The 136,644-nt window shown below is 38.0% G+C and overlaps 1 protein-coding gene, 1 long non-coding RNA gene and 1 pseudogene across 2 annotated transcripts; 2 read left to right on the top strand and 1 right to left on the bottom strand.

The window, feature by feature from the left end:
- Window positions 1–23,463: 23,463 nt before the first annotated feature.
- TMEM106B (transmembrane protein 106B) lies at window positions 23,464–50,952 on the bottom strand. Its single transcript, XM_070424356.1, has 8 exons — window positions 50,803–50,952; window positions 46,569–46,790; window positions 43,491–43,554; window positions 41,466–41,625; window positions 40,454–40,594; window positions 39,985–40,034; window positions 31,104–31,157; window positions 23,464–29,804 (listed from the first exon to the last, which is right to left on the bottom strand). Exons 2-8 carry the CDS (start codon window positions 46,786–46,788, stop codon window positions 29,666–29,668), a joined length of 828 nt encoding a protein of 275 aa, XP_070280457.1. The 5' UTR covers window positions 46,789–46,790; window positions 50,803–50,952; the 3' UTR covers window positions 23,464–29,665.
- A 7,250-nt stretch (window positions 50,953–58,202) lies between these two features.
- On the top strand, window positions 58,203–59,498 carry LOC139016965 (heterogeneous nuclear ribonucleoprotein A1-like; annotated as a pseudogene).
- A 13,208-nt stretch (window positions 59,499–72,706) lies between these two features.
- On the top strand, window positions 72,707–126,837 carry LOC139016966 (uncharacterized). Its single transcript, XR_011472744.1, has 3 exons — window positions 72,707–72,786; window positions 109,257–109,289; window positions 126,754–126,837. It is a non-coding gene; the product is annotated as an uncharacterized lncRNA (long non-coding RNA).
- Window positions 126,838–136,644: the final 9,807 nt, after the last annotated feature.

Raw genomic sequence — 136,644 nt, 5'->3', positions numbered from 1 at the left:
GGACACCTACTACACAAGGCCACTCTATCAACTCAAGGAGATATAGCAGTTTTACGCAATACATAGAAACAAACACAGGGAAGCAGCCAAAATGTTGAGACAAAGAAACATGTCACAAATGAAAGAAATGGAAGAAAGAAAACTACTGGATATAGAGTTCAAAATCACTGATATAAGGTTACTCAAGAATCTTCTAGAAACTTCTAAGGGACTTAGTGAGACATGTCTAAAGTATAAGATAAAGTGAGACATTATCAAAATAAAATTATTACTAACTTTGATAAGAATCTTTTAAGTAATAAAGTTTAATGTCAGAATTAATAAGATTTTGATTTATCATTTCATATTTGCTAAAAGTTTTAAAGAATTATTAAGAGAATTGAACACTTCACAATGTTTTATTTTGTTATAAAACATACAAACATATAAATGCAAAATAAACCTTTAACAATTAGTGTGTACTTAAAATTTTAAGCTCTTGTGAAAATGTGAGTACTAGAAAGAAAAAGTACTCTAGATAAAAATGAAAAAAAATTAAAGTTAACAATTGGAACTGAAATTTTTACTATGGAAATAGAGATAATTTTAATATCTGTCTCTTTGCCTCCTTTGCTTGATATTCAATGGAGCAAATTTATCAGTAGCCTTATTTAATTGATTTTCAATATATGCTTTTTATGGTTAAAAAGTTATCATTGCCCAGGGATTGATTCTGAAATGTCTAAACCAGCACCTTATGTTTTTAAATATATTTTTATTGATTTAAGAGAGAAAAGGAGGAGAGATAGAAACATCAATGATGAGAGAGATGCACCTATTGGTTGCTTCCTGCGTGCACCTGGATAAAGCCTGCAACTGAGGTATGTGCCCTTGACTGAAATCGAACCTGGGACCTTTCAATCCTCAAGCCAATGCTCTATCCACTGGGCCAAACTGGCCAGGGCTCTAAACCAGCACTTTAAATTTTTCATAAATATTTCCTAGATCCACACCACAAATCCCATGCTTTCATTAAAATATTAATCAGTAGGCTATCCATTTATAATAGTCTAGAGGCCCACTGCACGAAATTCGTGCACTCGGGGGAGGGTTCCTCAGCCTGGATTTTGAGAAGGCACAGGCCAGGCAGAGGGACCCCATCAGTGCACAATTGGGGCCTGGGAGGGACACGGGAGTTTGACCAGCCAATGAGGAACCACAGGGGGGCTCCAGGGCATGTCCTGCCCGTCATGCTCAGTCCCGATTGGCCAGACCCCAGCAGCAAGCTAACCTACTGGTCAAAGAGTCTGCCTCCTGGTGGTCATAGTGAGCAGTTGAGCGGCCTTAGCATATTATTAGCATACTACGCTTTGTTTGGTTAAATGGGCGACCAGGCGATCGGACACAGCATATTAGGGTTTTATTACATAGGGTTTAATAGACCTGTATATGCTAATAATGAAGAAATGCTATAGTTTACAGATTTTATAAAAGCACTCCTATGAAAGCTAATGACTCATGCAAATGAAAGAAATGTTTTAGAAATATAATGAGTTTAGAAAAGAAAGTAAGTTAATAAATTTATGGAAAAGAAATTTAATTTTTTGCTTATTTTTTAAACGCTATTTTCACACCTATTACCTGTAAAAAAAAAATTTACCCAAAACTATTTGGAAAATACTTTGAAGAAAATGAGTCTTCGAGAATTTAAGCAAAAGTACTTTAAAATGTGTAACATTCAACATTTACCGTATAAATCATTTAAAAAAAAAAACACAGATTATAGACATTATTTAATATGTTTAATTCCTCTTAAAATTTACATGAGATATTTGTGTTATCAAATATTTTTATCTTTTCTTTGGCCCTCTGTTTAAAATATAGCAATTCTCTAAACTTTCTAGATGAAGATGCCAGAGGCCAGAAAAGTCTAATTATTTAATCTCCTGATACTTACATTTAAAGTGGCTGTATTTGAATGCACATCTGTCTCATATGAAGGGCTATTATTTATTTATTTCAATGGCATAGTATCACTTACTTTTTTAAAACATATTGTTATTGATTTTAGAGAGGAAAAGAGAGGGGTAGAGAGAGTTAGAAACATCAAAGATGAGAGAGGATCATTGATTGGCTGCCTCCTGCACGCCCCACACTGGGGATCAAGTCCACAACTCAGGCATGTGCCCTGATCAGGAATAGAACCATGACCTCCTAGTTTAGAGGTCGAAGCTCAAACTGGGCTCACTTATTTTTTTTAAAAGCCAAGTATTTTCAATGATTTTAATGGCTCACGACCACTTGATAAGGGATCTTCCTTGAGTATCTTTCTTTATTTTTTCAATCCATGTCATAGGTTGACAGAAAAAGCTATGCCTTGACTTTCACAGAGCTTCACCTCCCTCTATATTTAATTCCTTCACTTGTAAGAAGAAATGGGTGTTTTTAACTTAAAATGAGATTATTATAAATAATTTTTTCACAATGAGTGTCATTTAATAAGTACTCAATATAGCCTGGCCAGCATGCCTCAGTAGTTGAGTGTCGACCTGTGAACCAGGAGGTCATGGTTTAATTCCTGGTCAGGGCACATGCCTGGGTTTGGGCTTGATCCCCAGGGTGGGGTGTGCAGGAGGCAGCCGATCCATGATTCTCTCTCATTGTTGATGTTTCTATCTCTTTTTCCCTCTTCCTTTCTCTTTGAAATCAATAAAAATGTTTTTAAATGCCCAATATACAGGTTTTATTATATGCTTTTGTTGCTAAAAATGAATCAGTGGCCTCACTGGCATGGCTCAGTGGGTGAGCATCGACCTATGACCCAGGAGGTCACGGTTCGATTCCCGGTCAGGGCACATGTCCAAGTTGTGGACTCAGTCCCTGGTGTGCTGAAGGCAGCCATCAGTAATTCTCATCATTGATGTTTATATCTCTCTCCCTCTCCCTTCCTCTCTTAAATCAATAAAAATATATTTTTAAAAGATGAATCAGTGGAACCACTCTAGGAAATGATGGCAAACTTCCTCATTTGGGTTTTAGGTTTTTCCAATGATTACTGCATACTAGTGTTTCTTGTTCCCTAATTAAAGAATTTATTTTTTAAAAGCATTGATTAAACAATGTGTGAGAAAAAAGAAAGATATGTGAACATAAATTTTAAATCATCTCTGGCATAGCATTAGTAAGAACCAGACAAAAGGCTAAAAGCAGCTGATATATAATGACAAAATTTTCTAAATTGGCAAGGATTTATAAAGATTAAGTTAATTATGGCTCCTGACTCTTCGTGGTCCTTCAGCATTGAGCAATCAGCCTGCCAGTAGAACCTTTGTGGGCTCTAGGCACATGTGTCTTCCCAGATCCCTTTCTCCACTTAAAAACATTAAAAATTATATTCTATAAGATGGATTGGTATATTCACATCATATGTTAAAACATTTTCTTTGACCTAGAAGTTCATTTTTATTTCTGAATTTAAAAGAAATTAAAACGTTCCCATGAGCCCCTGGTCCCAATCAGAAAGGTGGCCTCTGTGAATGCTCTGAGAGAATAAAAGGAAGACAAACTAGATAGCATTTCAGTTTATATTTTTATTATAACCACAGCCCTCTCCTTCATATGGAACTAACTTTAACCTCAGTTGTAAAGCTTTTGTGAAATTAGCAGATTTTTGCCTGCAGATGGTGCTAGATGCTCAATTCCCAGGTAACGGGCCTGAAATGAAAAATCCAACTTTGGAAATGGAGCATATTAAACATTTAGTGCAAACGCGACATCTTTTCAAAAATAAAATTCTTCATTGACACAACATGGGTCTTTTCTGTGAGCCTAGACATCTTTATTACACCTAGTGATTAATCAATAACTGTAGTCACCTGACTGAGTGCTGTTAACAATCCCTATTTGTGCTAGTAAGGGATGTTACTTTCATTTGAAGATCTGGTACCTTCCTCAATATATATGAGATTAAAATTGTTGTGAGTGGTATTAAGATAAGCAGAAACATTTTGTTTTTCATATATACATTGAACTTGGAAAATTCTAGCAATTATAACAGCCAATACTTTCAGGTATTTCAAAATGATATCTTTTTTTCCTTGTCACTGACAAATAATCATAAATCAATAGGCAGCACACCCTGAGAGAAAAAAGTCTTTTTTTAAAAATATATTTTTATTGATTTCAGAGAGGAAGGGAGAAGGAGAGAGAGATACAAACATCAATGATGAAAGAGAATCATTGATTGTCTGCATCCTACATGCCCCTTACTGGGGATCATGTGCCCTTGACCAGAATCAAACCCTGGATCCTTCAGTCCCAAGGCCAACACTCTATCCACTGAGTCAAACCGGCTAAGGTGAGAAAAACGTCTTTGTAAAGGATAATGCTTTCCTGAATATGCTCCTTCTTGGCACCATGATTTTGTCTGAAGTAAGGAGGGTCCCCTAGCTATATATCTTGTACATGGCAATGCCTGGAGAACCTTTGACCTGAGACACTATGAACTTGAAAAAAATACTAAGACTTCTTAAACACAAACATTATAGTGAGAATAATCCCAATGTACAATAGCTAGATAAATAGATATAGATAAAGATCAAACGTTTACAGAGTGAATTCTGCTATTCAGCTTCCATCTTCCTCACCAAGGAACCAGTGGGAATCCGTGCTAGTGTGGCCTAGCAGTAGTCTTATGGTCTAGTTTGGATTCTCATTCTAGCATCTGAGGATCTCCATCTGCATTTCCTTCACTGCTTCTTGAGCTGAGATGTTCCTCTCTGGTTGAGGGTTCTGATTAGGAACTTCTTAGGGTTTGCCTTTTTCCATGGCCCCAAGTTGTGATTTTAGCCACCAAGAACTGCTCTTTATTTCTAGGGAAGACTTTGATGATGCCTCCTATATTAGCTAATGGAAATGGCAGCTGCCAATGGCTCATCCCTTACTCTGACTGCTCTTTGCCACCCCAGTGTTCTCTGCTGATGCTTTCTAACTGATGATTGACAATTTCTGAGGACTGTGGAAATGGACAGGATCTTTTTAAAAATCCCTTCTTGTGATAACAATCAATTCTTTCATTGGAGTTGACCTGAAACCTATCTCTCCATATCAAAGAATCCAGCCATTTTCAGTGCAATGCCATAGCATACCCTGCTACAGCATTACAACTAAAATAAATAAAGCATTAGACATGACATGTAGAGTCTGACCTCATTTCCTACACAGTGGCCTACATGGAAGAGTAGAATGGTTCAATCTAGGAAAAAAGTTACAAGGCAGCAGCAAAGTTTGGTCAAAAATATGGGCACCTTCCCAGAGAAAATGCATCATGCTTCACATGAGTCGGACAAGTATTTTAAAAAGAAATGTTTTCATTATCTTTTTCTCCCCATAACAGAAGATATAACTATAGGAAATGGAAATTGGCATTGCCAGAGCATAAAACCAGAATTGCTTGTTTTGAGGGTTGGCATATGGCTGTGTGCCTGGCTCTGCAGAGAGGTTTTTCTAGAGCCATATGGTTGAATCAAGAAGGGCAACGGGCTAGAGCAGACTGAAGGCAGTTTACAGTTAATGATAAAGTCCTGGTGCATAATATATTCAAAAAAGCTCCCAATCTTAGATGCACATTAAAAAGGAGGCAGCCAAGAAATAGCCTGATGTTTTTTTCTCCTGCAATGAGAAAACAAAGATGCCAGGCAGAGCACTACCTGTCAGCTCTTCTTAGATGATCTATCTTCCAATTACTGTGAAACCCAACTATTAAGAGAAAATTCCTATTCTAATTGTTTTAACTCCATGATAGCCTTCCCGGTGGGTAAATACTGAGTTTCCGCTAAAACACCAAAATCCTTTACCAATCCATGGGAGTGGACAGATTGCAGGCTCAGCCTGTCTATCTCACTAAGCACAACTGAGACAACTTTCTAGAAAGAAAGTTAGGTTCCCCAACCCTCAGGGAAAACTAAAATGACAAGCATGGTTGACACTAAAATGAATAATCAGTTTGTAATTTCTGATGGACTACTCATGCTGAAAATATTACAGATGAGATTTTTAACTAATTAGGCCCCAAGCTCTTTGCAAAAGCCGCATTGCAATTAATTAAGATGATTGCTGCTCATTATTTTTTTAAGAAGCAAATTCTTGTTTATATGTACGGAACTGCCAGAAAAAAATAAACACTCTTACACTACCATATTATGGTTTTTATGCTAAAATAAATAAAATATTTAAAACTATTTTTAAGCTATTCATTTGAGTTGAAATTGGCATACTGTTATGAATTCTCTAGCTAATATGTAATCATAATTGAATTAACAATGAAAATTAAAGTCAAGATTTGTAACCTCTTATTGAGGCCCAAATATAAAGCCTATAACATCCACTAGTAAGAGCAGCGCTATGAAATTCCTACCTGTAAGTAGGAATTTTGAGAGATACAGCAATATAAGGAAGGACATAAAAAATTTAAATTACTCTTCTAATAATTCATTTTAATTATTAGAATAACAATTTCAGAGCCAAGAGTTTATTTTGGCATTTTTTAAAATAAAGATTAATACATAAAATATTTAAATAATATTAACAGAAAAATAGTTAAATGATCATAGATCCAACTATGGAATTTTTATACAGTCAATAAAACAGTGATTCATGTAGAGTTCTATCTTATAAATATGGATATTTACTGTTGAAAAGGCAAATTTCCAGACCACAATTATAGTATTGTCTCATTTTAAAATGTGTATGTGTTTGCATATGTGTAAACACATATATGTTTTTAATAACAGAACATTTCTAAAAAGACAAACGTCAAGTTTTTAAAATTTGTTACCTCAGGTAAGTGGAATTAGGAACTGAGGGTTGATTTAGATGGATTTTACTTAATACTTCATATATATTTGTACTGCTTAAAATTGTATAGTAGTCATAAGTTATTTTGTAATTTATGTTTTTGTAGAATCTCCCATTTGCCTCCAACAATGAAGCTTTCTTAAAATACCAATTAAGAGACATTCAGAATAATGTAAATTGAAAATCAAAGAACTGCTACATAGTTTTTCTTAACTGAAAAGGGGCAATAAAATTAATTTAAAAATTTGTGTCATTTTCATAAAATTTTTGTTGTGAAACTTATAATTATACTCTTTTAGAGTAAACGATTTTGCTAATTCAGTACTGCATATATAGGAAACCAGTGAATTTAAGTTAATGAGAATGGTTTACAATCCCATGAGTGTTATCATAAGATTAAAATTAATTGCTCGGAATTTTCATGAGGCCAAACTGGACAGGTAATCAGTCATGGGCTAATGTCATTAGCTTGATTCATGTTATCAAACTATATTTCTTATAATACCAGGCAATGGGATAGATGGGAGAGAAATATTACATATCAAAATGATGGAACCAAGTTCTTTTGTTTGCATTAATTCTAATATTTACAGGTCACATTACAGCAAAGAGTTAGGTTTATTGAGTCATTCAAACACAAAGCTCACATTTGCCTAAATTTATGAAAGCAAAGACACCACAAAATAATGTTTCTTCTTATAAGTTTGTAGAGTGCCTTTAATATGAAAATTTTGGAAACTTTAAAAGACTGAATTAAAGATACTTTAAAATGAGTTCATGAACATTTTACTTTAGAGATAGAATTAAAGCACACTATTCATTTGACATATATAACCCGAGGTGTGAAGGAATGAAGTGACCTTCCTCAGAATTCATAAATCAGATGAAATGCAATGGCTAATTTTCAGTAGGAACTAAAGTTATTAAGGGTCAGTCTTGAATATGTACAGATGTTTTGTTTCAGAAGATGAACTCTTTCTTTCATTTTGAAAAAAATATATATTTTATATATATGAAGGAAAATAATATTGTATCTATAAAGTTAAAAAACATACCAAAATGAACACCTACAATTCAATCATCCAATTCAGAAATACGCCAATGCCAACCTCTAGGCTCCTCTTATAATCCTGCTTCTTTCCACCCCAATAAATACCCCTGTATTTTGTGTTTATTGTCTATACTAGGCAATCTCTAAGATGGTCCCCAAAGACTACCCCTTTCGGTTATTCACACCCTTATGTAATTCCCATGCTTTGAAGGTGGGCTGGATTTAGTGATTCACTTCTAACAAATAGAATATGACAGAAGTAATGACTGTCACTTTGGAAATTAGGTTATAAAATTACTGGAGCTTCTCTCTCTCTCTCTCTCTCTCTCTCTCTCTCTCTTCACTCTCCTCTTGCTCTATCTTGCTTGCTCTGAAGAAAGTCATTTGCTGAGAGGTCAGTTTATCTATGAAAAGATCTATATATTTCCAAGAACCGAGGAAGGTCTCCAGCCCAACCAGGAAGAACTGAGGCCCTCAGTCCAATAGCCCAGGAGGAACTGAATCTTAGAGATTTAAGGCCAGGAGCAGGGAGTTGTCAGGGCACTTCGTTCCCTCTCTCTACCCGAATAGTGTTAATGTTTTTACTTCTTTGTGAAGCTGGGCTTTATTCTTTTATTTATGAAAGACACAAAAGCACAAAGGGTATTTTTCCTCAAACTGCAATGGGACAACCAATGGGTCTGGGCTGCCTGTCACTACTTGAGCCAGTGAAGCAGAGATAGGGTTGAGTCATATATGAGCATTTATTCCAATGCTGTCAGCAGAATGGGAGAGCAGCCGGTCATCCACAAAAACCTGCTCTGCAAAGGACAAAGATGACCTGGGGAAGTAGGAATTACAGGCATGGGGAAGTAGGCAACGGGAGCTGGGACAGGACTCCATCATTTAGGCAACAAGGTTGTTAATCTTTCCATGTTAATAGGCAGTTCTTGAATGAGAATGGACCGCATTCCAAAGTTGACTCCTAGGTCCAAGGTTGACTCCCAGGTCCTAGGGGTGTACAACTCCCAGCCAAGTTAGAATGTCTTTTCTTTAATCAGAACAAGGCAATCACAATTAACAGAGCACGATTAATATTTCTTATAACTATAGCTAGTCCCCAATATTCTATTTTTGTCCCTAACAAAACAAGACTGAATTGAATTCTTCAGAATCATGAGCAATTCCCAAATAAACCAGGAAAAACAAATCATTTTTCTTTTTGCTCCACCTGAATATTGCCATGCCAATCATCACTGAGTATTTTATGTGAAATTGCTTCAAGAATATTAAAGATAAATAAGCAAACCCTTTTCCACTGTAAATAAAAGGGGCAGAGCAATTCTCCAAATGTAGCACCTCTGGCAACAGAATGGACATTGTTGAATGGAAATGGAGAATCTCATAAAAAAGAAAAAAAAATGTTTAGAGATTTGGCTTAATGTGATCATGTTACAGAATTTACCAGGAGACCAAAAAATACACAGGGAGTACTCGGAGATCCAGGAAAAACCCATTTATTCTCAGATGTACTAGTTCAGTGACTCAGGGGGTCAGTTCTCCAAATCCCTGAGTGAATATGGAGGAAGCTTTTCCTTTATCCCCTTTGGTTTCTTTGTCCCCCAAATATTGATCAGACTTCCAGACCTTTCGTGGGCTTTTCGAAAAGCCCCGTGTTGGGATGGGGGACGTGAGACCACACCCAAAGGCCTGGCCTGGCACCAGAGCTTACAACCCCCTCCCGGGTTTGTGTATGGTTCATGGTTTATAGTCTCTGTAAAATGGGAGTGTTCTGGGAAACAGGTTCTGCAAGACAGGACAGGCATCGACGGAGTTAATCATCGGCTAGCAAGAGTGTGCGTTAGAAGGCAGGTTACTGACACAGATTCAGATTGCTAGCCCCCCCAAAATGTCTTATATTCCCCATCAATCAAAAGCTTTCAGAAAAAGAAAAATAAAGACTACTGAAAAGTGAATTCATAATCCAAAATGTTTTTTCTTACTGATGTAAAAGATGGATGCCAATCATAAAAATGCTTTGCTAATTTTTGTATACAGTTTTATTTCTTATTTATAGGCAATTACTATATTAATGACATATATAAAGAAAAAAATCACTGTAAGTTAAGAAGGAAGAACAGAATAAAAATAAGTGGAAGAAACTAATTCCATACCATAAAGGAAAGCTGTCACATTAGCACAAAACTTCTTCACCCCTGTCTATATTTTATCAACACTCCCTGACCACCTACTTTTAATACATATGAGAATGGGCACTGCCATAGTCCAGCATCATTTTAGGCTCCCTGTAAAGTGCAATGAAACTGAAGCATATATGCACCATTTCCAGAGCTTGTTTTTTCACTCCCAACACGCCTACTTTTAGTTATTAGTAGGAAAGCTTAACCAACTACCCTGGTCTACCCAATGGTTATTTCAAAAAACATAACCTGTCATAGTCTCACCCAGGTCCTTGAGATGAGAATTAACTAGGTCCGTTTGTTCATTCCAAAGCATCTCTAACCAGTCCCTCTTTCTTGGGCTTTCATTCTGACCTGACTGTGCTTTTAACTATCTGACAATGACAGAAATAAAATAGTAATAAAGGCTACTATGACAACTTTTTACCTTGATATGCATGCTTCTAGTTGTTAGGTCAAAAAATATTTTAATGCTTATGTAAAGGAAATTATTTACAATATTTTAGCACAGATAAAATATAGTTCATCTATGACATAAAACGTGTAGCTCAGCCAGTGTGGTTCAATGGTTGAGCGTCGGTCGACCTATAAACCAGGAGGTCACGGTTCAATTCCCGGTGGGTCTGGGCACATGCCTGGGTTTCAATCTTGATCCAAGTAGGGGGCATGCAGGAGGCAGCCAATCAATGATTCTCTATTAGCATTGATGTTTCTATTTCCTTTCCTCTGAAATCAATAAATATATATTAAAAACAAAACATTAAACAAACAAATATTTAAATCAGGGGAAAAACATCTAATAAGATCTTGTCTAGTATAATTCATGAGACTAAAAAGGACTGGTATTTATGTTTTGGAGGTAATGTAAGCTTGTCTCAGAAGTTTTAGATTTAGCTAAAGAGAAATCCCCAATTCAGAGGATTACTGACTAAAGCAACAGTGTATTTCCTTTAAAACAATGTTTAGCCCTAGCCAGTTTGGCTCAGTGGATAGAGTGTCAGCCTGAGGACTGATGGGTCCCAGTTTGATCCCTGTCAAGGGCACATGCCCGGGTTGTGGGCTTGATCCCCAATAGGGGGCATGCAGGAGGCAGCTGGTCAATGATTCTCTTTCATCATTGATGTTTCTATCTCTCCCTCTCTCTTTCTCTCTGAAATAAATAAAAATATTTTTTTAAAATAAATAAATGTTTAAATTAAAGTTTACTACAAACCAGCAAAGGCATACTTTGTGTTTTCAAAGTGCTGAGAACATGGGAAGTATAAATATTTCTAAAACTAAGCTCAATTTATTCTAATCCTACATAATAAAAGCAAAGTAGGCAAATTGTCCCCTTCACCGGGAATCTGTCTGGGAGTTTGACTAGGGGACGGGGCTGGCAAGGGGAAGGGAGGGAGGCCCTGGCCAGCAGCTGGCAGCCCATAGGGACCCTACCAGTGCACGAATTTTGTGCACTGGGTCTCTAGTTTTAAATAAATTGACTGGAGTGTAATGTCAATGAGAAAATGTGAAAAGCACTCTCTATGTTGCCTAAAGTTAGACAGGGAAAACCATGAACAAATGTATCTGTCTTGAAAAATACATAACTGGGCTCAGCAAATAGGTACTTTTAATTAATTATTAAGGATGCATGTAAAGGGAATTTTTCAGCACACTTTTCTTCCGCCCTCTACCTTATAATTTTAAAAGCTCCTTGTTCCTTCTGATTAATTGTCCTGTTTGTGCATTCTAGCCCCAGAGTCAGAGTTAAGGGGACAGCTAAAATTAAGGGACTAAGAAACAATCTGTCAATCTTTGCCCCTTGGGTAGAAGGCTGCTATAAAACAAATGAAAAATGAAGCATCATTAAGAATAAATTGTAGGTTTTCAGTACATTGCTTTATTCTCAAAATGGGTTTTCTTTTTAGAGAATCGTCTCTTTCCATTTGAATTGGCTTGTATTATAAGCTGATTGTGGCATTCTGTTTTCATCTGAATCTACCCAGATGTTCCTTTCATTTACAGGAAAAATTTCTATTTCACATACAAAGTTCTGTATTTTTAGGCCCCATCTGATGACCTAGGTTTCAAAATCCTAGGAAAGTTCTCAGAAGCTTACAACTTTCTTTCTTTGAATCTGTATTTTGCTTTTTAATTTGAACAAAACTTTTGTTGACCTTTTGGTTTTGTTAAGTTTGGAATGTTTTCTCCCATATTTCCAATCAGTTAAGTTTGGCATTTCAAAGCAGCATCTTCATATTATTTAAAAATGTAACCTAGAGTGGGGGAGGGGCGGGGCAGGGCATGTGGGGGAGGGCCGGGTGGGGGGCAGCGGTTGGGCAGCGTCTCTTAAGTAATAAAGAAGAAAAAAATAAAATAAAAATGTAACCTAAATATTCAGCTCTGAATGTGTCTCAATATTCCCATAGAAAGGGAAGAAACACCTTGAGGTAACTCTAGCAACTGACAGGAGGCTAACGTCCAGACTCCTGTCATGGCAGGAAGCACTCTACAGGTTATGTCAGCAAGAAGAGAATAGTGACAACTCCCCAATAGCCCAGTCACCCTGCAGATCATGTCCCACCAGCTAGAGTGGCCTCTTTCCTCTCCAGGCTTCTCTCTCCTTTCCCAGGCAGCTGAGCACCTGCATGCCCAGACCTGTGCATATTTTAACTGTCTGTTATACTCCATTATACACTCCTAGCATCATAACCATGCCTTATGTGTATAGTAGGTGATCAAAAAATGTCAGGGGGATTCATGAAGGGATCAACAGAGCAATTTAATTCTATTTAAACCACAGATTGACACAAGATGTTTTAAAAATTAAATTAACACAGTTAATAATAGTAAATCGATGCTTATCTTAAGGGGATTGATCATGTTTCTTTTAGAAAACATATCTTCAAACTTATAAAAACTAGGTGTACTTATTACAAGAAAGAGTATAAGTGATTCCAATATTAACTTTTACTGATTGAAATGCTGTTATACATTTTTTAAAAAGGCAGGATCCTCAGTTACCTAGTGCAAACTGTTGGGCCATCAGTTTTCACCACACTGAAATTTAGTAAAAGTGTAGAATTTTTGACATAAAGAGACTCTGAGGCCAAATTACATGTCACTTTACAAGAATTGTGTTTTTACTGTAACTTGGAAATATTTCTTAGAGGGGACATTGTTTAAACTCCAACATTTTTTAGATACAAAGTGTTAACTATAAATCAGAGCAGTGGTTCCCAAACTTATTTGGCCTACCGCCCCCTTTCCAGAAAAAATATTACTTAGCGCCCCCTGGAAATTAATTTTTTTTTTAATTTTAATAGCAATTAAACAGAAAGATATATGCCCCCAAATGCACCTGTGGCCATCACCGCCCACGTGGATCGCTGCAGCGCCCACCAGGGGGCGGTAGCGCCCACTTTGCGAATCACTGAATCAGAGGAAACTGAACTTTGTTTCTAGGTTCTGAGTTACCCAGGAGTGGACAATTGTGAAGAGAAAATACCAAGATTTTCATTTGTACAAAGCTGAGTCTATATTTGGAGAGAAAATAATTACTTTATATCTTCAAACTAGATTATGTAGAGGTCAGAGTGTTATCCCGGCCATCTTTTTTTTTTTTTTTAATTAAATCTTTATTGTTCAGATTATTACATCCTCTTTTTTCCCACCATAACTCCCCTCAACCCAGTTCCTACCCCTCCCTCCACCCTCACTCCCCACCCACTGTCCTCATCCATAGGTGCACGATTATTGTCCAATCTCTTCCTGCATCCCCCACACCCCTTTCCCCCGCAAGAATAGTCAGTCCATTCCCTTTCTATGTCCCTGATTCTATTATAATCACCAGTTCATACTGTTCATCAGATTATTTATTCACTTGATTTTTAGATTCACTTGTTGATAGATGTGTATTTGTTGTTCATAATTTGTATCTTTACCTTTTTCTTCTTCTTCCTCTTCTTAAAGGGTACCTTTCAGCATTTCATATAATACTGGTTTGGTGGTGATGAACTCCTTTAGCTTTTCCTTATATGTGAAGCTCTTTATCTGACCTTCAATTCTGAATGATAGCTTTGCTGGATAAAGTAATCTTGGTTATAGGTTCTTGCTGTTCATCACTTTGAATATTTCTTGCCACTCCCTTCTGGTATCCCGGCCATCTTTATCTATGTTACTGTTTCTTTCAAATTATGCTGACATGTGCATATCATCATCCCAACTTTTGTTTTAGTGTGGTTATTCCTTGGGACTCTTTTATAGCTTTCCCAGTGCCAAGATGAAAGAGATGGCACACAGTGGATTTACAGGTAGTGAAAGTCTTTTTAAACATTTTTGGGAATCAAACCTGGGACTTCCTGGTCCATGGGATAATCCTCAATCCACTGAGCTATGCTGGCCAGGCCAAAGTGACTTTTAAAAAAGCCAGTTGCTTATACTTGTATATAGGGGTTTCTGGCAGCAAGAACTAACCAATCAAATGCAACCTTATTATGCCACGTGACCAATAAGAAGCAACTCTATTATATGACCCATGTATTTATGGTTCAAGATGGCATTCACACCAGACAGCTTTGGTTGTGTTGGCTGTTGTCATTTTTAAATTTGACAATCTACAGGAAAAGAGGCCAGTGCCCCTGACTAAAGAGTCAGGTATTGCAAATTAAAAAAAAATTTTTTTCGCCCTAGCTTGTTTGGCTCAGTGGATAGAGCGTCAGCCTGCAAACTGAAGGGTTCTGGGTTAGATTCTGGTCAAGGGCACATGCCCGGGTTGCAGGCTTGATCCCCAGTAGGGGGCATGCAGGAGGCAGCCGATCAAGATCAATGATTTTCATCATTGATTTTTTTATCTCTCTCTCTCCCTCCCTCTCTGAAGTCAATAAAAATAAAAAATAAAAAAAAATTGTGTGGCACTCCAATAGCAAATCGCTGCCCTAGATGCACAAAAACAATGGACAGGGCTTAGTTAAGGTAAATATAAACTTTGATCTAATAATCAAATTGACATGTGACAGATTAGCAGGAGAAAAACAAATTGAAGTTTAATAGCATGTGTACCTCCTGTGTACATGGGAGAGACTGAGTAACTCACCAAAATTACTAAGGCCACCACCTTAAATACCATCCTCTGTAAAGACAATAGCAGATTTTGGGGAGTGGGGGAGGCAGTGGTGAGAGATTACCAGGAAAAGCCCAGTAAATAAGAGTATAGTTGTTATGCAGATTTAAGTCCTTGCCTACTCCAGTGATAAGAATTTCTGGATATATCATCTACCTCTTCCTGGTACAGGGCTGAAAACACCCTGAAGAAGGTATATGTCTGGGGCATAGCTACCCACTGTGCTTTGTCCAGTTGGGAATTTATGATCAGATCACCATATAAGCTTACCTGCCGTAGAACCCCTTTTTCATCCACAAATATATACTTAAACCAAAAGCCATTTATGGTGATATTTTCTTAAAAGCTAGAATGCATGGGTCTGGGTACAAGGCATGGGAATGGGGGTAGACTCTCATCATCACTCTTACTGACCCACCTGGGGACTGTGTGCTTAACTGTCTCACAACTTTAGGCTCTGCTGAGCTAGAGGTACAGGTTTGGAGAGAGGTATGGGATGAGATGCTTTCTATCAGGGACACAGCAAGGGTTTGCAACTAAATCTACAGTGGTGGTTGTCACCTGGGCATTTTAGATTCCTGCTATCAAAAGACAAATGAGCCCACAAAAAAGTTACTATACTGGGAGGGGTCGTGGGACCTGATTATCATGAAGAGATAAGGTTGTTGCTAGTAACAGAGTCAGGAAAGAGTGTCTGAAATTTCAATGGTTCTATTAGTTGTCTCTTGCTACTTAGTTACTCCCAGTGATAGACAATAAACTATACACAATCAGTTATCACATTGATTAGGAAAAAACTCAGCATTGTGATGCTGGATTGATATATAGAATTTTTAAGAAACCGAGAAAAAAGCAGTTTCTAAATCCAGTTGAAATTTAAAGAAACTTAATTATTATTCTTATTATATTTATCATATGGGATATGATTTTCTTAATTAGAAAATGGGTAATGGACAAGGCACAATTAAAAAGATAAAGTTGTATATACAAAGTCCACTTTTCTTTAACACTAAAATTTGTTTGAAAAGCTGCTGTGTAATAAAACCCCAACTGAAAATTGAGGTTAACCTATTTGTCAGAGAACACCTATTTCTAATTTCAAAGGTTATTAAAATCAATTGAGAAACTGTTTCGCCATAGGGCTGGAAAAATCACGCCAAGCCGGCTATCATTTTAGTCTGTTGGCACATAATGTAGTCATTGATTTTTTTCTAGAGTAATTTTCATATTTCTAATTAAACCTTTCCATGGATTTATTTAAAAGGTGTGGAACACATCAGAGATGTATGGCATAGTAAATTAAGCCCAAGTTGAGACCTCATTTAAAGCACTATGTTATATTGTATTTTAACACATTTGACTAATTTGCTCCTGCAAAGGAGGAATTTTTTTGAGATATTTGTTTATGTTTTGTTTCCATTGCTGTACTGACTACCTTCTCTGCATGCACATACCTTCTCCATTTTTTCACTCTGTACCACAGGATGCTGAATCTGGAAAACATCAGTGATTCCCTTGCCCACAGGCTTTGGCTGCAGCCAATGGGACAAAGCTAGGAGTTTAGAGCGAGTGAGGAGATTCATTCTTTCATATTGCCCCATGTGACATCACCTCAGGTTGTCTCTGGTCTGCTGACAGAACACCTTCTCTATAAAGCTTTCCTCTCCTAGAAAACCCCAAGAAGGTGGGAGAATGAAAGGAGGGGACTAGTGAAAGGGTGAGGGCTAGGCCCTCCATCTTGCCCCAGGGTAAGGGCTACACCCTCCATCTTACCTTGGCCATGTGCTTGGCAAGGAGCTTCTTCCCGGAAGTCTAAGCCTCTGCTAGCCACACCCAGGAACAAGACACCGACTTGCGCCTGGCCAATCGGCAAGGCCACAGCCCTTTCTCCTCCCCTTACTCCAACCCCCTATAAAACCCCTCTCCACACAGAGTTCTCTCTCTCTGCTTCCTGCTGCTGTGTCAGCGAGGTGGGGGAGCCGAACTAGCTCGAATACAGACTCTTATGCTTTTGCATCAGACATGGCTGGCTCCCTGGTGTGGTTTCTTGGGGATCCTGAAATCTGGGCATAACAACTAGATTACAGGATAGTTAACAAGATTATGTGTTCTCTTGAGGTTAGCTTCTGGGGAGGGTCTGAAAAAAAGACTTTTCAAAGGTATTAATTTAGATGCACAGAAACAATGGATAAGACTTGCTTAAGGCAGAGATACAACTTTTACTAAAAAAGTGATATGCCTGGGGTGTGGCTACCTACATTGGTCTGTCCAGTTAGGAATTTATGATCAGATAACCCTGTGAGGTTCCTCTTGGTTACAGCACCCCTTTTTCATTCACAAAAGACACAGCAAACAAGCCAACAAATGGCTGAACAAAATAGTGTCTACTTTTAAAAAACAAATATGCCGCAACGTGCACGGCTAGGATCTGAAGAAGAGGCAGATGCACAAATGGAAATGCTATACAAGAAATATGGATTTAGAAGGCATTGGTGGTCAGGGGTGTCTCTTTCGTGAAGAGCACACACCGAAACTCTGGCCAGTCCACTTTTTATTCAGTTTTAGATACACATCTTGCCCTCAGTAAAGCACGGCAAACAGGTAGCAGACAGACTGTCTCAAAGGTCAGTAAAGATCAGTAAAGATTCAGTAAACATTTACTTTGAGGCTAATAGGTCAGGAAATTGCTTCGAGCCATCACTATCTCAACACAGGCCTGCTAAGTCCAAGGTCTATCGGCCTTCCGCGTTCCTTGGTGCACTCTTTTGACAGTATTGGGACAGCGGTGGCTTCCCACACAAATACAGCTTTAAAACAAAAAATTTTTAAATGTGGGTGAAAAAAACAGTAAGATAACACCATTTCAAAATTAATTTAGTTATTTGCTAAAAACACAGAGGCAAGGCAGCCCAGGCAGGAAAAGGGAATCTGTCTTGAAGGCTTTCTCTTTATGCAACCTGGTCAGTACCTGGAATCCCAGACTCCTCCTCCTCCTGGGTTCGTCTTTAAAAAGTCTTGAAAGAAGTTTGACGCTGGAAGGCCAGGTTCTATCTGAACTTCTCAGAGTTTTCTTTGTTCTGCAACTGAATGTGGGGATGGCAGGATTTGATCCCCTGCCTCCAGCTTTCTTCATTCCAATTCCCACTCCTCTTCCCTGTCCCTCCATACCCCAATATCACCATGCCCTTGAGGGGTCTTCAGGGCCCATAGGACATCCTCAAAGCCAAGATCCATAGACATCCCACAGTCTAGAAGTGTTGACCCCACTGCAAGCAGGCCTGTGTGAAGAAAGACTCTAGGAAAGAACCCCAGAGAGCTGAAAAGTGGGCGTGGGACTTGTGGAACAGACCGTGCTGAGTCCCAGGTACCCATGGCATGGTCTAGAACAGTGGTCGGCAAACCGTGGCTCCTGAGCCACATGCGGCTCTTTGGCCCCTTGAGTGTGGCTCTTCCACAAAATACCATGTGTGGGCATGCACGTACAGTGCAATGAAAACTTTGTGGCCCATGCGCAGAAGTCAGTTTTTGGCCTGGGCGAGTCTATTTTGAAGAAGTGGCGTTAGACGTGGGGGGTGTAGGTCGGTCTGGCGACGGGAGACATGGTGCAGGCGGGCCGCGGGATACGCAGTGCGGGGGAGGTACATTGTTTTGAGGTCCATTTGCTGAGGTTGACCCCTTCCAACTCTCCTATCCACACTCGTCTATCTGAAACAAGTATACAGGACGAGTGAGGTTGTTTTTAGCAAAGGACAGCTTAGGAGTACCCTAATTAAGTTAATAACAGTGTACCTACCTATATAGTTTAAGTTTAAAAAATTTGGCTCTCAAAAGAAATTTCAATCGTTGTACTGTTGATATTTGGCTCTGTTGACTAATGAGTTTGCCGACCACTGGTCTAGAAGGTGGAACACAGTCTCTGGTTGGCCACATGCCTTTGGTCCTGTGGGGAGTGACATGGTGAAGGACAACTCCAGCACCTGCTGGGGTAGTGGCCCCTGTGGTCCAAGTCCAAGAATGATATAGATCATAATGCTACTGGAGTGACAAAATTTAGGATGTTCAACACATTGAAATTTGGTTAACTGTATTCAAACAATGCTGTAAATAAAGTGCTGGCAAGAATATTCAGTGACTGGAAAACATGATCAGAAGCATAGGACTCTGATGCTTATTGGCAATCACATCTAGTCCTAGGTAGAACATAAAGTGTGTGGGTTTTGTACTGATGTCCTCACATCTCTCTGTGTCCCCTCTGCCCTCTGCCAGGATGAGGAACCTGCTCTAAGTTTGGTATGGAGTTGTCCCACTTGGAATTACTCTTCTCATAAAAAGGTGACATTATTTTTCTTTTCCTTCTCACCCTGACAAACTTCCTTTGTCTTGAAGAAAGGGATGTCAAGTAGGCGAAAAGGAAAACAACGAAGGATGAGAAGAGCAGTTTCCTCAACATAATCTTCTCAGGAGATTTTTCCTTTTATTAATATTATTATTTTAATTATAATTTTTATTGATTTCAGAGAGGAAGGGAGAGGAAGAGAGAAACATCAAAGATGAGAATCATGAGAAATCACTACTATATATTATTTAATATTTTATTTCTTCTATAACTTTCGTCTCATACAGTGCCTACCTTAGAAGAGACTATAAGAAGAAATTATCAGGAGAAATTCAATACAGAAATAACAATGGTATATATGTTATTCATTTATGCTTACAGAACTTTAGAGGTTCCACAACCATTGAGTCATCAAATCTCAGTAACCCTGTGAGTGCACTTGGCTGTTATCATTGTAACTTACTGTAATTCAGACAGGTCAAGTTTCCCCTGGAGTGCTGAGTGGCTCTTGCAGAAAGTGTTGGCTTTTCAATATTCTGCATCTGAGAATCACATTTCGCGTTTATAAAATTAGCTCATTTTCCTTAGGATTGTCTCTTGTGAGTTTACCAGCCATCATCCACTCCATGTAGCATAGCAGAAATAGTGCTCACCCAGCTTTTAGAAATCCCTCAAGTTCAAAGGCCATTTTGTTTCCTTCAAGAGATATGGAGAAGACGCAAAATACTTGAGGGAATAAAAAGTGGTCAGTGGATGGTTTGCTTTCCAACACTACCAAACAATGCTCCAATTCTCAAAGGACACTGCCTAGGTATGCTACAGATTTAACTCACTTCTGACATTATCTACCTGGAGATAGCGTCAGATCCCACAGGTAAATGGCAGGTTAAGGTCTCAGTCCCATGAGGCGGCCCCTGCTTCAGACACCAATTGCAAGTCCAGGTTGTCACCTTATTTCTGACCTACTGGCTAAAATCTGCGGTTCCCATGACCCCTTCCTTGGACTCAGTAATGGCTCAAGAGCTCATTTACTTAGAGTTACCAGGTATTACAGAGGATATCATAAGGGACACAGATGAACGTAGGGCCACAGGGTCCTGAGCATCCTTGCTCATGGAACTGAGTTTTACTACCTCCCAGCACCTAGATACATTCATCCACCTGGAAGCTCTTTAAGCCCTGTCTTTTTTGGTGTGTGTATTTATTTATTTATTTATTTGAGGCCCTGTGCATGAATTTGTGCACAGGTGGGATCCCTTGGCCTGGCTGATGGGGGCCAGCCCCGATCTGGGCCCATTGGGCTGTCCGGGGAGGGCTCCAGGTGTGTCCAGCATCTCTTGCCCAGTCCTGACCAGCTGGACCCCAGCAGCAAGCTACCAGTTGGAGTGTCTGCCCCCTGGTGGTCAGTGCACATCACAGCAACCGATTGATTGGACACTTAGCATATTATGCTTTTATTATATAGGATTATATAAGATTTTCATGGAGGCTTCATTACTTAGGCATGATTGATCAAATCATCAACCACTGGTGATTAAACTATGAGTTGGAAATAGATTATTTATTTTCAGTCTTTTTATTTTCTAATATATGCATTTTAAGATATAATTTTTCTTGTCACTTTGGATATATTGGAAACATTTAAAAATGTAATGCTCTCTGTTCAGTTTAAAGTACTTGCAATTTTAATTTCTATTTGTCTTGTGTTTTACACCTTTTAATTTTCTATTTTATTTTTTTTAATCCTCACCCGAGGATATTTTTCCATTGATTTTCAGAGAGTGGAAGAGGGAAGGAAAGACAGAGAGAAATATCAATGTGAGAGAAACACATTGATTGGTTGCCTCCTACACAGACTCCGACCAGAGCTCGGGCCGGGGAAGAGCCTGCAACCACGATACAGGCTCTTGTCCAGAATCAAACCTGAGACCCTTTGGTCTGCAGGCCGATGATGCTCTATTCACTGAGCAAACTGGCTAGGGCTACACCTTTTAATTTTCCAAAAAAACCAAAAAACAAAACACAACCCTCATGAACTTGTTAATGATTCTTCTTTCTCCCTTAATTGGCTAGGTAGAGCATACCCAGGTAATCTCATTTTCCCCATTATTCTACCAGGAGATAGATATATATATTAGAGGCCTGGTGCACAAAAATTTGTGCACAGGGGTGGGGGGGGGGGGGCCCTCAGCCCGGCCTATGCCCTCTTGCAGTCTGGGATCCCTCAGAGCCTCAGAGGATGTCCACCTGCTCTTAGGCCCGCTCACTGGGGGATTGGGCCCAAGCTGGCAGTCAGACATCCCTCTGGCAGCCTGGCAGCCCGTGGGGGATGTCCACTTACCAGCAGGGAGCAGACCTAAGCTGCAGTCGGACATCTTTAGTGCTGCTGAGGAGGCGGGAGAGGCTCCCACCACCACCGCTGTGCTGGTAGCCAGCAGCCTGGCTTGTGGCTGAGCAGAGCTCCCCCTGTGGGAGCGTACTGACCACCAGGGGATAGCTCCTACATTGAGCGTCTGCCCCCTGGTGGTCAGTGTGTGTCATAGTGACCAGTCATTCCCAGTCTTTCTGCTGTTAGGGTCAGTTTGCATATTACCCTTTTATTATATAGGATAGAGGCCTGGTGCATGGGTGGGGGCAGGCTGGTTTGCCCTGAAGGGTGTCCCGGATCAGGGTGGGGGTCCCGCTGTGGTGTCTGGCCAGCCTGGGTGAGGGGCTGATGGGTGTTTGCAGCTGGCCACACCCCCTTCAGGGTGGGGGTCCCCACTGGGGTGCCTGGCCAGCCTGTGTGAGGGGCTGATGATTGTTTGCAGGCTGGTCAAGCACCCCCCCAGTGGGGACCCTCACCCCATGGAGGTTTGGCCAGCCTGGGTCAGGGGCTGATGGCTGTTTCCAGGCTGGCCACACCCCCTTTAGGGTGAGGGGCCCCCAGTGGGGTGCCTGGCCAGTCTGGGTGAGGGGCTGATGGCCATTTTCAGGCTGGCCAAGCCCCCAGGCGACAGAAGCTCCCAGCCTCTCCTTTTTTTTTTTTTTTTTTTTTTTTAATTCTGTGATTTATTTAGCTTCTATAATTGAAACTTTGTAGCCTTGAGTGGAGCTCAGAGCTGGCCAGGGCTGGGGGGAAGCTTGGCTTCCTCCATCGCCAGGGGCAACTCAAGCCTCCTGCTTGCTCCAGCTCCGTGGCCACGGCCAGCTGAAAGCAGGTATCTGGGGTTTATCTTCTATAATTGAAACTTTGTTGCCTTGAGTGGAGCTCAGAGCCTGCTGCGGCAGGCGGGAAGCTTGGCTCCCTCCATCACTGGAGCAACCAAGCCTCCTGCTTGCTCCAGCTCCGTGGCTGCCGGCCACCATCTTGGTTGGATTAATTTGCATATAGTCGCTCTGATTGGCTGGTGGGGTGGCTTAAGGCATAGCGAAGTTATGGTCAATTTGCATGTTTGTCTTTTATTAGTGTAGATATATTTTTCACAACTTCGAACATACCATTTTTTTAACCATAATTAAAACACTAACTCCAAGCTGGCACTATGTTTTTCAGTTTAAAACAAAAAGTTTTGAGTTAAAAAAAAAAAGAGAAAATTTTTGTGCTTGGGCAATTCTTTTAAAAGTACACATTGGGGGTGGGGAGAAATGTCACCAAATGTTTTAGTATGTTTGGAGGGAGAGAGGGGTGGAACACTCAGCTGGGCATTGAAAGAAATAAGATTAGGGGATTAAAAATATGGCCAAATAATTTTATAGGAAAAAAGATTTCAAGACAGATTCCAGAGATATTAGAGATTGAACAGAGAGAATTCAGCAATGAATCAGAATCTAAGTGAATGAAATAAAAAGAAATCAAAGATGATGTTAACATGGAATTTGAGTAAAGGTTGTAAGGACTTAAGGGCTTTAAGCTAAAGGGCTTTCAATATCTAAACTGATTTACTTATGTAAAGATAATTTCAAAAGCATAACCAACATATTTGACTAATACAACTTTTATTTTTCATGCTAAAATTTTTACAAATTTTATTGTGTCATACACAATTACAAGAGTTAACAGTTACAAGTGAATTAAAAATAATAGCATTTGGGGGCACTTCTCAGTTTACTATCATAAGCATATTTTGTTACATGAACAGCAACAATAGTTAACTGCTTGACTTGGAAATTTAATAAGTGTTATGATGGAGGCTAATGTATAATACGAAGAGTAAGTACCCTATACACAGTCTCATATCTATATTACTCTTTACTCCATAATTAGAATCATGGGTTAGAATCTACCCAGTAATGCCATCATTCAAATATTTGACCAGGGAGGTCAAGTCAGCAAGCATTTCAAATTATTTTCCAAAATCTTATGTAATTTAGTTCTACAAGGAAATATAAGACAAAACACTCAAGATATGGCTTGCTGATATTTTATGCCTAAAACAAACCATTACATAATGAACTTATGCATGTTTTGCAAGTTGGCATATGCTCCATGTCACATAATAATTTTAAGATGAATCACCCAACTACAGCTGATGCTGCATCTCCCAGACTTCTAGTTTCTAAAATTCTGGGGAAGTGAAACAATTTACACTGTAACAGTCTACATGGTAGTAATATTACCTCTTGGCCATTGGCTCAATACTAATCCCTTTTGTTTTTTTAGTATACAAAATATGCTGAAAACATTTAAACACATTTCATTTAATGTAATTAAACAGAAGGCAACAATTTCCTTCTAGAAGAATTAGATTTAGCTATGAAAAACTTGACGTTTGTTATATTAATTTATGAAATATTTTTTTGGATCAATACAGACCATAGTATATTTTTAAACTTACAGCCTGTGCTAAACACATGTAAAATGAACTACAAACATAAGCAATCATATTATTTGTTTTAAAAAAATTAAAATTACCATTTTCCCCCAGTAGTAACTTTATAAACATATTATTTGCTTTCTTCCAAATTAAGGATAATTTTAAAAACCCACTGTGAAATTTACATTCTGACTAAACACAAAAATACACAAATATTAGTTCTAATCAGAAATTTCAGCTGACAAATGAAAATGTTTATTTTGAAAATAAGAAGATCTTGGATATAGAAGAGAAATTTTTGTTCCAAGAACATTGTAAATATATTGTTTTCATGTAAAAATACATTTTTTAAAGAAATAATGTTTAACAGTCTTTTAACCCTACCTTCTCAAACACATTTTTCCCTTAAAATAAAAGTTTAAGATAAACATCTCATTTCAAATATTTTACAAGATAAATCAAATTAATTTTTCTTATATGAATGTGAGCCAAGTATTTGCTGCTTTCAAGATGTCATGACCTAATGTAACAACCTTTGGCTTGCAACGTAATAGCTTGAAAGTCAATTTATGCTGCTAATCAGAGAAGGTTGATACGTATTTGTAAATTTAAAATTTTTCATCTTTTAAAAGAAATAAATCCTAAGAAATAATATATTTTAAAAATCAATGATAAACATTTTTATTACACCAAAGATCTACAAAATAATAAAGTATCCTAATATTATTTTTTGAAAACAGTTGATCCTCGAACAACACAGGTTTCGACTGCAGAGGCCAATTTATATCAAAATTGAACAGTGTAATTTAAACCCATATTATTCAAGGGTCAACTCTGTGGTTGGTTGAAAATCTGTATATAGCCTAACACCTCAAAGTTTTACATGTTAAGTGCAACAACCAATATATTTTTGCAATCACTTTCAAAGACTGGAAAGAAAATATGCTAATTATAAGAGCAATAATGCTTGAGTTACAGACTTGCAAATCTTGAATCTGTCACTTAAAATCTTAACTATAACTTCCTTAAAAGTCAATTTTATCAGATATAAAATGAGAGGTAACAACAGTATCCACCTTAGAGGGCTCTTCTGAGGAGTAACATAATGCACACAAAAGATTAATACAGTATGTGACACAGGAAGTAACAATAAATATTAGTTATACCTAGCAGTGACTTAAGGGTTAAGTACCTAACAAATTATATTCTTAAATACAATGTAATCATTAAATAATTAAGAACTCTAAAAAAGAAAAAATAGCATGGGAGACAGTTGGGGACATGCCCTCCAATGAAATATCCAGAATTATATTGCAATAATAAGGCTAAGAACCACAAAGGACTCATTAGACTAACATTTGAAGTCTCTTAGGTTACTTGTATTGTGTTTTGGCAGTTATTTCCTATACATTTTAACACTGCACTGTGTCATTTTCAAAGTACAATTCAGAAGATCTGAAGTGAATTTTCTTTTCTTTTTTGAATTTTATTTTGTCATGAATTTTTAGAAGAAATAATTAACTCATTGACCTAAACAAAAAAGGCATAGAAAAACTGTATACAAATTAAAAGTCATTTACATGTTATGTATTATATAGTAACCATTTTAGCAATTTCAAGTAATTTGTCTGGTATCTAATTAATTTTCATACTGTTCATATTTCAAATCTCAAAAAGTCTCTATTATTTATGAATAGTCTACTCTGATGACATGTCATATCTTTATTGGAATGATCAAGTACTAAATTTTACAAAAACAGTAAGCTATAGATTATGGTCCAAAATATTTTATTGGTGTTAATTTCCCATTTAAAATATTCCAGGTACTAACTTAGTTACCCAAACCATAGTCCACAATATTATTTTGAGTGTGACTATTAAGCATGTGAACATTTCCTCTAATTTTTGATCATACTAACCTGAGTCAATGACATTTCCAATGGATCTATTAAATGACAGAGCACAGATATAGGAGACAGAAAAACTAGGTCTGGCCCAGTCCAAGTATTCACTAAATATGTTAAGTTCAGCATGTCCTTCAACTTCTCCATGCCTCTCCTTCCTATTTCAAAAGAGGAGGATCCTACCCTCTTTTGTCTAACTCACAGGGCTATGGTAAATCACCTAAGAAAAATATATGAAAGTGCTCTGAAAAGGACACAGTGCTATATACATGTGATATCAACACACATGGGCTTGTTATAGTATTATACCTTGTTAGAATGGCCAGGCTATTAAAAGTGTAATTTAAGAGAAAGTTATCCTTGGAATTATCAGAAAAAAAAAAGTAATATCTTTACCATGTCCTTTGGATAAGGTCTGAGAGCAGTTTTAAAACAATGCACTGATATCTATCCTATTACCATGTAAGAAACTACATCGGACAATGACCTAAGAAAAGATAAGCCTCATTTATTCTTCCCAGATTTTTTAAAAATGGCTATAATTTGGCCTTACCAGAATGTGTTTCTGTAGTGTTATTAATATTAATTTATAGCCGGCTGTTTTAGGCTTATTCTGGTAGTTACTTAATCCACTCTGAAAGTAGTCATAGGTGATCTTTATTTCTCCACTACCTTTTTTAAAAATACTTAGTTTAAATTTTAGGGTTGTTTTTTTTTCTGACTTAAACTCACAGAAAGTAGGTATAATAAGTTTTTAAAGAAGAAAAAAAATATTAGAAACTAAATTAATAAAAACCAAATATTCCCTCATTTTCCCGCCTCTTCATTAGATTCTATGAATCCAAAAGAATTTTAGAACCACAAATCAACAAAAAAATCCATTTAATTTACATTATATAATTTTCCAAGGTTAAAAGATACAAAGCAAGAAAATAAATTAGGATTGATTTTTGTAGAAGATGATTCTGAAGAAATGAATGTGATTTTGAAGGAAACTGGATATGAGGACAAGATGAGAACAAAACAAAAAGTAAGATTTTGTAAAACATTGTTTGGTTTTACACATAGTCACTGAAATATTAGTATCTCTAAGTCACTAGCTACATGGGAAATTAGATGGGTAATCGATCAGGCATGTGGAAACAGATTTGGAAGATCTGATATAAATGATTGCATTGTTGAAGTCACAGGAGTAGAAATTATGAGGTGAAAGAGGGTCTAGATCAGTGGTTCCCAAACTTATTTGGCCTACCACCCCCTTTCCAGAAAAAATATTACTCAGCACCCCCTGGAAATTATTTTTTTAAAAATTTTAATAGCAATTAAACAGAAAGATATATGCCCCCAAATGCACCTGTGGCCATCACCGCCCCCCTGGATCACTGCAAAGCCCACCAGGGGGCGGTAGCGCCCACTTTGGGAATCACTGGTCTAGATAATACTCATTAAAAGATGTCAGAAGAGAATGAGGGAAAATGAAATGACAATGATTTGAAAATATAAATAGAATCAATACACTAAAGAAGTGTGGGATTTCAAGAATGGGAGTAGTCAAAAACTAAGGAAAAAACTTAAAAACTGGGTTTGACCAGAATTCCATAATAAATGTGAAGAGCTGATTTTAGTTTAGCAGTAACACTGGATTAAGTTAGCAATAAATTAAGGGAAGATAAGTAGTTAGAAAGGAGGGCTTCATAATAATTATTAATAAGTAAATAATAAATTCAGTAATTAGTTATTAATAGAAATAATTTGATACAACATGTTTCAGAATTGAGTCAGACTGTTTAATAATTATGTTTCAGACTTAAGTTAGACATTTTGGGGGAGGTGGCCAGGGGAGCCTTATTCCTGTAAGGAGGCAACAGAAAGATACCAATCAAGCCACTCCCTCCCCCTTTTTTTGAATAGCATAGTCAGCCCCTACATTCAGTGGTATGTATTTAAAAGGTACTTAGACCTTAGTAAGTAAAAAGGCAAAAGGCCCAGTTGGAAAGTGGTATTGAAAACATAAAACAACAAAATGAGTAAGTCAATAATTTACAGTTGAAAACAATTTTAAATAAAATTCAAACCAAAAGTAGAAAACCTTAAAAATGTAACTGCTAGAGGCATGATATCCATGTGATGTGCAAAGTGATTAAATATTTAAAAGCATAATATAGATTTTATTTTGATATAGCCACTTTCATTCAATGACAGGATTTCTTGGATAATTTTAACCAAAGAAATTTCTACCTCAAAGCATTCATAAAATTGATAATTTGGGTACCTAATAGTTATGAAAAGTGTCTTCACAATTTTTAGTATGAAAAGCAATATTTAAAAAATGGAACATCAAAATATTTTATTTAAAATTTATTTTATGCCTAATCTAATATGTAAATGGAAATATATCCACATTCTATAGGTTTCTGAATTTCATTTCCTATTTTATTTTTATGAATATCTTACTTTCTTTTGAATCTGTATCACTTGACATTAAAGCTGTATAAAAGCCATGCAGTTTATTTACAATATTATACATTAATTATGTTTGAAGATTATACCAAAATTTCACAAAATTATAATTAAAATGAAAAGACAAGTGAAACATTTAGAGACTTTAAAAATTTTAGGTATAGAATTTTGCAAAGATTATTTTGGTTTATTTATAACTGTTATTCAAGCACTGGCTTGAAATAAGATGGATAAAAAATGCACATGAGTAGAATTTCAACAAATGAAAAACTAAAAATGTTTAGCTAAAAGATGAAATATGATACCATATAGATGAAATACTTCCTTGTAGCAATGGGAATGATAAAACAGGAAAAAAGGTTATTCCTTAAAAGTCTTTCATAAAGAATAAGCTACCAGTAATAAGTCTATAAAAGCTTTCAGAAATAAAGTTTCTTGAATCACGTTAATCACCAAACTTATGTTTTCAGTAGTGACTGGAGCTGTGAACCTTAAATATTTATTTTACTATAGGGAGTCTCAGTTTCCACTTTTGGGGAGTGGGGGTGAAGGGATGGGGGGAGAAGAAAACCAATCAGTAACCTTAGATTTAAGTAAAGATCCTGGTACCAATATCATGTACTTGGGAGTAGAGAGCTGCAGAGACTTGCAAGTCCACATACTTTTAGCTGTATACAATAGTGCAAACACAGAGTAGTGTAAAATTTAGGTTGTTCAATGTATGATCCCCTATCAGAAAGTAAGTTCCTCATCCTTCAGAGTTTAAAAGATATCAATAGGGCCCTGGCCAGTTTGGCTCAGTAGACGGAATGTTGGTCAAGGGCACATACCTCAGTTGCAGGCTCAATCCCCGACCCCATGTCTTTCTAAACATCGATGTTTCTCTGTGTCTCTCCCCCTCTGACTCTCTCTAAAAATTAATAGAAAAATATCCTCAGGTGAGGATTAAAAAAAAAAAAAATCAATACTGTTTCTTCTTCTCTAGCCGCATCTCGTCCAGCTTTCATTGTTGTGGCTGAAGGACATTCAGGTACTCAGACTGCCCCAGCTGATAAGTCGTGTTCCTTCCACAGTCGACGTACTGGTACCTCTCCTGGGATATCTGTTCAGAGTGTCCAAAGTATGTTGTTGTCACAGTGACTCTAAAAATAAAATAAATGCAGGGAAACATTGAATAGTTACATATAAAAAAGTTTTCTCAATTGAGAATACTTTTATACATTAAAATTCTCTCCAGAGAGAGATTATTTGATTGATGATAGCTTCATATTCTGGACATGGGTCTCTTAGGGAATATTTTCCCAACAGACAACAGAAATGCTGGCTGAGCAAGCCCTATCCAAATAATTTATATACAACAAATGTATTTTTTTTTCAAAACACCTATCTTTAGTTAAAAATATAGCATAAGTTCATTATATTATTAAAAATCATACAGTTATAGAAAAAGGGTTCATCAAATGTTAGGCTCATGGCCCAAATTCCAAACCTATAACCTACAATGTTTTAACAGCTTAGGGCAGTGGTTGGCAAACTGCGGCCCCGTGAGTGTGGCTCTTCCACAAAATACCACGTGTGGGCGCGCACGTACAGTGCGATTGAAACTTCGTGGCCACACTCAAGGGACCAAAGAGCTGCATGTGGCTTGCAAGCCGCAGTTTGCCGACCACTGGCTTAGGGTAACACCCAATATACAAACCAGTAACATTATTTCTCCTCACTAACGCTAATGATCATTTACCAAAGAGAGCAAGGAACTGGATGCTAAGTTCAGTCCTCCCCTCTGTCCCAACCCCTGACATTTTCCTGAGGTCTTGCAAGGTCCAGGTTCACTATTCAGCAGCATGTGATCCTGTTCTAATATTTCTTGAGCTCCCATCTCCTCATTTGTAACATGGGATAATAGTTATTTGACATCAGAGCACTCTTGTAAGACATAACACCCAAATGCGATGGCATTGTAAAAATGCTGCGTATGCTCCAAGTCAGTGATTTTCAACCCTGTTCAATTCAAGGCACACATAATCTAATTACTAAAATTCTAAAACAGACCAAAAACTTATTTGCTGATCAAAAATAAGGGTATATTTTTGATTTACAAATAAATAAACTAACAGTGATTACCTACCCTTTTTGCTTCAAAGTCAGTCAGACGCAAACTTATTATGCAACATGACCAATAAGATGCAACTCTATTATGTGACCTATATACTTATGGTTCGTGACAGGGCATTCACACTAGAAGGCTATATTGTGTCGGCTGTTGTCATTTTTTTGTATTTGACAATCTAAGAGAAAAGAGGTCAGTGTCCCTGACTAGTCAGGTATTGCATGCTTTAAAAATTCTCAGAGTACACCAGTTGAAAATCGCTGCTCTAAGCCACTGTTATGAATCTGAAATTTAAACAAAGAAATATCTTTTTCAAAAAATTTATACTCACTGCATCATGAGAACTATGTTATGCACTTTGATGGATGGCAGTGTACAGAAGTCACTGTTAAAGAGAAAACAATGTGAACACATGATACCTATGACATAAATGTAAAAGTTTAATTACAATTCTTCCTATGTTAAAGCTAAGTGATACTATTAAGATATAATAAGTAAGCAGTATTGGTTGATCATTTCCTCTATCTCATATAATGATTAATATTTTCATGCCTTCTTATTCTATAAACAAATATGCTTTCTTACTATAGCAGTTGTAGAGCTGTTTTAACATGGGCCACAACTTACTTTCACTTTTTAAAATGTTTTTATTGATTTAAGAGAGGAAGGGAGAGAGAAGGAGAGCCAGAGAGAGCGAGAGAGCGAGAGAGCGAGAGAGAGAGAGAAAGAGAGAGGGAAACATTGATGTGAGAAACAACAATTGGTTGCCTCCCAGACCAGGATCAAATCTGAAAACTGGGTATGTACCCTGACTGCGAATGGAACAGGTGACCTTTCAGTGCACGGATGACGCTCAACCAACTGAACCACTTTGGCCAGGGCAATTTACTTTTACTTTTTAAAAATAATTATTCTTTTTATTGATTAAGGTATTACATATGTGTGCTTATCCTCCCATTGCCCCCGCTCATGCCCTCACCCCCCTGGTGTCTGTGTCCATTGGTTAGGCTTATATGCATGCATACAAGTTCTTTGGTTGATCTCTCCCTTTTACCCTCACCCTCCTCTACGTTCCCTCTGAGGTTTGACGGTCTGATTGATGCTTTTCTGTCTCTGGATCTGTTTCTGTTAATCAGTTTATGTTGTTAATTACATTGCACAAATGAGTGAGATCATGTGATATCACTGACTTATTTTGTTTAGCATAATGCTCTCCAGGTCCATCCACGCTGTTGCAAATGGTAGGAGTTCCTTTCTTTTTTATAGCAGCATAGTATTCCATTGTGTAGATGTACCACAGTTTTTTAATCCACTCATCTGCTGATGGGCACTTAAGCTGTTTCCAAATCTTAGCTACTGTAAATTGTGCTGCTATGAACATAGGGGTGCATATATCCATTCTGATTGGTATTTCTGGTTTCTTGGGATATAGTCCTAGAAGTGGGATTACTGGGTCAAATGGGAGTTCCATTTTTAGTTTTTTGAGGAAACTCCATACTGTTCTCCACAGTGGCTGCACCAGTCTGCATCCCCACCAGCAGTACACGAGGGTTCCTTTTTCTCCACATCCTCACCAGCACTTGTCATTTGTTGATGATAGCCATTCTGACAGGTGTGAGATGGTACTACATTGTATTGATTTGCATCTCTCGGATGATTAGTGACTTTGAGCATGTTTTCACATGTCTCTTGGCCTTCTGTATGTCCTCTTTCGATAAGTATCTATTTAGGTCTGTTGCCCATTTTTTTTATTAGGTTGTTTATCTTCCTTTTTGTTAAGTTGTATGAGTTCCCTGTAAATGTTGGAGATTAAACCCTTATCGGAGATAACATTGGCAAATATGTTCTCCCATGTAGTGGGCTTTCTTGTTATTTTGTTGATGGTTTCCTTTGCTGTGCAGAAGCTTTTTATTTTGATATAGTCCTATTTGTTTATTTTCTTTTTAGTTTCCATTGCCCTAGGAGCTGTATTGGTGAAGATAATGCTTTGGCATATGCCTGAGATTTTGCCGCCTATGGATTCCTCTAAGATTTTTATGGTTTCCCGTCTTACAATTAAGTCCTTTATCCATTTTGAGTTTATTTTTGTGTATGGTGTAAGTTGGTGGTCCAGTTTCATTTTTTTTTTGCATGTATCTGTCCAATTTTCCGAACACCTTTTGTTGAAGAGACTGTCTTGACTCCATTGTGTGCTCTTGCATCCTTTGTAAAATATTGAGCATAGTGGTTTCTGGGTTCTCTATTCTATTCTATTGGTTTATGTCTGTTCTTGTGCCAGTACCAGGCAGTTTTGAGAACAGTGGCTTTGTAATATAGCTTGATATCTGGTATTGAGAAACCTCCTACTTTGTTCTTCTTTCTCAGGATTGCTGCAGCCATTTGGGGTCTTTTTTTATTCCAGGTGAATTTATGAAGAGTTCATTCTAGGTCTATGAAATATCCCATTGGTATTTTAATGGGGAGTGCACTGAATCTATAAAGTGCTTTGAATAGTATGAACATTTTAATGATGCTGATTCTACCAATCCATGAACACAGTCTGTTCTTCCATCTGTTTATGTCTTCCTCTATCTCTTTTTTCAGTGTCCTGAAGTTCTCTGAGTACAGGTCTTTTACCTCTTTAGTTAAGTTTATTCCTAGGTATCTTCATTTTTTTGGTGCAATGGTAAATGGGATTGTTTTTTTAAATCTCTCTTTCTGTAAGTTCACTACTGATGTATAAAAATGCCATAGATTTCTGGGCGTTAATTTTGTATCCTGCCACATAGCTGAATTCATTTTTTTAAAAATATATTTTGTTGATTTTTCACAGAGAGGAAGGGAGAGATAGAGAGTTAGAAACATCGATGAGAGAGAAACATCGACCAGCTCCCTCCTGCACATCCCCTACTGGGGATGTGTCCGCAACCCAGGTACATGCCCCTGACCGGAACCGAACCTGGGACCCTTCAGTCCGCAGGCCGATGCTCTATCCACTAAGCCAATTCCGGCTGAATTCATTTTTTAAGTCTAATAGTTTTTTGATGGAGTCTTTAGGATTTTGTATGTACAGTGTCATGTCATCTGCGAATGAGTTTTACGTCTTCTTTTCCAATTTGGATACCCTTTATTTCTTCTTCTTGTCTAATTGTTATGGCTAGCACTTCCAGTACTATGTGGAACAGGAGTGGTTAAAGTGGGTATCCCTGTCTTGTTAGTGTTCTTAGATGAAATGGTTTTAGTTTTTGCCCATTGAGTATGATGTTGGCTGTGCGTTGTCATATATGGCTTTTATTATGTTGAGGTATGATCCCTCTATTCCCACTTAGCTAAGGGTTTTTATCAAGAAAGGGTGTTGGATTTTGTCAAATGCTTTTTCTGCATCAATTGATATGACTATGTGATTTTTATCTCTCAATTTGTTTATGTAATGTATCATGCTTATTGATTTTCGGACATTGTACTATCCTTGCATCCCCAGGACAAATCCTACTTGGTCATGGTGTATGATCTTTCTGATGTAAGGCTTGATCCAATTTGCTAGAATTTTGTTGACGATTTTGGCATCTATGTTCATGAGGGATATTGGCCTTTTATTCTCTCTCTTTGTGTTGTCTTTATCTGGTTTTGGTATTAGGGTAATGCTGGCTTCATGGAATGAGCTTGGAAGTGTTCCTTCCTCTTAAATATTTTGGAATAGTCTGAGAAGGATAGGTTTTAGTTCTTCTTTGAATGTTTGGTAAAACTCCCCTGTGAAGCTGTCTGGCCCCAGGATTTTGTTTGCTGGAAGTTTTTTGATGACTGCTTCAATTTCCTCCATAGTTATTGGCCTATTGAGATTTTTAGATTCTTCATGATTGAGTTTTGGAAGATTGTATTTTTCTACAATCTATGTCCATTTCCTCCAGGTTGTCTAGTTTGTTGGAATAGAGTTGTTCATAGTTTTTTTTTTTTTTTTTTTTTTTTTTTTTTTTTTTTTTTTTTTAACAATTCTTTGTATTTCTGTGGGGTCTGTTGTTATTTTGCCTCTTTCATTTCTGACTTTGCTTATTTGGGTCCTCTTTCTTTGCTTCTTGGTGAGCCTGGATAGAGGTTCATCAATCTTATTTATCCTTTCAAAGAACCAGCTCTTCGTTGTATTAATCTTTTGTACTGTTTTTTTTTTTTTTTTGGTCTCTATGTCATTTATTTCTGCTCTGATCTTTAGTATCTCTTTCTCTCTGCTCACTCTGGGATTTTCTTGTTGCTCTCTAATTCTTTAAGTTGTAGAGTTAGATAATTTATTACTATTTTTTTTTTTTTCTTTTTTTGAGGTAGGCCTGGTACAGCTATAAACTTTCCTCTCAGGACTGCTTTCACTGTGTCCCATAGATTTTGGATTATTGTGTTTTCATTGTCATTCATTTCCAGGATGTTTTTAATTTCTTCTTTTATCTCTTTGGTAACCCAATCATTGTTTAATAGCATGCTATTCAGCTGGGAAGTGTTTGCATTTTTTGATTGTTTTGATTGTAGTTTATATCTAATATTAAGCCATAGCGGTCTGAGAAGATGCTTGATATGATTTCAATCTTCTTGAATTTGGAGACTTTGCCTGTGCCCCAATATGTGGTCTATCTTTGAAAATGTCCCACGTGCACCTGAGAACGTATATTTCGTGGCTTTGGGGTGAAATGTTCTGAAGATGTCAATTAAGTCCATGAGATCTAGTGAGTCATTTAGAATTGCTGTTTTCTTTGCTGATTTTTGTCTAGAGGATTTATCCAGTGATGTCAGTGAGATATTCAAGTCTCCTACTATGATAGTCTTGTTGGTGATTTCTCTCTTGATATCTTCCAGGAGTTTATGTATTTGGGTGCTCCTGCATTGGGTTTACTAAAGTTATATCCTCTTGTTGTATCGGTCCCTTTAGTATTATGAAGTGGCCTTCCTTATCTCTTGTTATGGCCTTGTTATGGTCTGTTTTGGCAGATATAAGTATTGCTACCCCAGCTTTTTTTTCATTTCCATTTACCTGGAAGATATTTTTCTAACTCTTCACTTTCAGTCTGTGTGAGTCCCTTGTTCTGAGATGGGTCTCTTGTAGACAGCATATATATGGGTCATGTTTTCTTATCCATTCAGCCACTCAATGTCTTTTGATTGGAGCATTTAGTTCATTGACGTTTCAAGTTATTATTGATAGGTACTTGTCTGTAGCCATTTTTATTTTTTGTGCCTATGTTCCTTCTTCCTTTTTTATTTCTTCTTTTTACACCAATCCCTTTAGCATTTCTTTCTTTTTTTTTTTTTTTCTAGAATCATTGATAGGCTGCCTCCTGCATGTCCCCTACTGGGGATCAGGCCCACAACCCAGGCATATGCCCCTGGCCAGAACCGAACCTACGTCCCTTCAGTCCGCAGGCCAACGCCTTTAGCATTTCTTGCATTGCTGGCTTGGTGGGGATAAACTCCCTTAGCCTTTTTTTTTTTTTGTCTGTGAAGCTTCTGATTTCCCCTTCAATTTTGAATGATAGCCTTGCTGGATAGAGTATTCTTGGATTCAGTCTCTTGCGCTGCATCACTTTATAAACTTCCCGCCATTCCTTTCTGACCTTGGTGTGTTTCTGTTGAGAAATCATTTGATAATCTAATGGGAGATCCCTTTTACCTAACTTTCTGTTTCTCTCTTGCAGCCTTTAAGATTCTCTCTTTGTCCTGAATGTTTGCCATCATAATTACAATGTGTCTTGGTGTGGGTCTTTTTAGGTTCATCTCACTTGGGATTCTCTGTGCTTGTGTGACTTTTTTCTTCCCCAAGTCAGGGAAGTTTTCTGACATTTTTTCAAAAAGGTTTTCTAACCATTGTTCCTCTTTCTGTTGTTATGGCACTCCTATTATTCGTATGTTGCTTTTTTTCATGTTGTCCCAAAGCTCCCTTAGGCTCTCCTCCTGTCTTTTAGTATTTTTCTCCAATTGAAATTCAGTTTGGGTGTGTTTTGCTTCCGTCTTCTAATTCACTAATTCGGTCTTCTGCTTCTCCTAGTCTACTGTTGAAACTTTCCATAGTGTTTTTTTATTGCAGCTATATCACTCTTTATTTCCTCTTGATTTTTACATAAGTTGTTGATTTTTTTCATCCATCTGGTTTATGAACTGTATAACCTTTATGCTGAATTCTTTGTCTGACATATTGCATGCCTCTGTTTCACTTAGCTCCTTTTTGGCAATTCCTCCTTTCCTTTGGGGGTTTCTTTGTTTTCCCATTCTCACCGAAGTATCTAGGTGTCGAGTCATGCAGGGGCTGCTCCTCGGGCGGTTGAAGCTCCTTGGGTGGCGGCTTCTCCTTGGGCAGTCATGGCAGTAGCTACTCAGTTGGCAGTGGTTCCTCTGCTGTGTGCTGCTTGCGCAGCTGCTCGCAGCAGTGGTGGTTCCTCTGGCTGGTGGGGGCAGGCTGCTCACGTGGCTGCTGCTTCTTGGACGGCAGCGGGATGCTCATGCTGCTGCTGCTCCTCAGACAAGGGCGGGCTGCTCGCATGCTGCTGCTCCTTGGATGGGGGCGGGATGCTTGTATGGCTGCTACTAGTGTAGTTGTGGTGCCCTAGGCCAAAGCATTGGGCTAGCCAGAGGGGAGTGCGCCTCGGAACTCACAGGAGCCCGTGGCCAGGGTAGCTGAAGTCTCGGTGACCGTAGGACCACAGCTAAGGCAGCAGGTCCTTGGCAGGGGTGGCTGTAGACCCTGGGTGGTGTCTGAGGGCACCCTGGGTGGAGGTGAGGCTGGGCTCCCAATCACAGCAGCTCTCCCCTTCAAGAAGGCACGGCCTCTGCAGTAGAGCCAGCCCCCCCCGGGACTGTTTGCAACAGTCCTGCAGGGTCCAACTGCCCCTCACTCACGTACACACACACACAGACACACCCCCCCCCCACATTCACACACTCCCCTTTTGTTCCCTCACTCACTCACACTCTCTCCCTCACTGATGCCATCTTCTTGCCTCTGTAGTTGGATCTGGAGTGTTATTGACCTGTTCATGAATGGAGTCTCCTCTCTGGGTGTCTGGTTATATGGCTCGCTCTCTACCACATTGACCGAACAGGAGAAAATGCAAGACACAAGACCCAACACAAAGGCAATAAAACACGAATGTACTCATGACACTGATAATCCCACTATTAGTGACCACCAGAGAAAAGAGAATTGGGGGAGAGAAAAAAGAGCACAAATGATATCAAGGAGAGAAAAAATGGTAACAGAGAAAAGAAAAAGAATAAGAAGAACAAGGAAAAAAATATATACGGGGAGAAAACACCACTGAACAAACAGATAAACCAAAAAATGCAAACACCAAACACCCAGAAAGGAGTGTGGGGGCAGAATCTGTAGAGGCCAGGCTTATATACAGAAAGTAAGGTTAAGGAATTGGATGAATATGGGGAGGGCCTCAGTTCAGTATAGATGAAGTCGAAAGAGGATGAGTGGATAAGAAGAAAGATGTTACACCTGTCCAAAGGGACACAGCCTCGGTGCCGTACGGCTTCCCTCCGACCCTCCGGGCTTGGAGGTCTCCCACCTCTCCAGCCCAGATCCCTGATTTTACCGTTCTCCAGGTGCCCTCTGCCCTTTCCGGCTGCGAATCGTCTCACCAGCTGTGTTCACTTTGCCAATTCAGGGTGGATGTTATTCGATTTAGTTGCTCCCTCAATCTGCTCCATGACAAGGCTCCGGACACATCTGCCTATTCTGCTGCCATTTTGTCTCTCTTCCTACTTTTACTTTTCACCTTTTGAAATTTCACTAATCAGTTTGTAGTTCATAAATTTTATATCAGGCTGATAGAGGATAAAAATTTATCACTGTTTTACTTAGCAAGAGTTAATAATCATTTAGAACCAATTTATAAGCTTTAGAACATCAAAACAACGGAGTATTACACATTACAGTGGAATATCGGTTTGAACTTAATTTGTTCCACAAGCGATTTGTTTGAAAACCCAAATCATTTTTTCCTATTACAAATAATGTAAATTGAATTAATCCATTCCAGACCCCAAATGATTCTATTTTAACCTTTCTTACATAGAGTACATGTCTAATGTACTGTTTAATCTACAAATAAACACTTTATTTCTTAAATTTATCAAACCACCCCTTACTAGCCTTAAAGGAATCACTTTCAGCACTTGGTCCAGGGGTGTCTTTCAGGTCAGCATGCAGTGTCTTTGCTTGTTCATATATCACTGCCTCTGAGATGCTATCACTGGCTAATGGCTTTTCATTTATCCAAATCAAGAGCAGTTTTCCTACCTCTTCAATAGCCTGTAATCATTGTTTCTTTCATACCGTTAGCAACACTAGCACTCTTTTAATTTTCCCCATTTTTTTAAGAACTTTACCTTCTTTTCCTAAAATATCAATGTCATTATATATTTTATTATTTTAATCTTAATTTAAATTCTTTATTGTTGAAAGTATGATATATGTCTCCTTTTTCCCCCGTTGACCTCTCCTGCACGCTCTGACCCTTTCCTAATGTTTTTATTGATTTTTAGATAGGAAGGGAGAGGGACAGAAACACCATTGATTTGTACACCCTCTACTGGGGATTGAGCCTGCTTCCCAGGCATGTGCTCTTGACTGGAACGGAATCAGGAACTCTTCAGTCCACAGGCCAACGTTCTATCCACTGAGCCAAACCAGCTAGGGCCATTAGCACTTTTGAGGACCTCTTTATGTTTTAAAATTGTGCTAATGGTTGATTTAGCCAGCAACAAAAGCACTCTCTCCCAGTTGCCTGAGAGAGACTTTTTGTCATGCTGAGGTATCAGCATAAATATTGAAAACCAAAGTTTGGTTCATTTTGACAACCCAGATTATTTTTTCTGTGAACTGAGTTGAGAACAGAATTGTTCGAGATGAGAGACATTTGAGAAATGAGGCTTGACTATATTAGCATTATTAATCTTCCTATAATAAAACATCAACAAATAATAGAATATAGGAGAATATGATTTTAAAATAGTAAACATAAAGTGACATGGCATATATGATCTTAATTATGAAAAAAAAAATCAGGTGTTGCACATTAATGTCATGTATGTTGAAAAGGGAGAAGAGAAAAATAGAGATGAGCAGAAGCCAGAAGGAACATTCCAAAATGTGGTCTTGTGACTGCTAAGATTATGGGAGATAAAATATATACATATTTACTTCATACTTTATAATTTAACGAGAGAAAATAAAAGTCAGAACTTACTACATGTAACTCATTTCCTCTGCTATGATAGTAGGTACTGTGTAATCAATCTGAAAGGCAAAAAAATAAAAATAAACAGAGAGAATGGGATCAATAATCAAACATTTCAGCTACATTTCATAACTTCAAAGAGTTCAGAAATCTCTCCCTTTATGAGTCTGATGCTAAGATTTACTCTTATATATTCACTAGAGGCCCGATGCACGAAATTCCTGCAAGGGGCTCGACCTTCGCAGCCCCAGCGGCTTGCCTTGGCCCTAGCAGCCCCAGCTTTATCCAGAAGGTCATCCAGAAGGACATCCGGAAGGTCATTCGGCTGTCCGGTCTAATTAGCATATTACGCTTTTATTATTATAGACGGGGCATATTTGAAAGTCAAGTTTTGAGGAAATCCCCACCTCCCTCAAGGTAGTACAATAAAGTTGAAACTCCTTTAACTTATTCAAAATATTTCATGACTGAAGCTTACCTGTCTCATATCCAGTGGGCCAATGTTTGTTATGTTGTTTAAACGTGACTTTCCAATAACTGTTTTTGAAAACTGAACTTGTGCAGTGATGTTTTCAACTTCAACAGCATAATAGTTATTGTTTGTTATATTTAGTGTGTTCTGCAAAAGAAAGGAGGCAGAAAATGTCTAAGTTATCTGAAAATAAGCAAAAGGAAGATGTATTCAAACTAATAAAAATGACTTTAGTTGTGGCCATGCTTCATTATCAGAATAAAAGTTTTAACAAAAATGTCAAAGGCTATCAAATGAACCAATTCTTTGGTTTTATGTGAGTCCAATGTATTGAATATGCTACAATAATGTAAAAAAAAAAGACCCAGAAATGGTACAGGCCGAGAATGTTAGAAAAGGTATTTGTGGCATTAGCAAAAATTCAATAAAAATAATTTTTAAATTTCATCTAAATGTTTACTAAATGTTAATAAAGTTACTTCTTATTCTAATAAATACAAATATGGCCATATAGCAGTACTTTAAATAAATTTTGTTTAAAAGAAATTGGTATTTTAGCTTATAAACAAATAGAAATTTCTACCAGGTCACCATGGAGAAAAATGGAAAAGGTTTAAGTCTGTTTGGTTGGAAAAAGATAAAGGTGCACCACTTCTATACTTAGGTAACACTAGGTCCAACTTTTTTAATTCTAATTCACAACTGTCTCAAATTCATTAACAAATGTTGAAAAGTAAACAGATTATAAATATATTTTTTGGTAGCAATCAATTGTTTAATTCATTTATCCTACTAAAGGCATTTTCAAATGCTAAATGATTCTGCATACACAACTGACCGTATTTATTATTCACCACTTTCAGCAGAACCAGAAATGACAGAGAAGGTCAATACTGTAGACACACAGAAAGCAAACTGACCAGCGAGCTTCACATTTAACCTCTCAACAAGGACAAAGGTTCTAATTAACATCATAAAGGAATGAAGTAATCTATTATTAATATAAATTTTTACTTACTGTGATATTTAAATATATTGTACGCTTTTCATCATCATAACCGACGTATGCTGATTTGACACCAATGTATTTCACGTCGATAGAGCGAGGGAAAAGGAAAAACACAGCCAATCCAGAAATCAACAGACAGACAAACACAGAAGCCATTACATACAGTTTTCTGAAAAAGAAAATGGAGTATTTAAATATATGTGCACCAAAAATTACACAATGAAGCATTTAGAGAGGATATTTTCAACTTGAATTTCCCCCCTATTATGCTAGCTATATAAGATGTATTTTATCAACTTTTTACATTATAAAAGTATTGAGTAGGCTTGGGTCTGAGTCTGCTAAGTGCTGAAATGTTCTCTTTATAAGATGTACTGGTGTTTACCTTATCGGAGACTGGGATTTCAGGCTTATTACAGATATAACATCACTGCAGTGATTCCCAAACTGGGCTGCACATTAAAATCAAGACAGGGAGCTTTAAAAATATAGATTTCAAGACTTCCTCCTGAATTCCCTAAAGCAGAATCTTCACATGTGAATTTTGCCACTGTGTTTCCCTAAAGTGACTACTCATCAATAACCACCTCTGACGCTCTTAAAACAATGTGATATCAACACGGCTTATCAATTTCACCTCAAGTTTATAGTCATTCTCTGTTGTTATAAAAGGTATTAAAAGATGGCCAGTATGAATATCCACTTCTATAGTTTTGAGATTATTTCTCTAGTTGCGGAATCTTTTCTCCCCTTTATCCATATTCTTGCCCTGTGCAAACTGGATTCTACCCCCGGCAGGTTTTTCTTAGGATGTGCCTGTCCTTTTTGTAAGAGTTTTTATCCAGTTTTCCTCAGGTCTTTGAAGGCTTAGGATGGTCCAGTTCTCTCTGATCTTTTCATGGTCCCTTGCTGGATCTCTGTGGCCTTTTTTGCACTCTCTCCACGCTGGAGCATGAGGAGCACTCCCATTTTAACAGGTTATTCTCAAAGGTATTTGCTGAAAGTCCTCTGAGTGGGATCTTCTTCTTATAGGTATTTGCTTTGGGTATCAGTGGCATTAGGACTCTTAGGAACTCTCTATTTACTTCCATTCACAATTTCCACACAGCTGCTCAACATGTTAAGTCCTTGCTGTCATCAAGGTTTGAATACCCATTTTTATCCTGTGGCTAGTGGGAACACCCATTTTTAAAAAATAAACATGTTTTCACTATGTGTGTTTCTTACTATTATTTTAACTTTGTCTGTTTTAATAAATGGATTTGAGAGGATTCAGATACTATGTTGCTTTCAAGACCTTACCCCAACCACAAATCTTTTTTTTGATGACACAAAAGCATATGAGAGCATTACTTAACAACCTGATAGCATTTTTCCCTTTTAATAGTGTTAACCAGAGTAATTATTATATAGTAGAGGCCTGGTGCATGAAATTCGTGCATGGGGGGGGGTTGGGTCCCTCAGCCCAGCTTGCACCCTCTCCAATCTGGGACCTCTCGGGGGATGTCCGACTGTCGGTTTAGGTACTATCCTTGAGGGAAACCGGCAGTCGGACATCCCTCTTGCAATCCGGGACTGCTGGCTCCTAACTGCTCGCCTGCCTGCTATCCTAATCGTCCCTAACACCTCTGCCTGCCAGTGTGATTGCTCCTAACTGCCCTCCCCTGCCGGCCTGATTGCCCCTAACTGCCCTCCCCTGCTGGCCTGATCACCCCTAACTGCCCTTCTCTGCCGGCCTGATTGCCCCTACTGCTTCCCCCCCCCCCCCCCCCCCCCCCCCGCTGGCCTGATTGCCCTTAACTGTCCTCCCCTGCTGGCCTAATTGACCCTAGCTGCCTCTGCCTCGCCCCCGCCACTGTGGCTTTGTCCGAAAGGAAGGCAGGATGACCAGAAGATGTCGGTCAACCCAGTCTAATTAGCATATTACCCTTTTATTAGTATAGATAATTTGAAAAGCAAAAAACAAAACAAAAAACAAAACAAAACCCCCACAGCAAAACAATTTGCCACTTTCTTACTAGTATAATCACTTACGTTCTTCTTGGCCTTAATCTCTGATCACTATATGGAATCAATGCCACCAGCTGGTTTTCTTGCCCTAAGAGTTGAAGAAGTTTAAAAATTTATTAACATGGTTAATTAAAAATGTAGTGACTGCTCAACAAAGTCTGGTTTGGAGAGACCAAAATACCATGTGGTTCTAATCACATTCCTTTAGTAAACTGCTCTCAAAATCTTCAGAAATTACCCAACTTGGATCTTTGTATTAGCCATTAAAGCACCAAAGTTAAATTCTCTTTCAAAGCTTTCCATAATGCTTCAATTATTCCTTCTTGACCCCTCCATAATCCTCCCCTCATTTACACTACCCCCAACACACCCACATATATATATTTATTATGTATATATGTCTCTTTGTGTATATATACATATTGCATCTTTGTGTATATATACATATTGCATCTTGGTATTCATTTAGCTAAACTACAATCCTGGTTAAAACCAACCCTTTAGCTACTGTGCCTATAGCCACAGTTAAGTGTGAGAGAGAAAAACATCCAACTATACTCACTGGTCTGATTTTAGATCACTAATCTCAAGTAGCCCTTAATGATGCCAACAATCATACTAATTTCCTTAGTTCACACTCTCAACCTGACATACCAAGACCACCATTTCATAACTTTAACTTTTTTTGAAACATCCAATATCTTCTTCCCCATACTCATTCTGAGCACAGAATGTAGCAAACAGAAGAGAACTTTCGCAAGCTCCCACCACCACATCCATCTAAACTATCTACTGCCGTGTCCACACATTCTAACTTCTCTTCTGTTACTAAGAGTAGCCCTCTGCACTAGGTCTAATTCTCCTGGCTCCTGCATTATCAATGCTTTCTCTATGCATCATTCTCATTAGGAAATATTATTCACTCCATCTTATAAAAATCCCTCTCCTGACCTCACAGCCCCCTCCAGCTATAACACTTCACTCCTTTTTTACACAGTAAAACTCAAAGCAAAAACTATCTTCCCACTATATAACTGCTCCTCCTATGTACTTGATTCCACTCTACACCCAATATACATACTTTTGCAGGCTACCAAAACTTTACAGGTCCCCAGTGGTCTTTACATCACAAATCCAATGGTAAGTTCTCAGTCCTCATATTAATGGATCTATCAGTAATATTTAACACAGTTGATCAATTTTTCTCCTTGGTATATGTTCTACATTTACCTTCTAGGACACCAAATACAGATTTCCTCCTTCTACACTAGCTGCTCTGTCAGTGTCTGCTAATTCTTTCTCAAGTAACTGTTCTCAAAATGTAATGCTCGAGGGTTCAGTGCTAGAGTTTCTTCCTTTTTTCCCCCTATACTGCTGAACTTGGTGCTCTTGTTACCTGTGAGACTACAAGACCTTGGTTCTTATCTTCTTAAAGGAAAGATTTCAATCAAGAGACAAAGTGCAGAAGAGCAAGCAAGACTTTATTGACGGTAGCAAAAACCCATTTAGAAACAAGGAAGGGCATAGAAGAAGCAACTGGAGACCCTAGGCTAGGCTGCCTTGGCTCACTGGGAAGTAAGAGAAAAGGGGGCCTTGGAGACAGGTTCAGGGTTAGCATGGGACAAATTGCTGCAGCTCATTGCTCCCCTGGTTGCAAGTCTCATGGGGTCCCTTAGAGTTTAGGAGATTCATGCTTGTGGGGGAAGAGAATGGCATGGCCTGCTGGGACCTTTGTTTTCACGGGGTTTTAAAGGGTGGGCATTTAGGAGAGGCCTTAAGGGAGGACCAGCAGAATACCCATTAGCTTTATGCTGATGTACCAGAATGAGATTTATTCTCTTAACCTGTCTGTCCTTGGGTATGGTTAGCAAATGGCACTAAATGGATTTCTGTTATCTGTCTCCCTGAGTAGAGTGATTTATACTATTTACCCTCTGGTTGGGGAGAAGTACAAACCATTTACTCTTAAGTGTCCTTGTTTAGGGAAGATAGGATTTACTAGGTGGTTGCAAACTGCTGTTTAATTATCTGTTTAGTTTCCCAATTTCACTTGTCCTAAAATTTTCCTACCTTCTTACTATCTATAACACTCTCATCCATCTCAGCTTTAAGTATCACCTGTGTACTGATGACTCCAGCCTACACGTTGCACTTGAATTTCAGGCCCTCATTATAACTGCCTATTGCACATACCCACTTAGATGTCAAATATGCATCTCCAAACATACATAATTAAAACTGAGCTCCTGAGCTCTCACCTGACATACACCTTCAAACCTTTTCCCTATCCTAATAACCAGTCCATTCTTCCAGTTGTTCAGACAAAATATACCTTTGGAGTCATCCTTGATTTCCCACTATCCACTTCCAGCTGCCAAAAAAGCCCGGTGGCCATACCTCAAAAACATATCTAGGTAATCTTCCCCTCCCCTAGTCCGGTACATTAATCCCTCCAATGAAAATAATCCTTTTATTCTCAGTCACTATCACTGCAAAGATAAAATCATCACATTCAAAGGCCAACTCAAATATAATTTTTCCCAACCCAAGGCATTTATCAGAGACTCTGCTAGACCTTATACTGCCACTCTGTCCTTTCCCTGGGCTTCTCCAGAGTCACATCAGCAACTCTAACCAAGCAGATAGTGGAAGAGCACAAACGTACTTTTACTATTTCTATTGTTGCCATTGCTCCTAAAATAGCCTGAAAACAGCACACGGGAATTATTTCCTTCTGATTTCTATGATATTCCACAAACTGATATTTTTTTTCCTATTTGACTCATCATCATATGCCATCCCTCTTCATGCAGTTCCTCTTTTGCCAATGCCTGAAATCATTCTTTTTTAAAAAAAATATATTTTATTGATTTTTTACAGAAAGGAAGGGAGGGATAGAGAGTTAGAAGCATCAATGAGAGAGAAACATCGATCAGCTGCCTCTTGCACACCCCCTACTGGGGATGTGCCCGCAACCAAGGTACATGCCCTTGACCAGAATCGAACCTGGGACCTTTCAGTCTGCAGGCCGACCCTCTATCCACTGAGCCAAACCAGTCAGGGCTGAAATCATTCTTTAAAGGGAAAATAAAGGGCACATACCCCTAGGAATTCTTCCTGTTCCTTGACAAGTAGGGCAGGTGACACTATCTCTTCCTGTAAATTCCACATATGGAAACTGAGAGACATCTCCACTTCTTCCATCTTCATTATGGACTTCATTACTAACCAATCCATTCCTCATGTTTTCAGTTGATGCGACTCCACCGTAAGCATCTTCTTTATTTGAATGCAAAGGCAAATGGGAAAAAGACTTTCCCATGTCTAAAGAAAAAGAATAATCTTATAGTAAACTTCATACACAAAACATGTATACGAGAGAACCGTATGGAACATTTATACGAACCTAATTAATTTACAAAACTTCAGGGGAATGTTCATTCAGACAGACTACTTTGGGAATTAGAATTATATTCAATCAAAGTAATGTCTGAAACAATGAAGCCACTTACTTGAGTCCAAAAGTGTTTATCTATCAAAATATCTACACTAATAAAAGAGAAACATGGTAATTAGCGTACGACCGCTACCCTTTTCATTGGCTAATCAGTGAGTATATGCAAATTAACTGACAACCAAGATGGCGGCCGGCAGCCATGCACTGAAGCGAGCAGGGAGGCTTGCTTGCTTCAGTGACTGCGGACTCCAACGTTCCCCACCTCACTTGCCGGCCTCTCAGCTGCAACTCTAAGCAACTATGTACTATGTTGCAAATAAGAAGCTAAACAAAACCCCAGAAACCAGCCGGAGTGAAAGCCAGCCAGACTGCAACATTGTATCGATGTTTTCAGCAGCGAGGCCTCAGAGCTAAAGCTGGCCCAGAATAAAAAAAAGAAAAGAAAAGAAAACAAGGAGCGGTTTGAAGCTTCAGTCACCCGCTTCCGGAAAACAGCCCTCAGCCCCTCAGCCAGACTGGCCAGGCACCCCAGTGGGGACCCCCACCCTGACCCAGGACACCCTTCAGGGCAAACCAGCCAGCCCCTACCCATGCACCAGGCCTCTATCCTATATAGTAAAAGGGTAATATGCCTCCCGGCACAGGGGATCAGCGTGACAGGGGGCGGCGCCCAAACCCCCTGATCGCCCTGCGGCTCTGTGTGTGACAGGGGGCGGGGCCACAACCTCCCTATCTGCCCTGCTCTGTGCCTGATAGCGGGGAGCTCCCCGATCCCCTGATTGCCCTGCGGCTCTGTGTTTGACAGGGTGCAGCGCACCAACCCCCTGATCGGCCCTGCGGCTCTGTGTGTGACAGGGTGCGGCGCCCCAACTCCCCCACCCCCCGCCCCCCACGGGCCCTGCTCTGTGTGTGACAGGGTAGAGCCATAACCTCTCCATCGGCCCTGCCCCGAGTGTGACAGTGGCGGCGCCCCAACCCCCTGATCGGCCCTGCTCTGTGGGTGATAGAGGGTGGTGCCCCAACCTCCCTCCACGGGCCTTGCTCTGTGTGTGACAGGGTAGAGCCATAACCTCCCAATTGGCCCTGCCCTGAGTGTGACAGGGTGCAGCGCCCCAACCCCCTAATCCGCCCTGCTCTGTGTGTGACAGGGGGCGGTGCCCCAACTCCCCTATCGGCCCTACTCTGTGCATGACAGGGGGCAGCTCCTCAACCCCCTGATCGGCCCTGCTCTGTGCGACAGGGGGGAGTTCCCCAACCCCCTGATCGACCGTGCTCTGTGTGTGACAGGGTATGGAGCCCCAACCCCCCTGATGGGCCCTGCTCTGTGAGTGACAGGGGGTGGCGCTACAACCTCCCCATTGACCCTGCCTTGAGTGTGACAGGAGGCGGTGCCCCAACCCCCAATCGGCCCTACCCTGAGTGTGACTGAGGGTGGCATTGCAACCTCCCGATCCGCCCTGCTCTGTGCATGACGGGGCAGCGCCCCAACTCTCCAATCGGCCCTGCTCTGAGCCCGACCAGGGGCTGCACCTAGGGATTGGGCCTGCCCCCTGCCACCCGGAAGCAGGCCTAAGCCAGCAGGTCGTTATCTCCGGAGGGGTCCCAGACTGCGAGAGGGCACAGGCCGGGCTGGGGGACCCCCCCCCCCCCAGTGCACAAATTTTTGTGCACCGGGCCTCTAGTCTCTATATATAAAACCCAAATATGCAAATAGACCAAATGGCGGAACAACTGGTTGCTATGATGTGCGCTGACCACAAGGGGGCATGCAGGGAACATGGCAGGCATCAGCCATGGTGGGATTATGGAGCAGGTGAGTGAGGGCCAGACCAAGGCAGAGCGCCCGTTGCTATCATCTGGGCAAGCCTCTGGTGGTTACTGAAAATTCTTTGCTCCTGTGTGCTGTGGTCCCGCCTGGTGCTCAGTGCCATTAGTGGGTGTGAGCGGCAGCTGCTGGCCCCGATTTCCCCTCAGAGCTTCTCCACCTCCCCCTGCTCCTGGGTGATCGGGGTAGCAGCCACTGCTTGCACCTGCTGATGGCGCCAGCCCCGCTCACAACCGCTGCTGGCGCCGGCCCCAATCTCTCCATGCTGTCAGCGGGTGCGAGTGGGGTCGGCGCCATCAGCATGTGGGAGCGGCGGAGCGGGAGTGGAGTTGCCAGGAGACAGGGGACCAGGGGCCATGGTGGAGGGGCTGGGCAGGGGTGCGGAGGATGGGCCAAGACCTGCCCCTGTGCCCACCGCAGCCTTGCGGTCCACAGTTCCTTTCAAGTGCATGAATTCGTGCACTGGGCCCCTAGTTATAAAATAGACTTGTGATGAGAATGGGCTTTCAAACAACATTATAATTTAACAAGTTTATACTTTCTCTGAAAAGTAATGTGGGCCTCACATTTCTTAGAATAAAACACAAACATATACTACCTTTAAACCAATTAGCACCAAAGGCAAAAGTTTCTTTGGGCAGGTAACAATTAGGTATCACCAAGCAAATTCAAAGTAGCATTTTTCAATCTTTTAAAATTCATGCTCCTTTGTGATAAATAAAATTTACAATCCCTCTCATCCACACAGTTCTTTGCTTTAAACACTTAGACACTTGCAATAAAAACAACTCAAAAACCAAATTCTACATGTTTTTCTCATTCAGCAGTGGGCAGAGCTAAAATTACAAAAGGAACATTCCAAAATATTGACTATAACTTACCCCCACAAAACATCAATTTCAAAATTTTAGCATAACAGTGTCAAAAATAATGCGGGGAAAATTAAGTATAAATTTAAAGCCATTTTTATTATGTGTAAGTTCAAAAACATAACTTATGACTTCTACAAAAATGCATTATCTTCTCTTGATTTGTTTCAATGACATTCAATCCCAGCCAGATCCATTCTTGCCAGGCACAGGTATGTCTTAGGAGAGAAAGACACAGAAGGCAAAACCAGTGGCTCTGTCTGGACCTCATTAGCAGTGGCCTTGAAGAGACGGCCTCAGAAAGGTGTGCTTGCCCTGCCTGCATGCCTCAGGCATGGCTCAGCTCAACCTATGAACCAGGAGGTCAAGGTTCCCCGGTTGCAGGCTCTATCCCCAGTGTGGGGCGTGCAGGAGGCAGTCGATCGGTGATTCTCTCTCTCCTCGTTGATATTGATGTTTCTCTCTGTGTCTCCCCCACTCTCCCTTCCTCTCTGAAATCAATACAATTTAAAAAAAAGAAAGGTGTTTGTTTCCAGGCTAATGGGCAAACACCAGACCTTGTCGGGTACTGGACATTCCCACACTTCTTACTGAATTGTCCTCAGAACCCTTCTGACTTTAAGCACTTTTATTCCTGGCGGCTGGTTGGCATATAGAGGGTTCTGAGCCCCCTTCTCTTCCGTGTGCTCACAGTGTTGTTTGTTTGTTTTATCGCAGCCTTTTAATTTTCTGAAAACCAATATGGAACTCAGACTCGGTATGAAGAGAGAGAGAGAGAGAGAGAAAAGTACAGCAGTCCATCCCATTTAAATGGGTCGTAACTTTCTGCGATAACGAAGGAAGCCAGTCCCTTCCGTAAGCTACAGAAACAAAACAAAACCAAACCCAGCAGACAGTCTACTCCGGAAAGGTTAACACGAAGACCCAGTCAACCGTGCAAGAAAACTCAAAAATGGCAAAACCCGCGGCCGCACAAGGAGGAACCAACCCAGCGCGTCCAGGGCTTGGGCCGAAGCCCGTCCCCACCGCAGGAGTCAGGGTCAGGGCAGGAGGCGGAGGTGGCACAGCCCTTCCATCCACACCGCCCAGCGCTCCGCCCCTGTCGCCAGGCGGGCCCAGCTCCCCGCGGTCTCCCCTCCCTCCGCTCGGGAAGGGGACCTGCGGCCGCGCATCGGGGTCGCTCACCGGCGTCGCGTAGTCCCGAGCTGCTCCGGCGCGGACGGGCCCGAGGACAGGGTCGCGGAGAGCGCGGTCAGGCTGCGGGGCTGGAGCTACTGGCCTGCAGCAGGGTCGCCGCGGAGTCAGGGGGCGGGAGCAGCGCGGGGACGGATCAGCTGATGCGAGCCCTGTTGCAACCTGCGCCCGCGCCTGCGCAGAGCGCTCTCAGAGGCGTGTGCGGCCAGGACCGGGCCCCGCGCATGCGTCCTTCCTCCGCCGCCTGCAACCCGAAGCGCAGCGGCCGGGAATGTGCGCGCTTGCGTTTCTTACCTAGGTCTCCCAACACTTGAAGGTAAAAATTGGCCGCCTGGCCCTAGAAAATTTAAAAATAATAGTTTGACTCCACCCCCCCCACCCCCCCGTGGAGGCCATTTCCCTTTACAAAGGGAAAAAACGTGCGCTTCTGCCTCCGCCCTCAGCCGAGCCGTCGTCTCGTCCCTGACCGTCGCAGCGCTGGGAGGAGCATGAACTGGACGATAGACTCACGTCTGTTTTAATTTAATTTTAAAAAGTCGCACTTATTTTAACTTGGAGCCTCTTGTTCAGTAGAAGGAACATGTACGCAGGAGGGCATCCAGCTGGTGTTCGTTTTGGTTTTGGTTTGGTTGGTTTTGCACACGCGCCCCCCCCCTCCCCCTCCGCGGCTGGTTAACAGGAGTGTGAGCCCCGTGCTCCCCGCATCGGTGTAACTTGGGCCGCTTTCCTCAGCATCCCAAAGGGTAGGTAGGTTATCGCCTTTAGAAAATGAGAATAACAACAATACACAGTTGTCCTGAGGGTTAGATGACATACAGGGAATCACTGTTCAGCACAGGCGGGACTCATGGCTTGTAGAAAGTTTGACATTTCATGCATTTAAATAACATACTCTCCTAGTATTTGTATCTTAACTGGTAGCTCCTGTGTTTGTGGTTTCAGGTTGTGTATTAATCGAATCAGAACAGCATTCTCGGGTGAGACCGTAAGTGACGTGGGAGACAGTGGGACTATTCAGGGTGGAACTCTAGTATGTATTAGGGAAATCACAGAAATTTTCTTCTTCGGAGGCCATAACTGTAGCTGAAGTTAGAGAATTAGAGGCAAGTTTTGTGTGTTCAGCGGGGCAGTCTGCCAAATCCAAAAGGTCAGCCCAGCTGGGAGGGAGCACTTCCAGATTCCAGGGTTAGACAAGATGGTTAGAATTTAAGAAAAAGGTTTCAGGAAGAGGCCATCCTTTTTTTAAAAATATATTTTTATTGATATCAGAGAGGAAGGGAGAGGGAGAGATAGAAACATCAATGATGATAAGAATCATTGATCGGCTGCCTCCTGCACGTCCCCTACTGGGGGTCCAGCCGCAACCCAGGCATGTGCCCTGACCTGACTGTGACCTCCTGGCTCATTGATTGACCCTCAACCGCTGAGCCATGCTGGTGGGGCCATCCATAAAACAGTATGAAAACCCTGAACAAACAGCCACCATAATGCAAGTTAAGGATCTAGGCAAAATGTTTGAACAACACATGTATGGTAGGTACTAAACCAAGAGTGGAGCTTAATAAACCAAGGATCTTTAAGGTAAATTCTACTTACGTGTTTCCTACGAAAGGTCAAAATTGTTTTCAAGTACAGGGAGGCCCAAGAGAATCATTGATCGGCTGCCTCCACCCAGGGGATGGAGCCCGCAATCCTATGCATAGATAGAGAAAAGGGAAAGCATGGCTGGAGGGAGAGGCTCTGGGAATAAGAAACAAGGCCAGATAGAAAAGTCACAGTGGGGTCCAGTGGCTTTTGCCTATGCGAATGCAAAGGAGAACAATAAGTTAAGTGGGAAGGGGAGAAAAGGAGCACTTTCAGTCTTTTAGTGATTGTCACTACTACTTCATAGAGAATTCTGTTCAGGAACCCTGGAGGAGGTATTCTGAAACGGTTACAAAATAAAAATAAAGAGACCAGTCAGGACTTATAAAGTTATAAGAGACTTGCTCCACTTCACAACAAGCACAAGCCAGAAAAGATTTGTTAAAATCAGTTAAAAAATGACCAGAACTGAGGGCACAAATAAACATTCATAAACTTCAATCCAGATGGTAGTGAGAGCTAAGAGAGGAGGGAATGACAGTTTTTTTCATTTCCTACAGAGCAGTTTAGGGTACATCTAGTAACTTTTACTACATGAATGCACCCTAAACAGGTAATAGGAGACCATCCAAATGTTGAATGGCTGTGTGTGGGCTGGAATGCTAGATTACATGCTCATGGAGCTCCAGTCCAGAGTGAGTCTGCACCCACCCTCTAACTCTGTCCCAGAGGCCATAAGTGCCCAAAATTAGCATGTGAAAGTCAGGATGGAACAGTCTCTCTGAGGATTTGTTAGGTGTCCGGAAGCAACCCTCTGAAGGCTGGGGCAGGGCAGCAGGATGGAGATAATTCTGAGGCACAGAAAGAAAGATAAGACTGGAAAACACAAAACAAATATCCATCAAAGGATATACAGTTCACATGGAATACTAGTCAGCAATAAACAGGAACAAACTACTGATAAAAGCAACATGATGACGCTCAAGAACATTTTGTACAAAGCAGTCTAGATGCAAAAAAAAAAAAGTGTACAGTCACAATGTGTTTCCATTTACATGAATTCCAAGAAAAGGCAAAACTAATGTATGGTTAAAGAAATTGGAAAGTAATTGTCTTAGATAAAGGCAGAAGAGGAAAGGGGGAAAAAAAGGAACTTTCTGGGGTTATATAAATGTTCTTTGGTTTGGTTTTTGACAATAGTTAAAAGGTTTCATGCAACTGCCCAAACTCATTTAACTGAACAGTTAGGATTTTTAATTTATTATATGTAGCAATACTTCAATAAAAAATTAAAAATTCATACTTAGATAAAATATTAGATGAACTTTTGTTTCTCATTATGTTACTTCATCTTCCAGCCTGGAGGTTCCTGTTTATCTTGGATTTTCATTAATTACTGACACTCAATACTTCATACTTTTATACTTCAACAATAGGTCATAAATTCAGTTAATTAGTTTGGGGCCCTATTTGATGATGATATTCTATAGCAGGGGTCCTAAAACTTTTTAAACAGGGGCCAGTTCACTGTCCCTCAGACCGTTGGAGGGCCGGACTATAGTTTAAAAAATCTATGAACAGATTCCTGTGCATACTGCACATATCTTATTTTGAAGTAAAAAAACAAAACGGGAACAAATACAATATTTGTATTTGCATGTGGCCCACGGGCCGTAGTTTGAGGACCCCTGTTCTATAGTTCCCATTACTATTCAGAGTTGGGCTCTAAATTCCTATTATAAAGAAGATTTGCCTTTATCTGGCCTGTGTTGCCCAGTCTCTGCTCCATTTTCTTACTTCTGTTGTCCAAACTGTTTTCCTGGATTTAGAACCTATTGCCACTTCTGACCATCAGTACCTGCATGAACTTTAAAGCCTCCTCTTGTGCCTGTGTATCCTTATCATTCATTGCACTATCTCTGTAATGCTGCTCCATGAGATAGAGGAACATGTTGGTTTTGAATACTATAAATTTGAAAGAAATTACTTTCATGAAAAGTGAATTAAAATAATGAGGGTGAATAATAAATAGAAGTTGACACTTTGACTCTGTATTTATTATTTTGTAATAATTCTTCATTGTTGAAAGTATTACATATGTCTCCTTTTCCCCCCACTACCCTGCCCCCACCCCAGGCCTTCAGCATCCTATTGTCTGTGTCCATGGGTTATACATATGTGCATACAAGGTCTTTGGTTGATCACCTCCCACCCACCCACTTTCCCCCGCCTTCCCTCTGAGATCGGCACTCTGTTCCATGCTTCCACGCCTCTGGATCCACTCCATTCATCAGTTTATTTTTTTACTTAGATTCCACATATGAGTGCGATCATGTGATACTTGTGTTTCTTTGACTGACTTATTTCGCTTAGCATCATCCTCTCCAGGTCCCTCCATGCTGTCTCAAAGAGTAAGAGATCCTTCTTTTTACTGCTGCATAGTATTCCATGGTATAAATGTACCAAAGCTTTTTTTATCCACTCATCTGATGGGCACTTGGGCTGTTTCCAGATCTTAGCTATTGTAAAGTGTGCTGCTATCAACATAGGGGTGCATACATTCTTTCTGATTGGTGTTTCAGGTTTCTTAGGATATATTCCTAAAAGTGGGATCACTGGGTCAAATGGCAGTTCCATATGTAACTTTTTGAGGAAATTCCATACTGTTTTCCAGAATGGCTGCACCAATCTGCATTCCCACCAGCAATGTACTAGGGTTCCCTTCTCTCCACATTCTCACCAGCACTTATCATTTGTTGATGGTAGCCTGACTCTGTATTTGAATAGATGCATTTTCTCTTGTACACCTGGTCTGAACTTATCCTAAACAATTTGGATGGAACATTTAAATTTAATACAAAATCATTGTGTATTATATATTTTAAACTCTCTTTAATATTTACCATTAGTTATTTTCTGATTTATTTGTAGGATCTTATTGGACAGAGACTAAGAAGAGAAAGAAAATAGGCATATGTAATATCCAGAATTTTGAAACAGACTATAGATATTGAGTCCTATAAACCAACAGTTGACAGTGGCTTCAAAGAGCTGATATGAGATGATGGCAGCACCATGCCATTTGCACTTTATTCTAGAGAAGGAGTTAGAGAATATTGTCAGGTACTAGAAAAAAGAAATGAGAATTATGTCCTGCAGAGCTGGCTGTTTAATTCCACACAAGTGTGGCCTTTTATTGTTCATCTGGTCACATTTGTTGTAGCTTTTAGCCCCTTAGGGTCTGACCCTGGACATATGGGTTGAGTGTTTACTAGGATGGCTATTTATTTATCAGGATACTGATACTTCAAATGGAATTGTGTGCAAACACTCTGCCAGGACACTACAGTCCTTGCTCTTCTGCATTTCCTATCTTGTTCTTCCTGCCACTGTGGTTTCAGTCCTGTTTGGCTTTCTGCTTGGGATGTGCTCATCACCTTCCAGTCTTAGTTTTACATGTTTTCACTTCTTAATCATTATTTTCCTGCTAATGGTAAATACTCCAGTGTCTTCCTTTTATTATCCTTATTGATAGAGTTAATGATCTTGCCCAGCTGGCATGGCTCAGTGGTTGAGCATTGACCTATGAACCAGGAGGTCATAGTTCGATTCCTGGTCAGGGCTCTATCCCCATTGTGGGGAGTGTAGGAGGCAGTCGATCAATGATTCTCTCTCAGCATTGATGTTTCTATCTCTCCTTTTCCCTTCCTCTCTGAAATCAATAAGAATCTCTCTCTATATATAAGCCTAAGCGACCATTCGGCCATTTGACCATTCGACCGGTAGCTATGATGCGCCCTGACCACCAGGGGACAGACACTCCGGTTGCTAGGTTAAGTTGCTGGCTGTGGGTTAGCTTGCTGCTGGGGCCCTGTCAGCCCCGCATCTGGTTCACCCGCATCCCGGACCCAGAGAGGAGGGAGGAGGGAGCCTGATTCCTCGCGGAATTGGCCATGGGTTAGCTTGCTGCGATATTAAAATATTTCTTCTAATTAATTTCATTTTAATGTGCACAAATCCGTGCACCGGGCCACTAGTATAAAAATATATATATATATCTATATAGATATATATATATTTATCTATCTATCTATCTATCTATCCTGGCTGGTTTGGCTCAGTGGATAGAGCTTCGGCCTGCAGACTGAAGGGTCCCAGGTTCGATTCCTGTCAAGGGCACATGCCTAGGTTGAGGGCTCTAATAAAAAAATATTTTTTAAAAAAAGAAGTGCCAATTAAAATTAGATTTTAAAAAAAGAGTTAATGATCTACATGGAAGTGCTTCCCTTCCCCACTTGCTTGTACTTGAACATTTTTCTCAATATAATCATTTCTATGACATTTGCCAACCTGTTTTCATTGAAGTAATTTGGAAAGCTCATAGAATACTTGGAAGCAATACTTTGAGTCACAAATACAAAAGTAAACAACACATGGAACATTTGAACAGACTTTGGCACCAGCCAAATGAATGAATTGAAAGACAATCTGATGGTTGAACCTAGTACCTGATGACGAATGGAAAATTACAGAGCCTCACTTCTAACCTTGACATTCCTAAGAGGTTTTAGTTTCACAAGAGGTCAGGCATGCATAGATAATAAGTGGAGCACCCAAACAAAAATAAGCCTTGTTAACAACAATCATCTGTGAGAAGGTCTACATAATTTGTTTTTCCTGCTCCTGGCACTAGAACATGGCTAGAGTAATAATGTAGAGGTCATTGTTGCACATGTGTCTGAGAGGATTGCTTTATTAGTACTCTAAAAAGACTTTATGTTTATGTTTAAAATCACTGAACTCACTATGGAATGATAACTATATAAATTGTACTGTGCAATTAACTGGGAACATAATTATGTGCAATAGACAATGGGTTTACATATAGCTTTTCCCTAAGAAATTGCCATAAAATTTACCCTGTGTATGTAAGGACATCACTTTTTTATTTATTTTTTATTAAATATATTTTATTGATTTTTTACAGAGAGGAAGGGAGAGAGATAGAGAGTTAGAAACATCGATGAGAGAGAAACATCGATCAGCTGCCTCCTGCACACTCCCCACTGGGGATGTGCCCGCAACCCAGGTACATGCCCTTGACCGGAATCGAACCTGGGACCTTTCAGTCCGCAGGCCGACGCTCTATCCGCTGAGCCAAACCGGTTTTGGCAAGGACATCACTTTTTTAAAAATAAAGTCTGGGTTCATTTCTTGTGATTTACAAACAACTTTTGTCTCTTGAGCAGCTCTTGACCAAGGAGAGACCGCTGTAGAGGATGTATGGATTGGTTATCCAAGCATTCTTCATCTTAGGAAACAGAAAGATCTAAAAAAGAAAATTAAATGAGATTTCACTTACTATAAACTGTCATATACCTTTAAAAAAACCCCACAAAACACTATCCTGGACAATAGCACCTCTAGCTACAGGTTTGTACCTTTTATTTATTTTTATTTTTAGAGGAAGTGGAAGAGAGTGGGAGAGACAGAGAGAGAAACATCTATGTAAGAGAGATATTAATTGGTTGCCTCCTGCACGCACCCTGACCAGGGCCTGGAATGGAGCCTGCAACTGAGGTACGTGCCCTTGACTGGAATCCAACCCAGGACCCTTCAGTCCTCGGGCCAGTGCTCTATCCACTGAGCCAAACCAGCTAGGACTAAATTGTCAATATACCTTAACAAATTGGTCAAAAATATTTTTGTTTCTTTACAATAAGATGTTATATATAAGGAACTAGGAGGATTGTCTCAAATTTGGGCCACCTGGAAAATATTGAAAGTGAAAGCAGTGAGATCACTCCTTTCTGCTGGTGAACGCCTCGGAGTAAGCATCGTTGGAATTTCCCCTGTTGCAGTCATCATGTCTAAGTCTGAGTCTCCCAAGGAGCCAGAGCAGCTGCGGAAGCTCTTTATCGGAGGTTTGAGCTTTGAAACAGCCGATGAGAGTCTGAGGAGCCATTTTGAGCAATGGGGAACGCTCACAGACTGTGTGGTGATGAGAGATCCAAACACCAAGCGCTCCAGAGGCTTTGGGTTTGTCACCTATGCCACTGTGGAGGAGGTGGGTGCAGCCATGAACGCAAGGCCACACAAGGTGGACGGAAGAGTGGTGGAACCAAAGAGGGCTGTCTCAAGAGAAGATTCTCCAAGACCTGGTGCCCACTTAACTGTGGAAAAGATTTTTGTCGGTGGTATTAAAGAAGACACTGATTAACATCACCTAAGAGATTATTTTGAACAGTATGGGAAAATAGAAGTGATTGAAATCATGACTGACCGAGGCAGTGGCAAAAAGAGAGGCTTTGCTTTTGTAACCTTTGATGACCATGACTCTGTAGACAAGATTGTCATTCAGAAATACCATACTGTGAATGGCCACCACTGTGAAGTAAGGAAAGCTCTATCTAAGCAAGAGATGGCTAGTGCTTCATCCAGCCAAAGAGGTTGAAGTGGTTCTGGAAACTTCGGAGATAGTCGTGGAGGTGGTTTTGGTGGAAACGACAACTTTGGTCGTGGAGGAAACTTCAGTGGTTGAGGTGGCTTTGGTGGTAGCCGTGGTGGCGGTGGATATGGTGGCAGTGGGGATGGCTATAATGGATTTGGTAATGATGGAAGCAATTTTGGAGGTGGTGGAAGCTACAATGATTTTGGCAATTACAACAATCTTCAAATTTTGGGCCTATGAAAGGAGGAAACTTTGAAGGCAGAAGCTCTGGCCCTTATGGTGGTGGAGGTCAATACTTTGCCAAACCACGAAACCAAGGTGGCTATGGCGGTTCCAGCAGCAGCAGTAGCTATGGCAGTGGCAGAAGGTTTTAATTACTGCCAGGAAACAAAGCTTAGCAGGAGAGGAGAGCCAGAGAAGTGACAGGGAAGCTACAGGTTACAACAGATTTGTGAACTCAGCCAAGCACAGTGGTGGCAGGGCCTAGCTGCTACAAAGAAGACATGTGTTAGGCAATACTCATGTGAATGGGCAAAAAAAACTTGAGGACTGTTTTTGTGACTAATTGTATAACAGGTTATTTTAGTTTCTGTTCTGTGGAAAGTGTAAAGCATTCCAGCCAAGGGTTTTAATGTAGATTTTTTTTTTTGCACCCATGCTGTTGATTGCTAAATGTAATAGTTTGATCATGACGCTGAATAAATGTGTCTTTTTTTAAAATTAAAAAAAGTGAAAGCAGTACATTAATTCATTTTTTTTAAAAACAGGGAAACAAAGGTAATTTAAGTTTTATCGATTTATTTGAGAGAGAGAGAGAGAAACATCAATATACTATTCCACTTATTTATGCATTTATTGTATGTGCCCTGACCAGGGATCAAATTCATAACCTTGGAGTATCAGGACGATGCTCTAACCAACTGAGTTTCCTGACCAGGACTACATTAATTCATTTTCATAAATTGTTTTCTTTTTTTTTGTGTGTGTTTAATTAATTTAAGTGTTCATTTTAAAATACTAAAAAAAGCATTTGGTAATTAATCCTAAAGTTGAATGTTTTCAGCTTTTGTTTCTAGGTGGTGAGATTTCTGATGTTTTTATAAGTCTTTATTTTACTTTGTCATAGTTTTGAAATTTTTGAAATAAATAAATGAAGTCTTATAACTCAAAATATGAAATAATATCTAGTTTGAAATTTTTCTGAACCAGGGAGGGCTATCAGGAAAATGGCAGTGTAGGAGTTTCTAGCACCTTCTTCTCCTAGAAGCATCCATTTGAATAACTATCCATGCACAGAAGAATCTTCACAAGAGCTAAGGATACCAGGTGAGGGATTCCTGGCTCTTGGCTTACCCCCGCACCTGCCGGCTCTAGGATGTTGAACAGATAGATACTTGTACTCCCATGTTTACTGCAGCATTATTTACAATAGTCAAGACAGAAACACTGAAGGCACTGCGGGGGGCAGAGAAGATCCATCCTGCTATGCTTTGCTTGAATTTCTACCTCGCAGAACCTATGAAGATAATGAATAGTTGTTTGGAGTAATTTATCACATAGTGCAACTAGAACTGAAGGTGTATCCTCTCTCTTCAGGTTATAGCAGTCGATAAATAGAAGTTGGGGTCCCCTTATCAATACATTTTATTTAAGTATAATATAAGGAAAATGCCAAAAATAAATATCCAGATAATGAATAATCAAAAATGAATACTTGAGTAACGAACACCCAGGAAAAAAAAGCTATGTTCAGAAATGACTTATCTGTGGTTTTTCTCCCATTCATCCTTCTGTTATCAGTGGAAATAGGGTATCCCCTTCACTACTGGGTGCTGGGGATGGGGTTCTTAAAATATATCGGGAAAATAATCTTCTGAGGTCTGCATGGGAGAATGAGTGATCTTTATTTGCATGGGTTTCCAAAGTCCCATTTCCCTTAATCCAGTCCTAGAAGAAATGTAACTGGTGCTTCAGCTAGGAGTAAAGACAGTGTCCAAAATTTCCACTCCATGTTGGAGTTGGGTCCGGTATAGCATCCGACTACTTGCAGTCCGTTAGTCCATTATGTGGGGTCCCCAAGGCTGTGGGCCATGTGGGTGAATGTAGGGAAGCCAAGAGAGCACACCACCTGCAACAAGAATCCCAAGGGAACCAGGAGCACCACGAGCCAAGAGCATGCCAAGAGAGCGAACTTCTTTGTTTAGGGGATTAAATATCTCAAATCGGCTTGCAGTGGCCACACCTACTCTGGCCAATGACCTGTTCTCAGGTGTGTGATTGGTAGGCAAGTACCTTCCCTATTTCACCCAGACTACTGGGCATGCATCTATTCTCCCCTGTGCAGTCCCTTCCCCCCGTGATCTGTGAAGAATAGACTGGTGGCTTCCAGGAGAGTATTAAACTGCAGCTTCCTGGCAAAGCTGCGCAGATGGCATGCCTATAATACTTGACTTACCCTTTGCTCCTTTCCTGTTATGATTAACCAGATTAATTACAATGGTATCACTTCCACCAAATGAGATATAGGAATTTTCTCACCACCTGCCCACTCACCCTTCTCCCTGTTGAAACCAAACAATTCTTGGTTTTGTATCTCAGAATGAGACACCTATTTGGAGAATGTGTTCTGTCAGCAGTGTCAGGGATGTACAGCTGGGGGCATCCTTTCTCCACAGTTTCCTGCATTCCGTTTTACCTGAGCTGCTTTTGGCAGTCCTTTAATCTGTTGTTTGTTGACAGTGAGTTTCACATCTCTGTTCTCTTCTAGCATATTTTGAGGGTGATGGTGATTTCTGAGAGAATAGGCAAACACTGTAATTATTTATTTAAATAATAAACTGTTAAAACTTTAAAAAATCCCTTTATTTAAACTTTTAAAAACTGCATTTCTTATGTATTATATGTAATTTGGCCTTGATAACGGGATGGGATTTTGAGAATGGAGAGGGTCAGTGAAAGGAGTGCCCTCAGACGTCAAAGACCTCTTCGTTTCTACTTTCAATCTGGGCAGATCAGCATGCCTCAGCCAACTTAAGGTTTTTCATTTTAATGGGATTGTTTGACTTACAGAATTTCAAATATTCTCTATATATTCCGCAGAAACAGTCATTTATCAGATACATATTTTTCTACGAGTGTCCTTTTTTCTATTCCTAGATCCAGTCCAGACTATTGTAATGTGTTTAGGCCTATGTCTCTTAATTTCCTCTGGCATTTTCTCAGCATTTCCTATTTTTTAAAATATATTTATTAATTTCAGAGAGGAAAGGAGAGGGAGAGGGAGATAAAAACATCAACGATGAGAATCATTGATCGGCTGCTTCATGTATACACCCCCTACTGGGGATCGAGCTCACAAACCTGGATGAGTGCCCTGACTGGGAATCAAACCTTGACTTCCTAGCTCATAGGTCCATGCTCAACCACTGAGCCAGGCCAACTGGTGTGCATTTCCTATTTTTCAATACCTTAGGACTGTTGAAGATTACTGGTTAGATAATCATAATTTTGGCATAACTAATGTTTTCTCATAATTACATTGAGGTTCTGGGTCTTGGGGAAGAATGCCATATAGATGAAATGCCCTTCTCATAGCAGCCTACCAGAGGCAAGTGATACCAACTCCTGTTATCATTGATGAGTGTAAACTTGATTACTTGTTTCAGATTATATCTGCCCGGTTTCTCTGTTGTAACATCACTATTCTCCCTTTGCATAATTCTGTTCTTTACAAGTGAGTCGTTAAATCCAGCCCACTCTAAAGAGTAACATAATTTGGCTTAATTTTCTGAAGGAAAGAATATCAAAAAGTCTATGTACATGTTAAAATGGCCGTAATAATTAATACATATTTGTGGGGGGGGGGGGCTACTTTGAAGCTCTGCATCTATCCAGTTTCTTCTTAAAGTTTTGTCCACTAATTTTACCATTCATCTGTGAATCTTGTCTGCAGCAATTATTACTATTCTGTTCTAATGGTTTTCTGTTTTTCACACTTCTTCTTTATTTAACTTTTAGAGTTCTTCTGTAAGGGAGATTTGTCCTTTCTCCCCCAATTTTAAATTTAATTCCAGGAGTTGGAAAACTTTTTCTGATATGGACTAAATAGTAAATATTTTAGACTCTGAACACTGGATTTGGGAGGAAAAAAATAAAAAAGTATCTGTTATTCTATTAACTTGCTCTAAGAAAGAAATGTTCCGAACTTTGTAACCTTTAATGATTCTGACATCTGTTTAGTCTAATGTTAATTGGGTATGTGTAAATGAACATTTCATCATAAGACATCTTTTAAAAGATTGAGACATTTGGACATTACTTTCTGGATACATTTTAATGAATGGAAGGTGAAATGTACTCTTGGATGAACTGGTTGATCTTTAAAGATTTGATTATTGGGAGATTTCCCCCCTCCCCCCCCCCCGCCCCCTCAACTGGAAACACAATTATCTTAAAGCTTCAGCTGCCTGGCTGGTGTGTCTCAGTAGTTGAGCAGTGACCTATGAACCAGGAGGTCTTGGTTAGATTCCCAGTTAGGGCACATGCCTGGGTTGCAGGCTCTATACCCAGTAGGGGGCATGCAGGAGGCAGCCAGTCGATGGTTATCTCTCATCATTGATGTTTCTGTCTCTCTCTCCCTCTCCCTTTCTCACTCTTAATATAAAAAGAGAAAAAAAAAGCTTCAGTGATTCAAAGGTTGGTTTCTTTATTTTACAAATGGCAAAACCAAGACTTGGATGACTAAATAAATTGTGTGAGGTCATATGTACAGCTGGGACCAGAATCTAGACCAGGGGTGGGCAAACTTTTTGACTCGAGGGCCACAATGGGTTCTTAAACTGGACTGGAGGGCTGGAACAAAAGCATGGATGGAGTGTTTGTGTGAACTAATATAAATTCAAAGTAAACATCATTACATAAAAGGGTACGGTCTTTTTTTTTTTTTAGTTTTATTCATTTCAAACGGGCCGGATCCGGCCCGCGGGCCGTAGTTTGCCCACGGCTGATCTAGACTCTAATGCTAGTAAGTTTTTTCTTTCATTACCCTTTGCTGCCATATATAGGAAGAAATAAATATATCAGATTTAAAAAATGTAGGGTTAAACTATTCCTTAAAAAGTTTTGCAACTAAAATGATTTAAAACTGGCCATTATATAATATTGGAAAAAGAAATCCTGGTTTATTTGGTCTTTATAACTGTTCACTGCTGTGAAAGGTGGCGAGCAATAAAATAAGTTTACAGAAATAAGACAAGTGCTCTGGCTACCACTTATTTGGCAATTGTCAGGAGAGATGAATTAGTCAGCACGAATCCCCCAGAGGGGGCATGATGTGTAAGACCAATAAAATGGTACCTGATGATTCCCTTGGAGAGTGAACAAATAACCTCAAAGAAGAATCAGAATTAACAAGAAATGAGACCAATCTTTCACAGCACGGTGAAGGTTAGAAAGATAAAGCTATCGTACTCCAAAAGCCATGAAATTACTTCTAAAGGCAATAATCGATTTAGTGGGAAACATTAGAAAACTACAAGTCAAAAACAGCATCAACAAGAATGGTAAGCCCTGGAGGTCACAACTGTTGAGAAAGTGCCTGGTAAATCCTGATTCTCTCCTTCTGCTCCTCAGCTAAGATTGATTCTAAGCTGAATCCTGAGCCTGAAACAACTGTTTCTTGAGGGGAAACCGTTTTACTTACTAAGAATTACCCTTCCTGTACTTTTTACAGAAAAGGAAGGAAAGAAGACAGAAGGAAGGAAGGGAGGGACAGAGTGAAAGAAGGGGAGAAAAGAAGAGGAAAATGTTTGCTATTGTCTGCTTTCTTTCTTGATTATTTTCTTTACTTGATTGATTGATCAAAAAATCCTTCAATGAAATAGATTAGCTGAGTGTTCTCACATTCTTTACAATAATATAATTGTGTAATACATCACAATTAATGATTTTATTGATAATTTCAAGTCTTTTCTGAATAGTATGCTTTGCTCTGTGCTCTGATAATCTGCATCGACTTCTCACATTCAGTTGTCAGTGGGGAAATGTCAATCCATATTATTTATTAAACTGGCATTTTGTTGTATTCTGTGAATACTGAGATAGAAGATAGTCTCAGTATTCCAGCCAAACACTGATGTCTAGTTGAGTAGTTTCTTATTGCATCTAAGATCATCATTTCCTGTGTGAGACAAAACAGCTCTAGACATTGGCTAAGGAAGTGTAATAAAGGTAGAAGGATAATTTTCTGGTTTTGTAAAATGAGTACATATTTTTTGTTAATCACAATAATATTAAATATTAAAAGAAAAATTAAAGACATCAGCCCTAGCCGGTTTTACTCAGTGATTAGAGTATTGGCCCACGGACTGAAGGGTCAGGGGTTTGAATCCGGTCAAAGGCACATACTTCAGTTGCAGGCTTGATCCCCAGCCCCGGTCAGGGCACTGTGCGGGAGGCAACCAGTCAATGTATCTCTCACATCGATGTTTCTCTCCCTTCTACTCTCTCTAAAAAATTAATTGAAAAAAAATCCTTGGGCGAGGATTAACAATAACAACAAAACATGAAAGACATCAAAACAGAAATTAAGATGATTGAAAAGGAGAATGTGTGAATACATTTTGTTTCTTTAATTTTACTTTTACATTATTTTATGTAAAATAATAAATACAGATACCTCACTCCCAAGTTCTATTACCCAGAGAGAGGCACTTTCAACTCAGTTAATGGTTTATTCTAGTGCTTTGGTTCATATTTCTAAATAACAGGCATACTGATATTTCCTGATTGTCCGTTACAGATGTCTATTTGACATTCTAACTTCCGAGAAATGAAAATAAATCTAAGGCCAAACTTAATTATCACATGCATATTTGGTTTGTTACTATACTACATTTCAGTTTTAATTATTAAAAATCTAAGATAATAATTATTTTATGTTGAGAAAATTGAAAACTCTGACTACAAATTACCTCAGAGAGTAAAAATGCTAGTCAGACAACTGAATACCAACCAATATTACATGTTTACGTTAGGGTTTTGATGAAGAATATTAGTATAATGATAATTTAGGCATTTACTCACAGGAGAATTTTTTCCCCTCACTGCAAAGTAACTATCATTTCAGGTCCAGTAAGCAAATCGACACTACCCATTCATTTCATGCAGGCCTCTGCCGAGCTGCCTATGGAAACAAATGTCTCTCCTTGCTCAACTCGTTTGGGTTCAAACTGGTGACTTGGAGGTGAAAGGTTGTGGATTCTGTTATCAATTATCTAAGCTACCCATTGCTCCATCAGCAAAGCACGGACTCAAGACAAGAGAGGGGAGAATTATTTGATTTCATTTATTGACACATTATACAACTCTGTTAGCATGTAACATCTCGTATAAATTATGAACATCAGAAAAAGCAGCTTTCTTTTATTGAACATGTGGAACATGTGGAGAAAATGTGCAAAATACAATGTTCTGAAAATTGCTATGAACTGATCGTGAGAAAATTCATTTGCGGTTTCTAGGTATTTCTTCTTGTCTGTAACTGTCAAACAATGGCAGAGTGATGGATTGAGTCCCCCCATGCAGATCTCCGTGAACACAGTCTCTGGCGTCTGTCGGATAACATTACAGACCTGACTTGAACACTCAACTGCTCACATACTTGGGGGAATAAGTTATTTTACTTTTCTGCTACACTATTTTTTTTATTGCTTTCCCATAAATACACAGTAGAGAGTATAAAATGATTGTTGAGATGTAGCTGGCAGAGAAGTCAAGAGTTGCACTTTGGGTATTCATTACTTCATGAAGATAATTCATCTAAATAATTTATCAAAACAGAGTACCGAAAGATGAAGACAGAATTTAGTCTCGTGATTAGTTAGCATTACTCAATAAACATTTAAAATACACTCTTGTGCTTTTCTCTGAGATAACTTCTAAAAGCACTGAGGCAGACTATCTTTTCTGGAAGGATTCCAAATGATTTCAACTGCAATTTTATGCCAAATTGATCAACTTCTTACTTTGTGCCATTAGTGTTCTAGAATATAGAAATAAAATCAACAAGTTACTTAGCATTATGTAATTTATTTTCTACTGAGAAGACAGGATTTAAATGGATAAACAAATGATAAGGATAGTTTTAATAAGTCCTATAAAAAATGAAACCTAAGGCAAGAAAGTGAAATGGGAGTATTGCAGTTTTTGACTTTTGATAGGTCACTTAAGAAAGGCCTGTATGAGGAGCTAGCATGTGAGCATAATTTTAAATGAAAAAGAAAGTAAGTTGTGAAAATATTTAAGGGAAAATATTTTAGAGAGAGGACAACAATTTAAAGGCCCATAGTGGGGAATTTGCTTGGAGTTTTTAAGAACTGGTGAGAGGATCCATGTGGTGGGAGGAAAATGAATGAGGGGAGGAGACAAGGTATGAGATAAGAGAGTTATTCCTGGGCCAGATTATTTGGAATCCCAGGTCATATAAAATACTTTGGATTTTGCTCCAAGTGTCATGGGGGTATTTGGAAGGCTTGAGAGCAAGGAATTTATAAATTATTTACTTTTTAAATGGTATCTCTGGCTGTTGTGAGGGCGTAGACTCGAGAGGGTCAACACTTGAAGAACTGATGGTGTATGGAACCAGATGACTGTAAGAGGTATTCTTATTTTGGATGTAATGTATAAGATTGATAGGATTTTTGAGTCTCAGAAGAACAGAGCCATCAGGATGTTTTACCTGATCAGCTGGATGAATGGTGGGCCATTAACTTGGGGAACATGAAAGAAATACAGATTTGAATGACAGGAGGACCAATACTATTCTGTATTAAACCTCTAATACAGGTTTAATTTGTGAGAAGATGCCTATTATATACTTGTATTTGTTTTCTATACTGTGTAATAAATTACAACAAAATTAGCAACTTAAAACAGCACACATTTATTATCTTACAGTTTCTATGAGCCTGGCTTCTGGGCATAACTTAGCTGGGTTTTCTGCAAGCCTGCAAACAAGGTATCTGCCAGCTGGGTTCTCATCTGGTGGCTTCATTAGGGAAGGATCTGCATTCAAGCTTACTCAGGTTGTATACTGACTTCCTCTCCTACCATTTTTAGGATTTATGAAAGATTACTTCTTTAAAATCAGCAAGGAGAGTAAGACTAGAGCAAGCCAGCTAGCAAGTTGGAGTCATATATAACGTAACATAATCACAAGAGTGACATCCATCATATTCAAGCCCTACGTCCTGTCCACATTCCCTCCCTCCCTCTCTCTAAAATCAATAAAAACATATCCTCGGGGAAGGATTACAAAAAAAAAAAGACTGCAGAAAATAATTGTAGGGTCAGTTTTTCTGTTTAATAGGTCAATTCTTGTCTGCTTTAACATGACTACCACTCTTTACTAATAGTTTGCTGATAGCCGATGCATAGAATGTGCCACACAAATACTGTGCTAAGAGCTTTATAAGGTCATCTTACTTTATTCCTTTAATAAACTTATGAGAGGTAATATTGTTTTTAAAGATGAGAAAACTGATGCTCACGATCACACAGCTACTAAGTGATACAGTCAATGTAGTGTGACTCAAAAAACCTACACACTTAACTGCATCCTTTATAGGACCTCCCTTTGTGGCTTGCTTAGATCTTTGATTTCAAGTTTCCACTTTTGATAATTGATTGGTATTCTTCATGCCTGTATGGTTTTTCTATTATTCTTTTTTTGTTTTACAACTTTTTATTTTGAAATAATTTTAGACTTATAGAAAGATTGAAAAAATAGTACAATTTTATTCTTCTTGATTTATTTTCTTTTGCTTCCATCCAGATCATAGAAACTTATTTCCTTCTTCCCTTGGGAGCTCTCAACTTGTGTCTTTGCAGGCCACAATAGCTTTAACACTGTATAATAGACAGTCGTTTACCAACTTCAGTCTGTTCACTAAAGACTAAAATACCTGCAAAATTAAAAAGTGAGTTAAGCTAGTGCACAGGATGGAATCAGAAAAAAAAAATCTATTAGTTTGAACCTAAAGAAAGAGGAAGTCCAAGAGGAAAGATGGAAAATATTTTTGAGTCTTAGCTGGTTTGGCTCAGTGGATAGAGTGTCAGACTACAGACTGAAGGATCCCCAGTTTGATTCTGGTCAAGGGCACATGCCTGGGTTGCAGGCTTGGTCCCCAGTAGGGGGAGTGCAGGAGGCAGCTGATCAGTGGTTCTCTCATCATTGATGTTTCTATCTCTCTATCCCTTCCTCTCTGAAATAAATAAAAATATATGTTTTTTAAAAGAAAGGAAAATATTTTTGAGTAGGAGAAAAAGAAGTAAACATATTCATCATTTTTATAATTATTATATGGTAGGTTCTATGAATTATACATTAGAATAACCTAGAAATTATGGCTTGAAGAATGAAGCCATAACTTACATTTACTTTCTCAAATATTAAAAAGGATGATACAAAATATGTTTCTCATTATAATGGAATGCTTTATAGTAGAAATTTTAGTTGATTTCTTTTTGTTATTTTGTACTCAGCTTATGATGAGTGGTTATAACTAATACATATTGTGCAAGGCATGTATTTACTGTGGTTCAAAATATATAGAGGATGTGGTTTATATCTCTTTCACTCTAAGGGTTGTTATCTTTGACTCAATGTTTGCAGTAAGTTGTGTGTTTCTTGCATATTCAAATCAAGGTGTGCAAGAACATAGAAAATCCAATTTCTTACTGAAAAACAGTTCAGGATAAATTATTCTAATGAAAAAAAAAAGACCTCTACAATTTACATTAACTTTTTTAATAGAAATCCTTAATCCAGTTTTTCTGCATAAGTAAAATACACATTTTACAGAATATAAGAAAATAGTAAAATCTACTGAAAAAATCTGACATGTCTGTGGCGTCACACTTTCAGATTCAGTAGTATTTCTATAGGTATGTGACGTCCTTACTGTAACAAAGAGCCACAAGCTGATGACTTAAAACAATAAGCAATTTCTTGTCTCACAGTTCTGGAGGCCAGAAGTCTGAAGTCAAAGTCTAGGGAGGGGAATTTCCCTGCCTTTGTTCTGAGGCCCAATTCTTATGGTCTCAGGCATTCCTTGGCTTATAGATGTATCACTCCAATCTTCATTTGACATTCTTCCTGTGTGTCTTTGGATCACCTTCCCTCTATTTGTGTCTGTCTCTGTGTCCAAATTTTCCCTTTTTATAAGGATACTAGTCATAGTGGATTAAGGCCAGTATAATGACCTCATTTAAACTTGATTACCTTGTAAAGACCTTATTTCCAAATAAGTTTACATTTGGAGGTACTGAGGGTTAGGATTTTAACATATCTTTTTTGGGGATACACAATTCAACTCATAACATGTATAAAAAGCTTCACATTTAAAATCATATTTTAAAACATTTGTGCTGAAATATTGAATTCAGATTATATAATTGAAATTTATGTCCTCAGGTTTACCACCTCATACAGACTAACCAAATTGTTATTTAACTTATTTTTAATTAAATTTATTCAGATTCCTGTACATTATTGAACATTTATTTTTTTATCCCTTTTATATGATTCAACATGACAAAACATAGACTCAAGGAGAAATTAATAGTATGATCATAGCAATAATCTAGAAGAGAAACTCTAAAAGCAGTAAGGAACAAATATTTATCACAGAACTTAACTGTAACATCAAAATTAAGATACATAATTATGAGCAATATTAGATATCAATTTATATTTAAATTCATGTTAAATAAATCACCTGTGGTTAAGATAATATACATGTGATTTTAGCTATAGGCATGAGTTTAAAAAGGTAATCCCAGTCTCTGAGTCTACTTTATGTCCTGAATATACCCTTATAGTACTGTTTAGAGACAAATTATTAATGTTTATAACTATCAAGCCATTAGAAATTCAATGAATTACTATTATGTATATGTTTCATCTGTATAGCAAAATTTTTTCTGGGTGCATTTTTGCCTTGATTAGAGGTGTCCATCAATAACTCAGTACCCTTGTTAAGATACACTCCTGCTGCTACTGGTACTACTACTACTATTACTAGCTAACATTAAATAGCAGTTTTTATTTCTCACTTGTCATAACACTATGAGGTAGATACTACTATAATCTACAAAATAGAGATGAGGAAAAGGAGGCACAGAAAGGTTAAGTGACTTGCCCAAGCTCACACAAGTTATCAGATCTGGGATTAGAAACCAGTTAGTTTGACTTAAGAGGTGATCTAATTATTACTATGATCAAAGAATATTACAAGTAATCCATATGAAATTATAATATATCATGCTCTTTTGTCATTTTCCCTAATAATAATTATTTTAAATCTAACACAGTTTGTTTTCACAAAAGAAGTAGAATTGGAAGCCTTTCTTAAAAACTTATTTAACTTTTTTTAAATCAATGTTTACTTCATTTGATTTTTAGATTTTAGTCATGACATAGAAATTAAAGCATGCATTTTGTAGTTCTATCTTGGATCTTGGGATTCAGGAGCAAATGAAACAGGTGAAGATTCCCTGACCAGGTAGTCGTCACATCCTAGTGAGGGAAGAGTGCACCAGCCTCTTAAACCTGTAAAACCCATTTTTTTTTTCATGGTATGCATTTTTCTCAGCACTTTACTCCTACATTTTTTGAACCACTTGGCTATTTTGCCATTTTCACCCAAAATTATGGGTTGAAAAATTTAAAAGGTCACTTAGATTTGTGTCTAAGTAGAAATGGATGAAAATTTTAGGCTAAGTCTATTCATTAAAAAATTACTCCTATACAGTAGCATGAAATGACAAATTACCCTACAATATTTTAATTTTAGCGATTTTCAGTTGTGAAGTATCTAAAGATAATAAAGTTTAGAGACACCAAAATACTTTACACAGCAAATTCAAATTCATTGGTCTCATTTTTCAAATGTTTTGAAGAATAAAGAATACAACTTTGGATGATTCTAGATATATGCAAATCACTTTCATATCAGAGTTATAGAGTGTATGCCTTATAAACTAATGCATGACTAATGTTTAATTTCTTTACAGAATAAGTTGCATATAAAGTCAGTGTTGACCTTTCTTGAATTCCTTCATCGTAGTAACCTGAACTAAAGATGTAAATATAATCTGTAGGGTTGATTGTTTCTAAGAAGGCTTTTAAAAAATAGCAAGCATAATACCAACAAGTGTTATTGATTGAATGAATTCCACCAAGACCAATAGTTTATTTTACTCATTCGTTATGTAGTAGAATTTGCTATAATTAAGGGAATAATTATAGTCTCTAAATACAAATGATCTCAATTTGCATAACATTTGCCTGATGTAATTAATTCTAATATTTTACTGCATTTACTCTGGAGTTGTTTTCTTTTCTTTTTTTTTGCACTTTATCTTGCATTCTATGAAGAAAAAGGGATTGAATACCAAGTCCTGCTTTTTAAATTATAAGTCATTCTTTCCTCATTGTTTCTACTTCTGATTCTGTCCCAGGATCTTAAAAAAGGAAGTTAACTCAATTGTCAGAACTATGCATTTGAGACCTACCTCCTCAAAATAAACAGGAAATAATCCTCCACAGATTTGCACTGTATTTGGGCAAGGATGTTGCAGGTTGATACTAATTTTGCTCACTTTCCAATCCGCCCAAAGAGCAGACTGACACTAAATACTACTGGGCCACACTCTAAGGTTTTTTAACTTTTGAATCAATGTGTATATACTTTGTAATAATGTACTAGAGACACAGAAGTGATAACAGATTTATCAACAGTGATTGGATAGTTACCAACCATCTCACTTTTTTGTGCTTTGTAGGAAAACATCAGTACAGAGAACTCACGCTTGCTTTTCTGAACTTGTGATTTTTTTCCTGAAAGGAATTATAATCTCTGCTTAAAGGAAAAAATATGGTAAGTGGCTTGAAGAAATTACACACGCGCGCACACACACACACACACACACACACGCACACACATTTAGTGCTAGAAATTTTCCTCTTGGCCACTGCTTTAGCTATCTTCTTCAAATTTTGATGTTTTATTTATATTTTTAAACTATCATTTAGATTTATATGTATTGTTTAGGAGTATATCTTTCTTCATGACTTTTTTAGTAGTTGTTCTATTATATATATGTATATATATGCATGTCTAGTTTGTATTAATATATAGCACAGTCTATTGGTATCATCTCTTCAGTATTGAGTGAAATATAGAAACATTGTCTCCTCTTTTATTTTATCCCCCATTTATAATTTTAAAAAATATTTCATCTACATATATTTAAAACCACATCAACCAATCTTAGAATTTTTGCTTTAACTACCTATCAGAATTTTAAAACTCAAGAAAGGAAAGTCTATTTTATTTACCCATAATTTTGCCTACTGTGTTCTTGAACAACAAATTTTCTTAGTTTTCCTTCATCTGATGACATCTTGAATTCCCTTTTACATGGAAGGATATTTTCATTATATTTAGGACTGTAGGTTGACAGTTTTTTACACTTGAAAAATATTATACCACTCTCTTTTGCCCTCTATAGTAAGTAAGGTATTCTTTTTCTCTAGCTATTATGATTTCGTGATGGTATTATTTCCACCACTAGAAATTCCTCTTATAATTATGAATACAGCAAGAAGTGACATACTTGTTTAGCCCTTTCTCTAATCATAGGTTTTTTTCCTTCATGAGAAATAAATTAATGAACACATTTAGATTTGAAAGTAATTCTGATATTTTTGTTTTAGATTCCTTAGATGTTCATACAAAATTAGAAATGTTTTAATAAGAAATAAGCCATTCAAATTACCTACCCATTTCTCCTAATAAGGGCAGTTAAAAAGTTTGACAATCAAATATTTAATATTCAGTTAGCAGTCTAGTTTAAAATCACCTTTGTGATCCTAAGAGACATTTTTTCCATCTGAAAATTTGCCTTCCAGTTTTCCCAAGTTCAGTAAAACTCTCTACTGTATTTCATATATTTAACCCAGAAATAAGCATAATTCTAGACTCATCGCTCATCGTACTCCCCAATTCAATACATTCTACCATCTCCCAAAACACACTCTTTTTTCCCTTTCTATTGAACTTATTGGGATGACATTAGTTAACAAAATTATACCAAAAAAGTCACTCTTGAATCCATCCACTTCTATGTTCACTGCCAACTAGACTGCAGTCATCATAGCCATATACCCCTGCCTATCGTCCCTATTCTTCATGGGCAGCCAGTACGATTTCATGGCCTATGATAGCTAGCATTCCTTTCTATGATTTGTGACTTCTTCATTGCTGCCTCAGCTTCCCCTCCACTTGGGGCTTACCTGTGCATAAAATGGCATCTTTTCACAGATTTCTGGATAATATCCACAGGTGGCCAGAACTCAGTGAGTGTGGGAGACAGAGATTTGCATAGGTCATTTTTCTTAAAATCTTTCATCAGCTTCCAATGGTTCTTCAAATAATGCCCCCAAATCCCAACAACCCAACCTCTAGTTGCCTTTCCAGTCTCTTATGCACAGCCCTACTATTTGCTCTTCATGCTCACCACTATGGATTTCTATTTGAGCATCCTATGCTTTCTCCTGCCTCACAGCTTCTGTATATATTATTCTCTCTTCCAAGAATGTTCTACCCTTTATCTTTACCTTAGCTTATTGGTGGTTCTTCAAAGCATAGAACTAATATTGCTATGCAGGTACATTTTTCTAATGCACTTGAATAAGGTAAATTCCCCAATTATACATTTCCTAGCGGAACTCAACGTAGCTAGTAAATACTGGCACAATATTTTTCCTTCTCTATCAGTTGTTGAGTGTAAACTGAAAAGGAACTATTTTATTAACCATGTCCATCATCTGAATGCATGATATCTGGTAGATAGTAGGCACATAATAAATATATTTTTTAGTCAACAAATGCCATAATTTAGAATTTATTATGTACCTAAAATTTTTTTCCAAGTTTATTTGTGTCCCTGACCATGCTAAGTTTTGTCAAAGTAGTATGTGAGACTAAATAAAAAAAGAGAAAATTGGATGAATAGATTGACTGTAGAGCTGCAGAGTAGGAAAGCAAAGAGAAGGTAAAGGAGAAACAATGATATTGGAAAATAATAATCTTCCTCAAAACATAATAAAACAAGATCCAGAAGGCTTCTCCATTTTTTTCTTTTGACACAAGCTTTGCAATATAGTTTAATATTGCTATTTAGAGGCTAATTAACTAGACTAGTGTCTCATATCTCTATTCCTATTCACTTTGGCATTTATATTGGCCATTAACACTTCCTCTAAGTGACCATGTGAAGGAGTGGGTATGAAATTTGAGCCAGGCAATTTACTTCCTGTTGACAGATTTTGTAATATGATTGATGGGGGCAGAAGGTGAAACTATCTGGTAAAATGAGTTTTTTTGCATTATCTATGTATTTCATATATCAATGCCAGTATTTCTCAAACTTAAGGTCAAGACTCAAGAGGGAAGGGTTACAATATAATTTAAGGGGTTTCATATATGGGAACTATTTGCAGGTGGAAATTGTGGGCTTTCTTGAGAATAGGAGTCTTCTTTCCTCCCCCTCAATTCTCTACACTTCCTTCTAACTAATGTGTTAAAATTTAATAAAATTATGCCAATTAGAGTTTATAATATCTCTGCTATATTATTTATAATATAAACACATTAAAAGCAAACATTGAAGAATGTTGAAATCACCGGTTTGAACGACGTTGCCTGCAGTACCCTACACAATGTGTTAAAATCAATTAAAATCTATAGCTTGATTTTTCTTTCCATTTACTCATAGAAATAATATGACTATATTCAGACAGAAAATAATAAAAATGTGGGTTAGATACTACCTATCATATTAATTACTAATTATCCTAGAGAAGAAAAATTAAAACTGTAAAAACCTGCTTTTATTTTATAAAGATATATTAAGCTCCTAATAGAGTATTAAATCCAGGATTAAACAGATTTCCCAGGTATCTTTTAAATTTTGTGTTTGATTTCAGGCCTCATTTATGCTGCTGTGTTCTATCTTTCCATTTCTTCTATTATATCCTCGAAAAGTGTCCTTTAATTTATGGACCATAAAGATTTCTATTACTACCAAAAATTTTATGGCCTAATTAGGCTCATATTGAGTCAAGCAACTTTGGTTGAATATTAAACCCATGTAAATGTTTTTCTTTTTAGTACATTAAAATGGAAAAAAAAAAATAGAAGAAAATGTTAACTATTTTTCTTATCTAAACATTACTAAGAGAAATAAAGATTATGATGATAAACTTTTATATTAGGATTGTTTATTACAGGTGACATTATTATTATCTGACAATCCAATTGGAATCTCATAAATAAATAAGCTAATGTCTACAGTCATATAATCTATTTTCCTGTAAGCCATTATTAAAATGAAATAAAGGGAATTCTTTAATATGCACTTAAAAAATCCAAATTATATAACACACACACAAACACACACACACACACACACACACACGTAAGGAAAAAAACAAACAAAATATATGTAGCAACAGTTTTCAAGAAACTGGACATTAGGCAATTAAGATAGAGATCCCTTGACAGAGTTTTCAAACCATAAGAGGAACTTAGGTGGAGTTAGTAGACACAATAAGTTGAGGATATTGGAACTGAGAAACTAGTGAACCAAGGCAGATAGAGTTCACAGAACAAATTACTGTAGAGAAGGGAGCTACACAGACAGAAGAATCCAGAAATCTTAAGAGGATCCTCCACTGAGTATTCAAGTGATTATGATCAGTACATGTGTGTGAGGATGAAGGGTTGGGGAAATATCCTTCCAAGATGTAACAATGGTCAGTGCTCACACAAGGCCAGGAGTAGTGCCCAGCAAACACACTGGAAAATCTTAAGTGTCATGGGACACTGGGCAGAGTACAGAGAAGAGTATTTCCTCAATAACAGAGATCAGTTGATCCTGGAGTGAACACTACATTGTTTCCATATAACAAATATTGCAAACAAGATCAAGAAAGATAACAATGTTTCCAAGTAATTTAACTGGATACTAGCAATGAATAGAATAGGAGAAAGAAAAATGAGTAAGGAAATAAAATATTTGAATAACACTATCAATTGACTTGACCTAATTGTCATTTATAAAATACTCTACCCAAAACAAACATTCTTTTCAAGTACACACAAAATATTTACTAAGATAGATTGCATTGGACTATAAAAAATTTAAATAAATTTTAAGGCATTCAGGTTGTTCAATATAAGTATTGAGCACAAGAGAATTATGTTAGAATGCTCTCTGGAAAAATCCTTCAAAATTTAGAAATTAAATAATATACTTGTAAATAACACATGGGCCAAAGAAAAAAAGGAGAAATTAGACAGTATTTTGAATTGAATGAAAATTAAAATGCAGCACAGCAGAATTTGAGTGATACTACTAAAGCAGTATTATGAGGGACATTTATAGCACTAAATGCCTATATTAGGAAAAAGAAAGGTCTAAAATGAATGACTTCAGTATCCATCCACCACAATAAACAAGAAAAAGAATGGTAAAATAAAACCAAACTACCGTAAGTGGGAAAAGGAAATAATACCAGAGCAGAAATCAATGAGAATAAGAGCAAGGTGGCAGAATAGGAAGATCCAACCCCCGTTCCTCTGCAGAGACACTGACTTAATAATATATGGAACAAAATATCTGAATGAGAACTTTTAAAACCAGTCAAGAAATATGCAGTACACCAGCAGGTGAAAAGTTGGGGATAGCCGCATTGAAATGAATGCGAACTATTTTACTTTATCTCCCATTGCCTCAAACCCAAACCAGCACAGCTCAGTGCCTTTGGAAAGAATTTCAGCTCATGACTTCTCCCTGGGGGAGAACGAGAAGAGTAGAACATGTATCCAATGTGTAAGATTTTCTGAGGGACTTGTTTCTCTTTGGTCTGACTTGGAACACGGGCATAGTTGGAACCAGCATAGTCTGTATGCAGGGGGTGGGGAGGGGTGCGCACTGAAAGTAACCGGGAATGGGGGTAGCTTGCTCTTGTACCAGGAGGCCCGCAGTGCTGCAGACCCAGGCCAGTATAGCTTGGTGCTACCAGGAGAATGCACCCAAGTCATGGATTCTGGGGGTGAAGGGAGAAGAGTGGAGCATCCATCCAGCTTTATGGAGAGCTGCTTGAGAAACTGGTTTCTTTCTGGCTTGACTTGGAGCCTGACAGGGAACCAGGATACTTTGGATGCCTGGCAGCCAATGAGAATAAAATGGAGCTGGACAACTTGCTGGGGCAGTACCACAGAACCTGCAGTATTGCAAACAGACACCAGGGGGAGCAAGAGATTATGAGCTCCTGAAAACGGGGAAAATCTCTCTAATTGGGAAATTACATGTGTAAACCCAGAGAAATTGCCTCCCCTTGAAAAAGGTTTTTGACGCCCCCAGAATCTCCAGTTGTGTTAACTGGGTCAAAGTCTTTCCCTGTGCAAAGCCAACCCATAAGAATTGGAAGAAGTGCTGTGTTTTCAAATGCAAAAACTCAGCCAAAAAACCAAAAAAATCACAGGGACACAAAGAAACATGGTCAAACAAAGGAACAAAATAAAACTAAAGGAACAGAGATCTACGAATTACCTGATAAAAAAAATTCAAGATAATTGTCTTAAAAGAGGTCAGTGATCTACAAGAGAACACAGACAACTAAACAAAATCAGGAAAATGCATGAATGAAATGAGAATATCAACAAAGAGACAGAATGTATAAAAAATAACCAAACAGAAATTCTGGAGCTGAAGAATACAATAAATGAAATGAAAAATTCAGTAAAGGGGTTTATCAGCATATTTGATTAAACAAAAAAAAATCAATGAGCTCAATGACAGGTTATTTGAAATTATTCAGTCAGAGGAGCAAAAAATAAAGGAAGAATATATAAAAGGGAGAAAGCTTAAAGAACTTAAGGGACACCATTAAGCAACCAATATATACATCATAGGAGTTCTAGAAGGAAGAGGGAGAGAGAGAGAGAGAGAGAGAGAGAGAGAGAGAGAGAGAAAGAGAGAGAGAAAGAAAGAGAAAGAGAAATAATGGTTGAAAATTTCCCAAATTTGAGGAAGAAAATGGATACCAAAATTCAGGAAGCATTAAAGAAGTTCAAGTAGAATGAACTCAAAGAGGCCAACACCAAGAGGCACATTATAATTAAACCATCAAAAGTCAAAGACAATGACAAAATCTTGAAATCAGCAAGAGGAAAAATTTTTTATGTACGAGAAATCTCCCCTAAGATTATGACAAGATTTCAATGCTGTTTTTATTAATAAACCTGACAATTTGTCTAATTACTATACAATAAAATTTGATATGTTAACTATTTGGGGGCTGTTTTGAATAATGAGGTACTTACCTGTCTTGTGTGTGTAAATATCATTTTGGTGATGATACCTAAGGGTAGAATTGCTAACATGTCATAAGGACATATACATTCAGCTATGTTCAGCTTTAATAGGTGCTGCCAAATAGTTTTCCCAAGTGGTTTTACATGTTTTGAGCAGCATAAGATAATTTCAGTTCTGAGCTTGCTCACCTCCACTTTGTGTGGTCAGACCATGTATTCAGTCTTCTTATGTAGCACTCTGTTATTGTTTTTTGTATTTGAAGGCCACTAAGACTATGAGTATATCTTTATTTGATCACGGTCACTTAGATAAGTGTACTCTCATTAGTGAAATGCCTGCTCAAGTATTTTGCACATTAAAATATTTCCTTTCCATTTTTTACTAATTTGCAGGAGTTTTTAAAAACATACTATAGGCATGAGTATTTGCCAGGTAAATATATTATAAATGTCTTCTTTCAGTTGTGTGTCTTCTGATGAACATAAATTTCTCATTTGAATCAAGTCTAATTGAACAATCTTTTCCTTTATTGCTGGTGTTTTTGTGTTCTATTTAAGAAAGTATTGACTTTCATTTGGTTATAGTATATTTTCTTAATGTTACTAGTATCTTCTGACTTGGGGCTGAATGTAAAATTATTAAAATGGAGAAAGAATGGAGGGATGAGGGTGTTAGAGTATTTTATCAGTGGTTTTCAAACTTTTCTATACACTCAGACACCTGGAAAGTTAAAAAAAAACCCGGATGCTTCTCCTGCACTCTAAACTGGCTGATTCAGAATCTCTCGGTTTGGAGCTCAGGCATTGGTATATTATAATTGGCGTAGAGAGAGCATTTAAGCAGAGAACATCAGCCAAAAAAAGGACAGCATGGAAGCAAATTTGATGAATATCACTTTGGGCTAGACTCTAGGCTCCAGAGAGTGATGTAATTGTGAGTCACATCAGAATTAAAGCTGTGTGGTTTGGAGAATTTTGAGTCCTGAATAAAGATTTAGTTTAATTCAACAAATAGTGGGGGTTGAACATTTTCTCTTTTGAGAAAATGAATATGATTCATTAATACATTAGGAGGATTAATGTGGCAGTGTGGTAGAGGTAGATTGGAAGTGGGAAGAAATAAGAGCAAATATTCAAGCTAATCCCTGCGGTCTGGCTTCTGTAATCCTGCTAATCATCTGAAATTGTATGGTGAATTCTGTGTGGAGGATATTTCTGGCAAGAGGATCTAAAGCTATCATTAGGTTTTCAAAGGAATCTGAAAAGTTTCAAAGGCTAGAAACAACTGAATTAGGGAAGTAAATCAGTTTATGGTTATTACACTTTGCTATTTAACATTATTGAACACCCAAACCATGTTTGTGGAAGTTGAAGTGGAAAAAAGACTGATGATAGAGATGTTTGTGGGTGAAATAAGATGTGTTAAAGACTGATTGAATGTGTGTTAGGGGGGAATATAAAAAGATGAAAAATGGGGAGAATTAAAATATGATTAAGAGGAAAGTGATCAACAGGAATGAGCAGTGGAAGAGATATTAAGTTAAGCTTTTAAACCTTGAATTAGATAGCTGGAACTGAATTTCCAAATAATCTGAGTTGAAGTTAATCAGAAAGAAAAGTCAGTAGTCAATCCTGGCTCTTTATGCATTTTCCTTAAGTATTCACTGGTTATGACAGGTAGAAGACTAGTTGTCATCCTAGTCATTTGTTCTATGCCAATAAAAATATATCCTTTTATTTTCTGGTTGTGGTTTACACATAAAATAATATTTAAAATATGTATTGAAAACAGAATGAGATCTTTTAACCATAGATTTCAAGAAAATAATTATTTTAAATGATAACAATGTGTACTTAAAAGTTTATATTTAGACACACTGTTGAAAGAGCTTAGGAATTCATTATAATTATGAAGGGATAATTATTTTTGTTCATATATTTTGTAGAACTATTTTCTTATTTAAAAAATTTATCTTTATTGTTGAAAGTATTACAGATGTCCCCTTTTTCTATCCCCATTGACCCCCTCCACTCTGTCCTGCCTCTCCCACCCCCAGGCCTTCACCACACTATTGCCTGTGTCCATGGGTTATGCATATATACATACAAATTCTTTGGTTACTACCCCTCCCCCCACCTACCTAAGGAGTAAATTTGTTGTTGTTGTTATTGTTTAAAATATTACTTATGTCTCCTTTTTCCCCCCATTGACCCCTACCCAGCCACTCCCACCCCCAAGACAAGCCCCCACCGCCCTAGTGTCCCTTTCCATTGGTTATGCTAATATGCATGCATACAAGTCCTTTGGTTGATCTCTTACATTCCCCCATTACCTCCCTTACCTCTTAGGTTTGACTGTTAGGTGTTTCCCTGTCTCTGGATCTATTTTTGTTCATCATTTATGTTGTTCATTATATTCCACAAATGAGTGAGATTGTGTGATATATCTATCTTTCTCTGACTGGCTTATTTCGCTTAGCATAATGCTTTCCAGTTCCAGCATGTTGCAAATGGTAAAGATTCCTTCTTTTTTTTTGTAGAAGCATAGTGTTCATTGTGTAGATGTATCACAGTTTTCTAATCCACTCATCTGCTAATGGGCACTTAGGCTGTTTCCAAATCTTAGCTATTGTAAATTGTGCTGCTATGAATATAGGGATGCATATGTCCTTTCTGATTGGTGTTTCTGATTTCTTTGGATATATTTCTAGAAGTGGGATTACCGGGTCAAATGGACATTCCATTTTTAACTTTTTAAGGAAACTCCATACTTTTTTCCACAGTGGCTGCACCAGTCTGCATTCCCACCAGCAGTGCAGGAGGGTTCCTTTTTCTCCACATCCTCACCAGCACTTGTCATTTGTTGATTTGTTGATGATAGCCATTCTGACAGGTGTGAGATGGTACCTCAGTGTTGTTTTGATTTGCATCTCTCAGATAATTAGTGACTTTGAGCATATTTTCATATGTCTCTTGGCCTTCTGTATGTCCTCTTTCTAAAGGTGTCTATTTAGGTCCTGTGCCCATTTTTTGATTGGATTGTTTATCTTCGTTTTGTTAAGTTGTATGAGTTCCAAGGGGTAAATTTTTAAAAATCCAAATTTTTCACATAGGGGTACTTAAAATTAGTGCACAAGTAACTGACAAATGAGTTGAATCTTATCACTGCTTTACAGTTAAAGCTATGGTGAATGAAAAAATTTGTGATTTATGAGAAGAAAATGGCAGATTCATATCTTCAACCATAGTATGAATGTTTAGGGCCAGAATAATAACATTAGAAGTCCTTGGGTTAAAAAGCAGCAAGAGGAATCATAGATTTGTTTTTTGGAGGATTGGACTCATAAAGAAAAACCACATTCAATTTATACCAATCAAATACGTTGAGTGTTGCTCAAGAACAGAGGTTGCCACTTCAAACAGAGTGAGTCATCACAAAGTTCATCTGTACTTATCATTAACTTGCCACTTGATTTGTACAGCTTCAGTAAGCATATCAGCTTTTCATGATAAAATTAATTTAATTTTCTAAGATTTGACAATCTGATAACTTCATAGGGGCTTAGTTTTCTTTCTTTTCCTATACCTCTCCATACCCCCAATTTTCTTTTTTTACTTGTGATGCAGAAATTTGTTAGGCATTACTGAAATCAGGGATCAGGGAAATTGGAAAGTTTTAATCTGTTTCACTATTGTTGGTTATTTTTTAAGCATACCTTAGCAACCTAGAATCAAGCTCACAGATGGTGGATACTGTGGATTTTAGCAGATGGGTGGGAGGAAAAGCCAGAAAAGATGTCATGGGCAGATACTAATGAGAGTGTTTGAAACAAGAGGCAGTGGGATCTGAGCTAGATAGGAAGGACATTAAAAGCAAGATGATGCCAGCAAGCAAAAAAGATGTAGATGTTGGGGCCATTTAAATACGTTTTACTAGTAGAGCATTGAGAGTGGGAACAATTAAAGCAATATAATAAAAATCTGGTGTTTATACTCAGAGCGTGCAGTCTAAAGTCTTTTATAGAGTAAATACTCAATAAATACTCTTTCTAGTGCCTTTTTTTTTATCTCACTAAGGATAAGATAATTTGATGTGTGATATTGTCTAACTCCTTTGATTTATAAAAATGTGAAATTATTATGCTTTAAAATGATTACTAATGCTAAATAAATATAGAGGTACAATGGCTATGACATGTTAGGAAAGGAGTATAGTAAAAGAAAGTGCCTTTTAAATGACTAAGACATTATGTTTACTTTAACATTAGTTTTTAGAGTCTCTTTCACTGAGATAATTATAGTGTTCATTTTTTTGCAATGTACTGATTAAGCACAGTTGGAATAAGAGCATATGAAGTACTAAACTACTGTAAAAAATATCACACTATTAACCAATTTTTCATTTCATATATATATTAAGTAACGAGGTATTAAATTATAGATATTCAAATTACCTTAATTATCACTTTATGGAAAACTTACTTAAAGATAGTATAAAAATCTATCTACTATAGAAGTGAGTAAAGATATATGCTGCAGTATATTAGCTATGATGCCAAATCTTATATGGAAAACCCTTTTGCGGGGGTTTTATTATAAAAGTAATAACGAGAGGCTAACATACAATTAGAACTGCTGCTAGATGACAGGATAAAAACATTAAAAGGCAAAACATTAATTTATGATGAATTATAATGCCTGATATGATCCAATTAAACCTTGGTCAAACTCATACAGTATTCAGCTTTGTTAAAAATAACTTAAACTTAGTTGTTGATACCTTTATTTCCCCTTACCAACCTAAGATGTGATTGCTCTCATTTTAATGGAGTTGGGGGAGGGCCAAATATTAAACAAAGAGAGATAAAGAGAGGTTTTGCTTTACCATTTATTTCTATTGTTGACAGCTATTCAGAATTTATACAAGGGTTTTGGTGGTTAGAAATAGATTGAAGTTTCTGGCAAAGCAAAATGTCCTCACACGCAGATGGGGGTCTGAATAAAATGTATGCCTATGCAAATATAGGACCCACAGTGATTTACATACTTTTTAAGCTGACTGTTACTCATAAAATAAATAGTTTCTACTCTCAAGGAGCTTACCATCTAGAAGCATAGACAGATAAGGAGATAAGGTGTCTCTGAAGCTACCAAGATGTATGAAGCTTAGGACTGTTTTCATCAGACTAGGGAGTCAGAGGGAGCTGCACAAGGGAGATAATACTTCAGTGGAAGCTGGATGGGCCAATTGGATTTCATCTGTTTTGGGAGGGTTTGTGGGCCTATAAGAATAGAGATAAGAATTGTAGGTGGGTCCAGGATATTGCAGACAGAGAGATCAGATTGTGCAAAAGTCTGGAGGTGTGAAGGAATGTTTCACATGCTAAATATTAAAAATAACTATGTATGGCAAGAAATGTAAGAGAATAATGAGGGGTGAAGTTACAATATTGAGCAGGGACATATTGTGGAGGGATTTATATGCTAAGGTAAAGAAATTTATTGTTCAGCCTACAAAAGGCAATTGAGGGAGAAAAAGCAATGGAAAGATTTTATTTTATTTATTTAAAATAAATAAAAGGAGAGGGAGGTAGAAGCATCAGTGATAAGAGAGAATCATTGATCGGCTGCCTCCTGCATGCCCCCTACTGGGAATCAAACATGCACCCCAGGCATGTGCCCTTGACCAGAATTGAACCCTGGACCCTTCGTCCACAGGCTGATGCTCTATCCCCTGAACCAAACCAGCTAGGGCAACAATGGAAAGATTTTAGAAAGGCTCCTCTGGTTGTGATGTGGGAAATGGATTAGAAAGTGTATCTGGAGGGGGGAAAAAGATTTAGAAACTTAATAAGCATGTGAAAATGGAAATGGCAATATAATCTATAATAATAAAAGCATATTATGCTAATTAGGCCAGACAACATGTGGAATCGGGCCTAAACAGGCAGTCGGACATCCCCCCGAGGGGTCCCAGATTGCGAGAGGGTGCAGGCTGGGCTAAGGGACCCCCCCTCCCCCATGCACGACTTTGTGCACTGGGTCTCCAGTAGAGAAATATTTTCAAATACAGTACCTTATCACAGAAAACTGAAGAATTTCTTTGCTGTCATCTTGCAAACTATGTTCTCGTGATTCTTCTAAAACATTAACTTATATATGTGACTTTCCTATTGAAAAACTTTCAATGCCTATCTGACTAGTTTTTAGACCTCCAATATTAGGTCAGGCATTATCCCCATAAAACTGAATTTCTCATGCCCCTGCATGGTCCAGGGGATTGGCATGTGAAGCATGTGGGACTTGGGACTAGATCCACTGGATATTTTTGGAGCTAGGTCTAATTAAAAAAACTCTATGCCAAACTCTGGTGGTGAGGATATGAAGATGAGCCTAGAGCATGGCCATTTCTCCCCAACTAGACAGAAAAAACTGGCCTTCATTAAAAATTACTTAAATCAGTAGACAGAGAGAAGTTGAGAAGAGGAACAGAAAAAACTGGAGAGTTCTTGATTTCACTTGCTGTGATTCCTGAAACTATGTTACTTTGTGTATTTCCAAGGCTTGGTTATTTAATTCTTCCTCCATTTCTGGAAGGTCTTCCAGTGCATTGTCTCTTTTTGCTTAAGTTTCAGTTGGGTTTTTGTTTCCTGCAACCTGCTAATATTTCCTCCTTCTAGCCAACCCTGTCTCCTATAAACATGACACTCATTCATTTCTCTGTCCTTTTCATGATATAACCTACTTTATATTAATATCCCATCTACTGACTCAGTTTCAAAAATACAAATGAACGTATTCTGTGTATAGTGATGTATGTTGTACACTGTTGATGCAGAAATGAGTAATACATAGTGTCTGATCTTGAAGGGCTCACAATATATGAGAAAGCAGACATACTTGCAGAAAGGACTAACCTAAGTGCAAGAGCTATTTTAGGACTAAGAAATTATTATGGGACACAAAGAATGGAGCCAGTCCCTAGGTAACCACACTGTCAGTGGAATTTTATTAGAATAATCCAGTCTATATTAATCAGCCTCTTCTGTGAACTCATGTTGCCTTCATTTTGCCACTTAATGCTGTACTGTCTTTTTTGTTGTTGTTGTTATTCAGTGGTTTTGTGGTTTCAGATGTATACCTCTTTCCCAAAACTGCATTTTAAGCCCTTGCTGGGTGAGGAATGTGATGTTATTTCCCTTTGTACTTCCCCAAGCACCTACCACTATGTGCTGCATTTATTAAAGCAAATAATACTTAGACTTTTAGATGCAGAGTTATAACAATAAAATAACAAGAACTCATGTAAAGGCATTGTTTTTCTTAACAGAATAGGGAACAGTGTAATCACTGGAGTGACATCTCATCACCGTTGCCATATTCTGCTGGTTTGTTTTGGTTGGAAGCAGGCCACAGGTTCTGCTTACACTCAGGAGGAGGGGTTTATACAAGAATATGCATCAGGAAGCCCCCTTAGAATATGTCCTGTACATATACATTCATGATGTTCTTGATCAAAAGTAAGAATCCAGTAACTAATTCTGTTGAAATTGAATAATGTATTATGTTTTAGAGAGTGATGTTTTTTTTTTTGTTGTTTTTTTTAAAAAATATATTTTATTGATTCTTTACAGAGAGGAAGGGAGAGAGATAGAGAGTTAGAAACATCGATGAGAGAGAAACACCGATCAGCTGCCTCCTGCACATCTCCTACTGGGGAAATGCCCGCAACCCAGGTACATGCCCTTGACCGGAATCGAACCTGGGACCTTTCAGTCTGCAGGCCGACGCTCTATCCACTGAGCCAAACCGGTTTCGGCTGATATTTTTTTTTAAATATATATTTTTACTGATTTCAGAGAGGAAGGGAGAGGAAGAGAGAAATAGAAACATCAATGATGAGAGAGAATCATTGATCAGCTGCCTCCTGCATGCCCTACACTGGGGATTGAGCCCACAACCTGAGCATGTGCCCTGACTGGGAATCGAACTGTGACCTCCTGGTTCATATCTGGTAGGTTGACACTCAACCACTGAGCAACACCAGCCGGGCAAGAGTGATGTTTTTAAAATACAGTTGGATTCATAGTCTTCAACCATATCTCTCCTCTTGCTGCTTATGACACTGATAATTTCCTAACATGGATAAAGGCCAATTTTTTTATCGAGGTCTATAAACCAAAATGAGTTGGCTAGTTAATAATTTTCTATGTTGTTCTCCCTTGCCCCTGTGCCCCAGCCATACTCTAAATTTGTTCTCGATGTAGGCCTTTGAAGTAATTATTCCTTCTTCCTGCTTTTCTCCTTCTTGAAGTAAATGTCTTCCCAGAAGCCTTTCTCTGACTATTCAGTCTAGAATTTTACCACTCCTCATTGAGTATTTCATAACCTGGGTTCTATTGTCTTTTTGGAACTGGTCATTGGTGATATTTTCTTTTGGTTTATATTGGTTATTGCGGGTTAGTCCCCACCTCCACTACAGTAGCATACAAGATCCATAAGCATAGTCTTAATGCGCCTAGTTCACCTTTTTATTCCTGGCACCCAGAACAATTTGACTCATTAGTGGGCTCAGCATATATTTGTTGAATTAATCTATGTCCAACATAAATCTCCATTGGAAGCAGCTTTTACTATTTCTAAGAAAAGCAGATTCACACTCTTAAAAATGCTTATTTTACCTCATGTGTTTTTGGTTTGACTCTATATAAATTATCAAAATCTTAGTAAGCACTGTGACTTATAATCACCACAAACCTTCAGTAATCACCACAAACCTCAGGCTGTGAGGACATAATTTCTGATGCTGAATATGTGCTGGTCTCTTGTTAGGACATAACAGCTCTTTTTTTTAAAATTAGTAAATGTGCTATTTTCTTTTTTATAAATATATTAGAGGGAGAGAGAGATAAAAATATAAATGATGAGAGAGAATCATTGATTGGCTGCCTCCTGCACGCCCCCTACTGGGCATCTAGCCTGCAACCTGGGCAAGTGCCCTTGACCAGAATCAAGTCCAGGACCCTTCAGTCTGCAGGCCAACACTCTATCCACTGAACCAAACCGGCTAGGTCCATAACAACTGTTTTCATTGAGATGTGATTATGGATTAACTATTTGCCATATTTATAAGATTTTTTTATAAGTTATATTGTTATTAACTAAATATATTTTGGTCAATGTAAATGTATTCCTAGAAAAAATAATGAAGAAACCTATTGCAGTTGCATTCTATTTATCTTCTTAAACCCAAACATGACAACACCTTGTTTAAGATTAAGACTATCGATATGTGGTTTAATACAAATATCTCAGGAATTTTAGTGATTTTAAAGTATACTACTGTCTTTGAAAGGGACATGATACCTCCACTAAAAAAAAAAAAGGGATTTTGGTTAAGTAAACATATTCTGGGACTGCTTCTAGCTTGTGCAGTGTTGCCGGGTAATGAGTTTGATACAGAGGTTGGTTAGTGTTTGGAGTACAATCTATATTACTGGTGTCAAAGACTAGGAAGAATAGAGATCTGGAGAGGAACTTAATGAATGTTGGGTTGCACAGAGCTTGCATTTATTTTCTATGTGGGAGCTATTCAACATTAAGAAATATCTATATCTATCTATCTATCTATCTATCTATCTATCTATATATATATAAAGAGGGAGAGAGAGAGAGTCTAGAATAGTTTTTTTAAACCAAGAAATTAACTATAAAATATAATAAAATTAAACATGTTTTTTTTTATCAGGATACAAGACTAAAACTTGGACTTACAGAAGCACACTTAAATATTCAGGGATTTATAGAAATGTCCAGTTAATACCTTGTAACACAATAGTTTGAAAAGAAGTATGAAAAAAATTATATATAATTAAGATCAATGTTTAAAAATGCTGACAATGGAACCACCAGCAAATATCTGTTACAGGAAACTCTACTGAAGGAGCAAAGCTGGCAGAGGTAATTAATCTTCAAGAGTGAAAGTGTTGTAATAGCCATTGTCCTATTTGAGATATATAATTGAATTTCCAAGAACCATAGAATCATCTACTTTTAAAGGTGAAAACAATTAATATGTGAAGTTAGGACATTTCCTTAGCTTCACACTTACTTTTTAATGAAGAGTCTCAAACCGTTAATCTAGGTGAGATGTCTGTAATTCCTGACCAAAATTTCTCCAGGGCATGTTGACTAAATAGCTTGTGATCATAGCCAGTGACAGAGTTTTAATGGGTTTCATCCACAAGGACTTCATGAGTGCAAGAAGGGATGACTTCTTTTCCTACAGGAGAAACATTCTTTTCTTTCTAATGCTACCGCCTTAAAATATCTTTTCATGAATTATACAAAGCTTACAGCATTTCTTTGAGTCCAACAGTACTTGTATGCCCTTCAGTGATAAAGTTTCAAAGAAAGGCCTTCTCACGCATGAGAAATGAGGGGAAGGAAAGTTTCATTCACTATTCAGCATAGTACACAGGGCCAGGCATTGTGATGTGTAAGAGGTTTACATTGCTAAATAAAATAGAAAAGTTTCTTGCATATTGGTGTTTTCCACTAATAAATAAATAGTTTTTTGTTATTTAAGAATAGCTTGTGCTAAGTCTCTGAATGAAGTGTTCAAGACATAAAACAGTGGAAAAATTATAAAAATCTTCAGTTAGATATATAGAAAGAACAATGGTGCAATAAACTAGGGGAAGATAGTAGAATTTTAAGTAAGCTAAAAGAATTCTTGGATAAGCTAGTGAATACAGTATGTATCATTAATGAGTCTGTATTGCCTTATTTTTTAGAATAAAAATAGTAATTTTTGTTAGGAAAAAATCTTTATCCTCCTTAATATATCCTTGAAAATTTTCTGTATTTGTAAGTGTCTCCGTAAAGTATCCTGTTATCCTTGACTATGTGTTTATATACTTCACTAGAGACCCTGTGCATTAATTTGTGGGGTCTCTTGGCCTGGCCGGCAATCGGGGTTGTTTGGGGCCCATCTCGCTCAGTCCTGATAAGGGTGATCGGGGCCAGGAGGTTGGCTATGGGAGCACACTGACCACCAGGGGCAGCTCCTGCATTGAGCATCTTCCCCCTGGTGGTCAGTATGCATCATAGTGACCGGTCGACCAGTCATTCAGTCAACTGGTCGTAGCAGTCGCTTAGGCTTTTATATATATAGCTAGGAACCCAGTGTGATCCATTGAGATGTTAAAGTGTTAACTGTGCTTCTGGACTTTGGAGAGCAAGTGAACTCTAAAAGCTTAACATAATAAAATGCAATGACCAGTTATAAATTGCCCCACAAAAAAGAAAAGTGGATATTTTCCTCTACGATTTTATAAAAAGCAGAGTCAGGTCATTTAGTTATTTTTATTTTAAGCTTAGGTTAGAAGATAAACTAACTCCTTTTCTTTTCATGATTAAGTTTGTGTAGGTTTTGTAGTAAAATTTACCCCTTCTTTAAAAGTAATAGCAAAAGGGAATACAGTTTTCTACACCTAAGGCTAATACAAAATTGCAACTTAGATGAAATTTCTCTTTCGTGCATTCTCTAACATAAATCTAGGTTCATAAAGTTTAGCTTTTTATCTGGACTTTTTATTACTATAAAAATGGTAATCTAAGTTGAATTCAGTAGGTGTCTATTTATTTATGTAAAAAAGCTCTGCATACCACATATGTGCATTAATGATGTCTTATAATATTTATCATTGTTAAACAACTATGATACCTGAGCACACAATGGAAGATATTGGCAGACACAGCCCCTACCTTTAAGGTAGTTGTAGTCTATAATAACATGGGTGAGAACAGTCATATCAAGAGTATTTGGGCAGATAAATAATGTCAACATTAATATTTTGAAATTACAAATGCTCCCCAACTTATGATGGGGTTAAGTTGAAAATATTGTAAGTTGAAAATGCATTTAATACACTGAGCTTACCAAACATTAGAGCTTAGCTTACCTTAACCATGCTTCGAACACTTACATTACTCTACAGTTAGGCAAAATCATCCAACTTAAAACCTATTTTATAATAAAATGTTGATTACCTCATGTTATAAAAATAAGAAACAAAAATAATAAGCTTGGGTGTTGCTGCATTTTGGAAGAAATCAACAAAATAGTTATAGATAAAAATGTAAATAAATTCAGAAAAAAAGTTATTATTCTCTCTGTGTTCTTGGGGAGAAATTCAAAGAAAAGTATGCAATTTTACTGATAGTTTGAATGGTAAAGGGAATAAATCAGAGGGACCTGAGGGGTAGATGTTCTTAATATCAGATTTCCCACAGTATAGTGATGAATTTCATCCACTGAGAATATAATTAGATTACATATCAGCTATCAAATGCAGTTATATGATGAAGTCATTTTAAACAACAATTGAGAGTCCCATAACAGGACATGATAAGACAGCAAGAAGCAATATGGACAAAATATCCAGTATTATTTAAAAGCACATTCTGTGATGTCAGACAATTCCAATATGGGCTTGGCTACTTATCATAACTTAATCTCTAAAACTACATTTTCTTATCTGCAACATAGAGATAGTAAATAGTTCCTACAAACCCTCTCTGCCATATTAGCAGTAATGGTCTATGGTTTGGATTGATCATCAAACTCATGAGACACGGTATCTTTTGACCAACACCAAATTGTTCAGCTTTAAGGAAGGAGGTGGGGTGGAAGGTGAGGGGTGGGGGGAAGAACACAGCATACAAAGCAACATCACAGCAGAGGCAATGTATTCTCCCCGACTAACATGCACTGCTTTTGATGTCCCAGTCATTCCATATTTGGGACAGTGAGATCATGAGATAAGATGCTGAACAACCCAGGCTTAGAGGAGTATTCAGCGCTGCATTATCTTTAGCTGTTTGCTTTATTTAGACACACAGTCACCTCAGGTGCTCATAATTAGCCCCAATCTTCAGAAAAGTTGCTACTCGTCAATATAGATTATTTATTACTTGCTCTGGACAATAAATCAAGTGTCTGGTCCAATAAATAGTTCTTGGCTAGATTCTCACTTATCTTCTTCCATCTAGTAACCTATTTTACTATAAATTTTGTGAAGTTCAGGGTGTCCCTCAAAAATGTATAAACAGTTTAACAGCTGATAGCTCAATTGATGTTTCTTACTTTTCAGATTTAACCCATTGGAATTAATAATTATTCAAAGGAAGAGTTGACTAGGGTTGACTCAGGCATCCCTAAAACTTGAGAAAAAAAGCACAGATACTAGCTATTAATTTTTTTGAAGTTTTTTTTTGATATTTAGATCTTAAATATTACATTTTGTCTTTACTATTTTTTAAAATTTCTTTATTGATTAAGTTATTACATAAGTGTCCTTATCCCCACATTACCCCCATCCTCCCCACTCATGCTCTCACCCCCCTGTTGTTTCACTGTCTACCTCATAGGAACTTAAGAGGATTGAATGAAATTCTATAATTGCAATGAATGTTAAGCACAGTGAATGGCCCATGATGCTTAACAAATATTAGTTAACTATTATCCTTTTAATAAGTTTTAACATATAAGATTGATATTGGGTTTTGAGTATTTTTCTGACCAGATTCTATTTAGGGCATGATATCTGTAGCTGTGGTCACTGTTTTGTAACTACTACTACTACTACTACTACTACTACCACACTACTGAGCATACACACCTCTATATTTTTCCTTTGTACCACATTTGAAAGCAATGTTTACATTGCTTTTTAATCAAGAATTGAAGATACTTAATTTTTTATAATGTCATCACTAAATGAACACATATGTTTATGTAGCTATTATGGAGAAATAACTGGTTGTGATATTAAAACTATGTTTATTTTATAGCATTGGCTTTTTAAATTCTTAGTCTTCACTCAAGCAAAGTTGCTAAAGATCTTTTTCCTATATTCAACAAGTAACTGGAAAAATTGTCAAATTCTAGTGAAGTTCACAAATAGAAATTGATGTTCCATAGGATTAATTTAGATGCACACTTGTCCTTTAGTGTTATAGCTCTAGAAGCAAAGCAGATGGGAGGTTGCAGCATTAGTCTCCAGAGGACTATAGACGTAGAGCAAGAAAGGAAAGCAAATAAAGTAGCTCTTCAGATGTTTGCACGGCTGCTTTTCTCCCATGACTTCCTGAAATCTGTAACATAGAGAAATATCACACTTCTGAGTATCTGGGTGTCCTCTGACCCTAGGCTCTCTTATTTTTCATATTTTAAAGTTTTTTGAGAAAATAATTAGGGAAAATTTATTTTTAATTATATTCTTATTTCTTTTCTCTTTCTGCCATTTCTCTTTCTCTATTCTCCTTATCTCCAATTTAGTCTGATAATCTTATAATTACCTCAACCAACAAGTTGAATTAAAAAAAGTAAGAAAGGTATTAATGTTTTAAAAGTACAAAACAATAACCAACCAAAAATTGCGACAATTCCTCTTTTATATTCAGGGTGTGTTTTCTCTTAGAAAGGATGCTTATTTCTGTATGAGGAGAATCCCTTCTCTATGCTACTTTTTTGGGGTAACTAATCTGAATTCCTAAAGGTGAGTAGGACTGTTTTTACTATACAGGCAAAGACTGTCTTTGAGTGGAAGTGCCCAGGAGATCAAAGGGCAACTCTCTATCTTCAAAGATTTTGTGCTTAAATGATGAGACTGTATTTCCCAGCAAGACTTAGAACTCAGTAACAGATAATGCATTAGTTTCCCAATGAGTTCATGAGTTAGTCAGGACTTAATCATGTCCTAGCACATGCAGACTTAATAATAATATATGCTGAGGTCCTACAATTTCAGACTGACAAAAAAAGAGGAAGTAAAGATCCAATGTGTTAGGGCAGGAATATGAATACAGCTGCAGAGCTGGATCTTGCAGTAAATAACTACCTGCATGTCATTTGAATGAGTTGGAGAGAAATCATGGCGATTTGTGGCTAATGATAGAGCCCTATGAGAAGCAGAAGTCTAACTGGCACAATGTAAATTTGGTGACATTATGATCCAGGTGATCTGTCCACCATGAAATAATTCTGGTCAGTGATTGGGGCTGGGATGGGAGTGTACTGCACCTTGAGGTGATAGCAAGAGTTAAGGTAAGACAACATCAGAACCAAGCAAAGAATGTGTGGCTCAGGAGACATTCCTTCCCTACTGAGAGCTGGTAGTGACATGTGAGATGGAGTGAGAATCACAGGCTAGTATGTATGAGCTCATCCTGCTGAGAAGTTGGTGTAGTCTATGACTATACAGGCCTGACACCACATACTATGTGGATAGCTGAGAGGTCAGTTATAATCCCCAAAGGCTGGTAAGCAGAGGAGACTGGAGAGAAACCCACTCAGCTTCCACCTCCTTCACTCACTCATTCCCACTCTTCCATGGGATCCTTAGGGACCCTTGGGGCACATTAGCAAAATGAGTAATTTTAGGAATAGATAAGCTGAAGTATATAAGCATCTACTATCTAAGTCTTTATACAAGCTTGGTTTAATGAAATGATTTCACCATTTGAAATATAGCCAATAACTGTGGTAACTTTTTGCCCAGCATTTATTTCCCAATCAGCATATTCTATGATATGAGCACTGCAGTGTTGTTGTTTTTTTATATACTTGGCACTCATTTTTAAAAAAACTTTTCTCTCTCATTTTTCTCAAATACAAAGAATTCTAAAATTCTCACTGCAGGAACTCTGGGGTTCCTTGGTCTGACATGTTTGAATGTTAAAAGGATGGTATTATGACCTTAAAAAGATGGCACTGCTATCTATTGAAGATTATAAGTTTATGACCTTATAACTTGCTCTCCAAAATGTTAGGCATCACTTTTAAAAAATAAAATTGAAGGCAGATTACATTTTAAACTCAATGGTAAGAATCTATACTGCATTTTGCTGTATATTCTTAAAATGAATTAGATCAGCCATTTGATGGAAACTATCTCCATTTTCAGGTCACCCCTCCATTTAACCATTTTTCTATGTTAGAAAACTTTCGTGGTCCATGTGAAATACTCTTCAATAGTCTATGTCTTAATTCCCAAACTCATATGTCAGAAACACCTGCAATGCCTGTTTCAACCCTAGACCTACTTCACTAGGTGACTGATGGAATTCAAAGTTTAGGAATCAACTAATTGTGGGTCCATTCTTCACTCTGGCTCTTCACACTATAATTGACACAGCTTGTTCAACATTCAGCAAACATTTGTTGTTTGCCTACTATGTGCTGGAGACTTTGTAGGTACCAGTGATCCAAAAGGATTAAGAACAAATCTCTGTTTTCAAGAGGAACACCACACTCTCCATAGAGTTCCAAAATACAGCACAGTGTGATACACATTGCATTAGTTAAATGCAAAGTGCCACAGAAGACAAGAAAAAAAAAAACCCACCTGCCTCAGGAGAGAAGAAAAGCATGCGCTATTTCGCAGAAGATGTGACTTGTGAGCTCGGTCGAAGCAAGTTTCCAGAGAAGCAGATATGCCCCGGAAAGAGAAAAGTAGATACCCCCATATGTTCAGAGACAATGAAAAGGTCTTGAGGCTGGAGCCTAATGTGCATAAACAGAAACCCAGGGGTTTAATTGAGAAGGGCTCTATGAATTATAGTAAGGAGACTCCCACTCTGTAGGTGATGAAAAACATTGAAAGATTTTAAGAAAAAGTCACATGACTGAATGGAGGTCTGTAGTTGCCTAAGTATTGAAATGAAAGTAATTTCTTAAAAGGACGGTTGTGCTTTAAGGTCTCCACTGCATCAAAACAACAAAATAACTTTATTATGAATAAATACACAGCATAAAATAATCAGCCCTGATAATTTAAATTTAAATCATTTAATCCAAATGATTGGATTACTGCCATCCAGGACACAGAATCAAACAGTCCAGTATTTTATTATGGGCACAGTTCCCAATGAAGCACACTCTGTATTTTTATGTGATGAAAAAAAGCAGTACGTTTATAAACATCTGAAATAAAATGGTGTTGGTGTTGTTTTTTAATTTTCCTCTTTCCTATTGGAGTTTTTTGCTTGCATGTGGAATTCTTAAATGTGAGTCAGCTGTGACAGCCACAGGGCTACCACACAGCACACCAAAGTGGCCTGATTCATGTTTGTCCTTCATCAGCTCAGAGAGTCCTTATTCAATCTCCAGGGACAGAGGAGAAATGAAAAAAAGCCTAAGGACAGGCCAAGGAGACTCAGACTATTTATAGAATAACCTTATGTTAGAATCAGCTCTTCAAAGAAAGGAAACTAAAGCTTTTTGTGTGTGTTTAATAGAAGCAGCAGCATTGTGAAATGCAAGGAAATAACCCCTCTATCAAAGGAATACTTTGTAATTCTAAAATAATACAGGGATAAATGTAAAATTAACAATGAGCTAAAGTGGAATGGCTGTTCGTGTCAGCTTTTCTTTCTTTCATTGTTATCTTGGGGATGGTATATTTTGAGAATATTTTTGTAGGCCAACTCTGTTGCTGCCCCAAGACCAGCCAAAACAGCAAAATATTACTAAGTTAGCGTCACTCTTACACCTTGAGTTTTAGCTGTATACTCCTATTGAATTTTTAAATATATTTTTACTTTTATTGATTTCAGAGAGGAAGGGAGAGGGAGAGATAGAAACATCAATGATGAGAGAGAATCATCAATTGGTCGCCTTCTGCACACCCGCTACTGGGGATGGAGCCTGCAACCCAGGCATGTGCCCTTAATTGGAATCAAAGCTGGGACCCTTCAGTCCACAGGCCCACGCTCTATCCACTGAGCCAAACCAGCTAGGGCCCTCTGTTGAATTTTTGGTAAGTATAAAAATTGATAAATATTATCACATAGTGGCTTTAAATAAATTATTCCATGTAAATATTTAAAATACTTTGCTTTAAATCCCTCTTGTGAATCATAAATCCGGCCCAATTTAAGCATTGAAAATGTAAGAGATAGACTTTGTTCCCTCTTCTTTTTGTTTGGAACCAATTCCATGGAGCTGTAGTTTTTTGCAACACTTTTATTATATAACCGGGCCCAGAAGATCCCCATCCCCCATCTGTTCACTATAATGTTTTCTTCCCATTTTATTCCAGGAGATGCCAAGACAGCCTCCTGGTGGGTTACCTTAGCAACCTCATGTGTCATGTTTTAGAATGTCCCAGGGCTGCAGTTTTATTTCCATTTGCATGCATTTCAGTCAGCTAACTGTAAATTAAAAAGGCCTATTGGAGAATAAACCTTTTTTCCCCCTTGCAGAATGAAAAACAGATAATTAGGATTACTGTTCTGTAAAATCCACTTATATTTAGTACTCTAGGAAAAATCGGGTTACTCTAACCTAAAGTCAAGGTATTTCTTACGTGGAATTTCATAAAATGATACTGTAATGTCACATAACATAACACACAGTGTATTATGCACACAATATAATACCCAGTGTGATTGCTTGATCTGATCTTTGGAAAGCATGTCACTTTGTAATCTTCTGATGACAGCCATACAAGGCTTTTATTAATGAAGCTTTTGACATGTCAATCCGTATAAGACTGCAGTGACTCAAGATTATTTTATTACTCCAAGCTATACATTTCAAGTAACCTCCAATCAAACAAATATTGAAAATATTTTACTTTAATATTTTTCATCTGTATAGTTCCATCTCTTTAGCTCTGTCTTTTGAAGGTTAGTGACATCATTCCTTTTTTATGAGCTTAAAATACTTTTAACATATATTGGTGGTAAAGACCTAACAATTTGTGTTAATCTTTAAAGATAGATTGTTGCAATTTTATGAAAAGCAAGAGGTATGAAAAGCCTGAAATTTGTGTAAAGTTGTATATAAAGTTAATAGCAAAGCTGAAATGGAAAGCAATTCCCTTTGAAACTCCAGTGTTTATGAGTGAGAACAATAGATCAATGTTTTCACCTTAGGAAGAAAACTACCTTCGTATTTGCACCAGTCTGCAAGATATTTTTTGCTTCTTGGGAAAGAGTTCAGGTATTCTGTGATCACTGATAATATTCTAGTAGGATATTCTTCTATGGAATAGTGACATTTTTCTGTTTGACCCAGACTCGGTGTTACCCTGAAATTAATAACCTTCTCTTTCTAAGAAAGGGTCTCTGAAGAGCTTTTTCTGAGTAATTTTGAGTAGGACCATAAATTGAACTCTCTTTCCTCCTTCATTCTTTAGGGGCACTGGCTGAACATGCTTCAATATGTGCAGGGTAATTCAGTTGCTACTTTCTTTTACAGTGTTTCCTTCTAGGCTTGAATATCCTTACCATGTCATATTTTAGCTTAGAATTTTATTAAAATGATGGAAACAGATGATCATTGTTCATGACTTTTCTATTTTCTAAAGTTGTCCCCATCCTAAGAGTATTAGGAGGATCTTCTAATACAGTGCACTCATTAAGGATGTGTGTGTGTGTGTGTGTGTGTGTGTGTGTGTGTGTATAGCCTTAGAGCAATATGGTTCCTTTCGACATGTGTTTAAAATGGATAATTCAATAGGGGCTCAGAGTAAGAGATGATGTTTTTTTTTAACTACAAAAAAGAGTAAAACTAGCTTGATATTTTATTTATTGGTGTAAAAATCCTTTGAAGTAGATCATAAGGAGACAGAAGGACTGGTGCCAGACTAACTTTGGCAGTGTCATTCAGCTTGGTCATGGTTGATAAACTATCAAAATCTCAATTTTCTGAATCTAAGTATTGTTCTTAAAACACTATTAAAATCTCTCCAAACTTTAGCTGTACAGGACACCAATAATTGCTTCTATTTTTTTTTTTTTTTAGGTTATAGTGTTAATGCTTGCCTCTCAAAGGCAGATCATTTCTCCCATAATCATAGTAAGGTTAACTAGCACTGAATGACTAGTGGAGCACTGAACTCTCTGATTCTGAGACTCCATAATTGAGAGCACTGAGTAGATCTTCTAGACAAGCATGATTTTTAAATTTAGAATATTTTTATAGGACTTTAGGTGCAGAGGGATGCACCTAAACTCATCTTTCTCTGTTCATGGAATATTATCAGTCAATATTGCGCCATGCAAAGCTCCTTTCTTGTTTTCATTCTTTGTTTTTTACAACTTTATTGTGGTATAATTTACATAAGACAGATTAGACGTACTTAAAGTGTATGATTTGATGCATTTTGACATATGAATATACCTGTGAAACCATTACTATAATCAAGATAATGAGCACATCCATCAGTCCAAAGAATTTTGTTTTGTCTCTTGTAATCTCTCCTTCCCTATAGTCTCCCAACTATGGGTCTTTATTTTTATTTTTAATCACTATAGATTAGCTTGCAATTTCTAGAATTTTCTATAAACTGAATCATACAGTATGCATTAGTTTTGTCTGGCTTCTTTCACACATTGTAATTATTTGGAGATCCATCCATGTAGTAGAGTGTATCAATAATTCCTACCTTTTATTGCTGAGTAATATTGCATTGTATGGAGTTTATCAATTCATTTGTTAATAAGTATTTGGACCATTTATAGTTTTGTCTATTACAGATAAAGTTGTTATAAGCAACCATGTATGTCTTTGTGTAGATATATGTTTAATTTATCTTGTGTAAATACTTAGGTATGGAATAGTTGAGTTGTATAGATGAATTTTTACTTTTTAAAGAAAGTGTCAAATTGTTTTACAAAATGGATGTGCCATTTTACAATCTCACTAGCATTGTGCAAGCATCCCACATTCTCACCAATACTTGGCTCTTGCCAGTCTTTTAATTGCCACCATTCAAATACATGTTTAGTGGTACAATTGTGGTTTTGATTTTCATTTCCCTAATGACTAACAATTTTGAGCATCTTTTCATGTGTTTATTTGCTATCTGTGTACCTTCTTTGGCAAGGTGTCTGTTTATTTATTTATTTTGTTTGTTTTTAATCTTCACCTGTTTTTTCCATTGATTTTCAGAGAGAGTGGAAGAGAGAGGGAAAGACAGAGAGAGATATCAATGTGAGAGAAACACATCAATCGGTTGCCTCCTGCATGCGCCCCAACCAGGGTCCAGGCAGGGCTCCTGGAATAGAACCTGGGACTGTTCGGTCCATAGGCCCACGCTCTATCCACTGAGCCAAACCGGCGAGGGCCAAAGTGTTTGTTTAAACCACTTACCCATTAACTATTGTGTTTTCTTATTATTGAGTTTGAACAGTTCTTTATATATTCTAGATAGAAGTCCTTTATCAGATTTATATTTTGGAAATATTTCTCCCACTCTGATGTATGCTTTTTTCTTTATGGCATAGTGTCTTAGAAAAGCAAAATTTCTTTAATGAAGTTCAATTTACCTTTTTTTTTTCTTTTATAGATCATGCTTTTGGTGTTATATTTAAGAAATCTTTGCTTAACTCAGGTCACAAAGGTTTTCTACTCTAAATGCTTTATAGTTTTAGTTTTTACATTTAGCTTTATAGTCTAGTTTGAATTAATTTTTATATGTGGTACAAGGTATGGGTTGAGTTTTTTTTCTTTTTCTCCTCTCTCTCTCTCGCTCGCTCTCTCTCACACACACACACGCGCCCATTTGTTTCAAGACTATTATTTTCTATTGAGCTGACTTTGCATCTTTGTTGAATATCAATTGCCTATATGTGTGGGTGAATTTCTGAGCCCTGGACTTTCTCTTCTATTCCATTGATCTGTGTGTTTTCTTTTTTTAATCTTTGTTTTGTTTGGTTTCCCTTTTCTCCTATCTCTACTCCTATTTTCTCCCCCCAGTATAGGCTTGTTATTGTATGTATGTATGTGTGTGTGTATACATATAACATATATATTTATATAGGTATATACATATTTGTCTATATATTACAAAATATATTGTGCTGCGCCAGCATGGCTATGGGTGAACCTAAGGGGGGTGGGGCGGTGAAGAATTAGAAAAGACAGACAAGAGAATAAAGCTGGGCCTAGGTGGGACACTGCCCTCTCATTAGAGAGTGCCATGGCCTGCAAGCTGAGTCTTTATTTTATAGCCAGATTCCACGAGGCAAAGTAAGGGCATGGTTTTTACAATGGCAAGGGCAAGATGTTTACAATGTTCTCACAGGTTTCAAATCTCATTCAATTACATGCACCCAAACTCTTATCAAACCCACATCACACAGGTTTGGACCATAAGGTAAAGCTTACAACTATAGCCTTTGGTTATAATTGTGCTGGGACTTGCACGTGGCTTTGCCATGAGCGGATTGTGCCCTCTCATTAGTCTGAGGCTTGAACCTGTCCAAACGCTGTAGCCACTCTCCACAATATATAGTTATTTTGTAAATGCATGTTTTAATTTATATAAATATTTTAATATCTTTATTCTGTTTGGTACTTTTTATAATATCTACTTATATAAAAACCCTGGGTGTAACATCACGGCCAGAACGGTGACCAATCGGAAGGAAGTCAGTCTTGCAGGGGTCGCCTTGGAAACGGCTACGCCCTCCCCTAGCTGTTTCCTAGAGAGTGAGGTTTCAGGCAGGAACCCACCCTCGGAGCCAAGCATGGAACTGAAATGATTTGTAATGGATCTATTATTGAAGCTACCTTTGGAAATACTATATCTATAGATCAGTGGTTCTCAACCTTGGCTGCACATTAGAATCACCTGGGAATCTTTTTAAAATCCTGATTTCTGGGCCTCATCCTCCAGAAATTCTGTTTCTTTGTTATGGGGTGGGGCCACAACATTAGTAACAAAGAAACAGAATTTCTGGAGGATGAGGCCCAGAAATCAGGATTTTAAAAAGATTCCCAGGTGATTCTAATGTGCAGCCAAGGTTGAGAACCACTACTATAGATCATATTAAAAATATATCCAAACATGCAATTCTTTGTCAAAAAATGAGCATGTTCAAAAATTAAATGAAAATTTTGGATATACTCGATGGAGATTTTCACACATATTTGAGTGATGATGCCATTGATTCCACAGATGATGCTGAAAAGGAAAATTTTCCCATCGAATTTCTTAATAGTATTACTCTTTCGGGAATGCCGTTTCATAAATTAAAATTGAAATTGGGTGCAATCATCATGCTATTGAGAAATCGCAATAGTAAATGGGGTCTTTGTAATGATACCAGATTTATTATCAAAAGATTACGACCTAACATTATCGAAGCTGAAGTATTAACAGGATCTGCAGAGGGAGAGGTTGTTCTGATTCCAAGAATTAATTTGTCCCCATCTGACACTGGCCTCCCATTTAAATTGATTCAATGATGGTTTCCCGTGATGCCAGCATTTGTGATGACTATTAATAAATCACAAGGACAAACTCTAGACAAAGTAGGCATATTCCTACCTGAACCCGTTTTCACACATGGTCAGTTATATGTTGCTTTCTCTCGAGTTTGAAGAGCATGTGATGTTACAGTTAAAGTTCTAAATACTTCATCACAAGGGAAATTAGTCAAGCACTCTGAAAGTGTTTTCACTCTTAATGTAGTGTACAGGGAGATACTAGAATAAGTTTAATCACTTTATCAGTCATTGTTTGCATCACTGTTGTTTTTATATCATGTTTCTGTTGTTTTCATATCATGTTTTTGTCGTTTTCATATCATGTCTCTGTTATTGTTATATCCTTTTGTTACTGTTTATTAATAAATTTATATATTATTTTCATATATTTTACTAATTTTCTTTCATCTCTCACACTTCTATTATAGAGAAATGGAAAATAGCAATATTAAAATATCTCTGCTAATTCCCTTTTTAAAAAATATATATATTTTATTGATTTTTTATAGAGAGGGATAGAGAGTTAGAAACATCTATGAGAGAGAAACATCGATCAGCTGCCTCCTGCACACTTCCCACTGGGGATGTGCCCGCAACCAAGGTACATGCCCTTGACTGGAATCGAACCTGGGACCCTTGAGTCCGCAGGCCGATGCTCTATCCACTGAGCCCAACCAGTTAGGGCAATTAATTCCCTTTTAATGTGCATGAATTTTGTGCACTGGAATACTAGTATATTTATAATATATTTAATATATATTTAGGTATTTATTCATATTTCTCTATGTAAATTTACCTAAAGAATTATATCTAATTGCTCCATAGTATCTGACAGTGCATATTCACTACATATTGCTTATCTGTTCCTAGAAGAATGGATTGCCAGTATGCATATGCCTTCAACTTTCTGGAACTAAATAGAGCACTACAATGAATATCCTTGTATAAATACCTTTATGAAACTGAGAGAATTTCTCTGAGGTAGGACCATGAGGAAAGAATTTATACATATACTCACTTTGACTGTATACTGCTTCCCAGTAAAACCAGAACAATTTATGTTCCTTCTAGTTATTCATGAGGATTTCTAGTTCTTTATGTCCCTGATGACACTTGATATTATACCACATCAACATCAATAAGTATGGAAGTATAACCTTTTAATTTGCTTTTCTTTGTTACTAGTAAATTTGAGCAACTCATTTAACTACATGGGTTTCTCTTTCTGACTTGTCTTTTATTGTGTTTTAATTTTTTATTTTTCTATCATGTTTGCTATTCTTTTCCAGTTAATTTGTGGAAGCCCCAAGAATTTTTTGCAGTGATGGAAGTGTTCTATGTCTGTGCTAATATAATAGCACTAGCCACATGTGACTAGTGAGCACTTGGAATATGGCTAGTTGCAATGAAGAAATGAATTTTTTATTTTACTTAATTCCAAGTAATTTATATTTCACTAGTCACGCTACGTGTTAAAGAGTCCATTTCTAGACTTGGGTCCCTTGGCAGTGTTACATACCACAATCGGCTCCTTCCTGGCTTTTATCTGCTACCTTTTCCTGTGGTCTTTTTCATTCAACAGACCTCTTCACTTTTGATCTATTCAAACACAGCAATTTTTCATGTATGATTTTCAGTTCCATGGTTTTCATCAGGAACGTGGGTTTTCCCATGTTGAGGTCACAAAGATATTTTCCTGCATTTTTTTACTTATGACATCAGTTAATATACAGTATTACTATATATTAATATATAATATTAATTTTTAGATTAAGATATAAATTTAAGGTATATAAATTAAAGCACATAAATTCCCTCAATTTTCTATTATTGCTTATTTTTAACCTGATTTCCTTATTTTATTTTTTACTTTCCTGATTCTTCAAGGAGATCATTTTAAAACCATTGTTTCCAATCCTGGCAGTACAATCCTGACTGAGGAGCTTTTTCAATTGCAGGTCCATACAGATCAGAATCTATGTACCCAGGCACTGTTATTTTTAAAGTTCTACACATGGTTTATATATACAGCCAGGGTTGAGATTCACTATTCTGAAAGATGCTGGAGTATGGGGCAGGTGTTGTAAATATTGAGGAGTGGCTGTGAGAATCACAAGGGTCACCATCCTCTACTCACATAGGATCTGCTGTGCTGGAGAAGTCTAGGTGGTTATGAAACACACCTGTGCACAGCACACATACCCACAAACCTTAACACACACTTTGGTACAGTGAAACTTCGCCTTTCAGTCATCCTTATATTAGATGTTCAGTATTGAAACATACTGTGTCTCATGCTGCCTCAGTGTCTAATGATGCTCTTTGCTTTTACCTGTTCTACTTTTTCACCATCGTCAGCAATGATCTTCATTTGCTGACTGCAGTTTGTCAAAATATGATTGAAGAGAGGGTTAGATTAAAAGACCTCTAGTTGTGCTCTGGCTATGAAGTTCTGTCATTCCTAGAAGATAATAATTTTCTTATTTAGCTCTCTTAATTAGTTTTGAAGCTTACCAAACAGCTATGCAGTCATTTTGGGTGAAACATTTTTTCCTTTATTTTTTTTGCCCCCATCTATCCTTTTACTTTATTGTCTGAAGAGAAATGCAGAAAAAGTTCCTAAGATTTTCAGCTTCCTTCTCTCTTCCTTTCTTGTTCTTATTTATTCATTCTTCTTTATGTCTGCTAACCACCTGCTTTCATAAAAGGCATATTAAAAGAACTATTTTAAAAATTTCATAGATTCTCATTAGCAAAGTGAAATTTTCTATATTCTTAAGATTATCTGGCGTATACTTGATTGGGTAGTTTTCAAGTTCATCAAGAGAAGAGCCTTCCCATGTATCTTTTTGATCTTGAAATTATGGATAGTTATGAGACAACTGAGACTCCAGAGTTATCCAAAGTCACAGAATAAGGTGGCTCTAGTCTGAGCTTGAATCCAGGTTTAGAAATTTCTGAGTCTTCAAGTCTCAACAAGGAATAGAGAGTTTCTTTATTAAGTATGTTGAGTCTTACTGTGTATTTTGGAGAGTTCATAAACAGCTGTCGGTATCAGCCAGGTCAGTGAAGTAAAGAACGGCATTAAGTCAGTTTGGAAGAGTGGAAAGAATAGAGGATGAAGAACAGGTGTGGGTCTGGGACAGGATGAAAGAATATAAGATAAAAATAGACATGCATTCTTGCTCTTATTTACTGACTTGTTGAGGAAGGGCTTACATTTTTAGAGCTTTTCTAAAATGGAAGACAAATTTTTTCCTACTTATTTTAGATACCTATGAGTAATAAATGAGGTAATAGATCTGAAAGTTCTTTGAAATTTGAAAAGTTGAAGACACATGGAGAATTTATGAATGGTAAAGTGAAATCATTGCCAGGAGAGTGAGCAAGTTTTAGCAGGATGTCCATGGAGGTGAGTCAAAGCAAGAGCTCTAAACAGAGTCCAGTTTATGGTGATAATTCCATAATCTTTATTGGCTGTCTTTATTTTAGCTACTTAAAAACTTTGTTTCACATAATTCATTGCCACAGATAGAATTAATCTCTTAAAAGTTATATGAATACATTTAACATAATTATTTTAGAGCAGTTTTCCCCCCATATTAAGGAAAATAAGGACTGGTATTAGACCTTTTATCAGAAAATAAATTATATGTATTTTAATTTAATGTATAACACATTTTCGTTAAGTTGGTTTTATAGATGAAATAAGGTCTGAAACCTTGTCTATCACAGTATAGTGCATTTCCCCCCGCCCCCCCCTTTTTTTTCAGATTTAACCTGTAAATTTTTTATGCATTTTCTGTTCAGGTGATCTATAATTCTCTTGTAGTGTATCCATCCATTTCCTCACATACAGTCTAATTTTTTTTTTTTTTGGCTTCCTGTTAGTCAAGGAAAGGAAATAAAACATAAAATGCCAGTAAAGAAATTACCACGCACTCCATTTGCTTTCAGTTTTGAATAATATAGGTAGATAAAATATATATGATAGCCCCAGGAAAACCCTCAATGTTGTCTCCTTACCACTTAAAGCACACTAGGAATAACTTACAATGTAAAGAAGTAGATTTGTCCAAGTTACTTGTAGAATTCAGTACTTGAAAGGTTTAGATCTGTGGTTCTTTTTTTTTCTTTTTAAATAATTCTTTAGTGTTGAAAGTATTACATATATCCCCATTTTCCCCCCATTGAGTCCTCCAGCCTGCCCCCGCCCCCTTGCCCCAGGCTCTCACTGCCTCATTGTCTCTGTCCATGGGCCATGCATATATGCATACCAGGTCCTTGGTTGATTATCTCCCACCCACCCACCCTCCCGCACCTTCCCTCCAAGGTTCTGCACTCTGTTCCATGCTTCCATGTCTCTGGATCCACTCTGTTCGGTTTATTTTGTTACTCAGATTCCTCATATGAGTGAGTAGATCTGTGGTTCTTGAAGGGGAAGGGGAGGTGGTTCTGCTCCAAAGAAACTGGTAATATCTGGAGATATTTTGGATTGTAACAAGTTTTGGGGTGCTACTTCTTTCGAGTTAGTAGATGCCAAAGCGGCTAAACATCCTACAATGCACAGGAGAGTCCCCTCAAAACAATTATCCTGCCCAAAATGTCAGTAGTGCTGACATTGAGAAACCTTGGCTTAGATTCAATGGGTGATAAAATTCCATGATTACTTGAAAAGAGCCTATTCATTGAGGATTTTGGATGGAAAAGCAGAACTTTCATAGAAACAGACTGAAATAAGAAAAAGAAAGCTATGGTTTCAGCGTCCAGCACTGCAGTGCTGTGCGGGTCACCCCAGGTTCACCTGACACTTTGAGAAGTTAGAGAAACAACCCAAGTAGACTTTTAATAAATTTGATCTGAAAGCTGTTCTATTAAGGGTTTTGGGGGATCAGATCCATGGCCGCTGTGGCCTTCGTGTATCACGAAGGACAGCTAGGAAGAAAAAGAAATGGAGAGGAAATTAGACTAAGAACAAAATCCAAAGAGGAAAGTGGGGGAAGGGAATAGTAACACAGTGGCATCCTTTGTTGTTCTATTCAGTGTATTCGAGGGAGGGAGGGAGGGAAGTGGGGGTCGCAACAGAAAGGGCTTGGGGACGATGTGGAATGTTTGACTCAGGATCCGTTTTGAGTGGAAAACTGTGAGCCAGTTTCTCACCTCAACCTTAGGCGGTCCTGGTCCTGGGACCTGCTAGGGCGCTGCTAATCCGATTTGGTTTCCGAGCTTCAGCACAGGTCCTTGGTGGACCCTTGCAAGGGGAAGTAACTCTTGGTGCTCTGACGAGGTTGTTCAGGAAAGGATGAGACGCGCTGAGGCGGGGCGCCACCCGCTTCCACCGGTCAGCAATGGCGAGGCCTCTGGGCGCTCGGGCTGGTGCAGAGCGGCTGGAACTTAATGGCCGGAACCAGTGGCTGGGGCAGCCCATGCGCCAGTCCCTGCGTTTCTCTGTTAGGCGGGGTGCAGGGGACTGTATAGCCTCAGGCTGGAGACACAACCAGCAGGTGCCCTTGCAGGGAGCGCAGGGCCTGCCTGGCTCCAGGAACCAGGCGCTTCCCAAGAAGTTTCTACCTCCCTGGGCCCGCTGTCCTGCGTGTCCTTTCCTTGAGGGCACCACAAGGAGCCCAAGGGTGCGCCTCAGGCACACAGCCCCACCAATGCCTAGTCCAGATGTCACACCGAGAGGGACCCCTCACTCCTCAACCCTCACCCCGCACGACCTCAACACTGTGCCCATGTCTTTTGGGCAAGAACCCATAGTCAACACTGCTACTTGTAAGTATTATCCGCTTAGTTAGGCAACATCCCAAGAACTGAACTTCCAAAATAGTCCTATTCTTTCTTTCTCCCTTTCTTTCTTTCTTTCTTTCTTTCTCTTTCTTTCTTTCTTTCTTTCTTTCTTTCTTTCTTTCTTTCTTTCTTTCTTTCTTTCTTTCTTTCTTTCTTTCTTTCTTTCTTTCTTTCTTTCTTCCTTCCTTCCTTCCTTCCTTCCTTCCTTCCTTCCTTCCTTCCTCTCTCTCTCCCCTTCCTTCCTTCCTTCTTTCCTTCCTCCCTCCCTCCCTCCCTCCCTCCCTCCCTCCCTCCCTCCCTTCCTTCCTTCCTTCCTTCCTTCCTTCCTTCCTTCCTTCCTTCCTTCCTTCCTTCCTTCCTTTTCTTTCCTCTGTGGAATGGGGCAATTGGACCCGATGGAAACAGTAAATACCTTAAATTAGCGCATTTATGGTTTAGTTTCATCGTTCCAAGCTGTCATCTTTTATCCCCTTGAACAAATATGACCTCAAGTTAGACTTAGTGAAAAAGTGAAGTTCATATCTTGAATAAAATGTAGAGGGTTCTCCTGAGACAAGCAGACCTAGTTAATGGATTCATTCTATTCAGCTGAGACAGGGCTGTTAACAAAATGGCAGGATAAGTCATTTCAACATTTTAAAAGTTAAGTTTCCATCATCTCTTTCTTGTCTACTTCTAGAGATAACATTTATTTTACATGAAAAGAAAGTTAAGGTTAAGTTCACTAATTGGGTTATACAAAACCCTGGCTCTGTGTATATTTTATTGAAAAAAACACACCCCACTTTTGAACAGTTCTGTGAATGCAACCTATTTGGAAGAAGATCATCAGGAGGGAGGGTGTTTCCAGGTGATTCTGATCACGATCTTCTTCCCTCCCCCTCAGGTAACCCTTGAATCCTTCTGGACTAGAGGCTGGGTAAGTAGTCATTTGAATTTATAAACTCCTGAATATTTTATTTTTCTGACAAAGATTTTTCTTCAGTCTTTTGTTTTCCATCTGAGGCACAAAAGTAGTAAAACCTAGGTTTAAACAGGGTGGGGTAGTGATTACTTTATCTGGAGTTGTATTTGGAATATTATTTAGTTGAAATATTTTTGTGTCTTAACATGAGTATGTCATACCACACATGCTAAATTCCCTGTGTGTTTGTGCAGGCTTACACTTTATTTTATTTTAGGAAGAGAGAGAGAGAGAAACATCAATGATGAGAGAGATAATCAGGTGCCTCCTGCATGCCCCCCACTGGGGATCATGCCCACAACCCAGGCATGTACCCTGACTGGGAATTGAACCATGGCCTCCTGGTCCATAGGTTGACATTCAACCACTGAGCCACACCGGCCAGGCCAGGCTTAGATTTTAAAAAAATGAATAATTTCAAAGTCTTATTGAGGTATGGGAAAATAGCTTTGTAATTTCTAATTTGGTTCACTGTCTCAGGCTGCCTGGATAAGTGCCTCCATTTAAATCGGGCTCACCTGAACCACTCCTCAGCCTTATCATGTGCCCTGTCGTTCCGATTTCACTGGAATTTGCCTTGAATCACTAGTACCTGTGATGAATTTTTATCATTTTGTTGAATATTTATGCTATTTTATCATTAGTAGGCCATGGTTAGAAATTATCTTACATTTTGTTTATAATTGCTATAATATATACATGTAAATACATCTAAAGTTCAGTAAAACATTAAATTTTCTCTGATTAGATTATGAATATGCATAAGTTCATGGGACTTTGAAGGATTGGGGATTTGATACCCCTTTTTATGATTGATGTTAATAATTTGAGCCAAGAGTTCTCCACCTTTGATGAGAATCATTAATTGCAACCTGGGCAGGTGCCCTGACTGGGAATTGAACCATGACCTCCTGTTTCATAGGTCAACACTCAACCACTGAGCCACACCAGCTGTGCAGGGATTGTTTGTTTAATAAATGTTAAGGAAAAATTGGCAATACATTTGGAAAGAATTAATAGATTGTGGATGAGTTAAAATATAGGGTGTGCCCAAAATGTATACACACATTTTGAGTAATGATAAAGATAGTGTTTATTAAAATATATTTGTTTTTCAAAATTGAGCTATCAGCTGTTCATGTGTATATACATTTTGGGGGGATACCCTGTATATTTAGTAAGAAAATATTTTAAATTCAGATTAGGTTATATTTAAACTAATTACTTAAAGAGGATCTTAAACTTGTTAATGTACAAAATGATTCTTATGATTTATAAGAGAAATGATTGTGTTAATAGTGTTATTAAAATCAATACATTTTTACATAAAACAGTGAATAAACTTAGCATCCGGTTTTCCTTAGAAGCTTTTGAGAGTTTCTATAATTTTATAAGCATTTGTCTACTCGTCAATCTTTAATTAAAATTTTCCTTCTCCAGTCACCATGATGTAATGTAAATCAACTTTTGCATTGGGTAAAAAAATGATGATTTCCTTAATTTAACCAATCATGTGACAGACTTGATGTGAAAGTAGGTACATAACAATGAAAGCTACTATTAGAGACAAATATAAAATACATTCACTTGTTTCACAGGGATTTTCATCTGTTTAATGTGTAGTGATTTTAACATCATTGGGAGTACTTGAGGGAAGATTTGGGTCATTAAGTAAAAGGTGGATGGTGGTTCATTATGTCATTTCTTGAAATTGGTAATAAAATGCATCATGAAGTAAACTTATCCCATTTGCTATTGTGTCTTTAGGTATATTTGATATTGTGCATTAGACTACCAGGCTGAAATTGTGGGACTTAAGCATTTAATTGGGTGATTCAAATCAGATACATTTAGTATAGGAGTCTGGGACATCTGTGAATATTTTAAACATTGTGACTTAATATGTCATAATATATTTAAAGAATGATTGAAACTGGGTTATCTTCCATAATAGTTCAAGAATCCAGAGTTACATTTGGTTCTAAAATTACATGATCACAAGCTTGTAATCGTTATTGTTGGTTTATCATAAATCAAAGACAGTGTTCTACGAGCATATATCAATTGTTATTGACATAATAGTGCTTTAATCACACACACACTAGCAATTTCATATTGCTATATGTTGGAAGGATTTTGCACTCTTGATTTAAAAAAAATAAAACAAGCAAATAAACAGAAAAACTAGTCCATTAATAGTGAAAAATGTGGATACCAGAACCAGACAGACTGCATGCAAATCGTGGCTTCACCATTTCCTAGCCACATGCTTTTGGATGTAGTAGTGGTAGTTATCCCCAATGAGGCTCAGTCTCTTTATTGATAAAGTTACATACTATTTATACGTTCTTCAAAGCATTGCTGTGAGGATTGAATGATTTAATACATATAAAGCACTTGGAATGTTGCCTTAGGAATTATCAACAAATATTAACCGGCAGCTAATTTCCCTCCTTTTCTGTCCTGCTCTAGTGCATTTAAATTATCTTGTGCTAAATTTCACCTCTTACTTTCTCATTTTAGTTTCTTCTGTGAACCCTATATTTTGAATCTAACTTCTCTAACACTAAATTGTGTGTTGTGTGGACATATAAACATATATAGAAGTGTGTGTATGTGGGAGACAGATAAGTAATATTTTGATGGAAGATACAGCAGAAGCATTTATAGGGCTCCTCTTTACCTTAAAAGAGCCATCTTCTTGTTAGAGGAGATTGTGTAAACTGTTCCATAAATGCACTTGGGCACAGTGTTTAAAAGTCTCCGTCAGAAACACGCACAGGACATGCACACCTCTCATTGTGTACAGTAAGTCACTTGTTCCCAAATGTCTTTGAAAATATTTGAAATCAGCGGTTCTCAACCTGTGAGTCGTGAGCCCTTTGGGGGTTGAACGACCCTTTCACAGGGGTCGCCTAAAACCATCGGAAAACACATATGTAATTACATATTGTTTACAGTAGCAAAATTACAGTTATGAAGTAGCAACAAAAATAATTTTATGGTTGGGGGTCAGTACAACATGAGGAACTGTATTAAAGGGTCTCGGCATTAGGAAGGTTGAGAACCACTGTTTTAAATGACAATGTGAAACAGAACATGATAGTTAAAGAAATAATCTTTCCCCAAAAGGATACTAAAAATTCAACATTATGGTTAAGATTATCGACTGAAGATTTGATAAGAATCCTGCCTCTGATACTTAACAGCTGTGTAATCTTCCACATGTTACTTAACTAGGACTCCCTGTTTAAAATGGTTTGAAAATTATACATTTCTCATCACTCATTTAAGTGCATTCATAGAAGTCATACAATGTTTCTCATAGATCAAATAATGATTAAAACATGAGCTGACAAAGAGTAAATAGTGAAAAATGTGATTGTGGTTGTCATTGCTCTATACTTCTCTTAACCTCTGTCTTAAATGTTTACCTTTACAAAGGGAGCAAAGAAAAAACACATCATTATTTTCCCATAAGTGAAGAATTCTCCAATAACATCTCTAGTAGTTGACCAGTAAAGCATCTTTATATATGAACAAGAATTTTTATTTAATAGAAGTAATATTTGCAAAACAGCTTATTTTAATTTGGAAACATGAAAAATTATTTTCTTAATGTCAAGGTGCAAAATTAGACTGTATTCCATACCTGAAATTGTTTTGATAATTTAAGTAAAAACCCCAATGTCAAATAATCTGTCCAGTCCATAAATTTCTGTTATTTATTTTTCAACTCTGCTACAGAATAATCTTATTTCTTATCAGCTGAAAAGTTATGAGAAGTGCCTTCGTCCTCAATTTTGCTTTGATTGGAACTCAGCCTTGGAAGTATTACCTCTGGATAGACCTAACCATGTCTTTTCCTGCCAAGATCTAAATGATAAGAGCAGTCATTTCTTATTATAAGACTAGCAGCCCAGTGCATGAAATTCATGCACAGGAGGGTGGGTCCCTCAGCCTGACCTGTACTCTCTGCAATCTAAGAGCCCTCAGAGGAGCCCTCTTCAATCCAGGAGCCCTAATGGCTTAGGCCCGCTCCCAGAGGTTCTCTGCTCTCTGTGGAGCCTGGCTGCTCTGCGCCCGCTGCTCAGAGGCCCTCCGCAGCCAGGGCGAAACGCTTGCCTTGTTGGCTGGCGACGAAGCAAGCATTCCACTAGGCCACTCATGCTTCCTGCTCTTGGTGGCCGCTTCCCCTACCCCCCAGGACTGGGAGACTCCGGCGAGGCTGAGGGGATTGGGCTCTTCCATCTTGTGACTATGGGTGCCACCATCTTTGTGACGGAGTGACAGTTAATTTTAATATTACCCTTTTATTAGATAGGATAAAGCAATTTGTGAATTCCATTTGAGTATTTTAACAAATGTCGAGACTTTGAAGAATCTATTAATGTAGGGGAAATTAAAGATTATGATTATTGAAAGACACCCAACTTTAAAGTTAATCTCAGCGAATAAATCCCAAAATCAAAACCCAACTCAGATTTTTTTTAACTAAAAGGTTGACAAAATAGAAAATAAGTTTTATTCTTCAAATATTAAGTCCACATTATTAGAGTTTTTCAGAAAATTAGATAATAGATCCAAGTAAAATGAAAGGAAATGTGTTTGTGAGCTAAAAATGAAGACTTCTGAATGAGCAAGTATTAAGGCTTTCTTTCATGAAACTGGATAGCTGCAGGGTTAGCAGCCCATGCTAAATCAAACATTTATGGGATATCCAGTGTGTGTATTGAATTCTGAATAGCAGCAACATCTATGGATTATATTGAATAATCGTAAATCTTTAAGACATAAATTATTTTAAGTTGCCTTTTCAAACAAGGTAGAGGACATTATAAAATCAAGCATTATGAAGGCATTCTTGTTTGAATGTAAAATTTATTTGCAGGTCCTACTTCTAGTTGTGACACATACTAATAATTAGCATGAAACCACCTTAGGTTTAAATAGGAGGTTAAGGTTCGATTCCCAGTTAGGATACAGGCCCGGTTGCACACTCAGTCCCCAGTGTGGGGTGTGCAGGAAGCAGACAATTAATGATTCTCTCTCATCATTGATGTTTCTATCTCTCTCTTCCTCCCCCTTCCTCTATGAATTCAATAAAATATATTAAAAATATAAAACTAAAAAATTAAAATCTTTTAAAAATACTATATTATAATTATAGAAATACTAATTAGTGACATTATTAATTAAATATAATGATACTCTACTGCCATGTTGTAGAATTTGAGTTCTCAAAGCCTTCCTAGATGTGTCCCAAATTTTTATCAATGTGTAAAACTTACTTTTTTAAATATATTTTTTAATATTTCAAAAATGGTTTTGGGTATCAGCTAGAATGCTGTACCCAGTTGAGGAGATGTGAGCATTGGCTAACCAAACTCAGACCCAAAGCTGTTTGACAGTGAATGGCAGTGACAGACAAGGAGGTCACAGACTAAAGGTGGTGCAGAACCAGTGCGAGATGCTTGGTATGTTGTCTTCTCTTTCATGCTCCCTACAAATGTGTGAACAGGGCAAATGTTCACAAGAATAGAGAGATTGTGGCATCTTAGTATCAAAACATAATTGTATTAGAAAAATCCCACTATAAGTAAATCTTTTAGAGATAAGGATCAAAATGTTATAGGAGGCATTGGGGGTGGGGGGTGGCAGAGATTGGTAGCATATCATCTTTAAAAAAATATGGAGGTATTTATTTTCTCTTATTTATAATAGTTTAGGATATTTTCTTACTATAATTTTTCTAAACAAATAATGGGACAGTATGACCTAATCCTTTCTCTCAATGTTTGAGTCCTGAAGCACGGTAAATACAAGAATCCTTTTTTTTTGGTTAATCCTCACTGGAGGATATTTTTTCCATTGATTTTAGAGTGGAAGGGAGGGGATTGAGGGAGAGAAGAGAGAGAGAGAAACATTGATGTAAGAGAACCACATCAATTGATTGCCTCCTATTCTGCCCAACCAGGGTGGGAAACTTGCAACCCAGGTATGTGCCCTTAACTGTAATCAAACCTGAGACCCTACAGTTCTAGGGCTGATGCTCTAACCACTGACCCACACCAGCCAGGGCACAAGAATCCCCTTTATTTATTTAAAAAATTTTTTTTATTGCCCAAAGTTTTACATATGTCTCCTTTTTCCCCAGTTGACTTCCCTTCCCCCCTCCCCACAGCCATTCCCACCCTCGAGGGCAAGCCTCTACCGCCCCAGTGTCTCTGTCCATTGGTTATGCTAATATGCATGCATAGAAGTCCTTTGGTTGATCTCTAACCTCCCCACCTCCCCTACCATTTGTCTCTGGATCTATTTTTGTTCATCAGTTTATGTTGATCAAAGAATCTCTTTTAAATTGTCTGATAACAGACAATTTTCCAAAAAATCATTATTAATGCTTTGATATTCAAGTTATCTGTTCCTGAAGTTTAGCTTGGTAGATTGTTCTTTTCTTCAGTTTGTACTTGTTTAACTCAGGTGTATCACCATTTGTCCATGACTTTCCATCTAATTCTATTTTCCAACATGACATTCAGTAGTTTGCTAGTTTTACTCTGTAATTGATTTAAAATTTATTTTATGCAGTACTATGGTCAATGCTTCAGTTGACAATCAGTGAGGGACTGAACAATAGCTAATATTAAATAGGGATATGAGTGTTAACGGTTTCATAGGTCATTAACTCACTTATGAATATTTTTGGGGTTAGCGCTTCCCACTCTTGAAAATACTCTAAACCTTTATTCAATGTGACGGAAGGGCTTGGATTATCTCAGTTATTCTTGGTCCCATAATAAATCATTTGCTTCAGGATGCACCTCACTTTGGAAGCCCAGTTTAACATTTAGCAGAAGCAACTCAGAACTTATTTTTTCTTAAGATATTCATAGTTATATCAAGAATGCCCCTGTCTTCTTTTTATGCCAGAATACCTCTCAAAGAATGACATCTCCAAACCCTTCAATGTTATCTGTCCTGTTTTCATCTCGATACCATCTAATTGATGAGTCTTTAAATATGTGGTGAGCAAATACAACTACCAGACCAATTGAAATGCTAAAACAACAGAAGACACATATTTGTGACATGTATATGTAAGTCAAATGAAATAATTTATGCTTAACAATTTCAAATATTTAATCTATGAGAGGAATCATGGGTTCTTTTAAAAAATAGGAAAATAGGAGAGAGCTAGTTGACTTCTCAAGAAAGCGCTCTTCTGTGAAACAGCAAAAGAAATTTGTTTATAAATTATATGTCTAGAGAGAACTTTTTAGATTTCTGTTCTGTGGTCCTTAAATTGCTAAGTATTGAAAGCATGACCTACTTATCTCCAACTTGTGCCTCATAGTGCGTATTTGCTCTATTTTGTGAACTGCTATTTTCTCCCTGAGTTAGTGTTCTGCAGAAAGCACTTCCAAAATTGACTCATTAAAAACAGACAGTTCTGTGAATCTTAATCAAAGATTTGTAGTTTATATTCATCTGGTTCACAGCTCTTTGAATTGCCAATTTTTGTTGAATTATTTACATAAAAATGAATACATTTTAAATGTTCTCTAATTGTCAGTATCTAATAATATCTCCTATTGCTACTAGCCTTGTGGACGTTAACAGAATGGTTCTGAAAAATTAAATTGCATTTTGGGAAGCTGGCCTAGATATCTGATTTCTGGAAAATTACTGATTTACGCCAGAACATTAAAAATCTCTTAAATTACCTCACTCTTTTCTTCTACATGGACTCTATCTATTTTTGTTTTAAATTGTTTGTCTTCTAGCTCTGGTTGGGTAGCTCAGTTGGTTAGAGCATCATCCAGATATGGCAAGGTTGAGGGTTCAATCCCTGGTCAGGGCACATATACAAGAATCAAGTAGCAAATGCATAAATAAGTGGAACAACAAACTTATATTTCTCTCTTTTTCTCTCTCTCGCTCTCTCGCTATCCCTTCTCTCTCTGAAATCAATCAATAAAGAAAATTGTTTGCCTTCTAACAACTGAACCTGGAAAAACTTAGGTAAACACCAGCCAACAGAAGGAAAATTCAATAAACATCATGTGACATAGTGGCTAAGAGCATAGAAACCATAAAGCCAAGCTGAGGAGATTAGAATCCTTTTCTTGTCATTTTTCAGTTGGATAGGTTTCTTAAATGTGACTTTGTTTTGTGTGGAAACAAATAATAGCACATATCTCATGGCGTGGAGATGAGCTAATATACATAAAAGGACTCTCAGTGCCTGGGATGTGGAAAGCACACAGTACATGTATCTGTTTTAGTATCTGCAAAATACAAATAGCTAGAAAATTATCTTCAACCCTTTGTCTAGCAGTAACAGGAATCCTAAACCATTTTCTTTTCTTTTCTTTTTTTTTTAAATATATTTTATTGATTTTTTACAGAGAGGAAGGGAGAGAGATAGAGAGTTAGAAACATGGATGAGAGAGAAACATCGATCAGCTGCCTCCTGCACATCCCCCACCGGGGATGTGCCCACAACCCAGGTACATGCCCTTGACCGGAATTGAACCCGGGACCCTTCAGTCCGCAGGCCGACGCTCTATCCACTGAGCCAAACCGGTTCCGGCCTAAACCATTTTCAATGTTTTTCACATACATAATAGATGGAAATTAATTAACTGAACCTTTTTTCTGTGATTATCCTTTGCACCAGCCTTAGGATACTGTCCTGAGAAACTTAAAAAAAAATTAACCAAACCCAGGACAGAAGCATTTAAACTTACAAGATGTTTTATTTTAAGAGGTATTGGCCACAATTCAAACCATATGGAAAAGAGGTTCGGAAATGTTGTTTGCTGTTTAGGATGTTTGATCCTATATTGTAGGAAAAAACCCCACAATAATTCTCAGTAAACACGGACCCCATTCTAAAAAGAACTCCATTCCAAACCAATAACATGTCAACTTTCTGGTGGGGTTCTGGAGTTTGTGGTTCCCTCACTCGCCTCTTAGAGGGACCTCTAACACCTGAGGGCCTGTGCATTACAGAATCTGTGGCTGGGGGTTGGTGCTCTGGATCTGATGGTAACTTAAACTATCTTTGATTTTAGAGAAAATTATTCTGAAGAGCTACTCACATGCCCTATCTACTTTCCTGTTTACATGTTTTTTTCCTAGTTTGCACTTCTATTATTTTTTAATTTAATATCTTTTTATTTTCACATATGATTACTCTTTTAAAATTTATCTTTATTGTTGAAAATACTACATATGTCCTCCCCTCACTGCACTATTGTCTGTGTCCATGGGTTACGCATATATGCATAGAAGTTTTTGGGTTAATCTCTCCCTATTCCTCCTACCCCCGCCTTCCATCTGAGATCCCTTAAAACCTAGAGATCAGACCACAGGAAGGGTGTATCACAATGAGGGGGAAGGTGGAGTGTGTTTTCCCAGTTCTCTCCCCAACTAGCATCTGCAGACCTCATGCTGATCCGATCCCACACTATACAGAAAACTCTGAGGATAAAAATTCAAAGTAAGATCTAGAGATGGTTTAAAAAACATCTCTGAAGTGACAAAGTTGAGTTATTTTTCTGATATTAATACAACTTTAAAATGGCAAATGGCTTCTCCTCAAATGTATCTTTTTCTAATACATTGAATATTTCATAAGTTATAACCTGTATGGTCAGTAATGTTACACATTTTAAAAATAATTGACCCACAGATTTCAATATTGATCATAGTTCTACATGAATCAATACTAATCTCTTAGACAAATTAGTTTTTATATTGACCAAAACATAGTCATTATATGCATATTAGCTAGGTGCCATAACATACATTGAATTAATTTCAGAGGTGAGTGAAGAAGGTACAGCTTTTTATATAATTTGATATATAAAATCAAATGGCTCATTAAGTGAAATAAAATGTGTAAAATGTCCTGTACAGTGTCTGGCACATAAAGGGGTTCATTAAATATTCTTACCTCCCTTGGTTTTTAGCTTTCAAAATAAGGGTACTAATAATTTAATGAAATCTATTTTATACGTATAACACCAGAGAATTTGGCATTGGAATCAAGGACCAAAAGATGCCGTCTGATGTGACTGCCTTAATCTTTGAGTGGGGAGTTGGATGGAGATTTCATACTGGGGAAGTAGTGAAATGTTTTATAGGAACATTTAATAAAAATGGTCACCCCCTCTTCTGCCCCACTCAGGGCACGACCCATATAATCTGTGTGTGTGTCCGTGTTTCTAGGACTTTGAACTACTTTACGTTGTCTGTCTCTGCTACTGCCATTACCCCCTCAACTGCTTGTTAGTGTTCTTAGCTATACCCTCAGTTCTGCTCTCATAACTTGCATTGCTTAGTGGAGTTCTCTTTTTACTTCACTTAAAGCACCCCTTCTTTCTTTTCTGTGACTAAAGACAGCTAAGCCAGCGATTTTCAACCAGTGTGCTGCAAGAATTTTTAAAATATGCAATACCTGACTATTTAGTTAAGGGCACTGACCTCCTTACCCTTAGATTGTCAAATAAAAAAATATCTCACAGCCAACACAACAATAGCCATCTGATGTGAATGAATCAACATTATATCTATTTTTGTCAGATATGCAAAAAATAATATAATTTTTGGTGTCACAGAATTTTAGTAATTGGTTTTATGTGTGCCACGAGATGAAAAAGGTTTAAACTTGCTGACCTAGGTTAGTGTTTTTCTTTTTGATGTTTAAAGTTTTAACAAAAAAAGGGGAAAAACTTTGACTTAAAATATGTCCAGCAAAAAATTATCAGAGACAACTAAATAAATGCTAAGGGCCTAGTGTCCACTTGGAATGGAAAAGGAAGGTTAAAAAGTAGAGAGTAAAATAAGAATCCAGATCTCAAAAAGAATTTGCTCAAATGAGTGATTTAATCTTTTGCACATCATATAAGGAAATGGCAAGTCGTTTTTTTGTTTTGTTTTTGACTGCTAACAACTTCACATTTGTTTGGATGCATGAGGCAGAGTTGCATGTGTGTGGGAAAATTGATGGTAAGTAAACCAATGCTTTCGAACTCTAGCAGGTAGTAGTGAAATACATATTTTTTCGATGAAGTTTGTAGCACAAATTGTGGCTATCAGGTTTGACATTATCGAAAAAATATTCAAAGTATGTTAGAATATTTTTAGTATGTTAAAATATTCAAAGTATGTTTGTTGCTGTTTTTAATGCCCATTGTAATCTTACAACACAGAACAGAAAAATAGTATCTTACAAGGGGTTCTTCACTGGCATCCCTACGCGGGGAGTTTATTTGAAGAAGTGGAGACATTTGATTCCTCTTTGGAAATCAATTCCCTGTTTTTTTATGACTAAACTTTCCTTACTTAGAAAGAAAGCCCTTATTGTTTTCCCCTGAAACAGAACTGTTGTGTCGACTATTTTATCTCACGAAGGAACATTTTGTTTGTGAACCAAAAAGTAATTTCTTGTACAATAGCAAGTGCAGTTTCATTACTGTAAATTTAATTAATTCTTCCTAAACACAATGAGTTTGAAATATGAACACATGTGGCTATAGAATAATAAAATGGTGTTTCTCTCAAGTTGTTTTCCTATAGTACTTGAGAGAAGGGGGAGAGGAAGTGGGTAAAGGGGGAGAGGGAAAGAAGGAGTAGAAGGGAGGAAGAGAGGGAGAGGAAGAGAAATAACTATTCAGTTGTAACTATTTAGGTAAGAATGTAGGTATGTGTTTCTGACTGAGGTCTAAATAGTATCAATCAGACCAGAATCATGATATGCTAATGTCAGTGATTGCTTCACTAAATCACTGTGATAACATAATGCCTGGGATTTAGTTTCAATAGCTTCAAGATGTTTCATATTCTTGTTTCTGCCTGAATTTCTATATAGTTTTTATTTTATTTTACTAAATCCAAAGCATTATAAGAAATGACAACATTTTACTTCCAACTAAAAGCTATTTGTAGTTAAAAAACAGAACATTAAGTAGTAAGCTACTTGAATGATTTAAATTGCTTGAAAAACAAGGAAGTTTTTTCCCCACTGATTTATTTCATGTTCTATTGAGTTAGGAATTTATATTTTTCCATCAATAGTATAATCTTTTAGAAAATTAATATGAATAATATCTGCTTCTAAAAACACTAAATCTAAAAATATATTATTCCAGATACATCAGTGTTAATGAAAACTGAAATCAAGTTAGATTTCCCATAATTTCTATTTCTCAAAAGCCAACTTAGATATAAAATTTCCTGTATTATTGTAAAATGTGTAATAGTTATTTAGATTCTTGACAAATATTTTTGTTACAAATATAAATCTTCAGACTAATGTTACTGTATAAATAGGTTAGATAGATGTAGAGAGATTCAGATATATGAATATGACACAAAAATAAAGCAGAGTATTTGTTAAAATTGTCAGTGTGTTTGATTTTAAAATATGCAGAGCATTCAGGCATTGGGGTTGAATTTAGGCAGTTTTACCTAAATTAAAAAATTATTATGTCATGTTAAGTCATATTTATATAAATACTAGTGGCCCGGTGCATGAAATTTGTGCATGGGGGGGTTGTCCCTCAGCCCAGCCTGCACCCTCTCCAATCTGGGACCCCTCAGGAGATGTCCGACTGCCGGTTTAGGCCCGATCCCTATGATTGCAATCTGGGACTGCTGGCTCCTAACCGCTCATCTGCCTGCCTGCCTGATTGCCCCTAACCACTCTGCCTGCCATCCTGCTCACCTCCAACTGCCCCCCCGCCAGCCTTCTCACCCCCAACTGCCCCCCTGCTGGCCTCCTTGCCCCCAACTGCCCCCCTGCTGGCCTGCTTGTCCCCAACTGCCCCCCCTGCCAGCCTGGTTGCCCCCAAATGCCCCCCTTGCTGGCCTGCTTGTCCCCAACTGCCCCCCTGCCAGCCTGATCACCCCCAAATGCCCCCCCACTGCTGGCCTGCTGTCCCCCAATTCTCTCCCCCCCCCCGCCAACCTGATCACTCCCAACTGCCCTCCCCTCCTGGCCTGATCGCCCCTAACCTCCTCTGCCTTGGCCCCACCATCATGGCTTTGTCTGGAAGGACATCCACAAGGTCTCCTGGTCTAATTAGCATATTACCCTTTTATTAGTATAGATAGAGGCCTGGTGCACAGGTGGGGGCCGGCTGGTCTGCCCTGAAGGAGGTCCCAGATCAGGGTGGGGGTTCCCTTGGGGGGCGATGCCGGCCTGGGCGAGGGGCTGGGGTGGTTTGCAGGCTGGCCACACACCCTTCAGGGTGGGGGTCCCTGCTGGAGGCCGTGGCTGGCCTGGGCGAGGGGCTGATGGCCGTTTGAAGGCTAGCCATGCCCCCATCGGGGTGAAGGTATCCACTGGGGGTAGGGTGGCCTGGGCAAGGAGCTGATGGCCGTTTGAAGGCTGGCCACGCCCCCATCAGGGTGAGGGTCCCTGCTGGGGGGCGTGGCCAGCCTGGGCAAGGGGCTGATGGCTATTTGCAGGCTAGCCATGCCCCCATCAGGGTGAGGGTCCCTGCAGGGGGGCGTGCCTGGCCTGGGTGAGGGGCCGAGGGTCATTTGCAGGCTGGCCACACCCCCATCGGGGTGGGGGTCCCAACTGGGGGCCATGGCCTGCCTGGGCGAGGGGCTGAGGGCCGTTTACAGGCTGGTCACATCCCCTTCAGGGTGGGGGTCCCCACTGGGGTGTGTGGCTGGCCTGGGTGAGGGGCTGATAGCTGTTTGCAGGCTGGCCACACCCCCATCGGGGTGAGGGTCTCTGCGGGGGTGTGGCCAGCCTGGGCGAGGGGTTGAGGCTGTTTGGGGGCAGTTTGCAGGCCAGCCAAGCCCCTGGCTTTGTCCGGAAGGTCTCTGGAAGGTCTCCCGGTCTAATTAGCATATTACTCTTTTATTAATATAGTTGTATAGAGAGCACCTAAGACAGTGATGCCGAACCTATGACACGCGAACTTATTTTTTTGGTTGATTTTTCTTTGTTAAATGGCATTTAAATGTATAAAATAAATATCAAAAATATAAGTCTTTGTTTTACTATGGTTGCAAATATCAAAAAATTTCTATATGTGACACGGCACCAGAGTTAAGTTAGGGTTTTTCAAAATGCTGACACGCCGAGCTCAAAAGGTTTGCCATCACTGACCTAAGATGTACTTGGAATAGCTTTGTTTTTTCCTCTGCTTTGAGCATGCATAGAAATACTTTTAAACAATAATTATAAAAATTATGTATCTGGAATTACAGACAATCTTTAATCAATAAAGGTAAGCAACATCTGAGTTAAATAGCTTTTGAGAGTCTTTATATAGTATCATCTTCATGATGTACTGTGTACCCTGACAGATATTTTGTAATCCATTTAGTTGGAGTTCTGCATTGGCTGACTGATTTAAGGGGAAAACCAGTAATGAATGTCAGGCTCTATCCTTTGTACTTCCCTTCTGTCTGGGATCATAGTCTCAAGTCCAAGACTTGGTAATTCTCCAGAGTCTTTAAAATGGTGTAATTTGGACTTTGGACAGTTTTCCTAAAACCAGTGCTCACCAGGAGCATTGGTCTGTAAGTTTTTCTGCAGACCAGTTACACAATATATTATTGAATATGCAAAATGTAAAGTTGCTTAAGTATATTATTTATTTTAGAATCTGTGATAACTGATTTCAGAACACATGACTAGTATACTTAAAATTATTCCTACTGCCTAGTAAATAGCTGCATGTTACAGGGAGTGAGTAAATTAATGTACATAAAGACAATATATAATGGATAGTGGATAAGTTGGTCCTGAATTGGTTAAATCTGGATTTTCAAGTCAGATCATAGCCTATGTTTTACACTACAACATTATGCCATTGAAAAAGTTACATAAATGTATAACCTGTGCCTAAAGGTCCATGTTTTAGCTAGAACTGAGTGTTGGCAATATTCCTGCTGTGGCTCATGTCTCAACTTCACCTATTTCATTTTTTATCATAGAAATCAAATTTTTGTCTTGTAATAAATTTGTATTAGGTAAAGCACTTGAAGTTGAGTAATAGTAAAAGTCATGATGACAAGTATAAAAAGCTGGAAATGTATTAGTATATCTTGCTCTTGACTGTTAGTCTCAATGTAAATTCACATTTCTTATAAAAATGTCATTTCTTATTGTTCCTGATGATAATCTTCTCCTTCAGTAAATTAGAGGAAATGCCATTTTATTACTTCACATAACTCAGCACTATGAATTACTACAAATGTGCATTAATATACCATTTCCCCAGAAGCCTGTTTCACATAGCTCTGAAAACAAATGAGAAAGGCACATGAAAGAAATTAGATATTTAATCATTTAGAAGCATTTCTAACGTATGGCTTTGACATGACACTTTAACGAAACAATGAAGTGATTGATTGAAGAAAAATAGTTAGACTACAAATTACACTCTGAAATATTTGGCTTCAAAAATTTCAAATGTGAGTCATTATTATTATAATCTGTGGGCATTAATTTAAGTATTGATGCCTTTTATTGATTGTTTGTGTAGATCAGTCTAATAAGGAAAACATTTCCTCCTCATTACTACTGCCAAACCACACTCATCAATTAAGGGGCATCTACAGAAGTGAGGATGGTTGACTAAAGCATTAGCATATTTACGTACTAGAGAAGTTTGTGTTCTAATGTAGTTTTTCTGGTGCCTGAGAAGTAATAGTAGCACGACTTTCACTTGAGATGTATACAGTAACTAACATCCTATATGAATACAATTTGTTGAGGCAACTTCTTATCTTTGACATGTTATCCATTTTGATGAATGGATTAATGTCACCATTCTTTATTTTATCATAGTGAGCATTAGCCCTGAGCCTGAGAATGAAAACATACAGTTCTATATAAATCTTCATATATTATTGCTTTCTTTTGCTTTTATTCATATGCTGAATAAATCCCAAAGAATTTAGTATATTCTTGCTAAAATAAAATTTTGGTTTTTATCTTTTAGTACTAGGTGGCTATCAGTTAAAATGCATAGAAGTTTTCTTTTAATATTTTAAAATTTATCTTTATTGTTGAAAGTATTACAGATGTCCCCCTTTTCCCCCACTGACCTCCTCCACCCAGAACTGCCCCCACTCCAGGCCTTCACCACACTATTGTCCATGTTCATGGGTTATGCATATATACATACTAGTATACCTTCTTTGGTTAATCTCTCCCCACCAAGAGAAAGGAGAGAGAGAGAGAGAGACAAAGAGAGAGACAGAGAGAGAGAGAAACATCAATGATCAAACATCGATGATCTACTGCCTCCTGCATGACCCCTACCAGGGATTGAGCCTGTAACCTGGACATATACCCTGACCGGGAATCTACCATAACTGGCAACATCTCGGTGTATGGTTAACTAACTGAGCCATACTGGCCAGAGCATGTTTATAGAAGTTTTTATAGGCACATGAATGCACTTGGTGCATTCCAGCATTGATTCACTTTAACCATAGTTTGAATTCTGTACACATGTTCTTTTATAGATACAACAAAATGTTTGGATTGTTGACTAAGAATTATAGAAATAAATGCTAGCCACCAAGATCTCTACATGCAGAAAAGAAAGAAAAAATACATAATTTAAATAAGATAATCATAATCATTACTATTATAATTATGTTATATGAAGAGATATTGAATGCTTATGAAATGCTTAGAGTTCCTGACATTTTAGCATGACACAATAAAGGTCATAAAGAAGGAATGATAGTGACTTGATTGTCTTCAGAGATGAAATGGGCCATGCTAAAGAGCAAGGCTAAAAAAAATACATACAGCCTTGGTCCAAGCATGTTTTAGAATGTGTGATATCAAGTCATGGACCTTTATCATTTATATATTACTATTCATACTTTTAAAAAATGATTTTATTTATAAGATTTATTACCTATTTGGATATGCAGTTTGACCTCATGTATGTAAAATTGTATTTATTTTCCATAATAAGCATGGTTCTTAGTTGCACATGCCAAATCTGAGAGGTGACACCTCCTGGCATAGAAGCTTCCATTCATCTCTTTCACTTGACATGCCCTGAGTAAAGAATTTTCCAGACATCTTACTACCTTTCTAGAATGAAGCAACCAATGAATATAAGCACTGAATATTAGGCATTGTGAGGAATCAATAAGATATGGTTCATTTCTTCTGGAATATTAACCACAGGTAAAATAAAAATGGAATTTGCTAAATTGCAGGTTGAAAAAATATAAAGGGTGGAAGTTGAAGGAAGGAAGGTTTCCCTCTTATAGATCCTATGCTCTTGAAACAGAGAAAAATGTACTGAATTTCAAGGACCTCCAATAATTAATCTCTATCCTTAAGAGAATGATTACTGTCTTCCTTTGTGTTTTAACAAACCCTCCAATGATCTCTTCTCTTCTTTAATCCTAGATACACACGAGGCCCCACTTTTAATGTTGAATCCTATCCACACGGCCCCGCATCATCTGCTCCTTTTTCTTTCCCTGGTTTTGCAGAAGTGGCCTCCTCTAGTAATATATTTAAAGCAGGAAAACTGTTCATTTACAAAGTAAACTTTGTCTTTTTCTGACTGTTTAAGTAATGTTGTAAAAATGAAATCCTATGTGGCTCTACCTTTCCCTGCTTTCTCTGGCAGAAAGGAAGTGGGGATAAGCAGGGAACTAGATAAATGTACCTAAGTTTGCAGAAAGGTTTTGGTGCTTACACTAAACTTGATTTGTATCCTGATGTATGCTAATAAGCACAGCAGGGTTCTCTAATAATAACAGGATCATTATTATGCTGCTCAGGCTAAAATGTTAGCTCATGTGACATGTTTAGCTCTTGTCCTTGTAAAGGGATTGATGTCACCATAACACTAGTGAATATGATGAATTTTTAAAAGCAGATTATTGTTTTGGTGTAAACTCAAATGTCTTGATAAACAAGGGATATAATTGCCAGAAAGTAGGTTTGGGGTTGGCCAAGATAGCGGTAACTCGAGTAAAACAATAATTAAAATGTGAGCAGGCACATTCCCTCAAGCACTGTTTTAATGATGGACACATTCCAAGAGGGCTCTTACCTCCTCCGGGCAAAGGCTAGAAGCCCCTTGTCTGTCTCAGACAGGAGGATGGCATCTCATTTTGGTTTTCAGGTACACATGTTGGGAGAAAAGCATCTAGGCATGCACCAAAAGCATGCTGCTTTTCGGGATGGAGAAATGCTGTAGCTATGAGGATCAGCTTCTTAAGAGATTTCTTGTTTTGCTTTTGCATATATGAACGTCTGAGCATTTGGGACAAAAGCAGATTTTTAAAATTAAGACCCTTTAATATTTAGACAAAAGGAAACATTTTTCTTCCTGTTACGCCTTAGACCGAACCTGGAAAGGATTTGGGGCATTTCTCATTGTTTCCTTTGAATGGGCACTTACATAGGTTATTAAGTCATAATCATTTTGTGATAACCCATTTTGGAATGTACTTTATTATGGACGTTGATATGTATGCGTTTATGTACTTTTTCCTGCTACGGGATGCTGAGCACGTCCTCTGAACTGGCTTAGTGCCTTGGCAGCTCTCTCCCGACGCAATTGCTGATGACCATAAAGCCGTGACCTTGCCAGCTCTATGTGTAGTCCCCTGGGAAGGTCTGGATGCAAGGGATTCTTTATAGTAACCCACATTCACTGTCAGCATTTCTGTGTGGGGGCAATCCCTTTTATTTAATCTGTAGTTCCCAATGCTGGCTGTGTATTTGAACCACCAGAGATTTTTTACTGAATTGGTTTTGGGTATTAGTATGTTTTTTAAAGCTCCTCGGGTGATACAATATCCATGCTGGGTGGAGAACACTGCATTAGATGCTTTAGGGGAACCCCAGGGCCATTCACTCATGGCAGGGGAGGGGAGCATGGGTACTGTTGCTCTCCTTTATACCTTCTCCCTGGACTTGGCCATTCCACTTACTACTTCTTTCTAGAGAGACTTGCCAAGTCCCACCTTCCGGCTAAATCTTGCTTACTTTGGGGCACTGAATCTTTGTGCTCTTCCTGCTGACTTGTACTGAATATGTCAAATTTCCTCTGGGTTTCTACCTTGTGGCTATGTAGGACTTGGACTATATGTAGTTCACCTTCACTTCACTTCCTGTAGCTCTAGGCCATCCTCCTCTCTCAGCTAAGAGAAGAAACTGGACTGTAATCCATACTATACTATACATACGGGCTCATGAAACTGTTTGCATTTTACCCTTCTTAGTGTGTGCTTTTCAATTCAAAATGTTTGAAACCCCTCTACTTAGCATCCTCTTTGATAATCCAATGAAAATACATTAGCGTCGTACTATTTAACTATATGTTATTAAAACAAGTAAATTTTTGGCCAAAAAGAAATCATATGTCACTTAAAGCTAGGTAATATGGATCATTTGTTCCCTCCTCCCTGTATTAGTAATTCTAATTAGGTTGACTGTAAATATTTTTTACCCAGGAACTATAATTATTGTCTTTTCAAGAATGTATGATTATAGTATGAAAAATTCCATCTTCATAGATAAACTATGTTGATAAATATGGTGCTAAATATTAGGAATTTAGCTTAGTAACAGTTCCACATGATAGCAGAAAGGTTGGAAACAAAGGCAATTTGTCAACCAAAATATATGAATAAGTTGAAATATTGTTTGGAAATAAAAGTTTTATGTTCTGTGACTTGCATATTGATTGTTTTATATGGTAAGTGTGTTTATTTTTTCCCCTATGGGGAGAACTGTTCTTATCAAAACAAATATAAGGGTTTTTTATTTTTATTTTTAAATAAAGAGAGCCTTGCTTACTTGGCAGACAGTGTTGACATACCATATATCTATTTATATGTAGTCACAAACTTTCAACAATCTGCACTTTTACACTACATGGTGTTAATAGCAATGATATTAAGATTCCTCAGGATAGTTTAGTGTTTTTGTAGTTGGCTCAGTTTTATTTGTTGGAGTTAGCTAACTAGCTACAGTGTTATCTCTATAAAGGAGCATTGTCACACAGGAAAACTTTTAATGACTTCACAGGATTAGGCTGTTGCAGTTACGGTGTTACTTTCTGCACGTTACCATCACTGTATTTAAGAAAAAGATCCAGTAATATTTTTCAAATTGAGCTAGAGGGTAATCATTGAGGCAGAAATCCTGGCTCAGTAGCAAAGGTTTTGTGATTATATGGTTTGAATTGTTTTATTTGAAGTAGCATAAACCAACTAGAGATACTTCTTAAGTCAAAAGGCAAATTAATAATGAGGGTACTGGGGCACAGCATGGAATCCAGGGACAGAATTCACCCTTGCCTCACTAACACAAACAGGAAAAGTCATCAGGGCTCCTTCCTTCACTTTCATTCCTCTCTGCATGTCTGTTTTACTATTTTTGCAAACAACTTTTCTACTTTACATGGTGGGCTATGATTACCCCATCTCCCTATATTGTATGTGGTTGGTCTAAGCATATATGAAATTTAAGTGGCTCTGGAAAAGAGAAATCTGACTGTTTGGGCTTTGCTCGGGGACCCACCCCCCTCATCACTATTGAGGGCTTGGTATTAGTATCACTGAGCACTGACTTCTGGGGGCTTGAGCCAATGAATGAGAAAGGGCAATAAACTAAAATTGGTTGGACAGACAGCCAAATAGTGTTTAACTTTCATTGGGAATGCACAAAAGGGTCTAATTCTATTTGAGGCTTAGAGGTATTACTAGCAGCCAAAGTTATTATTTTAATATGGCTTTGACATGACACTATAACGAAACAATGGGTCAAAAACACTTATCCCTAGGGATGCCTCTCAACTTCTCCTTTCCTGTATTTGCACAGGTGACAACCAGCCTGCCACTTCCCATTTTGTCCCATGAGATCCTGATTTGGTGTCTTCTATAACCCTAAGGCTGGACCAGCATATCATTTACCTTCAGTTAAAGTGAAGAAAAGAAAATATAGATTGTTCCTTTTCCCTCTGACTTTCTCTCAACCTCAACTTATGTTACTGTAGCAGCAGAGCCAGCATAATAATCGTCATCCATGATTTTGATAATCCTATATAATAAAAAGGCTAATATGCAAATTGACCAAACAGCAGAATGATCGGTCGCTATGATGCGCACTAACCACCAGGGGGCAGATGCTCAATGCAGGAGCTGCCCCCTGGTGATCAGTGTGCTCCCACAGGGGGAGTGCTGCTCAGCCAGAAGCCGGGCTTGCAGCTGGCAAGCACAGTGGTGGTGGCGGGAGCCTCTCCTGCCTATGCAACAGCACTAAGTACCCCTCAGGGGATGTCCGCGGTGGGGTCCTGGACTATGAGAGGGCACAGGCCGGGTTGAGAGACCCCCCCCTCCAGTGCACAAATGTTGTGCACCAGGCCTCTAGTGGTTAATATTGCTGAATGTTCACTATGTGTGCAGGACTGGCCTGGTCCTAAGATTGCCCCATTTATGCTGATAAAAACCTTATACGCAACACTTATCTCCATTATACAGATAGGTAACTAAAGCTCAGAAAAATTAACTTTCTAGAGGAAGCATAAGCATTAAGTGATGGTGTTGGAATTCAACTCCAAGCAATCTGATTTCCAGCCCAGTTTCTTAACTAGTTTTATTACAGAAGGATTGTGAAGTGCTGCCAGGCTTCAGGCCAACATCCCTTGCATTGATCCTCCCACCCATTCCATTCTGAGTAGGCTTTACCGGGTTCCTCATCCAGACATTTGTCTCAAGCTCTCTGTGCCTGCGTAGTGAGTGCTCCTGGAGGGTAGTCCACTTGGTCCCACAGTCACACCTTGACTTTTGTGCAACATGGACTTCCCTAGGGAGGGAATAAGTGGATAAATGTCCAGCCTCTGTTATGAACTGAAAGCTTGTGTCACAACTTCCCCATTCATAGGTTGAAATCCTAACCCTCAATAGGATGATATTAGGAGGTGGGGCCTTCGGGAGGTAATTAGGTCATGAGGGTGGGGCTCTCATGAATAGGATTGGTGTCTTTATAAAAGAGAGGTGAGAGCTTGCTCTCTCTACTCTCTGCCATGTGAGCACATAGTGAGAAGATAGCCATCCATAAGCTTCTCACAAATAATTCCCATATAGTCTCTAAAGAAGCTTCTTAATGCTCTTTACAAGCCCATATTTTGTTCAGTTCCTATTCCTGTTTGTATTTGAAATGCTAAAATGATGGATCTTGAAAATAATTCTAAAAGTGAGTTCCTGGTGGTTTGCTGTCCTGGCAAAACACAGTATCAATCAATATATTATGTTTTAACTTCTCTTCACAACTATAGAGTGTATTTCTGCTGGTGAGGCAATTTGATGCATATTTTAATTAATAATAAGCACGTGGTTTACCCCTTAACACTCTTCTCCTACAATGTTAGGCAAGCACTGGTCATTCAGGCACTTTCAAAAAAACTCATCATTCTGCTGCTATATCCACTAATTTCTGATTTCTCCTTGGAGGAATTTAATGGTAAGTATAGCTCTGTTTTGTGGTGGCTAGTGCTGCTAAGACTTTATATTTCATGTCTTGCAAGAAGAGAGCGAGAATAGAAACATCCTTTTCAAAAGAGAAGTTGACCTCTTCCAGAAATCAATGGGGGAGAAAGGAGGACCTATATAATACTTTCAACAATAAAGATAAAAAACAAAAACAAACCAATAAAACCACTGTTGGGGGGAAAAAAATTGGCAAGTTTAAAGTCCCAGCTTTCTTGACAAATTATGATCTGACTTGGTTTTCTTAATGTGAGTTTACTCTATCTGATTCAGTGAATGGAGGATACATGTTGCTTACATATAGTAACTACCTTGCCTGTGTGTTGTAATTATTAATCCAGACCATTAATCTGCTCCTGAGATCCATTTGGGTGCCAGGGACCCTGTTATGCACCCCAGTTTTACATTTTAAAGTAAATTAAAGAGAATAAGCATAGGAATGTGTATTAATTTCCTATTGCTGCCATAACAAACTACCAAAGCTTTAGTGGCTTAAAATGACACAAATTTATTATCTAAGGTTCTATAGGGGTCCCAAGTTCAACTGGCCTGAAATCAAGGTGTCAGAGCTGCATTTCCTTTGGGAGACTTTTGGGGAGAATGTATTCCATTGTTTTTTCTGACTTCTAGAGCAGGGATCCTCAAACTTTTTAAACAGGGGGCCAGTTCACTGTCCCTCAGACCGTTGGAGGGCCGGACTATAGTTTAAAAAAAAACTATGAACAAATTCCTATGCACACTGCACATATCTTATTTTGAAGTAAAAAAACAAAACGGGAACAAATACAATATTTGTATTTGCATGTGGCCTGCGGGCCGTAGTTTGAGGACCCCTGTTCTAGAGGCTGCCCATATTCTTTGGCTTCTGGCACACCCCCTCCACCTTCTGAGCCAGCAAGGTCTGTCTCTCTGACCATTCTGTTCTTACATCTCTCTCTCTGACTGCAGCTAGGAATAGTTCTCCATGTTTAAGAATTCACGTAATTACTCATTGGGCCACATGAGTAACCCAGGATAATCTTTCCTCCTCAAGTTCTTTAGTCTTAATGACATCTGCCAAGTCAGGTCATCTATCACAGGCCTGAGGTCTATGATGTGAATAGGTTAAGGGAGCAACACACAGAACTATTAGGTAAAATGAGCAAATTGATTTATTTGTGGTAGTACTTTTTCCTCCACATAAATGATCTCTCAGTTCTCACAACATGCGGTATTTTATTTTTATTCTATTTTATTTTTTATTATTCCCACTTTATGTGAAAATCAAAGCTCATAAAATTGTCATAAGTCATTCTTCTAGTTATAGGAGAAATCAAAGGCTGAATCAGACTTTCTGATTCAAGATTCCCTCTCCTATGGCTGTTCAGATTGTGTATATATATATGGTAGAAGACAAAAGGGATGCCCTTGAAAATTATAGGCTAGTCCCTGGTTCAGGAGTCCTGTGGGAATGTGGGCTGTTGGTCCAGGTCCTTAAGATATTCCTTTTAGTAATCATAACAAATCTTTTCTGTGACTTTTAAGACTGTAGGTAAAATGTGCAGACTGGTCAAGGCAGAGTTTGTATTTGAATAAAAACTTAGGATAAATAGAATTGAATCTGAAAATTGTAATAATCATCTACCTATTTATTATAGGGAAAAAATAGTGAAGAGTTTACATAAATTATTGTAAAGACAAGTGCTTCTCAGACTTCGCATCAAAATCATCTGCAGGGTTTCCCTGACTGGTGTTGTTAAAGGTTAGAGCGTTGGCCCACCTACCGAAGGGTTGCGGGTTTGATTCCAGGTCAAAGGCATGTACCTGGATTGCAGGTTCAATCCAGCCCCGGTCCAGGCACATGTGGGAGGCAAACAATTGATGTGCCTCTCTCACATTAATGTCTCTCTCTCTCTTTCTCTTTCTCTCTCTCTCCCCCCCTTCCACTCTCTCAAAAAAACAACAACAACCCAAAAAATGATCACTGGAAAAAATATCCTCAGGTGAGGATTGACAAAAGAATAAAAATCATCAGGAGGGTTTGTTAAAATTCAGATTGCCAGGCTCACCTCAGAGTGACTGATTCCATAGGTCTGGGGTGAATTTGCATTTATAAACTATTCTCAGGTGTGATCTTAAAAGCTTCTGGTCTGGGACCACCCCTTGAGAACCACTGGAAAGACCTTTAATTTATATAGGCAAACTCTTTCAGGGATGGGAACCAGATGCTTCAATTTCTTCTTCTTTTTTTTTTTTTAATATATTTTATTGATTTTTTACAGAGAGGAAGGGAGAGAGATAGAGAGTTAGAAACATCAATGAGAGAGAAACATCGACCAGCTGCCTCCTGCACGCCCCCCACTGGGGATGTGCCCGCAACCCAGGTACATGCCCTTGACCGGAATCGAACCCGGGACCCCTCAGTCCACAGGCCGACGCTCTATCCACTGAGCCAAACCGGTTTCGGCGATGCTTCAATTTCTTAAACAAAGTTGCTTAATATCTGCTCCTGAAGAAAATTTCTCATCAGTTTTATGTAAAGAACACTCTGTGATTCAAGTGTATAGCAATGTTTGGGAACCAATGGACTAGGAATTTTCTGTGGTACACAAGTTTCCATCATTACTGTCATCATCTTCAATTTCAAAGCCTGGATGTGATTCTTTTTTTTAAAAGTTGTTTTGCAGATTTTTATTATAAGGCTTAGAGTTGCCCCCTACCCCCGCCCATGAATGTGTACTTTATCTTATTATGGTTTTTTAATATTTGAATTCTTTATTGTTAAAAGTATTATATATGTCTCCTTTTTCCTCCATTGACCTCTCCCTGCCCGTTCTACCCCTCAGTACAGGCCCCTCCTCTCCCCCGCTTCCGTCTGAGGTTCTGGGCATGATTCTTAACTTTACCCCTCTGGGGTTATATCATGAACTGTGATCATTACCTTCATGAGGAAGACTCCAAACTGATTGAAGACACTGAGCTCTGTGTCTGCTAGTCTCTGGTGTTAGCCTTTTGCTTCCTAAATTGACCCCAATTCAGAGGGGTTCTGGCTAAAGCCCTGTCTGCAACCCTGGGCTAGATTCCCTCCTGGCTCTCTGGACCACACCTCAAACTATTGTCCAAGTGTAGTCCCTCCTCTACCCAAAATAGTTTTGCTGTGTCTTTCAGATCAGTATCTGGGAAGTAACACTCCCATATCATCTAGGCATGACCTGCATGAAAGTTTTAGTGCAAATTTTGTTATTTTAGCCAAACTGGCTAGTACTGAGAGTTGCTATGAACACCATGTGTTCCTGAAACTACTGACAGTAGTTGCCAAAGAGCTGAGATCAAATGGTAATTGTGATTGAAAGGAATGTTATTAATTATATAATTTGAGTGGTTCTGGTTTCCATGGAAAGATGTCATGAGACAAGGTATTATGATGGACAACTGACAATTGCAAAGATAATACTAAACCACATGCACAGGGCACTCAGTTCTGGTGCCATGTTATTAGGGACCCTTCTTGAATTCCCATTGTTATCAACAAAACAATTATGTGCTTCTCCACACCTACATGTCTGACCACCAGTCTAGATAATCAGACATTGGCACCCAGGGAAACCTTTTTATTTATAATATTTTTATTGATTTCAGAGAGGAAGGGAGAGGGAGAGAGAGAGAGAAACATCAGTGATGAGAGAGAATCATTGGTCAGCTGCCTCCTGTATGCCCCCCACTGGGGATCGACCCACAACCAGGTCATGTGCCCTGACCAGAAATTGAACCATGACTTCTTGGTTCATAGTTCGATGCTCAACCATGGTGGCACAGCAGGCGGGCTCCAGGGTAACTTTATGGAAGTTTCAAAGGCCTTTACCTAAAGACATTTTTGTCTAACAAATGCAACTCAAATGTAGGAAGCCTAGTGGCCATTTTAAAAATTAGCATATTATTATTTTCATTACAAAAATAGCAAAAATTCAGTCCCAATGGGGAAACTTACATTATTTATTATTTTTATTATAAAATGCCCTGGTTATAAAGTAGTTTATTGCTTTTTCTGACGTGATCTTTAACAAAAAGAGTAGAGGAGCAGACAGTGTGAGCACAACTATAGAACACTGCATGATCGAATGAGTGAAATGTCATAATATTTTTAGTACTGGGTAGAATTCTTACCGCACGTTAAATTGAAATTTGAGAGAAGAAAGACTTCTGCTGCCACACACTTGGGTAAAGAGTCCAGTTTTTTTTTTTTGATGGAAAAATAAAGTAGCCACTCCATTATCTTTTGTGCAATATCGATGAAATATTACTGACCTCCATGACAGAGGTTGCTTAATCTGCAAATGTATCAGCTAGCAAACCATTATTATTGCTAATAACCCTATTCACATTACGCAGAGAACTGCCGCTTCTACCGTCCCTTAACAAATGGAGTGCGGCATAGTGGGCGTACCGAACCTATTAAATTTTCACACATCATTAGTCCACACCTCCTTTAAAGTTTTAGCTTGTATTTTTTTCCTTTTTTGTCATTTTCTCCATGAAGGCATTTTCTTTCTACTAATGACAAATATTGGGTGAGATTTCATGCGGTTTAGTGTAATTATCTTCTGTATGTAATTTTATTTAAAAAATAGTTAAAGTATTGGCTCAAAGTGGGTGTGTGAAAATGTGGTGACTCAGGCTGTTTGATAACAGTATTTCAGAAGTACAAAGAATTTGTTTTGGCCATGTGAACGGTGCCAAACTCATAATACAGTATGTGACTTAAAAACAACAAAAAATATCCTTTCGTTTGACTGTCATGGTTTACCATGAT

Source organism: Myotis yumanensis, unplaced genomic scaffold, assembly GCF_028538775.1.
Source record: "Myotis yumanensis isolate MYYU_CA2020_CCGP unplaced genomic scaffold, mMyoYum1.0.hap1 SCAF_9, whole genome shotgun sequence".
Lineage (NCBI taxonomy): Eukaryota > Metazoa > Chordata > Mammalia > Chiroptera > Vespertilionidae > Myotis > Myotis yumanensis.
The sequence above is the reverse complement of the archived record's forward strand: the minus strand, read 5'-3'. Positions and strand labels throughout refer to the sequence as shown.

Coding starts and splice junctions, on each gene's coding strand:
- TMEM106B (XM_070424356.1), bottom strand. CDS start 46,788: ATGGGAAAGTCTTTTTCCCATTTGCCTTTGCATTCAAATAAAGAAGAT. Junction 40,595..41,465: donor CAATATATTTAAATATCACA/GTAAGTAAAAAT, acceptor TTTCTTTTGCAG/AACACACTAAATATAACAAA. Junction 29,805..31,103: donor AACATAGTTCTCATGATGCA/GTGAGTATAAAT, acceptor TTTTATTTTTAG/AGTCACTGTGACAACAACAT.